The following is a 121,896-nucleotide window of genomic DNA, read 5'->3' as shown; positions in this document are numbered from 1 at the left end:
ATTTGTTAATTTTTTCTTGTTTGCTAGTTAGTTTCCTAGTATTATTACTTCGAAATTTAATATAATTTAATTTCTGAATGCTGTTTAAAATCTCCATAAAATAAAATATATTAGGATAGACACTTGTAAATTCTTTATTCAGCTTTGAATGGAACGATTTGCAACAATTTGTAGTCCTATCGATATTTTTTTCAAATCTAGCCCAAATTTTCGGTGGAAAGATACTGTCTGACATTATGTAAGTATTATGAACGTAGTCAAAGAACTGATTGATCCAATTTTGGTCAGCAAGATTTTATGGCCATCAAATCATTATAAAAACAGTCTTCAACGTCTTCAGGTGATAATAAGGGCAGTCCAAAAAATAGTTTCAGAAGTTGCCGATTTCTGAAGTATTATCTATAAATTTATTGGAGACTAAATTGTTGAATTTTTCTGCACCTAGACTGACATAAATGGAATCTGTAATCTTTAACTGTGACTTGCTGTAGCTGTGAAGTTATGGCATTATGGATAGCTGTTTCAAAATCAACGAAAACCATGTCAACTGTTAGATATTTTGAGACCTTATTTAATTCAGGTATGTAACTTTCCGTAGTATTGCTCGGGAGTAGGCTGAATATGACAAGAACCATAGCTATTTGTACCTTGATAAAAATAGAAAATTGGTAAAATTGCTTAGGACAACTTTTGAATGTTCCATCGATAAATAACGTAGTGGCTTTCTTGGGTTGTTTTAAGTTCTGCGTGCATGTAAATTTAATTATATTGTCGACAGAATCGTTGTCATTATTAATAAAGTTTTCTCCGAGATTAGTTATTAACAAATATTCACTGACACTTTTATGCAGTTCTTCAGAATTAGAAGGTAACTTGGGAATTGTTCTTAATTTAGCAGCATTCAAATTTTTACGGACTCTGTTAATATCATTTTGAAGTAGTAACTCACTATGAATCTTGTAGTCTTGTTTGTTTGAAGCTATTCGTTGCGTATAATTTTAGATAGTTGCTCTGTAATAAGTTCGTCACATTTTTTTTTTAGTGAATTTATTAATTGTTGTCGCATAAGTGTACCATTGCCTTCTCTTTTGTGGTTATGTGTTAATATTTCTTTACATAAACAATCTTCGTTCAATTTAACGTATGCTTTGCATTTTCGTTTTGTATACATATCCACCTCTGTATGTTATCTGCTAGGTTCTTTTGAAATCCAAACTTGTAAGTGTCAATAATCAACAACTTAGTTCTCTTTTCACTAAACATAAACTCTATAATTACCGAAAATTAAATTTAAAAATTAAAATACGAAATATAAATAACAAATTTATATGATGTGTTATTCGAGACTTACACTATTCAAGACTGTACAGTATTCACTGCTCACTAGCATTATTGTCATTCGTACATAGAATATAGAAGATAAAGGTACCCTATTGATAGCGATAAAAGTAAATTATATACATTATGTACATATATTACATTATATCTCAATCTTTATTAATTGATCTGGGTATCACCGATAATTTGCTAAATTTCCAATACATAAATATTAAATATATTGCCATCTTATTGTATATACTTATTATACTATAGAGTACAGCCGTGAAGGTACATTTATATATTTTTATACTATTTAATTTATATTTTGTACCAATTATTAAAAATTAAAAAATACCTGTACACAAACGGGAACCAATTCGGTTACTCCCAACCAGTCATTGGATCTTCTTTCTTCAATAGTAGGTATTCATCATTAAACAGCTATACATACTCATGCATAGATGTACTAACTAATAAGTTGGTTACCCAAAGGTTCACTTTGACTTCCTTAATGTTATATAAAATTAAATGCAACTCATTTTATGAAATTATCAAGTTGTTCACCATTTTTAAAGTTATTTAATAGAAAAGTTAGAGAAATCATTCATACAACAATCAGCTGTTAAAATATCAAGATTTTGAAGACGTTTACTCATTGTCACAATCACTTTTTTTAGAAAAAATAAAGAGCAAGAACTAGGTTTTCATAAAAAAAATAAATAAATAAACTTGTGAGTTATCTAAATTCTGTGTTATTATGTTTGTAAGTTAAAATAAATATGCATTTTAATTGATATAATGATATGTATGAGTAATGAGTATAATAAAAGTATTTTAATGTCCAAATAAAAATAAATTAAATTAGGTTTTAGAACTTATAAGATGGAAATTGTACTAAATGTTCTATTAAATGAAGTTTGAAAAACTGTTTCAGAAATAGGAAATCATTTTTATCAATTTAATATGCAAGTCACATTCTTGGTAAGCTATAATAATACATCAATTTTGTGTTATTTATTTATGTTCTTTGTACAAATATTATTATAATTATCTAACTGCATGTATAAGCTATTATTACTGCATCATTTATGATAATGATAATGTGAAGTTTCTTTATGAGTAAGACGAGTAGGTACTAAAAATTATAGATTTTGGTAATAAAATTTAAATATATTTTTAACTAAAACATTAGAGATTCATAAATAGTAAAGGGTTAGGGTTAATAAGCAAACACAACAAATTTTGTAATAAAATTGAAAAAATATACACCAGTATATTTATAATATATTATTACACAAAAATACTAATTGTACAACATATAGGTATCTAATCAATAAAAATAAATTACTGAATTTATCATAGAAAAGTCAATATTTCAAAACATCATGTATTCATTAATATTTGTCATTTTATCATGTAAAAATTCCCCAAAAACACATTTATCAGGTTTTTTCTGATAATGCTTACTTAGAAGTTAGAACAGTCATTGATTTTATATTTCTACAAAACATATATTCTTTAGACACAACTTAAAAAAATAAAACACAAAATATTAAATTTAAAATTATTAACTATCTATTATTTTACATTAAGTCTACAACAAACACACAATCAATAAAATGGTAGTACAAAAATGAGTAAGTTTTTTATTTATTAAGTGTATATTGAGTAAATAATAAATATAAAATGATGAAAATTGTATTAGTTTTTTGGATGTTGATGAGTTTATTTTATTCAATTATCACTTATGGTATTTTAATGGTTCAACAATTTTTTAAAAATAATATTGTATAAACTTACAATTATAAAACATAATACACATTACACATGTATTATTTACAAAACATTTTAATTTTTAATAATATAAAACACAAGATAATTAAGTAATTAAATAGTTACCTTTTTAATATACCTTATTAAAAATAAAAATAGTTAACAGCTAGTAGACACTTTTCAACTTTCAAGTGTAGAATAATGTTTGTAGACGTCAATACTAGATAAACGTTTACCGTATTTAGGATCAAAAATGTTGAACGTAGAGTAGTACAAATCTTTAGACGACAATAATGGAGGAATTTTTTTTAATATTTTACGATGTTTATCAAATAATATTGGTGATTTAAATCTAAAATGTATGCGGTTTATCAGTACATTTTGTAATTTTTCGAAAGTGCTTTTTGTTGAATTAATGTGATTCGCCACATCTTTGATACACATTAAACAACACTTAATGGCTACATTTTCTGAAACCGACATATTATATGACGCTATTTTACTGTTTGGACACAGGGTACAACCTTTCGAAGACCGACTACCAGTTTTTATTCTATTTTTAGAAAGCAAGCCAAATGTTTTGAATCCTTCCGAAGTAGTCACGTACGTTTCGTTATTTTTCAACTCGTACACGTCCAATACACCATCCGCGATCATGCAACGTTCCATTTTTAATGTCTGTACACCTTTTAATTCTATCAACGGCGGGTTTTTGACTTGGAGGAGATTTAACTTTTTATTCTTCTTGACGGTTACTTTTGATTTAATTTGAGTTGGTTTACGAAGATAACTTACTTTTTCAATACTACTGTGAATTTTTTTTGGAAATATTTTATAATGGCTTAGCTGTTGTTTTTCGGCTAACAGACATTTCATTTTTTTTTCCATTATCATATTATCATTAGTTAAGGAAACTTCAACTTCACTATCGTCTGAATTGAAATCGGTCTCTTCGTCTGTCGATGTTTCGGACATGGAACTGTATTCATATCCACTCGCTTCGTCGTCGGTTGCATCACCAGACGAAAGCTTATCACTACACAATTGTTTTAATGGATCATCATCAAAATCTTCGGTTTCCGGATCATAATCTAAATCATCTGGCGAACCGCCCAACATCCATGGTTTGTCGTCCCATCGCAACCCGTTAAGATAAAACATTTCCATTTTATCTATATCTGATATAAAAATACTTGCCCACTGCACGTCAGTGAGAGCAGGACCTTCCCGCAGCATCGCGGGTGTCAGCGTATAATTTAAATGTAGATGGACCAATTCGAAAAACATATATATAACTTCTGCATCCATCGTCATTTTCCACGGGATATCGCCATCGAGACGGGCATTCAGCTGATTGTTGAGCAGAGTTTTCATTGCAATAACCATGCGTTTAGTTTCAAAAGTAGGAATGAAATTTTCCCAATAAAAATTGTGATACCTTCGGTCGTTTAATATGAAAAATTGTTTGCAATTATCAACTGTCAATTTTTTTTGATATTTGTATAGGTTGTTATTTATAATAAATGTTGTAAAAAGATGTATGTACAGAAAGTAATAATTATCAAGTTTTACACACAGGGCTCGAGGCACATGTTTTGGTTTTGAGAAATAGTAGCCTAAACAATTCACAACATCGGTTTTGGTAATAACGGTATCTTCAACTTTAACAAGAGGGTTCACCTTCTGCTCTAAACCATAATACCATAAGCTCTTTGCAGATTCAGAGATATTAAATTGATTGATTTCCGACACCCGCGTAAAAAGATATTGAAATGTATTGTCTCGATCTTCTAACAAAGCTTTTATAGTGAACTCAAATGCCGTGCTGTGCATTTTTAATTTCATAAAAAAAACTGACCACAATTCGTATTGTTCACCTAAAAATGGAACTAATTTACTTGCCGAATTTTTTACATAAGCCAAACTCGCCGCAGTCAATATTTTTTGGTTTTCAAAAGCAGCATATGATTTATACAATTTCAATATATTTATAAACTCGAGCTTTCGATTTTCATTTTTACCAAAATCGTTGAGTAAAATATTGGTTTCTAATTGTTTATACATATAATAAAATACCATTTTTGTCTTTTTACGATTTACATCTTCTTTATACTCGAACATATCACGCGTAGATTTTTGCCAATAATTGAAAACCAGTAATTCTAATTCACCTTCTAGTAAATCGTAATCCCTGTTTACTAATTGTTTTACATTGTCGGTTGATGTTTTGTTCTCGTCATGTAAATTACTCAATAAAAGACGGCAAACGATAATTTCCAATTCCAAAATATATTTATCCGGAATAGCACCATAACATAATCTATATTTCAACAAATCTTCTTCGGTATTTGATTCTAAATGAACCACATCCCAACATACATCACGATTAGCGGTGTAACGTTTAAGTGCATCGCCCAAATTGGATTTTACAAATTTGATGGTGTATTGGTGTTTTTTCTCGAATGATTTTAAAGCGTCATATAAATTCACCATACCCTTATCAGCAGTAATGTTGATATACCCTTCTTTAAGATTAAAAACTTCAAAATGTTTTGGTGTTTTAACTAATTTTTTATAAAACCGCGTCCGTTTTGGCTTATATAATGATTTAAATTTGCTTTTCAAATGTTTAATATAGTTCAATAAATCTAAATCTTCCGGCATATGTTTAGTGTCTATAATAGCCGTTGATTGGCATTTTTCAAAATTCTTAATAAAATATTTGCAATTTTTTGAAATATCGTCATTAAGATTAACGCTTTTCTCGCGAGTTGGAAGTCTGCCTAATTCCATTAGTTCTTTTTCAAGTTCTTCAAATATCTCATCGCTACAGTTATCGTTATTAAAACTAAGGCTATTTCTATCATCTATATTATCAATCACATTATTAGAAAGATCAAATTTGAGTTTTTTTTCACGACAACTAATGGAACTATTATTATTATTTGATATGCACTTGTTGTTTATTGATTTATTATGCGATGTTAAAACCGAAGGCGATGTCAACCGAATCAGTTTCTTCTCTTTTGGTATAAGTTCAATATCGTTGTCAGTTGACAAATATTTTTCTTTTTCTGTGATTCTCAATGACAATTTTCGTTTTGAAACTGGTGGTTTATCGGTACAATGCAGCATCTATTAACATAATAAAAAAACAATTTTGTTATATTAGATATAGAAAATAGAAAAAAATGTATGGTATCTACCAAATTATCCTGGCTGCTAACTGATTCTGTTACGCCAATAACTTCGTCATCTTTTTTCTTTTTGTCACATTTGTCGCTCGATTTTTCATTTTTTTTAGAGAGTCCCTAAAAAATGTCAAGTATATTAGTTAAAGATTAATGTTATTCAGAGAACGCTTCAATGAAAAAACTGCTTGGGACTAGTTTATATTCTCACATACAAATTCAATTATTTCTAAATTTGCTCTAATTTTATCTCAATTAAGCTATATATTATGAAGCATTCATATGGTACCTACATCTTCAACTATGTCTAATTCAAAGTATCAAGTAGGCAAAATATATTGGATAGCTTACTACAAACGAGGATCGCTCATAAAAATTTAACGAAAAAAAAATTTACACAAAATTTTTCTATTTTATTCCTTATATTTACGAAAACAGCAGGTATAAAAAGAGAACAAAAAGTATGAAAAAATATAACTACCTGCAAAAAAATGTACACAAACATTTAAAAACCCCATTTTATTTATTTAAAAGATAAGTGTTATTTAAATTACAAAAAAAAAAATAATAATTTTTTTTTGACCTATATTTGACATCTTTTCTCCCACCAACTTTTCAATTTCGAGAGAAATATTATTGGAACAAAGTCACTTTTAATACTGAATTTAGATGAGAATCAGTTAATCTAGATCTAGCGGGTGATTAATTACTGATCATTAATGAAAATAGGTGTTTACAATCTCACATTGATAAATAGGTATTCGTACTACTAAACATAAAAATAATTTTACATGCGAATTTACGAGTTTCTGTTTATCGTACTGGCACAAATTTGTAAAAATCACTTTATTGAATTTGTTTTTTAAATTTAAATTATTTTAAACCTCGATATTTTATAAATGTTAGGTTATTATAGCTTATATTTTATTTTATTTTAATTTTTTTTTGCCTATTAATATTGGCAGCCGTGGACCGTAAAAAAATGAGCTAAGGGCCGCATGTTTGACATGCCTGTAGTACATTATAAGTACATTTTTGTGTTATAAGCATGTTCAATCAGAGACAACATATGCCAAGGGAGTATAGCGTTCTCTCAAACTATGATTATTTTGGCAGTATCATTCAATATGTCGAACACCGTACATCAGAAAATGAACTTTTTTAATTTAAATATTTGTCCTAGGTACTACAAAAAAAAAATCCATCAAAAATGATCATTTTTTTACATGGCTCTGTTCATACGTATTAAACTTAGTATTACTTACAAAGTTTTCTTTATCCTGGAGCACGTAATTTAAATCATCAATGAATTTACTGAAATTGGGCTTCATCTGCATAACAAAAATTAAAATGTATAAATTAATAAACAATATATTATAATATTATATTAATATACAATTTTAGAAACTGGTGTTAGTGTGTTACATAAAAAAAAATTCAATACAAGTTAAACTTTTATTATATATTTATATTGTATTTTTTTTTTTTAATAATACATTAATACAAGGTAAATATATATATTATAATATACTATGATAAAAAATTGTAATTAGTATCATATTATTTAAATCATTCCTGACATAATATTGTAACGAAACAGCGTCACAGATGACACTAACACATAATCTAGCGGTGCCAGAGCAAGCCATTTGTGGGTTGTCGGCTCGGAAGCACCAACTGGTTGACACAAGAGGGAGTGCTGACGCGTTCCCGTATAAAATACCGTTAATTACTAACAATTTACCTCATTATCTATTTATTACCAATTAACAACATAACAAGATGTTCATAACGACATATCAAAACACCAGGCAACATACAAGAAACAACTCAAGCCATACATTTATAAGCCCCAATCGTACTGATAATGTGCAACATATTATATACGTAGTTACTAGCTAATAATCAATCTCAATCAGTATTTGGTGTAATGAAAAGATATTACTCGAAACCGACGTTAAGTCCATCATCAGTTCAGTACACACCAGCCAACAATCCAGAACGATACAATAGTGCTCGAACCTACTGTTATTTACACTATTTATAAGAAAGTCAAAAACTCGAAACCAACCAGTAATAGTCTATATTGTCTTAAGTTACCAACGCTCCCTGGACCCTGAGCTACGTAAAAGGGTAGCAATAGTGTACGTTCGATATACGACCTCCTCTACCCTAAACTCGTAATTATTATAATATAACTTACGTAAGAATGTGTCAACCAGCTGTAGAGATATAAGACATTTACCTTACCCAAATACTCAACAAGACAGACGGTAATTTGATTAATGATGACATTAATATGTGTACGTGTTTCAAAATCCTATAATATCTATTTCATATTTGTATCCATTCCATTTTAATTTTATTTTAATATTTTGAAATATATGTATACCGTGAAATAGTATTTAACAGTGGCGTATTTAGGATAATTTTTTAGGGGGGGGGGGGCAAAATAAAAAAATCTCTCAATATTACAATACAAGAAAATTTGAACGCAATGCTGTATTAGTTGATAGACACTGCCACACTGGTTCAAACTTGTATACAGTTATAAACTTATAAACCTAAAAATAATATTATAATATAGAATAATATAGCATAATATATAGCCCCTCGTTTGCTGCCACAATAAAAATGAAATATTGACCTTATAATATAGTTATTTTTGTACTAAGACTATTGACTATTTATCATTTTATATTATAATATTATTTTGAGGTTTATAAATGTAGAACTATACAAATTTGAACCAGTGTCTATCAACTAATACACCATTGCATTCAAATTTTCTTGTACTGTAACAGTGAGAGATTTTTGTATTGTTGATTACTTTTTTTGTGATTTTTGTATATTTTCTTATAATATATTTTTCGGCTAAAATACTGTTCGGACAAAATATTTTCGGACATTTTACGTGCTTTACATATCAATAACCTCATCTACTTGAATGTCCCTGTGCCTATGTATAGGTATTTAGCAAAACCAATCGGCAATCCAATCAAGCAATCTTGCCCCATATTCGACCGTAACCAAGTTTTTAATCTAAGTTGAAAAAGTAAAGCAAACGCAAAGAATAACAAAATAATAAAATTATAAGTGATATGTGGTCATATTATAACGCATAACATAACTTTGTTATATAATAAATAATCTTAGTAAACTGTCCAATGTAATCTAGTCCTAGTCATAATACGCAATACGCATAATAATAGACTTTTAAAGGGCTTACGTAAAATAGTAAAAGAAAAGTCTCAGGGGGGCAAATGCCCCTATTATCCCCCCCCCCATCAAATACACCACTGGCGTATTATAAATGTAAGTATTTTTTTTATAAAGCGTATTCATGATTCCTAGTGTAAAATAAAAGTTGACAAATTATTAACCGAGAAAACAAATCGTGTTAGATTTTGTTACAATATCAAATTACTTTATTCCAAAACCTAACCTAACCAGTCCGGCCCGGTCGATATATTCATCAACGAGAGGACAAATACGTTGTGATTTTTAGTGTACCTATTATAAACGTTTATTGTAAATTGTAATAGTGAACTATACACAAAATACATTATTTAAAAGGACGTCGCACTCGCATGTGTTGTTTCCATCTTACACAAGTATGACTTAGTACATTTTCGTTCCCCAGTTTCAATTGTGTGCTTTTAGTTTTGATACTAGAAATGACTGACCTATTATTAAACTGTTTGATAAGAATATTATCCGTGTTCTACTGTTCTCTCGTTGGTTTTTTAAAATGTTTTAATTTTGAAGTGAGTTATGAGAATTTTCAAATATTTAATATTTTTCATACTTATAACTCACTTAAAAATTAAAATATTGTAAAAAACCAACGAAAGAATACAGATAATAATATAATATTCTTACCCAAAAGTATAATAATAGATCAGTTCACTCTAATATTAAAACTAAAAGAACATTTTTGAAACTGATAAACGAAAATTTATTATGTCATATCGTGTATGAGATGGAGATAATACAATATGCTGTGCGATGTCCTCAACTTACAATTAATTACGAGGTTTGAGCGGTGTTACGACCTGACTTTAAATGTCCCTAATCGTCTGACGAGCTTTAGTCTCGGTCTCCCTTAGGTTAAGTTAGGATTTAGTTTTAGAATTTCTAATATACAATTAAACAATATACATTTTTTTATTACTACTAGCATTATTAAACATGCTCGGTTCTTAAATCATGACTATGGGACATGTGTTATATTATGCTCTATTTTGCAAATCAAACTACGTGTTTCCATTAGGTTTATAAACATTCTCTCATTTTTCTCATGATAACCTAACCTAAATGAATATACCAATTAATTTGTAAAATGTTGCAGTTATGTCTAAAAGTTTCAAATTGAAATACGATATAGCTTTGTTTATGTCAACGCCGCCACCCGCCTGTAGCATGTCATTGTAATCCTAATAATTTTTATTTAATTATTACCAGGCGCGTATACAGGGGGGGTCTAAGGGTTTAAACCACCTCCGAAATTTCAGGAAATAAGCTTTATTATTTATTAGTTTAGTTGAGATTACATAAGTACGAAAATGTACAACCAAACCCCCCCAAATATTTTTTTGTGTACGCTTATCACCGTCAGAGCTGATCAGCGCTTGATTATTATTTATTACGTACATATAAAATTAGTTAAACCTACTTATTTCATTATTTTATTTTCTATAGTGTAGTATCTCTTATTAATTTATCGCACGTGCTTTGTGTGATGCATGTCCGTAAACCGAGTTAATATTATTATTATTGCGGCTTTCATGATTTTATTTTTTATAATATACGACGGTCGACGATCGTATGTCCCATCCGGTTACAAGGTTAGGTGTCTCGTAAATTATTGATAATTTTAATATTATTCGGCGGTCGGGTAAAATGATTTTGGTTAGATAGTCTAGTGTTCATTCTGCATTGGGATGCAAAATGACCTTCGCGTTTGCACGTAAAACAACGCCTAACAATAAAACTTATGGTTTCTAAAATTTTAATTCATATTATAGTATTTCTTTCGGTATTACGATTTACGATAATAGTTCAGCGTGTTTTGATTATTATTTTGATCACGGTTAATATTAATTAATTGTTGTTGTTTCTATTATCAGACATATTATATTATATTATGTATAGTTACTTGATCTAAAAAATGTTTGTCCATTATTAGATTATATAATCATATGATATTCCACAATCCACAATCTTTATTCTGTCCTCGCAGGTTTGTATTAATAAATTTATATAAAACGTGTTGTCACACACACACACACTACATGATGTGTTGATTTGTAATATTAGTACGGGGTCCATAACAATTCATAAATACAAAATAATAATGATAAGTGCCGGCTTAAGAAAGTTAAGATAAAAAAAATACAAATATATGTTCCTACAACCTACAACCTACAAGTCTAAAATGTTATAATTTGTCATGTGTTTTAGTCATTTAAATTTGTTTCATTATATAATCTTCGTGGATTCAAGTCATTTTAATTATAGCTACTATATTTACAGCAACCGTAGTGTATATTCAGCAATGATAGTATGGTATAACGTATTTTATTGTAATAATAGATTTGATAATACTGATATAGGTGTAATATTGTAAAAATAATTTCATCAAGTTGTTATGATTTTACACAACAATTAGAATAACGTACGCAAAATAATTTTAATAAAAATTATATTTTATTATTGCTACGGCTAATGACAATGTATCGGTTCAAACGTAATATGACTGCCTGATCTCCCGTAGTGGGTTAGACGGCGACGCTTCGTGTCACAATAAAATCACTGTGTCAGCGGATTCTACGGTCGCGTCGTCGTAATGTACTAATGTCGTATAACACACTATTCCTGATTTTTTTAATAATTATCATGTAGAATTTAATATTGTATTATAATACATGACAAAGTATCTACACCGTATAATAAAACTGTAAATGAAATATGTAATAAACAATACAAATGCACTTTACTCGTCTATGTAGGTAGATTAAATTTCATATATAGACTCGTTATTTGTTAAATACGTAAGATAGGACCAAGGATTTTTGAAAAATTTAGGGGCAAAACTATTACACAAACCCATAATTATAGTAAAATAACGAATACGAAACTATAAACTTTGTCAAATAATATACAAAATATAGGTGTGTATAATGTATATAGTATATTTTATATATAATATATTTATATTATATACTATATACATATTATATATATTATTAATTATTATATAAAAATCCTAAGACACTGATATCGAAGCTTTTAAAATTGTTATTTTTATAATTAATAATTATGTGCAATTTAATCAGTTTATATATTTAGATATGGTAATATTATAATATGGTCAATATGGATTTGGGTATTTTACTCTAACATATTATTTATCATGTTGTAAATAATAGAGGTATAGTTAGAATATCACGATAATATTTTACAATTACTTAATTTTTTAATATTGTTAGGCAATATTAATGAAGTTTCGTCGGCGCAAAAAACAACCGAAAAAAAAAGTATGAGTTTTAGTAAATATTATATATATTGATCAACGAGTGAATGGAAGTCGAAAAAATAATGTACTCAGTAGTAAATAGGTACTAAATAGAATAATGTAATGTGCGTATAAAGTTTATATAAAATAGTGTGTATAACGAACAATGACATATATTACTATACTGCAGTTAATAGGTCATCAATGAGTTAGAATAGTTAGATTATCGTACTTAAAATTGTAATTTACAATCTACACAATCACCAACTTATACATTATTATTTATTTATTAATTTTCTCTATTTTTGTAAATTTAATAAAGTTTATAAATTATAAAATATTGATAAAAATTATGTATATAACAATCATGGTAATGCTTGTACTTTTGTAAAAATTGTCATCATTAAATGAAAAAAAATATATAATTGAATTATATTGTGATAAAATCTATTTTGTAAAAAAGAAAAAAAATTGTAATTAATGTAATTGAAAACTGTTAAAATTTAAAATTTTCTGCTTTCTGTATTATATTGAATAGAAACGATTTTACATTAAAAAATTATCACTGTAAATACTTGAAGTTTTCACCAAAAGTATTTCAAAATATTTTAGCTTTTATTGAGCTACGAAGATTCATATTTATAGACACCTGAAATTTTTAATTTTTCAGAGTTTTTTTTTTTTTTTTGAAGTTTTGGGTGCCCAGCAAAACTTGAAAATGTAATAAAAGATTTCTTATAAGTCGTTCTTATTGTAGTTAAAAAACAAATCAAAAATCGTTAGTCATAATTTTTTTTTTATAAGCGTTCAATTTAAAATTTTTACGATATATGTCAAAATTGCGAAAATTTACAAGTAATTTTGTAGTTGAAAATTCATAAAATTGTTTGTATTTATATCTAAGGTTAAAAAATGCAACACTAAGTTTTCCATGAATTTTTCTTCAAATAGCTTTAGAGAAAACTAAAAGTCATTAAATAGGAAAAATGTTATGAGCGTTTGAATTTTAAATTTTTACGAAATCGCGTAACGATAACGATTTATCCTTACAATGATTTTCAATATTTGTTATTTTTCAAAGTATAAGTCGTAGATACTTGAACAATTCATCAGTTATTGAGATTAGCATTTTATTTACATGATTTAATTTTTTAAATATTTCGCTTATTTTACTGCTTTTTATAGGTATTTTTAATATTCGTTTTTGTTAAGTTTTTTTTTTTATAAATATCGATAAATTTTTTTTGGCTGAGTCAAAATACTTGAAAATTTAAAATAATATTCCTCATAAGTTTTTCTTATAGTGATTCAAAAATTATAAGAATACATAGATAATTTATTTTATTAGCGTTTGAAGTTAATATATTGACAAAATTTAGTCAAAATCATGAATATTTGCAAATTATTTTGTGGGTATAATTCATAAAATTTTTTTTTATAAGTAGCTAAGAGTTGAAAATTTAATATAAGATTTTCCATAAGTTTGGCTTACAATAATTAAAAAACAACTTAAATTTTGGTGTATTCAGGCTATTAAAACATACAACACTGGAAATTATATCCTATAGGCTAACAAATCATCGCCGTTCAAAATCGTTTTTTGTATACAATGATACCTATCATTGGATTTAAGTTTAATACATCCATTTTATTGACCTTTATAGCAGAGGGTTACTCACTTGACCACATTTTTTTAAAATTTTTTTAACAAAATTAATCTTAAATTAATTTTTAGTAAAAATTGTTTATAGAAAAACAGTGACTCTGTTTTACATTTTACATTATACATATTAAGTAATTCAGTTATAATTTATAAAGTAATAAATATAATCATCTCTTAGTCATTATGATCTGCTATATTGTACTATAATGTCTAATACACACTGCATAGTAGTATGTAGAGTGAATAGTGATACCTACTACTGTATTTAGTATTTATATGATTATTATAATATAAAAGTATAAAACGATGGTCGATGATTAAATTGTATCATTATTTTTGTTGTCAATATATGGTTAAATATAGTAAATATACTGATCTATAGTTTGGTTATAATTACAACTTAAGATATTAATAAGTATTATGTCCCATGTGTTTAAGTTGATTTGTGGTCGAATTAAGGAGGAGTACTAAAAGGAGGCATTTTGATAAACAGTGGTATTTCAGAATTCAGAGTACCACCTAACTACAAAAAAGTTATTAGAGATTGGTTATCTTACTCACCGAAATTAAATAAAGCCTTTTGTTTGCCTTATATTCTTTTTGGTTCTGATAAAAATATTTTTTCAAGAATGTCTTGGCCAATTAATTATTCTTATGGCATCACAATCTCCTATTTTATCATCTCATCTATCTGTAGTCAAGTTTAAAGGGAAAAAAGCAATTTCATTACTTGGGAACTACAAAATCAGTTGATTGATTGTGTTAGTCAATCTATTACCTGCACTATTAATAAAGAAATATTTGAAGCATCATTTTTCAGTATTTCTATTGATTTGATTTTTGAAGTTTTTAGAACCTAACAAATTCCTTTTATAGTAAGATATGTTAATAGTACTGGGGATATTTTTGAAAGACTGCTTGCCCTCAAATCATTTGCGATTACAATAGAAAAGGTTCTGTTTAATATCTTTAAAAGTGTCATGAAAGAAAATTAACTCCAATGTAAAACTGCATTAGTGAGCTAGTCATATGACAAAGTTGGAAATATATCGGGTGAATATAAAAGGTTTGCAATCTCATATTAAATTGGAAAATAGTCACGTATTATTCATATGATACCATGTACAACAATTAAACTTAGTTGTAACATCTATAATTTCAAAAGGCAAAGATGTTATAGATATGTTAAGTAATCTTGAAAGTTTATATTCTTTTTATGGTCAAGTAAAAAACAAGTTTATATTTTTCGACAAAACACTATAAATTACATTCAAATAAACAGCTTCAATCTCTGAAACTTGTCACAACAACAAAGTGGATGTCCCATTCGGTAGCTTTGAAAACAATAATATTTAAGTTTGAGGCATTAATTCAAATTTTAGAAGAAATAATTGAAAAAGAAGGTTTAGCAGATGTGAAAGCTACAACGACAGCTAATGGTTTGATTAAAATATTTTTGTCTTTTCGATTTGTTTTAAAATTGTATTTGATATTGTCAATTCACTTAATAAAGTATTTCAAGAATCAGATATTGATCTCTTGACAGCAACAGACTTTATTTTCTCTGCATGCTATAATCTTAAAAAAATTAAGAGTGATAGTATATTTCAAACACTGTAAATAATGCCAAAGTTTTTATTAATACATCTGATAAAGAATTTGAAGAACTTAAATAAATGAGACCCATTAGAATACCTAAAAACACAATCAAAATGGATAGTATTCAAATTATCTTATTGTAAATCTGTTTTTTAAAATGAAAGTTGAAATATTTAATGTTATATTAGATACAACTCTAGAAAGTCAATTTAATGATGAATATATTGGTATTTTGAGGGATATTTCATTATTTTCAAAGAAAAGAATTGATTAAATAAATGTAATGTAAAATGTTAATAAGTTTCCAATAGATGGTTTTAATGTATTTTGTTCAATTTAAACAATTATTTCACAAGAAGATCTGAAAACAGAATATTTACAGTTTGTTAATATTTTCAAACAATTGAATAGGTAATAATATTGAATTGCCTCATGAATTTCTCAAACGTACAATTTGATGAAGATGGGAAATTGACATCGTCAAATGATGAAGAACTATTATCTATAAAAAGAAAATAGGAAATGCAAAATCCTAGTACCTAGTGTAAATCAGGTTTTTAAAGTTTTTGGTGCAGCAAACATAAATACAGTTTTTCCAAATCTTTAAATAGCGTTGAAAATAACTGTAACATGGCCAGTAAGTAGCATAAGTACAGAAAGGTCATTTTCACTTTTGAAATTACTTAAAACCAGACTGAGAATTAATACATTTCAAAACCAATTAGAAAATGTTTTAATAATGTCCTATGAAAATGATATTGAAGTTGACAAAAATGAAGTGTTACAAAAAATTTGCAACTAAAAGTAAAGTTCTTACTAAACTACTTAAACTGTAATTTTGTTCTTCAATAAAATGGTTTTATATAATTTTTAATTTTTAATTGCTGAAAAAGTTATTAGTTTTTATTTATTATTGTTACTTAAGTAGGTAAATTCATCATACTATATTGTTTGCACTAATTAAACTTACATTTAGTTTTATATTATTTTAAATATTTATTCTTTTTGTTTAATTTAATATTAAAATATCTTTTGCATATTTCAATATTTCGTTTAATACAATTAAATCTATTCCATGTATTCTTTAGCTTTTTTACCAAATTCATCCAAAGTACCCTGTTATAAGTACCACAAGTAAAATAAATAAAAAAACTCATTTAAATTGTATCTTAATATAATTAAGATATTAAGATTAAGATAAAAATAAATATTAGATTAATATTAGATATTAATATAAAATAAAATAAATAAATATTATATTAATATAAAATATTAATATTATAAATATTATATTAATACCTATTATATTAATATTAGATTAATATTAAGATATTAAGATTTTTATAATTATTTTAATTATTAAAAAAGTTAATAAGTAATAATCTATTTACATTTACTTGACATGTAAGACTTATTAAGAATATTTTGTACAATATGTAAGTATATTATTAAATATTTAAAATATTAAGAAATTAAAAATGTTCAGTGAGGTCACTCAAATGTTTTTGTTGTGCTCAGTTAAGGAAACGCCGCTAAATATTATTTTGAAGATAATTATTTTTGTTAGTGAGTGGATCTGGTTGGTGCAGAGCCGGATTAACATAGGTGCAAAAGGAGCTTTTGCTCCAGAGCGGCAAATTTGTTGGGGCGGCATATAACTTTTGTAATATTAATATTAAATACTGTGCACTTTTTTTTTCAATGTTAAATCGAGTAATATTATATTTTAAAATATAAAATTATAAGCTATGGCACTAAATAGTAAAATAATGTGTCAATAATATTATTATTAAGATGGACTAGCGCATAGTGTAGATAATCATTATTATAAATACATATATTATTTTAAGGACTTTTTGATAAGAAATACCTATTAAATATATATTGCTCCAGGGCGGCTCTGATCCTTAATCCGGCTCTGGGTTGGTGGGTGGGTGTATAAACTCAAAATAAAATTGTCATATGTGTTTAAAATCACATTGATGCCCTTGTATTATGCATAGACATATTTTATATATTTAAACTAATAAGTAAAGAGTATAGGTATCAATCATAGCCCATACCTAGGTTCTAAACATAAAAAAGAACTTGTTGAACTTGTTTATTATGTTACACATTATTTTTTTTTGGTGGAATGTTGATATTGTAGTTTACCTCATCAGAATTTAATTTATTTAACTTTAATTTATTTATTTTATTTTACAAATTAAGCAGGAATATCCGAATGAATGAATGAATGATGAGATGTGCAGAAAATTATTAGAATCCTACATTAACACTTTTATTGTGATTTTTGGGTTGTTTGTATATATATATTTTTTGATACAATATTATTTCGGTATATTTCTAATTACTGTTATAATTAAAAAATTTTGTCTTCAGAATGAAGATTAAAAAATAAAATAAAAATAATAAATTATTGGAGTATTTTCTTACCTTTGCTTTACAACTGTAATTACACTCAAGCGGATCTGATATTTTAATTATTCTACACTATAATACGATTTTATATTGATAAAACATTTTAAAAATATAGGTAACCATTTCTTCAATATCACACGATTAAAATAAAATAATTAGGTAAACCCGATACCTTGAGTCTATGAACGTCAAATGTTTAATTATTTTTTATACTTTAAAAAATACATAAAGAAGAATGTATTTCAAAAACACAAAGGTATAATATAACCAGTACAACTAATACAGGGACGAATTATGGATTGTGAACTTCAAAATTCGTGAATTATAATAGTGAAAATATGACACGTCATAAAGTCACGAAAAAAAGATATCAACTGTAAACGCCGTTAGCACAGCATCTTTCCAGCGTAGTAGCGTACACTGATAATAGTACTATACTACTATACTGAGTGCGCTGAGAAAGCGAAAGTCGGCGGCGACCTAAATCGGTTTTACTGCGCAACCCCACACGTCACTCTGCCGTAGGGAAACCGGTTTCGATAGCAGAGAGACGCGGGAGGATGCGCGAGCCGATTTGCACTCTTTCGGCGCACTCAGTACTGTTGTCTGTTATTATAAGCGTAAACCGAAATTTTTGCGTATCCCCTTCCGTTCCACAGCTAATACCACCACAACATTCGGCCAACTGTCACGCCGGATCGCAGAATTGTACCTCAGCCCAAAACACGATAAAAAATATATATCTAAAAAAATTATCCATAATGCTTATAACAAACATTAATTTATCACTACAAAATACAAATTGTTCCGCAAAATATTTATTCGGGTATAATTGCTACTCAAACTATATAGATACCTATATTTTATACCGATGCCGATTACTATTTGAATCTTAATGAAGTTTGAACAAATACCCAAATATTTAAGTACTTACTTAACTTATATTTTTTTTTTGCGTACAACGGAAAACCTCCCATTTTTTAGGTGAAAATCAGAATTGTGGATGCCATTAATCGTATTACCCATTGCCGTTATATTATTACCTATTTAATATTATTATAATAGTATTATACTCGTTTATAGAAAAATATGGTTGTTTTTGCGGTCATCAGCCGTCACCCATTTACAACAGTTACCTACACCTAATCGTCAGAAATGGAACTTGAAAAAGCCTATAATATTTTTGGGCGAAAAGCGAACGTCATTTAATACACATTGAATGTAGTCTATTAGACTAGGCTTTAGAAGTTAAGACTATCTTAAGTCGTGGTAGGAATCTACTTTGATTTTTCATATTGAAGCTCTCGAAATGAAACACATGTATATCATGCGGTTGTGTAATAGGTAAACCCAATTTACCTATATTGTGTTACATTATAATTTAGTGTAAAAACACGAACATACAAACTACTTTTTACTCCCGCGTTTTAAATAAAAGACCAAATTTCACTATGCCAGAAAAACATAAAAAATAAAAAAATTTATTACATAAATAGGTACATAATATTATGTATTATTTACTACTAACGGTAGGAAAATAATTTGTTATTAATTTTTATTTTTTCGGTTGTTTAATGACAAAATCTTTTGATTTGTTTACGGCTTCGAAACGTATCCACGCCTTTGACAGATTCAACAAATTGCCTATAATAGTTTTTAATGATGACGTAGCTTGATTCACCGTCATCATATTTAAAGTTCTATGAGGTTCATTTGGATTTTGTTCTATACATATTGATAAAAAAATATTTGCCCGATCAAAATCTTGAAAAAAACCTATAAGGATTCTATATAATTTATTTTTTTTTTGCTATTTAAAAATACCTAAGCACAAATGTTTTTTAAGCATTTAAAGTTAAAATTTTGATACAATTCAATATTTATTAACTTTGCTAAAACTTTCAAAATACCTATTTAATGATATTAAAATGTATTACATTTTCAAATTTCAATTTTTATTGCTAAGGCTTGACAAATTAATATAAGGTTCCAAATAATAGTTAAAACTGTTAAAAGTAATTCATTAATTCATATATTTAGTACCTACATCAGTTATTACATACACCTATATAAATATTTACATAGGTAATACTCATGGGCGCCCATAGGTAACATTTTAAGGAGGGTCAAAATAAAAAAATTCTCAAATGTAAGATAATAAAAATAGGTAATAATAATATTATGGTAATATTTATTGAGCTACAAGTTCATAATATTGATAAACATAGGCGTGCGCAGGATTTAGTGGTAGGTGTTGGCGGTGTTGCTAAAAATTATATTACATATTAATTACATATTATTTATTTGATTAATACAAAAATGTCATTTATTTTATACAATACATCATTACATATTATTATTATTATTACAATGCTAGACGTTTTTTGTAATGTTTCTTATTTTGTAAATTTTAACTACTACGTTACTAACTATTTTTAGTTAGAAAAAATAAAAATTGTGAGTGTTTGCAGCCCACAGGTGTTGCTATAGCATACCCTGCAACATCCGTGCGCACGCCTATGTTGATAAATATAATTGAAGTTACCTTTACCCAGTATAAGAAATAATAATTTTCAGAGTATCTCTATACCTAATACCGTATTAGTAATACGTCATTTATTGTCACACAATTTACTTGAAAAAGACTTCTCTATATTATTATTTATTCAATTTACGGCTTTTGCACATTCACATAATATTATTTTAAAATTATTCAAAATGTATAAATCTATTATATTTTGAAGATACTAACTTAGTTTCACATGCAACAAATGTTTGTAATGTTCGTAAATTTAATATTATTTATAGTTCGCTCTTCGTTATGAATAGAAAATTAGGGAATTATACATGATTGATTTCTTTCAACATGTGCGTGAAATGTAAAAACACTGACCGAGAAGTTCAATTTCAAAGTCGTTTACAACTGAACTTCACGATCATGACGAACTAAAATGTGTTATCAGAATTTTATTCCATCGATTAATACTAAATCTAACTAAATAATAGAATAGTTGTTAATCGTCAATATTGGTACAGATCATATTAAATTTTATATAATCTGTGCTAATCCCACGATCTTAATTCGTGACTAATACTAATCACTTATCATAGTGATTTTTTTAGTTCATGATAGGCGGTAAGATATTTTCTTAAATAGTTTCCTGAAGTAAACTGAACTATTCTCAAAGATCAAACCCTGTTGGTTTTAGAATATGCCTACTTCTAACATATTTTATTCTTAATTCTTTAACAGTCATACTTAATTTTATATTATTTGCATTTAAGATTTGTTAAATTTTATAAAAGTAAACACGTATTAGTTGTTCATAAAAAAATTGTATTAATAATAAAATTACTAATTAATTTTTTATAACTAGTTCAATTTCACCAATCATATCAGTTACAGCCGTGGTGAATTACACATTACTAAAATTATAGTTCTTAAATAAATATCTAATATTTTAAGTTGTTATCTAATATATAAACAATTTTTCCTGTATCGTTTTTAGTTATTTCCCGTTGCAGAATAAATCTAGTCAACTAGGTGCAAAAAAAATTCTTTATTTTAAACACAAAATTTAAATTTAAATTGTATAATTATTTAGTTCTGTTCTTATAATATAAAATAAATGGTTTACAAGGGTATAAGAAAAACTCAAAAGCTGAATTTAATTAAAATATAATAAATGTATTGAAATTATGATCTTTTCATTAACTTTTAATAAGTCTATGATTGAGATTTACACTCATTGTCATTATACATAAATCTTTGAATAAGACTGTTTTCATGTATGATATTATAATATGTATGGGGTTTAAAAGATAATTTTTATTAGTGAAAAAAATTTGTGTTTTAATTCAGTTTTATAATTAACAATAATACTACAAAAAATTGAATTGAATTTTTAACAATCTCATTTAGAACGTTGATTTAACTTCTATCATCACATAAAGAAAGTTAACAATAAATCAATTTTGATAGCATGATTGTTAAAATCAGTAGACAAACTTATTAAATTAGAATAGATAAGTTGATAACAGAATTTATTGTATTGTGCTGGTAGTCAAAAGATAACAAAAAAGTACCCAAGCCTAAAAAAAAAAACAATTTTCATAAAAATATTGTCTAATTCAAAATAATATATTACTGTCTTTACAAATAATTACGATTAACAAAAAAATAGCCAATTAAAATAAATATTTTGGAAGTACGCATTTTTCTTCAACAAAATGTTGTTCTATACATAACAAAGCACGGGGTAGTACAATACAATATAAATACAATTATAAATTTAATACTATTTAAAAATAGTTAAATATTTGATTATAAATCACTATAAAAATATACTTCACTTTGATTTAAGTACGTACATACAACATAAAAAAAAAAAATATATATAACAGTTTTATATAATTATCAACCAGACTAGATAAGTTACGTCAAAAGCATTTGCCCTAAATATTATTATACTATATTGTAATACAATTGATAAGGGGGTCATTAAAAACATATTATGAGCATTTATTCTTTAACTTGATACAAAAGTTAACTAACCAAAGTAATAGCATATATTTTCGTACATAAATAATAATGAAAAAAAATTATCTGAATGCAATAATCCACATATAAAATGTCTTTTCAACTAAAACGGAACTTAATTACTTAATTAAACAATATTCTGACATTTTGTTTTGTCGCTAAATAATTAACATAAACAAAAAAAACTAAGATTAAAATTCTACACAAAAAAATTAGATGTTAGATTGTATTTATAAATAAGCATTCAATTATGTAAAATAAATAATAATATAATTCAATTTAAGTTATATGAGACATGCTCAAGCCATTTTAAGTATTAATAATAAATAATCACGATAAAAATATTATATATATATGCAAAAAAAAAAAAAAAATAATAATTTAAAACTAATTTCATTTGATTTGTAGTTACTTATGTTTACTGATCCCTCATAATTTAGCTATGCATGTCTTAACCCTCTAACAGGCTTAACCCGGCTATGCAATAATAGTATTCCCAAGGTGGGAAACTATTGCCTGTTAAAGGATTAAAATAATACTTATTAACATTAATAAACAATAATTAAATTCGAGATCAATATTTTATTTATCACACTTCAGATGGTCCCATAATAGACGAATGACCAATGGATACAGCCATTTTGGATAATGATAATTTAGGATGTTTAGGACTAGTCTTAGAGAATAGAGAGTTGTTAGTTTCAGCAAACATCTTACGAAAACTGTAACCAGAAAAAAATAATAAATTATAATATATAATGCATCAACTAATGATAAAAAATACTTCACAATATATGCTTACAGTTTACGAATGCCAGATTCTGGATTTCGTTTCCATGGTGCATCATCAGGTTCTAAAGGTAATGGTCCTTGAACAGGGCCTTCTTCCTGTTCATCGTCAGACCTGAATAAGATAATAAAAATGTAATTATAGCATTTATATTCAAACTATGAATAAACTATCAACATGACTGTTAAAAAGTCTAAAGATTTAATTTAACCATACTCAGTACAGCGAGAGAATACTCTGCGGACCAATGAAAATATATTTACAGACTTAGCATGTTCTCTTGCTGAACAAAGTATAGAATATTTATTATTTTACATTAACAAATGATATTTATGTAAACACTAGCGTACTTTCAAATATTGAAATATTTTTTTCAGTGTTTATTTATTCAATTTAGTCTTGCATATTGAAGTTGTTGTTTTTCTTTGAGAAAAATGAATTAATCAATATTCTACCACCATGCATAGTTATGAAATAAAAAAAATTTACCACAGCAATAATTGAAAAAGAGCAACTAAAATGAGACAATGTAAGCATTTTGCTATTAAGAAGTCATTACCTATGTGTCAAACACGAGTAGTGAAACTAACCTGGTTGGAGATATTACATCTGGTGAACTTTCTGGGGTGGTGATGATTGACATTTGCGTGCCTTCCTTATCGACCGGAGCGGTGTCAGGATTTTTTCGGTGACTGTCTGTTCTGGGGGTACAGTTTCGTAACAAAATTCTTCGTACCCGCGTTTCTTGGATTTCATCTCTTTCCTGGCTAATGTACAAGTTTACATGCACAAAGTGGTAGATTTGTAGTAAACCAAGCAAATTGTAGTAAGCATATGCGAACCAAGCGTGCAAATGGAAAAATAAAAACGTGCTTATTTAGTGAGATATAAAATTTTTTTAGGAATAAATTGATAGGCGTAGGTATTTATACATTAGTAAAGAAAAAATTAAATTACATTGGTTACAGCAACATTTTTAGTTACTTTTCTTGATATATAATTTAAAATTACGATTGTTAAGCGGAATATTGTGTAAAAGCTGTTTATTGATAAGAAATTTAATTTTACCATTGATTATAAATAGTCAATAATAATAGTATTTATAATCAATGTTGTTACTTACGATATAGTCAATTGTTCAACCGGCTTAAATTGTGAAAGTTCATCTTCAAGATCATTAACACGAGTTTTTAATTCATTACGTTCAGTCAAAATATCTTTCAGTTCATTGGTTGTAAATTTTGGTCTATCTGGATCGTCTAAATCATAAATGGCTTTATTTTTCAAATCAGGCAAATCGTCCTAAATAAAATGAAATAAATATTAACACACGTGGATATCAAAAAGCAAATGATTAAACAAATAGTAAAATAGTTAACTAACTCTATATTTTGAAAGGTCTTCATTTTCTTTTTGAGCCATACCAAACCTTTGTCTAAGTGATATAAATTCTTTTTGTTGTTTTTGAAGTTGGGAAAGAATATCAGCTCTTTCTTCAACTAAACTACGACATTGTAGTTGTGCAAAACGATGTTTACGCCGCAAGTCTTTCAAAGTAGTTTGCAGCCTTTCCATTTGAACAGTTAACTGTATTAAATATAATTGATAAAAAAGGAATTAATTGAAATATAAAATAAAAAGTTCCATTCTAATGTACAATAAAAATTAATACAATGTTAACTTACAGAATCAACTTCATTACTCTTGGAATTTAATTGATGTTCATAGCTTCTAATACTATCACGCATTTGATCAACATTATGGCGTAGACGTTGAAGAGCAACAGTATCAACATCTGGACTTAAAACTTGTGCTAAAAGTTAATAACCAGTTTATAAAAAAACATGGAATTATACATTTTCTTAGAGTAATACATTTAGAATCAACAATCTTATCCTTTTCTGCAGCTTGTAAAGACTCTGTCAATTTACGGTTATCATCTTGAAGTCTAGAAACAGTAGTCAACAATTCATTATAGTCTTCACGCCACTTATCTTCAATTTGTTCCATCTCCTACCAATATAACATAACACAATACGTTAACATATGTTTTATGTAATTATGTAACAGAATTTACCTTCTCATATTTCATCCTGTCTTCAGTCCGTTCCTGTTTATCCATTTCTAATTGTTGTATCGTTGATCGTAGATCGTCCACAGTAGTGTTCTCTCGTTCGTTCTTCATAGCCAATAATTCCATCTGCTCTAGGGCGGACACCACCTTGGGCATCAGTCCAGTTATGGCATCAGTGCCATACGCGTCTATAATAGACTCGAACTCTCGACCAATATCCTGTGCCATATCATAGACGTCGACAACGGACAGTGAACACTTATAGTTATCCATTTTTGCAGAATCGACGACGTGTAATAGCATTAGCGGTTGGCACTGTTGGCAAAAATATGACTGAGACACTGAGTTGATCACGGGGCACGGTGATCTGTGATTGTGGTTTCGGTCTCTATTTCGGTTCGGACAAACCCGTTGACCGTAAGCAATAAAATGATTCGGAAATAGATACAACGTTAGGACGCGGTAGAAAGTGAATCAGCTATTGGTATCGACTTTTTATTACTCGGTGTTTACAATCAATAGACCTGTTGACCTTTAAAAGTTTCAAAAATCTGATAACGATGATTCCCGAAAACAGTCCAGCTGCAGTTTGCTCGAGTCAGCAGCTAATCCAAATATTTTCTCCAAGTTCCAATTATAGCCCACCTCTAGTACAATCGGAATTCAGACGATTATCAATTATCATTTATCTCGTCCGTTTATTATTGTTGTTATTATTGTTATTGCGGTGGTGACGGTGTAGAGCGCAATCATAAAATACCGTTTTCCAACATAATCTAGATTAGCCAAGTACAAACACAACCTTAAAAACTCATTCGACGTCGTTTTTTGTTCTCCTTGAACGTTTGTCGGTTAACGTAGTTGGCAGCACTGCGCGGCGGCTACCGCCACGAGACGCTTTCGCGTACCCTCTGCCCGTCCCACCATTTATTAGAATTGTCGATCGGGTGGTGGGCACTGCGTCACTGCCATCAGTCCAATCTTTCATTTCGTTTGGAATCATCGGTCTCGTTGTTACTCCTGTGGTTGTCGCGTCCTTCGCACATCCACTGTTGTAAAGAAGTTTTTTTATTATTTCATCCATTTCAATCTACCGAATCATCGACTATGGTAAGTATTATTTTAGTGTTACTTTTTGCAATACTCTTCAGCCATCGTTTTTAGCCAATATTTTCTCGTTATTGTTGCGTTTTTGTTTCCACCATTATGTTTTCTGTTCGCACCATGCACTCGGTATCCGAAACACAGTCCTTCGACGGATTCATCGATTTCTTGATATTCCTTTACGCTATTACTTTATATTCTTATTTGTTTTTATCCTTTTTAAAGTCATTTTACATTTTTACCCATTTCCGTTTTTATTACAGTCCCATTCGCAATTTTTAAGGTTAGGAAGCATTCAAGCATGTCTATCGTATTATAAGTTTTACCACGGACTAAATAATTATTATTTTATTCCGTGTTTATACATAAATGTTGAACAGAATAAATATATATTTACGTGTGGAGCATACGGTCCATCTGTTCGAGTGTTTTTTTCGAAATTTTCTCGTTAATTATATCACATGTACACGTACACAAAATATGACTTGTGTATTTGTATATTTGTATCGTCGTATTTCATAATCGACGTTCAGCCGACCTATTAAATCAATGAACTGTATCTTTCCGCAGTGGTCGAAGGCTCCGAACACTATATTTAATCCCCCACGTGTTAGAAAATGTTCTTAAACACACCCCGTTCAACACGGACTGGTTAATGAGGAAAGATACTTGTTTTGGGTTCTATGATTCTAATAAGTTTTTTCATAAGACAACTCAGAATTTTATCTTTACCCCGTGTTTATTTTTATTTATTCTTAATTTTTGTTTTCTACAGTCTCATCGTAAATTTAGTGCTCCTCGCCATGGTTCTATGGGTTTCTACCCAAAGAAGCGCGCACGTCGTCATCGTGGTAGAGTAAAGTCTTTCCCTAAAGATGACCCTAGCAAGCCTATCCACTTAACTGCTTTCATTGCATACAAAGCTGGTATGACCCACGTTGTTCGTGAGGCTGACCGTCCAGGATCAAGTGAGTTTTTATTTATAATTTAAGTTAATAATTTCTAACTGATTTTTTAAAATTGATTTATGTTTGTTTAAGAACTCAACAAGAAGGAAATTGTAGAACCTGTTACCATTTTGGAAGCTCCACCCATGATCATTGTTGGTGTTGTAGGTTATGTTGAAACTCCATATGGTCTTAAACCCTTGAAGACTGTGTTCGCTGAACATTTGTCTGAAGATTGCCGTAGACGTTTCTACAAAAATTGGTATGTTTTATTTGGTAAAAATGGCTATTTGTTAAATTTTAGCCAGTGATGATTCTAGTTTAAAAAATGTTTACAGTTAGATTTACTGAATACTCTGATGTTACTTTACTAGGGCGGTCTGAGGCTAATTCTATTTTAATTTTTATATACTCAGATCAACGATTTATTGTTTCTGTGTAAATAATTAATCATTTATCTCTCCTCTCCGCTAGCGGATGAGAGTTGTATCTATTGCCAATGGTTTCAATTAATTTGAATGATGGCAAGAAGTTAGTTGTGTCTCCAATCTAGACATTGTCTATGATGAGACCGCTCTTCATTTATGTGTCCTACCTTTAGGTACAAATCAAAGAAGAAGGCTTTCGTCAAGTACTCGAGGAAGTGGCAAGATGAAAATGGCAAGAGACAAATTGCCAAAGACCTTTCCAAAATTGCCAAATACTCTAAAGTTATCAGAGTTGTTGCTCATACTCAGGTAATTATTTAATTTATTATTTTTGGTTTTTATTTTTATGTTTCACCGATGATGAATAATATTAATACAGTTAGACACTGACTTTAATTGATGTCAACCCCTAGGGCGGTCTGAGGTTATAACTTACTCTTTATCGTTTATGTATGAACTTGTTATTTCTATTTGGTTTTTTTTATTAATGTTATATTATTTACATGTATAGATGAAATTGTTGAAGAAACGCCAAAAGAAGGCTCACATCATGGAAATCCAAGTTAATGGAGGCACAGTTGCTGAGAAAGTGCAATGGGCCAAAGAACATTTTGAAAAGCCAGTACCTGTTTCTCATGTTTTCGCTCCAGATGAGATGATTGATTGTATTGGTGTTACTAAGGGTCGTGGATACAAAGGTATAAGATTTTATTGTATATTTTGTTAGATATAAATTTAATATAAATTTTATTTACATATTAAGGTGTTACATCTCGTTGGCATACAAAGAAATTGCCCCGTAAAACTCATAAGGGTCTTCGTAAGGTTGCTTGTATTGGAGCATGGCATCCCAGTCGTGTCCAGTTCACTGTTGCTCGTGCTGGTCAAAAAGGTTACCATCATCGTACTGAAATCAATAAGAAGATATATCGTATTGGTCTTGGAATTCATACCAAGGATGGAAAGGTAATAACATGTTTGTTTAATCAGCTGTTTTATTGATGGATTATCTTTGATAATCAAACGGTGAAAGTGTTGTTAATTTAATTGCAACGTATGTACCGTATACATCATAAAGTAATTTAGCTCGCCAAACTTTTGAGTTTGGATTTGTAGCTAGAGTTGGGCATTATTCCGTAACGTGCAAGAGCCCATCGGGCAGTGACTTGCTAGTAGACCATGCCTGGCACATTTTATATGAATTTTTTAATTGTTATGTCTTGGGTTGAATGATGATAATACATGATGTTTGCATTCTTGAGATTTCTGAAGATACCACCATGCTGCCTTCCTACTGACAAACCAAGACTTAAGAATTGAAGTTATTATTTTTTTTTTTTTATGTAATTGATGAAATAGTTAACCTATTTGGATAGATTAAGGATCTTGAATATGATCGAGGTGTATAGGCTATCACATCAAAAATAAAATTAATCCGCTAAACCTTGTGTTTAGATTGGTGTTAATGGTTGGCATTATTCCGTAACGTGTAAGAGTCCATCGGGCAATGACTTACTAGTAGACCATGCCTAGCACATTTTGTTTTTTAAATTGTCTTGTATTGAATGATGATTACACATGATGTTTGCATTCTTGAGATTTATGAAGATACCACCATGCTGCCTTCCTACTGACTTACCAAGACATTATATTTCTAAATAACTTGAAATGAAATGATGGAGTAGTTTTAACTATTCAGATAGAACAAGGGTCTTAACATAAATTTAGACGTATAGGCTATCACATCAAAAATTAAATTAATCCGCTAAACTTCGTGTTTTGATTGGTGTTAATGGTTAGCATTATTCCGTAACGTGTAAGAGTCCATCGGACTATGACTTACTAGTAGACCATGCTAAGCACATTTGTAATAATTGTTGCTATTATGAGGTTCTTTAATTTTTTGTTGTTGTTAAATAATCAAATACCTTATCTTTTTATAGGTTATTAAAAATAATGCATCAACTGAGTATGATTTGACCGAGAAGACAATTACTCCCATGGGAGGTTTCCCACATTATGGTGAAGTTAACAATGATTTCCTCATGATTAAGGGATGTTGTGTTGGTCCTAAGAAGCGAGTCATTACTCTTCGTAAAGTAAGTTTGATTTATTTATTAAATAATTTTGTATTTGAAAAAACCTGTGATGAAAAACCAGAGCCAATCCTATGAATGTCGGTGAACTAAATGCTTTATCCCAATTATCTGAGGTTTTTTCATTAAATTAAATATTAAATCATATATTTTTAGGATACCTAAGTATTAAATGTTGATTTCATTGTATCGGCGATTATTGTATGTACTAAACACTATTACTTGGTTTGACTAAAAATAGTTAACTATTTACTAATTGTACAAAATACAGATCCATATATTTTTAGAATATTAAAAAATTAAAATTTAGGACACTATTCTCTCTAGTTCAATATTTTTAATTTTTGCACTTATTTTTATTTATTTGATCAAAATTATTATTCATGGTCGTATTACTACTTTCCATTGGTAAAAATATTAAGTATGACTAGTTTTTATGTTCTTTTGGAAACCAATATATTAGATTAATCAGTTATTTTAGTTACTATATTGATTTCCCAAAGTTTTCATTTTTTATTGACTGAAACATTTCACTTAACATCCAACTAAGGTTTAACATAAATTCTATTCGATTACATTTAATCATAATTTTAATTGCATTTATTTTCTACTACTATCAACTATTGACCAATGACGAGTTACTTAACTAGAGCCAAATTTAATGAACTTCCATGTATTTTTCTTATCGCATTGATAGGACCGAGGTCGTTTAGAAAATAATTTTAAAAATATGACCAATGATGTATAACAACCCAGAGCCATTTTTTATGAAATATTCAATGATTGTTTATGTTTAACGCATTGATAGGACTGAGGTCATGATTTGTAAAACTATTTATTAAAATTTTATCTGATTCTTGAATTATATGTGTTGTTATTTACCTAACCTTGTTTTATTTATAGTCTTTGTTGGTACACACTAAACGTGCTGCTTTGGAGAGTATCAACTTAAAATTCATCGATACTTCATCCAAATTTGGTCATGGACGTTTCCAGACTGTTGCTGATAAGGCAGCTTTCATGGGTCCATTGAAGAAGGACAGGATTCGGGAAGAAGAAAAGGCCACTGCGGCTGCAAAATAATTGTTCAATTTTATTATTTGACAATTTATAATAAAAACAAAAAAATCAAAACTTGTTTATTATTTAATTTTGTTTTCCAATCCTACTTTATAATACAACCTTTTAATGGTTTTAAATAAGAAACAGCATTTCATTGGTTTCTACTGTAGTTTTGTTTTATTGGCATTGGTATCTTTTGAACATTTTTATTTCAAATTTTCTGATTTTGTGGTTTATGTGACTGCATTGTGAATTCATTTAATAATTTATTTAATTTGTTCATCAAGAATAAGAAGTTATTTGGTTGGTGGTTGGAGGTAATAGTTAAAACAGTCCTGCGCTGACTCAACATGTTCTCATTAATGTGATTTAAATTAGTAGGTTAATCAGTGATAACTATTTTACTGCTTTATTATGCATTAAGTTAATTGGATGAAGAATGCCCAATTGGTAATCTAATGAATCACCCAACGAAAAATGGTCACCATCGGGCGTTCTTCGTGAAGAATAAATTTAAGGTATAAGTCATTTCCAGATGTTCATATATTGATATTTATGTATATGGTTTCACTTTCCATGTACCAATTTTTATTTCTGTTAACACAAACCTAGCGAATACCGTTTACCGATTAGTTATGTGTTATGATACCGCCAAACAGACCAATTCACATTCTATTAAAAATAAATTGGACCTATAAATAGCGGAAAATAATATATCTACGATTGGTTTAGTATAATAGTGGTAGCTACCCATAGAGCATTATTCTATGTAACCACCCGTAGCCGAACACTAAAAGATCATATTTTAGAGAGCCTAGATAATTATTTAGGATCTTAATCGTTGGCTCTGTGATCATATTGTGTACATGTATATTATGAATTATGATCTAAGGCGCTCGCTACTTTGTATCCGTGAATCATGCACATCATAGTATTATCAACCTCCACCGGTGGTTACACTTGTACTAACCACTGGTATAATGCGTTATCAATCGTTAATTTTTTACGTATTTTATGCAAATCCATTGATACAATATCATCGTATATATTTGTCGTTTGGCTTTAGCTGTAATAGGCAATAGCTCAATGCTGAGTACCTGCTGATTGTTGAATGCCGATTGCCGATCGGCGTTTACACTTAACTGTGTATCGTCTAATAGATCGGCGTTAAGGGCTCAGAAGTTCGCCTTGGATTTTTCCATTGCGTTAACGAAGTTTTTTTGAAACCGATGTGATCGTCCGCAGTCCATCATCGATAATGCCAGCCGCCGAACTGTCCAGAGAAGGTTAGTTTCCGGTGGTATTCGTTTCGCCAAGTTGGTTATTACATTTTTCAATTTTGCTCTACGAATGATCTCCAGTCGATTTACCGGCCATCTAATTTTCTTCTTTAATTTTACCACCTTATTTTAATAATCTATAGGGATACCGAATTTAACAAAAATACGTGTCTGAATTTTACTCTATAATGCATGTTTGACGTACATGCATATACTATGATGAGTGGGAGTTTCTGCTTAAATTATACAATCTTCACACAGTTGATTTTAATGTACAATTAGGTATAACATTTATGTTTTTATGATAGTGTTTTTAAATATCACTTTTTAAATTATAATGATAAAACTTTTCAATTTTAATTTAATTTTTTTTATAATTAATAATTATATTGGGTTCTTATTGTAATACAAATACGTAAAAATATGTTTGAATAGGTAGGTACCTGTTGATACTTCGTATTTATATTTATTTTTTAATCTAAAATGAATTAGCGCTATCTTCGCATTCTAGGAGCTGTCCTTCCTCATCAAGTTCATCTATGTTGGGGCTGTTGGGGGTCACTTAACTTTTATTATGGCATTAAAAAAAAAACATAAAATTAGTAGGTATATGTATATATTATTAATCAAACAAATCCTAGAAAAGTTTATTTTTTAAACTGATTTATAATATAATTTTTAAGTAGTAAAACAATGATATTATTACTATAATAGTTTTTTTATTGTTTGTTTCTACATTCTGGCATCAATTTTTAATATATTCTATTCTGTATTAAAGGGGGGAGGGACTAAATAATTTAAAGGTGGTTAATTGTTTTAAAAACATCAAAACTTAAGAAACACATAATTGTATTTATTGTCCGTTACTTAACTAAATAAGTGATTCAACGAATCACAAATTGAAAGTAATTTTTAAAATGGTCCCTAGATGTGTAATATGTAAGTTAAAAATTATAAAAAATATTTGTTTAAAGTTAAATACTAAATTATGCAAGTAGCCAGTAGGTATAAAAATATTCATATTAGTTGAATTTTAATTCATACTCATTTTATTTGTGTAATCGGTACATATTTTTAGGAACCTTCATTTTAAAAGAAATAGTTAGTGAATAATTATAATATTTAGATATAATTAATAGACAAAATATATTCCTAGATATGTTTCTTGGCAGGGATTAATTTTTTAATATTATTAGTTAAAATTAAATTCCCTTAACAGTCTTTGTTTTAGCTATTCTGCGGTTTAAGCCTTATTGAGGGTTATCTCATTATCTGGATATATGTCTCACCCAACACTAAATTATTTATAATTAGTTCTTAAGTATTTTAAAATTGATGTAAATTATATAATTTAATTTTAAGGTGCCTCTTTGATTGTTTAATGTATTGAACTGCAAGGATTCATAGTATAATGATATTTTATGTGTTATTGATAATTAAGGAATGTCTGGAGATCCCGAAAAACATAAACAGCAACAACATCTTTCATTGTTGAAAGATGAATACGTCAAACTTCAAGCTTATTGCAATGAGTTGGAAAAAAAACATGCCACATTAGCTGCAACATACGGTGATTGTAATGACAAAAGTTTCGTGTCCAGGCTCTTGAAAACAGTAACAACATTGTATAATAACACACTTTACAGGTAAACTTTTAAGTGCTTATTTTTACTTTTTAAATTTGCTTTTTTACTTATTTACTAATTATTTATATTTTCAGTGATTTAAATATAACACTGGCAAATGGCGATGTTCCAGCTCATAAATTTGTATTATCATCAAGAAGTGATAAATGGGGAGTTCCTGATTTAACTGAAGTTATTTACTTAGGTATATATTATTTAGAATGCATAGCATATAATAACAGTCTTATTAATTTTTTTCATTTTTTAGATTGGACTGCATTGCCTTTGGATGTAGGAAAAGCATTACTAAAATGGATTTACACAGACCAAGTTGATTTCTCTAAAGGTGATGGTTTTGTTTTAAGCCTGATGAAAACAGCAGATACATTTGTTCTTGATGATTTAGTTAATAAGTAAGTAATGTATATATAGTACAATTTTAAATGTTTAGTAATAGTTCTAATTTTCTTTAAAAAGTCTTTTAAGTATATAATTTTAGAAGATAAATTACCATTTACTGATAATCATTAATCTTAATTTTGGTTATCTTTAGAAACCTAGTAAATCCAATGGTTTATCACTACAGAGTACAGACGTGCCAATAACATTTTAACTGATATCCATTATTTTAATATATTCTACATCCATCAGAAAAACTCACAAATTTTTGTTAAAACCATGAATTACACACTGATATTTGATAAAACTAATATTACATATATTTGTAATATAATATGTTGGTGAATTTTTTTTGTTTATAATTTTATGATGCACATTGTTATTTATTTGATTATATTTACTAAAAGTTTCAAGTGTGCAACAACGTAATTAGTTGACTTTGTTTTGCATATGAAGAGTAAAAAATGAAATCCACTATAATTAAAAATCTTTGAAGAATTATAGTTTAACCCTAGTCTTGATATTTTTACAATACTTTCAATTTCGCTACAAAATTACTATCTCCTTGTGCATGATAAGATTTCTTCAACTTTTGTCTGCAGTTTTTAAGCAAAACAATAAAATTGTTCTACACTCACTTTTATATTCTTTCTATTCTTTAAAATTATTTAAGAATTTCATTCAGTTAATTTTTTTTTCTTCTTAATGTATAATTCATAATCTATTTTATGATATAAATCTATATTTGCCAGTATGCTATTATTTTTATCTATGAATAAGTTGGTATTTATCTTGAATTATAACTATTTATAATACTTTTAAATTAATATAAACTCAATATCTTAATCTAGGTATTTGTTTTATTAACACTTAGCAATATGTAGAATTGTTCTTATTTTATTGACAGCATCCAATTATCCTCATTATTTATTTATTTATTTATATATTTCTTGTCAAATAGTAATTGACACATTTATATAATGTATTAATAACCAGTATGATAATTAAATTATGTATAGTATGTACTTAAACAAACGTATATATGAGAATAGATTGTCATAAAGAGTTGAGCTATGAACTAAAACATAATTTGATTAGCACTCTGCAGCATTTTTTTTTTTTGTAGGTTGGTTATAAGTTATAACCAATGTCTATAGTAGAGATTTTCAACCTTTTTGAGTCCATAGCTCCTTTTGATTTTGAATTAAAATATATGGCTGTTAAGGTTCTTGCTTTAAAGGACTCCCAAAGGGACTAAAATTATACAGGATATGATACTAGTTATGTGCTTTGACAAATTACTTCCTGCCACTAATGTATGATTTAATTTATCAAAGTAATGGGTAGCCGAGCCAGGGTATTTTAGTGAATGGTTAATAATGTTAAATGTATTTTTAAAATCTATGATGATAAAGAATGATATATAATTTTAATAATATCAATAAAATTAGAAACCCATTTTTTTATCATATTATTAATTTAATAATATTACTTATATTAACTTATTATTTATAATTTTTGATTATTAACATATTAATTAGTGCATAAGTATTTATAAATTACTTGTGATTAAGTCGCTACAATCACAATAATTATAAGTAAAAGAAATAAGAATTCAATATAATATGACTAATAACTCTGTCTATTTGTCTATAATAATAGTAGAATAAAATGTATTATGTTAATAAAAAGTTAATATTATAATTTATATAAATATACAATATTAACAATAATGTATAACTATTAAATAGTTAATTATTAATTAAAAACAGCTATATGTTTTGTATCTAATCAATAACTTTTATTAATTATTTTATGTTTGATGTAGAGTTAATAAAATAAAATAATTTAGATATTATTTTAAATGTTATTGCTTAATTGCTATCAAAATAAATTACTGAAAGTTACAATTAATAGTTTTATAAATGTTAAATATCAATGATTATAATGTAAATTTGAAAATACTAAATCTAATCTATGTGATATTATTTACCATTACATAGTGAATTTTGCAATTTATTGTTAGGCAACCTTTCAATAATCATTTTACATAATTATCATTAGTTAGAATGGCTCAATGTATCATGTGCGTAAAATGTCTAATATTAATAAGCCGTATATTTTAAAGCACCTAAAATATCAAAACTTAAAAGAATTAAAAATTATTAACTATCTTATTTTATAATAATTTACCTTAATGCTGTTTTTTAAATGATTATAATTTAAAACTTGTTTTTTTTTTTTTTTTTTTATTAAAATTAATTATTATTTCTTCTTTGTTATAGATGTGAAAAAGCACTTATGGCCTCTGTAAATGTAAAGAACTGTGTAAAATTTTATACAACTGCTGATGAAATTGGAGCTCAAACATTAAAAGAACATTGTTCAAGTTTAATATCTACTCATTGGGTAAGCATTGTGTACAAATGAATAAATAATTATTCATTTTGATATCATTATTTTAAACTATAATAAGTTAATTAATTAATTTAGTATTTTAATATGCTCTATATTATAAAAATAATCTCATGTTCAATAAGATTTATTTACTTATAAATACATTGTACCTTTATATATTTTATTTTTTTTTTAATAAATGATAATATTGATTATTATAAATTATAATTGGTAATTTTACTATCAGATATTTTGTTAATCAATTTAAAATAACTACATTCTATACTAAAACAAACTAAATATAAAAAATAATCTAGAATAATTAAAATGTATGTCGTATAAAATAAAATACAACTATATCCTGTGTGATAACTAACATGACTCTTAATTATTGAGTTGTAAATAGGGATTTTATTATTTTTTAGAAGAATATTTTTCCTAAATTTAACTAAAATATTTAATAAATAGTATTTTATAAATAGATAATTTTCTAGAGTAATGTTCACGGTAAGCAAGTTTGATGGTTTTGTAAATAGTAAATTGTTATTTAATAAAATATGTTAATTATTTTTTTTTTGAATATTATTCTAATAATTTTATTTAATAAATATTTATAGGATGATTTTACTAGCGAAGATTTTGCACATATGTCAGCACAATTCTTATACCACATGTTTAAGAGCAAGACTAAATACCCTCTGCACTCAGCTGTTAGGCTTAGAAGAGAAGATGTTGTATTCTTGTACGTGGTTGAGCATAGTTCCCAGGTATGTATATATTATTTTTTCCTTACATCATAAGCTAAGGTAATTTATTATAGCATGCGAAATAAAAAACTATTGGAATTGGTGTACATTTTTAATTGTGTTGGTTCCATGCTTGTTAATTTTGAAACATAAATTAATTTATTAGGTAGTAAATATGCAAATGACAAACGTGTAAAAGTTTAAAAATGGTTTGTTTTTCTCTTACTGACTTACTCCTAATTTGCAAGTCTCAAATTAGACAGTATTTTAATGATTTTTTTTAAAGATTATAGTTCTAATTTTATCTCTTTTAATAATGAAATGTGCAATACAACTTACTTTCTTAAAAATAATAATGACATTATTGCTTTAGATTTTTTTCTAATTGAAAAGTGAGAATAGTTGTTATTTTTAAGGAGGAAAATGAGTTCTAGTGCTTTTCTTAATAATTTGAAAAACAATTAGGCCAAACTAAAATAAAATTTTTAATTATAATTAGTTTACAAAAATTGATTTTATTAGTATTTTGTTGTTTTTCAAAAACATTCTCTATACATCGTATACATGTTATAGACTTATGGTGTAATTATTAAAACATTTCAACTTTTGAACTATTTATAGATATTTGAAGTTTGAATTTTTTTTTAAACGTTTTTCAATAAAATTCTACAAATAATATGCTCTTGGTGATAAAAGTTGAAAATGTAATTTAAGAATATACAAAAGTTAGCTATTAAAAAATATTAAAAAATATTGTCTCAATTTTTTTTTTTATTAGCAATTAAATTTAAAATTTGACCAAATTATATTATATTTATACAAAGAATCATTTTTTTGATCATTTTGTTGTAACTAAAAAATATTTGTGGGGAATTTCATATAATTTGTTACATTACACAAGTATATATATATTTATAGGTGTACAATAAAATAAACTTTGGCAAACATATTATTTCCCCTCGTTTTTCGTATGCAATGTTTCTTAACAAATCCATTAGGTATTATAGTAACTTACTCAATAACCAGGTACAGTTGGCTCTCACAACTAAGCAGTTACCAATTTGCCCATTTTTTTTTTATTAAAAGTCTTTGAAGCACTAATTTATGTTGTTAAAACTGAGGAAAAGAAAAAGCACCAATGGATATGATATTTTAATAATTAGGAACTCTTTCTTGTTCCCAATAATATATCTCAGTATTTCAAAAAGTAGATTTCTGAACATAATTTTTGTTGCCCTGTTTTAAAGTTAAATTTTAAAGTTATTCAACAGCAAAATAAGTACCTGTAATTGTTCTATTCTGTGATAGTACCTATAATGATATATTGTTTGTTAAAAAAGACATATCACGTGGGTAATTTACTAAACTCCAATTACATCTATATAACTATTATCATACCTGGTTTATATTGGTTATAGATCTTGACAAGTTACCTAATTAATCCGCATTGAAAATGTTATATATACACACAATGTGTTATACAAAGTAGAAATACTCGTTTTCTATCAATTACATTATATTTTATTAAATAAAGTGTACATTTCAATACACTTTGTAGTACAATAGAGGTATTATATCAGTAGGATAAAAAAAAATTACATATTTAACGTGTATTCTTAACATACAAATAAACACAGCCAAGTCTTGTTTAAAACTAATTAAATTATTCTTATAATTTTGTTTTATCATAGATTTCCGTTATAATATTCTGTTACAATAATTTTATTTTTTCTAGTCGATGTTCAAATATGAAACATTTTATATCATGTTATACCAACGTAATAAGTGTTATTTGCGAGTGTAGTGTATAGGTACGTAGAGTACATTCAATGATAACTCTACTGTAGTAGGCACATTAGATATATATAATTATAGATTTGAACGAAAAAAGATATAAATTATTGTAATATTATAACGATAAAATAACAAGTGTACATTTTGGACGTCGCATCGGTCCAATAAGTATATTAAAAAAATCAAAAAATGCCAATATTCACACTGATGTCCTATGTTGTTTTTAGCATTTTTCGTTTTTTCATTTATTATTTATTTAGTCTTTGTACAGTTGGCCAAGATTTCTAAACGCTGCACGATGTACATGAGAGCTACTTTACGCCGGTTGCGTGTGAGTTTTTAAAAATCTCATTATGTTGTAAATGATGATTACGGCAATTGTATCAGTGTGACTGGAAAAGTTTGTCGTCTGTTTGGCGTTGTTGCAAAGATTATCGTCGCAATAGCAAAATTGCGTTTCCGCTGTCCTCAGTTGATCATCGTTGCCAGAATAGCATCCCTTTTTGAACGAATCGTACTCGACAGCTGACTCGAATTTCCACGACCCGTTCTTGTAAACCTGATAATCGTATTTCTGTGGCGTACACCCCCTCACATTTCCTTTTACGATTTCTGTACATATAATAAATGATACGCATTAATCAATGAACGGTTGCAATAATGTTATATAATCAGAGCTGTAAATTGAATGTATTTGCAAGTTTTTTTTCGTATTCTTTATTTATAGAAGGAATATAATTAAGTTCAATCAACATTTTTATAATTATTATACTGCTTGCGCCACATTTTATTTTTATTTTTTCAATATTTTAACGATATATATATATATAGGGGTAGTATAAGTGCATGTTTTCTTAAAATAATATTATAATTTAAGTATATTTTTTTAACAATGTTTAATGTTTATGGGTTATGCACTATTAAAATTCGTAAAAGTATGTTATTATTTTCTTTTAAAAATGATATTTCAAAGTATATATTAATATATATATATTTTTAAATTATTCATTACAAGAAGAAATTGTAGTTTTTGTTTTAAATTACATGGTTTTCATATTTGAATGCTTAAATTTTCTTTTCTGTGTATAAGTGCATTGAATTCACAATCATAACGACTATCGATAATAAGTATAATATTATGATAAACGAATTACATTATACGACATTGGTAAAGCGTGTTACCATAACCGGGTCCGCCGTGATCTACTATAAATAGCTAACGTATAATAAAAAATGTCAATGCCCTATCTTTTAATCATATTATGGTATACACAAGTCCCTTTTTCTTTGTATCGTTAAGTTTATAGAATATAGATCATTAAATAATTGTCATAGCATTTACGACTAATAACATGGTAAACATTTATTTAACAGAAGTCTCGTTTATACTAATCAAAAACGGCTAAGTTACTAGATGTACAATTTTTAGAACCAACTAAAAAATCTAGTTGGTCAAGAGAGCTTGGAAGGTAAAAAAAAAAATCGGTACCTAATTAATACTTACAGCTGGTTTAAAGTTCTTTTAATGTGAGATTTGATGATGTGCAATTACAAATGGTAATTCAAGAGTAGGTATCAAATTATATTTTTGTACTTAAGTTTAGGTAGTTAAAACAATTCATAATACTTATACCTATCTATCAAAACAAAAATAAAAATGTAATTCAATTAAAAAGATATAACTATATTTAATATAGGTATATTAATAGCAGTTCATGGCGGACCCGGTAGATCACACGCTTTACCAATGCCCATTATACTAATATAATTCAATCAGGTATTATTATTATTTTCTATTATATATTTAATATATACGTACTTCCGGCTTGTAGTTCAAGTTGAAACGATTTTTTCATGCAATATGTAGAATTTGGACAGTGGACTTTGTAGTGATCAGAACCATCAAACTTCGAACACAGTCTGGTCGTTCGGTTCATAAATGATTCTGGTGGATGTACCGTACACTCATAGCAATCTATTTGACCATTCGTATCTTTAAAAAAATAAATAATAAAATATTTAAAACAACTAGGTATATAGATAATTTTCTCCCTTGTTCCGGTTGTCGTAGAGATAATAATTATATAGGTATATTATTTTATTTTCGACTATTTTTACTATTATTATGACGCGTATTTAAAGGAATTAAATATTTAAACTCCTCGTAGTTTAACCGTGCTCCTTTCAGGAATGTAATTACAATTTGCATTGGAGTACATATTTTATTATCTATCTTAATAATATCGATGGTCGTTTTGTTTCTCGCTAGATACTATCTTCGTTCTCTACGAATTTCTCAAATATAGCGCGAATTATATCATAAAGAAATTTGTGATTGCTTAAGGTTTAAACTCGCTGTCTTATTCGGGCGTATATCTATAGAATCTAAACAGTTTAATAGTTAAGTATGTGTGTCGATTATTTTAATGTTATTGTAATCATAAAAACTTACTAAATATGTTTTAATACCTACGTATTATTTTGTGTGCGTGCGTGTGTGATATATATATATATATATATATATAGTATTATTATGAATCATTTGTTTGAAGTTTATCATATATAGTCCTATCAGTGGTTTAACTGGTTTAAGTGATGAGGAGCTTGGTGATTTCTTCCAATAAAAAATATAATTTTTAATTAAGATTAATATTTTAAATTTTAAAATCTAATAAGAATAAAATTTAAGTACCTATACGCTTGGACAATATCGTTAAAATAATAATAATATTTTTTTTGTACCATGGTACTAAACGTGACCCTTTTCCCTTTCTTTCGAAGTTTATCAAAATCGTTTGTAAGTAGTTCTTTTGTATTTATCGTTATATTTCCTTGTTGTTAAGTTTTCTTATAGTTTTATTAGTACAATAAAAATTTAATTTGTCAAATCCTTATCCTTCGTGTGGTTAGACCTTGATGAAAATTGTGTTGGACATTTGTTATTTTTGTTTAAATTCGCAATTACAGTAATTGTGACTGGTCATAGGTGCCATTATTGCAATCAATTATCACATCAAATCCCTAACCAAATCTCAATGTCTTGACTGTATTGTCATTAAAAAAAAACTATTTTATCTAAACGTTGATCATTGTTGGAATTAGTATTAAAACAATATAATTATGTATGTGTATTGTTATCTGCAGGTTACATGTCATGAGACATAATAGTTTGTGGTTTATGTTTTATATACTTGAATTAATTATTAACTCTTTGTTCGCCCTTGACTTTGAAATTCTTTTAAGCATACCTTATATTTTGTACTTTAGTTAAGAATTATTTATTTATTTATTATAAGAATAACAACTTAAAAATTACACAGATATGAAAAAAAAATATTTGGCAATAAACCGCAGATGGGTCATAAATGGATTATAATTATAATTTTTTTTTTCATTTATTTGCTGCCTTTAGTAGGTATATTATGTATTTTAATAACTAAAGTTTATCATTAAGTTGAAATTATAATGTGCTTACTACGTTATTGTTTCAAAATATTTATAACATGCAATTTATCTCAACTTTCTATAATATGCGATTTGTATAATAACGTTACCAACAATGATAATGATTATAGTTAAAGGAGAAATTCGAATAATTAGCTAAACTATATAAGTTTAGGTAGCTACCTAAACTCACTTTTCGCGTAGACATAATATATAGTGAGTCTAATGTGTACTCGTATATCTAAAATGACGTTGATTGGTGTTATTAATAGTTAGAAATACATTTTGATAAATTATATTTTTTTTAGTTTGTTTGGTTGCATGTTTTACAGTGTTTCTTTTAAATCAATCGTATTCTTTTCCAGCTCCGTAATACCAGATCCTATACGTACTCTAAGAAAGTTATATTGTAGTATCTATGATATCATAAACTTTAAAATTAATCACTTTATACGCTATATAATACTGTGAAAAATATACAAGTTATCTTATGGAATTATCGACGATACGATTTTGAACACTACAAATAATGTATAATATTCATGATAAAACCACTGCGGTTCGCCATATATCATTGCCAGCGATAGTATAGGTCTTTGGATATTTCCTTTCCAATAATGTTTAAAATTATAACATTTTTTTTACTAATAAATCATGACAATTTATTTTTATGTGAAGTAAATATGACAATTTTGGTAATTTTAAGTGTTTCAAACAGGAAATTATTGTCTTTGGTTAAATTTTAATCATTGTTGGTAACACAATAATGTATATATGTTATAAATAAAAACCACTAGTGATATTATTTTATTATATTTTGTTATTTGCGAATCATAATAATATATTGTATTCACAATTTATTTATGTAGGCGTTTACTATTATGAATACAGGACAATATCTTTAATTATTATTATAGTATGGTCCATACTGCTACTATAATCATTATATTATTATCATAAACAGAGGACGCAATAACGAAATATTTTGCACGCGTTACTGAATATATTATTATATATAGTTGCAGTAATCTACGTTTTTGCTGGTTAGATTTTTTTCCTTGTCTGTTTATTAATTAATAATACTAAAATATCCAAGAATTTTTTATCATTAATATTGTAATGTAGATATAGTAAATTATTAGTTATTATAAAAAAAAAAAATGATCTGAAAATATATTATGATTCATGTATTATTATATACACACATAATATATATACTTAAAAAAACTATTTTAACTTTCCATTATCTACCTTTAATAATTATGATATATGTGCGCGGGTGTACCTTTCATTTATAAATAATCAATTATTTAAAAATTTTTAAATGTCTTTGTAGGTATGATGCCTTTATATTTGCGCGCATGTATTATTTTGACCGCGTGACCCTGATCTAGAAATAATATATTAGTTATAACGTACAATTTTTTTTTTTTACTCGCGGCGATTGTATAGGCAACATACTATAATGTATCACAAAAAATATTAATACATCATACTTATAAATCCTTTATGTAAAAATAAAAAACCAATTACAGCAATATCTATACGCTGTTCTACTTACTGGACACCAGAAAAGTCAATACATAAATGACAGCGGTAGCGAAAATCAAACTAGTCCGAAATGATAGATGAGGGATCATCATTTGTCGACTAAAATTGAATTTATTTTCATTAACTGCAATCTTATTATTATTTGTATCCAGCGGGTATTGTGGCAAATTGGTGAAAACTAATAAAATAACATTTTTACATTATTCGATGACACTGACACGGAACTTATACGCAGATGCATACAACTTTTACGCGTGAGTATTATTAATAAATGTACGACACTACGACGGACACTCGAACTAGTATAATATAATTTTTATTTTATTGTACACGCGATGTCTACTATATTATACGATATTAATATAACAACGCCGCTCGGTAAGTTTAATGAACCAACTGAACCGCCGGCCGCCGACTGGCTAGCTTAACTTCATTCTTCATTGATACATTCATATTATATTATAACGCGTGGTTCCCGCCGCTAACGCTACATGAAAACCGTTGGATCGACGACAACGCCGCTGTAGGTTTGTCTCGTGGCTGGTGGGAGTTGTTCGACCACTGAGTGACGTAGTATAATTATATATATATATATAATATATGATATTGTTCAGCATTCTGGTTTATTTATTATTAATTTTTTTATTTCGTATCTGTGAAGATTTAAAATTTTTAAAAACGTGGTTAACATTTTTCTTAGCTTAGAATAATATGAATATTGTACATGTCATACGTGTTTTGATTTAATACTGATGTCTGAAAGATGAAAGATGAAAAACTGTTCCTATTAAATACCGCGATATAATATGTTAAAGTTGACTTTGAAAACTTCTCGAAATAGAAAAGAATAAAGTAAGTTACAGGAGTTGAGATGGGTTATTGCGTATGCGACACGGATTTCATAGGAGTTAAATGATGTTAAATCTAATATAATTATATTTATGAGGATTATTTTAAATTATTTAGATTTTTTTTTTATATCATCTAAGGAATGTCTTTTTTGTGTCTACAAGAACATTTTTTTAAAAATGAGAACTGATATTCTTTTTAACTATAAATTAACAATGAATTATTTTTGAAATTGTTTACGGATCTAAATCAAAATCTTAATGAGTAGTTTCTTTATCAAAATATATATATATTTACTTGCCACATACATTCTTTACCCAAATAGTATACAAATCTAAATTTATATGGTCTTATAGGTACTTCTGAAAATAAACATTATAAACGTCATGTAATAACTGAATTGCAATTTTTGTTGGTAATTTTTTTTTTAATTAAACGTTGAATATTTTAAACAGGTTTTGTCGTTTGGGTTTTGCGATGGTTAGGTACAAGTTATAGATAACTGAAGTATTTTATATTTTATAAAGAAGGGGAAAGGGCGGCTTGGTAAATTCTTAGAGCACATTTTGAAAAAAAAACCTGTTCACTCATTAAAAAAAACAAAACAAATTAAAATTTGAATAAAAAAACGGTCAAATGACGTATACTTATAACATGTTATATTTATACTTATAATGATGTAATTCGTGTGCCTAGTAGAGATATTATTTTAATTTTTCCACGTTATCAATATTGTATATTAAGTGCTTAATAGTTAATACTTCTTATATAATGTTATAATATAGTAGTCTTCGGTTATATTAAAATCGTATTATATTTCTATACCCACATAATGGCGCAACTGTAAATTTTATAACAATTTGTGTAGTCCAAAACTTGTGTCGTACATCATTTTATTGAATATTCTAATTTAATTTATACAACAAATTATTTTTACGTAGGTACAATTCCGATTTGAAATTTAACGTACAAATGTTTTCTGATCTTGCATGGGGTAAATTGATTGACAAGTGGTCTCCCTGCAGTTAATATGGTCGTACGGTTCAATTATGTACCTTACCTATTTCCATACTATCTGCACAGATTCACAGTATATGTGTTCATTTATAGGAATCTTTTAAACAGTTATAATTAATTTTCATACATGTTTGAAATAAATATTATTACGAAAAATATAATTTAGTTTCATTATCATTTATAAATATCATAGTTAAATACATTATTCTTAAAGCTACCTTTATATAGGTATGTAATGGATGTGTTCATACATTTTTCATTAAAACTATATAATATAGAATGGATTAAGTATATTTGGATGTATTAAGTAGAACATATTTCGTTTTTTTATATTATCATTTATACAAACTACAAAAAGTAAAGTTCTCATTGAATTATTATTATTACAAAAAAGTAGTACTTATATATTAAAAAAATATCTAACAATACGCACGCGTACCAAACATTGTTGTAATATTAAAATTTTGCACATGATAAAAATTGCATACCACTAGGTGCAAATTTAAATTTATAAAATTAAAATATCAGTTAAATATTATTATATTATACAGTTTATTCACGATGTTCATTGGAATATTAATGGTTTTAAATTTACATCTATATTTGTCAATTGTTGTAATATATAATTATATTTATTTGTATTCATGTGTATAATATAATAATATACAGACTCGAAGGTAGTATATATACCTATATATAGATGGCTGGATTAAATTATGACGTCATTGTGCATATAGTACACTGAATTTGAAAACAAATTGTAATTTTTTCTCTTGAAAATTAGAAAACTTTAAAAATAAATGCACCGCTACTCGAACCGGATTGCTGCTATTCTAGCCATGTCTACTTTCTCCCAAAGAAATGAAAGAACTCTCTGTAGGTTTAATGATCTCGGAGTACCAAAACGAGGTCAAGATTATTCTCAGATATTATGTCCTTGCACTCGAGCTGTTCGATGATATTGAATTGAATAGAAAGAATATTATGTATATATAGTATATACAGCCATAGTTTACGTGTGTACCTACACGTAAAAATATTTTTAAATTATATCTATATATCCAAAACGGTATTTTTTAGCAATGCCAGCAAATAAACATATTCCAACGGTAATACCATTGAACCCGTACCTCTTCGTATACTCTTATCCCATTGTTTACTATTATATCTACTGTCTAGTATCTATTATGTACAGAATATGAACCTACGTCTAATCATCTGTTTTTGTAAAGGATACCTTTATTATTTTTTTTATAGTTGTGAGTATTGGTCTATGATCTATATAATAATATTGAATTTTGTGCAAACTCAATCGTACGCCCTTTAGACAATCGACTATCGTATGTGCCGTATTATCTTTTATTTTCATACATGGGAGATTCACTGACTATGCTTATTTCTTGTTTTATTTATTCAAATTTTGATTTGAGAAATTAAGTATTTTTAAAAATAATGTTTTCAAATTCTTATGTTTTTTCATAGTTTTAAGGAGTATTATTTTTTTGGTTCTACAAACTAATGAATACCATAAATTTTTTTATTGTTTCTATTTTATTAAGAATTATATTTTTATAAAAAATTTTGTTGCGTCTATAAATTATCATATCATTCTTAAGCTTAGTAGGTACCTTTAAGTAATTATCCTTAATAATGGTTTCACATAAACAATTAAATAGATTTAATGTTTAGTCTAGTTCTTAATTTATACTTAATGTTTACAAATAATAAAGTATTATTAAATTATTACTAACTACTACTACTTTAATATTAAATATTAATTAACATTATTAATATTATTTAATATATATTTTTTTATAATATTTGAAAAATTTTCAAATCATCATAAGTATCTTATCTTATCATAAATCTATTATCTTGGACATTATACTCTTACTAGCTTATTACATAATGGTCATAATGCTTAATAACTCAAAAATTACTTATTCGAATTTCGATTTATTTACATTAACATTTTCTAAAAAAATGTGCTTATCAATTTACCGTAAAAAAGAAATTCTAGTTTTTATTAAAAAAAAATAGGTTTGTATCACACCAAAGTACTTTTAAATTCGTAAATCTAAGTAGGTACCTAAAAATAATGTTAAAAGTATAAAAAATATCTATATTACTATAGTATTAAAAATTCCAAAATTTAGAATTCTAGTTAATGAAAAATTGTATGTAATATTTCTTTTTTTTCTTTTTATTAATTTTCTTTTTCGTTAATATTTCTTAACATTTATATAAGTATACGATATTCCTACCGTCTTTATAAATATGATTCTGAAAATAAATATAGGTAATATTTTCTAATTTATTATTTAATAATCAATAATCATTAACAATTATTTATGCATGCATATTTATTAAATATTTAGCTTAAATGAATTGTGTGAATTAAAAAGGAACTAAATAGGTAACAGAAAATCAATTTTATAATTTTGAAATTTATGTAAATTATATAAGATAAAGTATTCACACTTTCTTGGATCTAATTAATGCTATTAAAATATATAAAAAAAAACAAACAAAAATTGCACTTAAACAAAAGAATAATATTTTGTTATAATCATTATAAAACTTCATTATGATGTAAGTAGGTTATGTATACTTTTATAGTTATGTATATAACTATCAATATTTGTTTTTCAATTTTATATTACAGAGACTTGTCCCCTTATTGCTTGATGTAATTTAATTTAATATGACGTTTTGTTGTTTAATTGAAATTGTTGGGACATTGAAGGTCCAATATTTCAAAGAAAACAATAGTTAGTAATCGTCCATATGTATGTGTATTCATATTTATAAATTTAAATTGTATATGCCTTTACGAACTGTGTCATTATTATTTATTGTATATGTATCAATATATTTATATAGGTATCTAACTTAACATATAGTTGCTCATTTACATAGATTTATGTAAAAATATCTGAACTTAGAACTTATTAAAGAATAATGATTTGTTTAGAGTTTATATTAGTATTAGTACGTACATGGATGGGATACTTTTGTTATTGATTACTTTTAAAAACTTATTTTATGCTCAGCACAATTTGGTTTATCAACGTATATACGAATGGTTTAATAATTATAGTTATAAATTACCTATGAATTAAGACGAGACCAAATTCCGACTTGTAAAATAGATATATATTATATACAATGCTGTTATAACGTGCTATACACAAGCAAGTCAAGTTATAATGATCTCCTTAGAAAATAATTTTTATATATATTGTAGCTAGTTATGATAATGCTGTATTTTATACCTATATAGTGTTGTATGATTTCTTGTAGCTTTTATATTGGTAAATCACAAATATATTATATGCGTGTATCATATTATTTCCGTACTTGATTTATAATATTTGTATATATTGACTTTATTTATACACACCTGACCAATATTCTATAGGATTTGTATAATTGCATTATAGTGTTATTGGACTTTATTTATATAAATTAAACTATATAATATTATATAGGTACTATAATATTATGTACTATAAAATGTGCTGATTCGTTAAGATGTTGTCATAGTGAAGTTTAGATGAGTTTGTTTTGATGAAACTTTGATGGAGGGAATTAAGTACCATGGTACAATCAGTATACAAAAGTAATGGTTTTTATTTTCCTATACCAAAGATCGTCCAAGCGATTTTATTCTATACATATTTTAAGAATGATTTTTATAATTCATAATATTTACTGTTAATAATTGCAATGAATGATATTATTATAAAAAAAAAAAAAAAAAAAAACTAAAAAATTAAAAAATCAACATTAAAGTGTCATCATTGGGTGGCTTCTTTATTCACTTTTTGTTTGTATACTCATGTTTTTTGTACCTTTATCATATATACTTATTGTGTCATTTGATATAGATCGTATATTTCAACTTAAAATAAAAAAAAAAAAAAAAAAAAAAAAAAATATTTACATTTTACATATTTAAAGAAATGAACGAACCAATAGTTCTCAAATAGAGATGGAGGGCAATAACTGCCACTCCAAAGCTCTTTATCATCGCATGTATAGAAAAGCTATTATATCATTAAATATTTTTTTCTCGTGTAAAAAAAAAACAATTAATTCGGCGCGTACCAAATGAAAAACCTTGAAACGTGTAGAACATAATATAGGAAGTCCATTATAATATGATGTGCGTGATGTATCGTGTTGAATGTTGATGGCTTGGTGTTTCATGTAGCCATGTATGTATTAATATAATGTATAAAGTATAAACATTAAACACAGAACCAGAGAACACTGTAGATAACTCGGACCTCGCTGTACCTTGAAAATATTTTTTAATTAGGTTTACTTAAACTAGACTACAGTTAGGTATCAATATCTTTTATTTCTAGTTTTTTTTTCAAACTTATTTATTGTGTACATTTGTTACAATTTTTTTAACGAGAACCCTTATTTTTAATTTGTGCACGAGGGTTGGTTTATCTTATTCATTTTGATGTATTAACTTGCACCTAGGTTTTTTAATAGCAAACTGATTAAATGGAACCATTTTCAGATTAAAACACATTTTTTTTTTTGTTATATTTAAACGAAATATTTTCTACAGTAGGTACTTATTTTTTTTTGTACCTACTAATTTGATTCAAGTTATTAATAAAAAAAAATATTTATATATTAGTTGTTATTATTTTTATTATTATTAGCGATTACATATTTTTCGAAAATTTGGCATGTGGCGTACAAACCAAAACTCCAATTTTAAATAACTCTTTTATTTAGTCTATGTTTGGTTTAGAATGACTGTATTAATACATTTCATCTCTTGAAATATTGTAAGCCAAAAAATAATTAATGAGATATTATAGCCTGGTATCACGTTCTGCAGACCTAATATAAAAATATGCATAAAGTACTATAGATTTATAGTGTTTTCTGTTTCCGGTATAAGAGGAAATAAAGAGATGTTGTATTCATACTGCACATTAGGCAGGTCTGTATATGAAGAAATAACGTTGCAAGTTCCTACGCAATAATGTGTCTTATCTCGATAATAATTTATTATAAGACCTCAGCAGCCATTTCAGTCGATACATATGAGATCACATACAATTATATCACATCGTATTTATTCTAATTCTATCGATCTATCAAACTATGTACTTAGATTTATATACATTAACTATCATTTATTTTTGATAAATATAACTAGGTACTTGTTAATGTAATAATGATTAGTTTATCTACTGATTAATGTAAGTTTACTGCTGCAGAAATCAGGTGAAGAATCAAATAGGTACCATTATTTGTATAAACAACATGGACGGTTAACCCCCGCAAGCCATGATAGTGAAGTTTGAAAACTACAATTATTTTTAGTATGACCAAGACACATGTACAAGAATGTATTAATTGACAAGTGACAATGTTACATGATTCATATTTTATTGTATGTATAGGTACAATTTTTTGTGCATTTATAAATATTGTGATATGCAATGCCCCATAAAAATACTTAAATTAAATTAATCTCTCCCGTGGTCCTTGGAGAAGAGGAGTAAGCTATACATTTTATTATTAATTTAAAAATTCACGTCAAAGCGTATTTTAAGACTGGGATGAATTTTTGTTATTGTTCTAACCGCTTATTTTTTTATTAGACGATTGGGATGAATTTGGATTGAACAACAATATAGCGTATAACGACTTATGATTATACGATAAATTCGATTTTGGATATTTATTCTAAAATATGCATAGGTATATTGGAATGAAGGATTTAATTTGTAACACAATAAGGCACATTAGTAATACAATAGAGAGTTTTGGATTGAAAGGTTTGACTTTGATATAGTGAGTTTTAATTTTAAGTCAATAGTTACATGTATATAGTTAAGATAAAATATTTATGTAGATTATCGCTTATTTGTCTAATTACTTCGAACTGCGGTTGCTATTCTCAGTGATATGTTTTTTTCAATGTGGTCATGTGGATCGTTAGTTTTGGACACCATTATATGATGTGAGAATTCATCTGCAAAATTATTGTCTAATTGTAAATTTAAATACTTATTTGAACGGCAGTTGTTAAATACTCAGTTGAAAATTAAAATTATTCTCAGTGGAGGGTATACTACTATTACGTAAAATACAATAGCCATGTATTATGGTCAAGTGCATTGATCTCTAGTGGTAAAAAACAGGTTCCAACATATTGATGTAGCTGGGTTGTTAGATAAAATAATATCAAATCCCAGCGCACAACCGACTGTGATAAATGGTTGGCCTTATTTAAGCGCGCCAATTTTTTTTTTTTGTTTACTTAACGTTCTTTTATATGCACAACGCTTACAGGTCACGGGTGTATGCCATACTGTTAAGTTAGTAAAATAAAATTTAGATATCTTTATGTATTAATATAATATACTCTCGCTTACTACTCCTTAAACATAACGGGGATGTGGGATTTATTGTCAATCCAAAAAGTCCTGATGCTGTAATCTAAAAAAAACATCCTAAAGCTATTTTTCGGCCAGTCTCTTATATATTGAGTTAAGAAAACGAAACCATTAACACCATCATTGTCACTTCACTCAATATCTAACGGAACTTAGACTAGCCTGAGCCCTGAGGCCATACAGTTACTGTTTCAAATTAGTTGTTTGATCCCTGTAGACATATAGAATATGATTATATTATTATGTTACTGTTCAATAATAATAATTATAGCTGACTACTTATAATATTATAAATAGTTGTGACGTAGTACTATCGAAAACGATCAGTCGATTATGATATGATATTATTTTTTTTTCAAATACAACTTATTTCATGTGTGTATGTTATAAATATGTATAATGCGTAAACGGCGGGCATACCAAGGCCAATGACAGCAAACGCCTATTAGAACACGTGAATAGTTTGTTGTTTAAGTGTTTTAAAATGTTTTATAATGAACAATTATTAATAATTATTCGCGATTTACCCATATGCATTAATTATTATATATATATATATGCATACTTTGGAATTTTTAATCAGTAATTATATATTACATAAAAATAAGTATTCTAATAATAATAAGATTTTTATTTTACATACTTATTAGTTATTACATTATATTATATTAGTTATTATAAACATAGCCAACCTGTTGTTGATATTTACAGCAGCTGCTGCATGTATTGTAACGTAATAAGTACGTTTTCCTCACAGTTGTCATATAATAGCGTGTATATTGTATAATATCTAATGTTTTTTATTAAATCATTTTTTTACCTATTTTCTTTGTTATTCGATTTGAATTTTCTCTATGGTTAGCATGATTTGCGTTCGGTAGTTATATTATTATAAACACCTCATCACTACGCATAATCACGATTATAACATGGAATGTATATGCGTTTTTATCGGACACCGTTTTTGATAAATCTTCATATTTATTTTTATTAACATTGTATACATTACTATATCTCTACAGTACTAAAACGTAAACCAGAGGTGTGAAATGGCAAGAATCCGGACTACATGAAATTTTCTGTCAGAAAGGCGCGACACGATTCTTACATAGCAACCGGGGTTGCTATAACAACCAGTTGCTGTAAACAATCACCGTCTCGACTGGTAACATTCTCGGTGTCGCACATATTAACAGAATGACTCTCAGCCATAAGACATATACATGTCAAAAATAGATAAAAATTTATTCTCCGTCTGTCCCCAGACAGACTTGCTTTTTATTTTCGCACTGGTCGAGACTCGCGATTACGTAAACTTTTCGATCTCGCAATTTTTCCAATTCGCCATTCCGTATTATAATGTGCACTCGTTCATATAGTTATACATGTTATTGCTATGCTGCAATATTAGGAATGTATCTTTTCAAAAAATTATTTCGATTTGGTTATTGATTATTCGCTACGTATCCTAAATAAATTGTTTGCGTTTATTCTGAATAAAAATAAAATAAACCATGATTTACAGATGATAACGATATGTGTAAAAAACATCATTTGCTTATTAGGAACAACAATAATTAAAATCGTATACTATAACACTAAAACACGTATTTGCATCGCTGACGATTTTTTTTTTTTTTGTAAACATGCGCATAGTATCATCGTCTGGCTGCAAATTGATATATTTAGTGTTCGAACAAAGACTTTGTCTATAACGGATCGAGCTACTCGCTCGTCCACGTGTCTCATTTAAGAGGAGAGAGTTGATAAAATGTATCACCCTAAGAAATAAAAGTAGGAAATAATCCTTTTAAAATTCATTATCCATTATTTTTATATGATATCGTACTATTCTTGCTGTCTACCCAGCTGTTATATTAAATGATATTAGTAAATTTATATTTTGTCATAAATTTAATGTATAACGTTTATCGTATTTTATATAAAATTCTACAAGTTAACGAAAACTTGGTAAATTAGTACTTTTTATAATGTAGACTTGGCGTTGGCACTTGACCATCTAGTATTGTTATGGTATGTCGCGTTTATGGTTGAGTCACAAGTGGAAAATTTGGTCCTTTTTCTTTCCTTACCGAAAGCTGACTCATCATTTTAATTGTATTTGTATGTATTACAAATATTGTGGTTGTATACTATTGCATTAAGTATAATATATTATGCTAACGAAGTTCCATATGTTAAAAAGAAACCATTAGATCTAAAACGGCGTGACGGCTACAACGCGCACCGATCCGGACCACGCGTAGAAAACATCCGTTTTGTCGGTCATTTCCCACTATGCAGTGCCGGCCCACTACGCTTTTTATATATTTTTCTTTTGTAATCGTCGTTTTATAGAAATTGTATAAATTATATATGACGTGAAATAGTAATAATGCATTACCACGTATATAATTATATTGTACGTTATTATATAGGCCAAACAACGATTTTTCCTATCGCGTATTCCGATAGATATTTTTGCGCAGTGTCCCGTATATATTATGCTTTCGTTGCCGTCATTATTTTCCGGTCAGACAATAATATAATATAATAATATTGCAATCATTACTTTCATTCCAATCGCCAGAACTCCAGCGGAAATGCACCTGAAATGCATTCTAGCGCTGACGTACTTGTAAACTTTTTTTTTAGGTGTATATTTGTCGTATTATCATATTAATACATCATATAATCTCTTTATTATTGTTTTCGGTATTTTAGTTAAGTTTTGATGTACTTACACACATCCCCCAATGTCAGTTGTCACTTGTCATCGTTGAAAATGACGTTTGTGAATTATTTATTCGATTTATTCACTTGTTCTCTATCTCATTATTTATTGTAATAAAAAATATTTGAATATCACCAATAATGGATGAAAGGAGGAAGAATATTAAATTATTTCGAAGTTTCCGATCAGGAATTATTATATTAATATATTATATTACACAATTGATAATTTTACACTTATCAGTCGAGTATTTGGCTTATCGTTCAACCGAGATGATGTTACGTAAAAAAAAAAATTGTTGATAGGAGCGCATGTTTACTGTCGTTGAACCCGGCCGCGAAATAATAATCGTTAAATTCGATTGTCTTTTTGAAGCGAAGAGGTCATCAATGCAGATCATATTATATATTATAATAAATATCGTAGTTTTACTAATGATTTACAGCGCGTTCACCTATAATAACATAACTATATTGGAATATCGTCCGTGCGTCGGTTTTCCAAGTTTTTTTTATATGCCTAGTCATTGTTGTTTATATATGTATATATATTATACTTGAGGTCGTACTCGGTTACCACCTGTTGCGAGCATATTGTTTTATTTTAGAGTTAAGACCTCTCGTCGAGAGTCATATTCAAGATAATATTATAATATTATTATATACGAAAATTATCGTTATATTTATGTTAGAAAATTTGCGAGACGGCAACTGGAAATTCAATCTTCTACAGTTTTTGTATTCTTCGTTTCTAGTCTTGAAAAATCACGTACCGCTCGATATAATATTATTATAACACCACAGGCATGTATAAGATTTGTTTTCGTTTTGAATTTTTGTCGTCGTCTAATCGCACATTTGGCACGCGCGTCAAAATGCGTCGGCTCACTATAGTTAATTACACTGTTGTGTTTCTCCAGCGTAATAAATACCTATAAATTATAATACAAACCGCGGTATAACATTACCTTTATTCAGCAATTTGTTTATTATTGTAGGCCAGCTTATATGATTTTGTATGGAGATATTAAGATATTCACTGGTTTTTTTTTAACAGCTGGTAGGTTCTTTAAGACATTTAAAATTGTTTGCTTGATTTGATATTTAGCTGCCTATGTATACTATACATATGTAAAGGGAAATCGTGCTTATTCGTGGTCTGTGATTGTTAAAAAGTATTTAGCTGGACAAAAAACGACGTAAATCATTGTCTCGACCATATTGTAGCGCATTAAAGGTCTGTAATCTCTTATGATTTCTTCTTCGTTTTCACCTGAACCGTTGATGTATATGAGAGTAGACAAGAGTGTTATATATACATATATATATATATATATATATATATAATAGCGTATGCTATTTTCCATGATTATCGTGCAATGGCGGACCATGGTTATACAATTTATAACTTCCTAATACTGGACCGTTTGCGAAACTTATCATTTTTTTTATAAACTATTATAACGTTGCGTGCCGATGATAAAGTTATTTTCCGAATTCGCGTAGTCGACCTACTATTAATAATTATTTGAATCTTATCTTACAGGCCAATGATACGCGACAGTGATTTTTTAGGTTTTGTTACATTTTTAATTGGTGAGATGCCCTATTTTATGATTTTAACTTAAAATATTTTTCCACGAATCAAGATGATTGTCCGAAAAGTGGAAATCGATTTCTGTGGTTCAAAAAATAGCGATTTCTCCAAGTACTGCTGAATGAAATGTACATATATTGGTGTACTGAGAATTGTGAATTATTACTGCAGTAAATATAATAAATTCAGAATGGTTATTTTAAAGGTAAACTCTAATTTTTTCTAGTTTTAACGGTTTTAGAAATATTTTTTAAAACGATCATTTAAAGTTATTATAAAACAAACGTTTTTTACTATTTTAAGTTTTTTTATTTTTTGAATGACGGCATACATTTTTATTTTCATATTATGCATCATAGAATAATTTTCCAAGAATTAATATATATATTGAAATTCTTAGTAAAATATTCTGCATTTGAATATGAAATTAAATATGTATGCTGTGATTCAAAATAATTAAAAATGACAAAGAAAAAAAATAAGTGTTTGCCTTTAAAAAAAGATCACTTCGATTGTATATTTTATTATTAATATATGTTATATACATTATACACTTGTTTCTATGTGTCTATTGTTTTTATAGTTTATAGTTTTTAATCGAAAAATCAATTATAGAATATGATAAACGAAGATCTTATATGTTAGGTATGAACATTTTATAATGAAATATTATTTATGTAAATATAGGTTATTGTCGTTTCAGTGTTTTCCTATTATAATATACTATATAAATTAACAAAATCAACTCTAAGGCCATATTATAAATGACAATTTAAACGGTTCTAAAACAGGATGCTGTTCAATGAGGGTTTAATTTATGACATAATGTTTCTCACTGCTTTTTTCGGATCACATGGAATATTATGTTTTAGGGAGGTGTTATGTATATATGTGCAAATAGCAGATAGATGATATACTATAATAATATGTATAATTTTTTTTTAACGACTTAACTTATTGTCGCTTATTTTTTGTTCTTATTTTTATATTTTTGGAAAGAGGAAACTTTATTTAAATTTAAATAATTATATGTGTATGAGAAGACGAGTTCTATGCACGATTGGATCGAAAAATCATTAGTTTCCTCTTCTGAACTGTAAATCTGTATACAATCAATTGTTATAAAAAAATATACGATTTCGTTTAATTAAAAATAAATTTGTTTTTAAAAAATCAGTAGGTATATAATATGCGCATAGGTAATCTAAGTACTAAGTATATTGTTATATATTATAGCAAATTACTATTGACATCATCTTTATTCATCTAAATTTTAAGATTGCATTGTTGCATATTGTACATAATATTATATACCAGGTATAACATTATGCCATTATAATTATTGTTGTGTTGATAAAATTTAAGAAACATTATACTTACGTAAATTTGTGTTCTCTGCAATCTAGAAATGCGTTTTTGGTATACCTGATATTACCTCTAAGTATAGTAAAATAAATTTTCTTGCTTGTATAGGTACATTTTAATCTCAGTAGTTGTTATAATAATGTACATATATGTTGGGTCAAATATAGTTCCTTTAAAATATTTTAAATTTCCTTAAAACTTTTTACTGGCGTATTTATCTTACGTAAATATCTTTAAAAAATAGTGTAAGTATTAAACTTATGTTAAATCCTCTAAAAAAAGTAATCGAGATAATTTAAACTGCATTTATATTTATTTCATCATCAATAAAATAATTTTTTTAATTAAATTAGCATGATGATGAATATTAACTGAATTAACTGAAAAATGTTAAGTTGTAACGATGGATAATTTTACTAATTAAGTTATTATAAGTTTAGAAAATTCAACTTGCATGTTGTATTATATGCTAAATGAAAGACTGTCACACATATTCACATATTAAGGCGTTTCATACAGGCAATTTGAACGGAAATTCGATAAACATTTAGTTTTATAAATAATTCAATGTAACTTACAAGTGCAGTTTGTTCCATGTTAAAATCATTGTAATTAAATCATTTAAATTAAATAACGACACAGCATATATCGTCTCTATATTATTATGTGTAAATTTGGTTTACCTATGATTTTTAACTGATTTTTTTTGAAAAATGAATTATGGGTGTGTCTTCATAATATACGTATGATATATTATAATATATTATAATACATATGTATCTTCTACGTTCATATAAATAAAATACAAAAATCTTGATATAATCTTTATATTAAAATATTACAAATGTACAAAAAATACATTTGTCTCTAACAACAAAAATGTAGGTAAGCGGATAGATTTTTTCTATTTTAAATTTAATTATTGATATAATTGTTCGTTTTAAACACAGTTTTATCAAATGTTATATAACAATAGGAAATACGTTGTAGAAAAGTTTAATCTATAAGCGTACTAAGATAATATATATATATTATTATTATTAAAGGTCTATCACTTACCGATTTGTTTAAAATGTACAATTTTAGCTTTAAAAATATTAATTAAATACATAATCGTATACACCAATGTTCTTGATCGTAGTTTACTTATGTGTATAATGTTATCTACAAGTTTCAATGGTAGTCTATCTGGTTTAAATGCGCGATTTTAATTATACCACATTCGATTCCAAAATCTAAATTAAAAAAAAATTATATTGATTTAACATGACATTATATTTTTATAATATAATATATGTATATACATACGATATAGTAGTTCCACACGCTAAAGATAAGGTGTATAGCCAATTAGCCAAGTATAATTATCTAGACAAATATTCAAAACGAGATGTTATAATATATATTATATATATATATTGAGTTTTATTGTATTATGTAACTACTGCATCCTACATATATTTTCGTGAAAATGCATTTACTTATAATTTTAAACTTTCTACGATGCTTTTCTAGTTTTCTATAGATTGTTGATCGTTTTTGTGCAGCTGCTTATAATAATAGCGAAAGAGTATGGTTTCCTGCAAAATTATTCAGCATTCCACTTCACTCGTCTATAAGCTACATTATCTAAATGCTTACCTATTTGTTCACTTTTTTAGATTCTTTACAATTTAAAAATAAAGCCACTGTTGAAAAATCATTATAGTTTATATAGTGCAGCAGAAGGTTATAGTTAAATCGTTAAAACAGCCGCGTGTATCCTAAATTTTTCGTAAAAAATTAGTCTAGTCAAATCACTTTTTAAATATAATAAATAAAGCATGAAAAAATGAATCACGTTGTATAAAAATTAATTAATGAAATAAAGTATACCTAATATGATTCATCTGATGAGTTCGCTACGAAAAAACCATATTAATAATACGTGGTTTGCGTTCGATTGCACATTTGATTGGTTCATATATATTAAGTGATTCACCGATCATGGTGATCCTCTAATTTATTCAATAATATAGTAAAAAGTTATTCAAAATGTAATTTTCAGAATTTTCAAATATATCTTAAGTTCAAATTCAAATTCAAAAAGAATTTTCAAATTCTTGACATTCATTTGTTCTACTTTTTGATTGTTCTGTGAAGACAAAGTTTTGTGTTGAACGTATTGATAAAATTCTAATAAAAAACTCTTTTATCAATCTGACATTTTTTTTATACTAATATTAGAGCTAAATCAATTCTTTAAAGAAATCCTTATTAAGTAAAATAATTTTTAATTTTCCTATACCATTTAATAGTATTAATAAAGTTATTGATTTATTTTATTATAACTAATTTAGTATACTTAATCCTCAAGACCACTTAATTAAATTAAGTTTATATTTTATCTCTTATTTTTTTAATTTAACTTCTTATATAGGTAGTACTTGTTTTATTTGTTGATGTGTATAACAATTTTCAAATAATTTTAGAATCAAAAATTGAGATATTTTTGATAATAATATACATTTGGAAACAAAAAGACAATTTTCCTTCAGTTAGCATTTATTGAGTTAAAGTTGTCAATTTCATTGTAATTACGACCCTCGTCATAAATATTTCTCAACGCCGGCTCTGGAACGACTAAAGCAACGTACTATGCGAGTATAGTTGTTTTTGGCACTATAATACGATTTCGAAGGTCGATTAAAAAACACAAACCGGTGTAAAAAATAAAACCAATGAGTCTATTAGTGTATACTTGAATATTTTTTTAGTATATATTGTCGTGTGTATCATGTATAATATTATTTTACAACAAACAATATCTGTTTTACAACAAAACAATATTTCATCGTGACATCGTTTCGTTATTGACTCTGCGCAGTCGTGTTTAAGTAGGTGCGCGTATTTGAAAATGTATATTATTATTTCATCGTAATTATTGCGATGACGTATAATATAATGCTATTGGCACTGTTAAAATATTATTTACCCGATTTTTACAATATACCTATATACCTATTACATACATAAATAATTTATGTATTTATTATACAGTATTAAGTTGCGATCCGATTCCGTGTATAGTGAGATGTGTTTACGCAGTCGCGTGTTTTGTTTTTGAAAAACTATTGGACGATATTATGTTTGGACGATCTGTTGGTATATATTTCAGTATTGTCTTTCTTAATTGTGGCGCGAACAAAAACAATACATTTTTGGTGTGGAGGGTATACGAATTTAGTCTTAAGCCTCCTTAGCAGTGCTTTCATCTGATTTCAAGTTAGCAGAAAAATCATTTTATGCACATCACATGTTATATTATTATATTATTTTTATTATGGTACAAAATTTCATAGTCGCTCACTGTTGCGAATTTTTAAACGTTTTACAAATCGATTTGATAATATTGTTTTAATTTTGTTCAACATTATATCATATAGTAAAATGTATTCCTAATAAACACTCCTTATCACGCACGTTATTGCACTGTAGCTCGGAATGCAGATTTGGCGTACAACCTTCCATATTGTTTTATGAGTTAAATATGTTTTTCCTAGCCACTAAGCCATTTTCTTTCAACTTTGTTTCCTTTATATTCGCGCCACCGTTTTTATATCGCTTATAATTATGTACAATTATATACTCTGCAGTGATCTATTTAACTTAAGGCACTTATAATTATAAATATTTAAAGTATAGTTAAGTATTTCTAAATCCTATCATAACTAATGAACTATTTGTCTCAAATTTGATTTGTATAAATGGAAATATTCCGTATAATATTCTGCGCTGGAATATTAAATTAAAAACGTAATGAGTTGTCATTCAAGAGAATGAAAAACTTTTATTTTTAAATGATAAAGAATATAAAAATGGTTTTTTTTTTATAACGTTTGTGTTTTTTTGAAATAAACTAGTGTTTTACGTTGAATGGATCAGGTTAGGTTAGGTATGATTTCGACCCATATAGGTATAATATAAAAGTTATTGAAATCAGTGATAAAATTCGAGCCCTATTAATAACTATATATGTATTGTGCTTGTTTTAGTTGAGCGTCAAGATAAATGAGCTGGACAACAAGGGCGAGTTGGCACTAGACCTGGCTCTGCGCGACCACCAGACCAGTATCGCGGAGATGCTGTGCGAGAACGAGGCGGATCCAGATGCTCGTGACCGGACTGGATACACTTTGCTCCATTTGGCCGTGCAGAGGGGTGACTCGTACGCCGCAAACTTCCTGTTGGAGCACGGCGCGTCCGTAAGTTCCGTGACACCTGACCAAGGTGACACGGCGCTGCACTTGATCGCCAGCTCAACGCCACAACACTATGGGACACCGGACGAACCGACGACCGCCGTCGCCGCCGCCACTGCCATGACAGCCGTAGCCCGATCGCTGCTCGATTCTGGTCTGGATCCAAACCTGCCCAACAGTCAGGGATTGTAAGTGTGCCCAACTTTGTACCTATAGTAATATTATTATATGCATTTCATTTGCGTGTCCAAATACATATTATAGATTACGATGAGTTCTGAAATTATCACGAATAAAAAAAATCTTTTTTTAATAAAATGTAATGTCTACACTTAGATGGATGTATATTTCATGCATACATATATATATATGTCTATATTATTCTTTTAGTTTAAATTTCCATTTCATCGATTTTCATAATTTTTTTATAATATTAAACCGGATTTTGTGCATATTCAAGAAACTACTCTCGCACTTTATACTCGTGCATATTTAAATTAGTTAAAAAGTGTATTTTTTTCTAAACATCACTTTTTATTTAATTATCTGGTGTTTTCTCTTTTCTATTATATAATGGATACTATTTTTTGCTACAGCTGGTCTACGACTGAATATTAATTTAATTAATTAATTAAAAAAAAAATCATGTATGTTAATTAAAATGAAAATCATATCATTGTAATTATTACATTACATATTTATTAACAAAATAATGTGTTATGCATTGAGATCTTGACGATTCGATATAACATGCATTTGTTATGCTCAGTCAGGAGAGTTGAATTATAAACAAAAATTTGGGGTGAGAAGCTAAGCTTTCCCAGGCACCTTTCGATCATCATTTATGGACTATGATGAATCGTGTGGAATATTCGATGTCTGCAGTACATATCCTACGATCGCAGCTTTTTTGATTTTTGTATTTCATTTCAGCACGCCTTTGCATTTGGCCGTCTTGGTTCACAACGACGACATATTCACTCTCTTGTTGGACGAACATACCCGGTCGAGCAAGATTGATTTGAATGCTCAGACGGTTGATGACCACACTCCGCTGTACTATGCACTGATCAACACTCTTAAGCTTGACACCGACGACAGCTTTGCCAACCGTTTAGTGACCGCCGGAGCGAATCCCAATCCTGTAAGTAGTTGTCATCGCTATATTTTCGATACAATAAATTAAATATATATATTTATTTCCCTCGTTTATTATTTAGATTTACAAGAAAACGTCCAATTCCATGTTGCACATTGTCTCCGACGAGAGCCTCGAAGAAGCAGCTCTCTTCATTACAGCTCGTTGCAATAACATCAACTACACTAACAAACTAGTAATGAAATACTTACATTTTTTTTATTGAAGTTTCATATTTTATGTTGAAACATTCGATTGTTATGCTTTTAGGGAGAAAGCGCTTTACATGTCGCATGCAAAAAAGGACTGTCACGTCTCGTTCGACGTTTACTCGAGTTCCGTGCAAACCCGAACCTACAAACATTGCCACCCGATGGTGTTATATTAAGTACAGATGATGGTCTTCAAACTTCGTATAGACTTTCGCCATTACACATGGCTATAATTAACAAACAGGAAGGTGCCGTGAACGCCATGTTACATCACCATAGTGAGTTAATCGTTTTTTATCATTTCGTCCCTTTAATACAAAACATTATCAACTATGATTTTAATTTTAGATACTATCACTGCTGAACCCAAAGATGGATTGTCTACGGTCAATTTAAATCTACGCGATTCACTTGGAGATACACCTTTATCGTTGGCATTAAAATCTGACATGCAACACATTGTACCCGACCTCATTGCTGGTAAACTCAATGCACATTACAATTAAAAAAATTCAGTCATTATTATAACTATCACTGTATGATAGGTGGTGCTGATATTGATATGAGAAATGGTGAGGGTATGACACTACTGCATCAAGCAATATTGAAGGGTGATGAAAAAACTGCTTTATATTTAGTGAAGCAAGGATCAAACTTTGATGCTAAGTAAGTCAAATATTATGCTTATGCTTTATGATATAAATACTATAAGATTATTAATTATACTATCATTATTGTAGAACTCAAGATGATCAAACACCATTGGAACTAGCCACGATTAATGGCCAGAATATAGTAGTTGAAGAATTATGTAAACGTGGTGTTGATATGACAGTTCCATCGTCTAATGGTGACCCTATACTATGGCTGGCTTTGACGTCCAATCAAGAAGATATTGCTTCTACACTTGTCAAGTAAGACATTTAGTATTCAATAACTGAAACAGTATAACATGTAATTAAACATTAACTAATTTTTAAGGTATGGTGTTGACACGGATTCATGGAGTGAAGGACCAGAGGGATGTCTACAAACCCTCCTGCATAGAGCAATCGATGAAAATTCTGAAAGCGCTGCTCGTTTTCTTATTCGAAGGTAAAATTGTATTATAATTTTATATTTATTTATAACTTATAATATTGATATATTTTTTAAATATGTATAGCGGCTGTGATATTAACAGTCCTCGTAAGCCTGGACCTGGGGGTCGTGGTGGAGATGAATCAAAGGATCAATCATCTCCATTACACTTATGTTGTCAATGGAGCCTGCAAAGTGTAGTTCAAACATTGTTAGAACACGGAGCTAATGTCAATGCTTGGGTAAATAATAAATATATTACTAAGTTTGTAATTTATAAATTAAACAATTGTATTCATATAAGAATAACTACTATTGTTACAATTAAGAAATTTATACATTATAATTTTTTTTCTCGTATCAGTAGTATACTATGAAAAGCGTATAAAGGTAACAAGTGTGTGTATTTAATTCAAACCTTTCTACAAGTCGAAAATTCACAAAACTTTATTTATAATAATTTTATTTTATTAAAATATTTTATACATTCAATGTTATTTTTATAATGAAAATTAAATTTTGGGTATACATTTAAATTGAAATTTCTATTGTATACTTAATATTACAGTATATTATAAAACAAAAACTAAAAGTGAACTAAATAATTTTTAATATTATGTCTCATTTAATTAAAAAAATTCTGTTCATTGTAGTCTATTAAGTAGTATCTAGGCTTAATCCGAGTAATTTTAGCATTGTTAGATTTTTTAAATTTTTTCTTTAAATAAATTCATTTTAACTACAAAAATACAAAATGTAAATAATACATTGTATTTTTCAACGTTTAAAATGTGTTCATATTGGTACATATACATCATTCTTAATCAAATAATAAAGACCATTTACTTAATTTTTTTTAACTTTTTATAATTTTCGTTATAATACGTTTATTTATTGTCAGTAGATTTTACCTAAATTAATTTATAATTAATCAATTCTAAATACCCAAAAGTATTTAATTATATTATTTAAGCATTATTAATTGTGCTAATGATTAATAGTGTAACTGTATGTCTGTGTTATATTATGTAATATAATATTTTTGCTTTTTAATTGATTGAGAAATATATTTTTGATTTTAACTTCTACTTTTAATTTTATTTTTTTAAAGTTATTTATATAAAGCAACAAATTAATTGTATCGTTGCTAATTTAAACTTAACATTAGAATATTAAGATAATTATGATTTTCAGTTTTTATATTTCTTTAGATTTAATTAAGAATTTCACTTTAAATTTAAAAATAATAGGAGGAAAATATAAATAAATGTGTGTTAATATACAATACATTGATTTATAGGATGCTGAACACAAAACTCCGCTTCATGTGGCAATTAAAAACCAGCATGCAGGTATTATAACATTACTACTCTGTCATCCGTCCATCGATCTAACTAAGAGAGATCGCACTGGTCTGACTCCATTTGCAGCTGCTTTGACATGTCGTAATGACAAAGCGGCTCGATCAATATTGGATAAGTTACCAGCAGCTGCAGAACAAGTAAATTATATAAACATTAAAATTTGTAACAGATGTTTTAATTTTAATTTGTTTTAAGTTTGATAATAAGGGATGCAACTTTTTACACATGGCAATCCAAAAAGGTGACATCGAAAGTGTCTTGTTCTTATTGTCTGTCAGTGTAGATGTAAACTCGAGAGTTCAAAACGAATTACAGACTACCCCTCTTCACTTAGCAGTCGCAACAGGCAATGAAATGTTAGTCCGCAGTATCATTTTAGCCGGTGCCAGGGTACATATTCATACAATTTATCACTTATATCCAAAACTATTGATAATATCTATTTATTAAAACTATTTGTTTACATTAGGTAAATGATCAGGACACAATGAAGAGGACTGCATTGCATGTAGTTAGTGAAGCTGGACATGCTTCAATTGTGGTCGCGCTGTTAAATAATAATGCAAATTTTGATGCAGTTGATTGTGAAGGTCAGTTTACACATATTACTTACAATTAATTCAAATGTTTCATTAAAATGTATATTACACAATACACATATTATGTTTAAATTTCAAAGTCGATAATATATATTAATTATTAAGATTGCATATTGCCATAGGTCAAAATGCATTGCATATTGCTTGCCGCGAGGGTCATTTACAAGTGGTACAAACTTTACTGGGCGAATCTGAGATCAATGCTGAAGCTTTGACATTGAAGGGGCGGAACCCACTTCATGAACTCGCCAAGTATAGTAAGGAGAGTTCAGCAGCCATATGTGAAGTATTTCTAGAATACATGCCTAAGTATCCTCTTGAGGTACAAGATGCTGAAGGAAATACAGGTATTAAAATAATTTTTAATGAATAGAATTAGAACAATGTTTAAGTATTAATGTTTTAAAATGTTTACAGCATTACTATTGGCATATATAAAAGGTAATGGAAATTTATGTAGGACTTTAGTAAAAGCTGGTGCTTGTGTTGGAGCGATGAATAACGATGGTATTACAATATTTAACTGTCAAATGGCCACTTCTCAATTGTTGTTTAGGTAAACAATTTTATTATATTTTTATTTTGTTTATTTTTTATTCAAGATAATTATTACTACTCACCTTTTGATTTTGCTAGATTGCTTGATAGTTTGACAAAAGAGCCACCATGGGTGGACGGGTGTGAAGTGTGTCAAGAATGTGGACTGAAATTCGGTTTTACAATGCATAAGCATCATTGGTGAGTAACTACAGACAATGAAGTATATTTAATCTAATTTGTTTCATTAACCGACTTTTTTATTATTATTATCTAGTCGTCATTGTGGTAGATTGTTATGTAGCAAATGCTCCAGTCAAGAAGTTCCTATCATAAAGTATGGGCTAGTGAAAGCAGTTAGAGTGTGTGTGTCTTGTTTCCAAGTTTTACAAGGCGGCTAAAGAATAGTGAGTGAAATCCATATGCATTGTGACCGCACTAATTAATCATTATGATAATATTGTATTTATTACAATACTCCAAGTGTGATCTAATGTTCAATTCAATGTTTTACTTTTCAGTTTTATACTCTAAATAATATTATCCAATAAGGCTTTAAAATATTTATATAATTGCAGGTTTATTATTGTATTCATTATTTAATTTCATTTAATTCCATTTAATAATTTTAGATACCTTTATTACAATATTGTTTATTATTATCTTTTTTTTTAACCTTTCTATTATATTTTATGATAAATTATTGTTATTATTAATCATTTTATTTTTACACATAGATTTAATTTGATTATTTTTGTACAATCATATATTATCTCTACTATAGTATTGTTTACCTATATGAAATTATAAAATAATATGAACTGATTACCATAAATTTAATGGTTTAAGAATTTTACAAACTAAAACATTCACCTATTTCCATCCACATTATCAAATTACTTGTTAAAAATGTTTTATCATTCCATTTGAAAGCAATGTTTACCTAGCCAATGCTTTTTAAAAATATTTATTTAATTTTTGTCTTCCATCCATTATAGAGTAATCAATGCATTAGTCAACTATATCATTATATTTACCTAAAGCTCCAATAAACAATAGAATTACAACTATTTAATAAGCTATAGAATAAGAGTAAAAAACGCTGCCAGATCTACAAAAGATTCATAATTCAGATTGACTAAGGTAAATATTCACGTGTCTATTAACTAAACTAATTTTCGTTAATAGGCTTTAGTAAATAATAGATTTGTTGAAACTTATTAGATTATAGTTCTTTGACGAAGACAAACACAAATTTTAACTGACAGGTGAACACTATAGACTCGCGTATCATGTAGTATGTATAATGTTCAAAAAAAACTTAATAAGCTATTACAATCAGTAAACAAATTATATTTATCTATAATCGAAATGAAAAAATAATATAATACCGATCTGATTTGCTAAAAAATACCTAAAGAAAATTAGATTTGTTTAATATTAATACTTTTTGCTGTACCTATAAGGAATACAGAAATTATATGAAAAAAAAAATGACCATAAACTGTCCACGAATATTTGCATTGTAAAAAAAAACAAAAATCCTGGGTTACACACATGTCATAAAGCTCCATAATATTAATTGTCAATAACACACTCAAAACCCGTCGTTTGCCGCGTTTATAGATTTCATACATTCGGATAACAAAGTCTCCAGTTCCGGGCAACGGGCTATATTTACGACTACGATCCGCGCTTCAGCAGTTAATCGCATAATAATAATATTATATACACGAGTCTTTATTACATATACAACGCAACCGTGCCGTATATATACTTAAGATTCTTTGTACGCAATCAAGTCTGCCGGAGCCTAAGCTTTGCCAACTATATATATACAGACACTACTGTTGTTGAGACGTGTATATACTCGTATATAAATGTGTTTTTGTGTGCGTGTAAAACAATATAACCCCCCTTCGGAGAACTTCCGCACCCCGGGCCGAACGCTCGCGTCTTAATTATATTATTATATTATCTTTTCGGTCCCGAACAATTTTCGACTGGGCCCACGCATTCCACTGCTCAGACGAGAATAACATAAAAAATCGGGCATATATTATGCATATATATATATACACTATATACAATATACATATACGGTCGTGTGCACTCGGCAGCGAATAATAAATGCGTATTACGCATATGTATATACGTGCAGTAAATACGACCGCAGTGGATTATTTTCTTCTCCGGAAAACTCGTCCACCCACCGAAGAATTCGCGACCTCCTCCCCATCCAATGATTCTAACCCCGACAGAGGTCTAACGCTAGACGTATTATTATAATATTGTACGTATATACGCAAGAACCCGGACCGTTGCATTAAAATATTATATATGACGTATAATAATATATTGGACGGCCGAGTTTCTGCAATAGGGCCGGTTTAGTTCCATGTGTAATAGTAGGTTTTTATGTATCTTTTTTTTGTTTTCCCATAAAATGATTGTTTAAAATATTTAAAAAAAACTTTTATCATATTATTATATTATATATAATGTAAAGTTATACGGTTTCGTATCTAATTCCTCTACAAGATCTCTATAAGTATGTTCATTCGCATTTAGAAAACTATTTCTTTATAAGTAGGTATCATAATACCCATATTAATTATTAAAATATTTTATATACTAACCGTTGGTTTATCTGAACTCTAAATTTGTAGTTTCCGAGTTACTAATTTTAAATTTATAAAGCTTTCCTAGTACCTGTTGCAGTTAATTTATGTAAATATTTCTTATACATTTCTATTAAATATTTAAATACACGTATAGTTAGTATACTATATGTATTAAATAATATGTCATTTTTATAGTCAAGATTAGTTAATACTTAATATAGTTATTATAGTTCTACGTCTAGGGCTGGATTAATATCAAGAACAAAAGCGGATTTTGCTGCATCGTTCACATATTAATTGATAAGGGGTAGTGGGGTACCAAATGACAAATAAATCTATAATATGGCTGTTTGCTCTGATACTTAATTCGGTTGTACACACTACACATCCAAGTCAACAAAGACAACGAGACATCGTTCTATAGGTATTTGCCAATAAATTTAGCAAATTAATGTATAAAAAACAATTATTAAATTTAATTTATGCCATGATGATTATGTTTATAAATATTTTTATATTTCCAGATTTTTAAGGTAGGTACCTACATACAATAATGATTGTTCTTCTAGTAGTTAAAGTGCTTCAAAAAAAATTGTACGTGACTTATTCAATTGCTCATTTTATACTTTTAACTCGCCAACGTCAAGATATTATATACCTCTACAATACATTTTAAAAATGTAATATATTATTTATCTAAGTACATACTCAAATGTTTGATTGATAACTGTTAACTGCAGATAAGTAAAAATGTAATGTTTACGCAACACTAATAGAATCCATAGTTCATACGGTATATTTTATACTACTGAATGGAATAGATTTAATTTAACTTAATTTATAATTTATACTTTTGAATTATTATTTCGCGAAATCGGCGAATTGAGACGTTCAAAACGAAAAACTTGACATTTCTGTAAAATAATTACCTTTGAATAATATTTCTATAAGTACGTCATCATATATACACCGTATAGCTACCTATATACCTGCCACGATAATAACGACAGCTATTTGGTCTCGCAGCAGCCAGTTCGCTCTATCGCAAATATAATAATAAATAATAATGCAAATTCAAAGAATTAAAAATAATAATATACGACTTACGAAACATGTAGTCCCTTGGATATTAATTTGAATTCCAAGTAAATCCACTCACCGTACCATTTACAGTTTTATATCAATGTACGCGCATGTATACTCGTGTATTGGTAGACACTATATTTATACGTGTTGCACTATATTATAATGCAAAAAATTAAAAAAAATATATTGCAAAATTTTTGCCGCTCTGTGGCTATTCGTAGAAATATATCGAACGCCCGCGTATATTATATAATTTAATATAGGTACCTGTGTAGTATATATAATACATTATACTCGCATTTATAAATAACAACCCACTCTCTATAAGTGCGCAGCGGTGATTGGTTTCCTTGAATTTTTCATCAGGATTTTTTTTTTTTTACTTTAAGGAATCTCTTTTAACAACGTATATTGTTAAATGGGTCGTGGGCGTTAATATGTGTATGACGTGTGTGTGCACGTACGCGTGCGCATGCGACGAATAATATAATAATTAATATAATACACAAGCACAGATATTGTTATCATATTAGGATGGGTAATATATACGTATTGTGGAGTAGCTTATGAGTTATACGTGAGAAGTTGAGTATTTTTAGTTATATAAAAATCTACAAGTATAAGGTTAAAAGTTTGTAACTAAAAATTTATAAATGTAATTTATTTATTACCTAGTGTCTGTGAAATTGGAGCTTATAGTATATTGTAATATCTGAAAACCTAAGCAAACCAAAGTTTCTTTTCTATAAATATAGAAGAAATAGAGCTGAGGTGTTCTGAACTCTTTAAAGGTCTAATAATACTATCAAGAATACTGAAGTTTATAATGTGTTGGTATTTTGGTAAAATAAAACATTTGTGTTTAGTACGCTCAGGAAAATAACTTCATCATTACAACTTACCAGTACTACGTTTAACGGGAAATAAACAACCGATTATTCTGGTATGATTAAACCAACACAGTGGATTCATCTATGTCGTTCTCTCGGATTCAAACTCAAACAATGAATAGTCCTTCATAGGACGTCTTTGGGCTCGGCAAGTTTTCCAATAGCGCGTTAAATTATTACTTAATAATAAATTGTATACAATGTCCGCGATGGTGTGTACTGTCGAGACTATTAATATATACGACGACGCTACAAGAAAAACCTATCTCCGTGACAATTTTAGTATTGTTAAAACCATCAGTTTTTGTAGACACGGAACTCAACGCCCAACTATATAATTGTTTTCACGGCTTCTGAAACAAGTATAAAAGTTCTTTCAGCAATATCGACTGAAATTAAATTACATACCTATAAGTAGTAAGTTTCTATACCTACAAGTACAATATTGGTTTTTGAATAAACGTCCAATAAATAAAAATAAATTAATAACTAATAAGTTTAACTACACCTTTAAACGAATAACTTATAAGCATTCATATTCTAATAAAATCCATATAAATGCACAAGTAAATAATGTTAAAAAAATAATAAACAATAAAGTACGTCTTAAAACTGCATACAACACTTATCAGTTAAAAATTTCCCTGATTAATTGACAAAAAAAAAATGTGATAATTTTGAAAATAATGAATAAGATTCTAATAAAATGTTTATGTAAATTTCATTCCTCTAGACTCTAATACCAATGATATAAAAAAAAAATCATGTAAAAATATCAATCGGTAAAATAATTAATGACTGATGACTGTTGAGAAAATATATCGATAAAATTATAAAATGTTGATATCATGTGTTAATACAAACATAAATATTTTCAACTTATGTTTCATAATTTATAAAGTTATAACTATAATATTGATGTTAATATCTAAAATAATATGTAATTTATAATATAAAATTACCTGTATATTTATAAATTACACTATAATTTCAATTGTATAGGTACCTATATGAATTTCATAATAAAACAAATTTAATTATGTATAAATGTGTTTAGGAACTCCATGTATCAAATATGATGAACATAGTTCACTTGGGCTTGGTAAGTACCGCTCTTTGCTCTTATTATTATGACTAAATAATTTATTATTTTTAAGTTAATATATTATTGAATTATGATAAAAATCGAAATAAATAAACTCTATCGTTCGTTAATATTATTATTGTTTTTATAAACATATTTTAATATAATTAATGCGATATAAGTTGTTGAAATTGAATCGAAATTGAGATTGTGTCGCTTATAAGTCACCACCGAAATGTAGATGTAAATTGCCGTTTGGTAAGTACTATTTCTAAAAACAGTAGATTTCGTTTAACCGCGTATAATAACAGGCAACAGCCATTCATACCTGATACCACTATAATACCAGTGATATACGATTGTGTGCAAAAATGAATGTATCACTGTTAATATAATATTAACTTATAAGATATTTGTTATGAATTATCTGTTAAAACATTTAATAATAAGCATGCGTGCTTATGTTTATTTTATTATTTATATTTTCATATGTATGTGTGATTGTATGATGATAAATAATATTTATACCTAATATAATTTTAAATTCTTTATTATATAATTGAAATATTTAATGCATATAATTAAAACGAATTGAAATAAAATCAATGGTAATAACTTATAATAATAACAAATTAAAAAAAAATAAAAGACGGTACTCAATACATTATACAAATACTCGAAAGAGTACAAGTTTTTATAAATTGAACCTTATAGTATCGCTATAACTAGTCCCTTATGAAAAAATCTTAATAAATTATTGCTTATTTCAATAATTGATAATATATATAATATATTATACATATTACATATAACATATTATATAGTTGTTTTAGATAGATAGTCAATTTTTGGATGTTTTTAGTTAAAATAGCATTGGTTAAAGTTTTATCCATGGTGGATATTTTGATACTAATTTCAACTTGAATTTTTTCTAAAACAAAATAGGTATATTGGTGGATCTATATTGTAAAATTCATCGTTAATAGTCTGTGGAAACTTCGATCTTTTGACTATGTTAAAATAACTAAAAATTTAACAACAAAACAATACTAAAACTATCAGTTTATTTATTATTTTTATTTTTTACTATTTTCTATCTTTGAAATTATTAAAAAATAGTGTGTATAATATGATTGATCAAATTTAAATTGAATCGTTAGCTGTTTTTTACAAATTCTCTTTTTGAACTTTATGTTCAAATGTCACAGTGAATTGAATTTTTTTTGATACTAGTTAAAATGCTGACGTTACAGCTTTCGTTAGAATTTTAAGTAATCCAACTTTGGGATATCCTATAAAACGATGTTCATTAGAAAAAAAACCATAACTAATTCTTTCTCACGTTTAAATGTAACAATTCTATTAGGTATCAGTTATAACTAACTAATACTTAACAATTATTAAAAATATTTTAAATCATTTGATTCGCAAACACTATAACAATAAGTTATCTAACAATAGACGATCATGTACTAATATATAATAATACTAAAGTGCGACACCCCGGGAAATCTTACATGGAAATCGGAAGGTTTCTGTTATATCCAAAAGTATTGGTCTGGAAATAATAGTCTCAAAAACGTTAATCAAACTTTATCAAAGTATATAAATAATGTTCGTTACAAAATAAGTTATTTTACCCAAAAAAATTGTCATGGTTGTAAGAAACTACAACGTGATACCTATACCGTGTTGGGTAGGTGAACGGTTACGCAATCGTAATAGTGAAAAAGGCCCGTATGGCGTTACCTACGTAATCGTAATCCATCCATTTATTTTCAACCTTCTTAGTTTTTTTTCGTTTGGGCCACATCATAGAGTTGAGTTGGTATCTACACGTTACATGGTCCACAAAATATAGTAATTAATGAACGTACCTCGTGAAGTGGAAGTGGGAGATTCAGAAAGTAAGAAATGGTAGAAATACAATTATAATTATATAAGTTATACTTAAAACATTTGACAATGTATTGAAAATAACTAAATATAATTTACAAACCGTGTAATTTTTGATTTTGATTATTTTTTTGGACTACATCAAACCGCAGACTTCAATATGGCTGATGACGAGTTGTATATTTTACACAAGCATTACCTACCTTATTGAAAACATATCATACGTTGTTCACAAATAGGTAATAATTAATATTATATTTAATATATACTTATTTACATTATACACGTGCACTAAAAATGTATCAAACTTATAATAACATGCAATATGTTGAAATATTTTTTACTATAATAAATAATAATGAAAAATTCGTTCTTAATTTATAGGCCTGTGTATTTTACAATATATTATTATAATCTCTGATATTAGACCGTTGATTTTAAAATACATATTTCTTATGATATATTTGTATTTTTTATCATAAAATCAACGATCAACATAATTATTTTGATACACCAAACGATGTTTTTAAAAATAACTTTTTGCCATATTAATTTAATTTTAATTATATGTTTTTAGTACCTACTTTTTACTTTTAAAAATCGTAATAAATTTGTGATATTCCTAGTTCCTACTGCATTAATTTTTCGTGATTAATATTCATTATTTCATTATTTTGTGTTATTAACTTACGGCACTTTGCTCTAGGGAATGATGTGCGAATAATATTATCATAAAAATGCCAAATTTAAAACCTCATAGTGGGAAACATGATAATGTTCGCATGCGACAGAAATATAATGAAACTTTTATCGACTTAAAGAATGAGTTATATTACATTATTAGTTGATTATAATTTTAATACGTTTTTATATCACATTTTTCAAATCCGTTTGTAGTTAAGATTATTACTGTTTTTAATTTAAGTGCAATTCAATATTTAGTTTATTGACATAATTTTATAGGGATATTTTTAAAGTTATGTATTCTGTTAAAGATGATGAAATTAATAATTTTTTGAAATAGTTTTTCGGCCTCCTTTTCTTAATTTCCAGTTAAGTCAAAAAAAATGTTTGGATTTTGATTTAGTGTCAATTCGAATGGATCTATTTAATAATTTACTGATAATGTCCTGGAATATGACATCGATAAAAATTCAAATTTTCACTGCCTATATACTGTTAGAATATTCAAGTTTAATTAAAAGAGTACTAGAAGTAAGAATTTCAAATGGCTGTGTGTTTAATAAATAGTACAACTAGTTTAACAACTAGAGTCTAGGACTAAAACTAAATAATATGTATGTCTTATAGACACAGATTAAAAGTTTCAAATATTAATATAATAACTTAATAAGTTCCTTACTACCTTATCGTATACTGGAATTCAACGATTTGAACACACTCAAGTGTGGTCGACATACTATTTACTATAAACTTTAACTGTAGTTGTAGCAATCACCGGTGTATGACACTATATAGAATCACATACAGAGTATTTCGGACACATTCACAACCTACGGTTTTTAGTAAATTTCATCAAACATTGCAGCGGATGATGACTGTCACAACATTCGAAATGGCGATCTTATATACTTTTATGATATATTTTCAATTTATACTATGTTATACTACCTTATCATCTAAATTCAAAAAAATATCCCCCTTCGTAGTTTTTATTTTTATAAATATTGTTATTTACAGTTAAAGTATAAATAGAATTGTATGCATAATATATAATAAAACAATGTATCGGTAGTCGGTACGCACATTCGCGATGTAGGTACGTATCATGTGTACATGATAAAATAGTACATTCATGGGCTCGTCATTATATGCCTTATACGCGTACACGCGACATCGACAAGCTCGTGGGCTTTGTGGGCGCGCATTAGGTTTCCCTCCGGGTTTTTCATTTATAGATACGAGCAGATTTACAAGACTATTTTCGCAGCGGTAGCGTATAAAAAAAGGGTCGTCCGGAATTTTAAAATGCTTCCTACGTAGATACCTATCACCCCGGTGTTCGATATACGTGGGTTGCAGATTTTTTTTTTAATTTCGAATCAATCGTTGACAGATTTTCTCGTCGATAATATTATACCTACGCAAACATCACTTTAAAATGTAAATAATGTTTTAAATAACGCTTTTTACGTTTTAAACGCCATCGAGGTAAGGTCAACTTTTCTAATCAAAACTTAAAAACTATAATAAATAATAAAAAAATTACTTATATAAAATATAATAGGTAATTATATACTACTGTCAGTCATCCGGACAGCTGCGATTCATTTTTACTTTTTGTTCACAAATTTTAAACTTTTTGACGAGCTGTGCGCTCCTATTATGCAGTATATGCAACACTATTCAGTGTCTGCGCCTATTTAACTATACTTCAAGTCTTAACAGTATCTAAAATAGCGATAATATATTAAATAAAACATATTTTGTGGTTTGTTTTTCAGACTTAAGTAATAAATAATAACTAATGATTTTTATTTATACAATTAGAGCAGTAATTCGTAGTTATGCTGTCCGCAGAAGCTGTTAAGTTTTAATTACATGCACCTTTAATAGATTATACTGCTACTGCATAAATGTTTATTAAATAATTTGCAAATTTAATAATACGCAAATTTGCATTCCACGCGGACATTTCACTTTGCGCATAATTTTCTTATAAATGTGTGTACTGAGTATGATATGAATTAATATTCATAATCATGATTAATTATTGTGTTTATGTGTATTTTATACATTTTAAATGTACGTCACAAAAATCCACGAAAACGAAACGTACGTGTCATTTATCGTTATAAAATGTTTAGTGACTGAGACACTTTATTTTACTTGTATGGACATTATCAATTATTGCACAAAATGTTTTGTTCAAATTTACTATACCTATAATATAAATTATTATCATCAGGTTACATATTGGGCCATTGGATTTCCCCTTTTATAGTATGTTTAGGCGTTATAGCTAAATGGAACAAGAAAACATGAAGGCCCACTAATCACTATGTGTAATGCATATTATAAGCATAGTATATAATGTATATCGATATTTTACATTCCATAAGTACCAAACGGCATACATGATACACTTTCGTAGTAAATGTACCTACTTAGGTAGTGTATTAGTATAGTCATAGAGTATTGTGGACTGCGGAGAAACTTAGTATTGTAATAGGAAGTAATGTTATGCTAAATACATTTGTATAAAAATGTATTGAATAATAATAATATTGATAAATTTAAATATTTTTAGACTCACCAGACGACGACATCTTTTACCCTTTATTTATTATTACTTATTTTATAATTATTATATTATCTTATCATCAGAAATGAACGTATACCTATTGTAATTGGTAATTAAACACTATGTTTTATAAAGATTATAGATAAATAATAATGGTCCCGTCTCTAAGATAAATAAATCATAGTGTTATAACTTGTTTCAGATTTCAAACAAAATTTCGACATTCGACGATGCGTTCAATGCGTATTGCGTATTCGTTCATTTTATTGTCCAATTTACTATATTATGATTTATGCTTATAAAGTCTGAACGAAAATATAGTTTTATTAAGGTAACAATTCACATAACTAATAATTGTTCCTAAATTTATAATATTAAATTATGAAATGCACCCTACGACTTAAACATATACATAATACAAGCTACAAGTCTAAAGTTCCGCGTTCTTATAGAGTAATTTTAATTTTAAATAATGACCTTCACTATATACTTGAACAATAAATATATTATCATATATGTATTATTATATTTACTAATTTACTCTTATCTTAAATCAATTTTATTATTTAATTTTTGTTAGTTTAAAAATTATTGAAGTATAGATTCTTTAAATGTAGTACAATTATTTATAGTAACAGACTTTCGTTTATTAACCATGGCATACAATATTTAGATCAAGACAGTATATTGAGATGGAGTCGTCCATATTATAATAATAATGTTATTATAATATTGAGAAAGGACTTTTGTCGTAAAGATTTCTCCCTGAGTGGTAAATTCTCATTCCAGGCTTTTGGAGATTAGTGATCAAATATATGGATCACGGATGGACCGGTTATAAACAGGCATAACTCATATTTACATATATGCATTCAGAATTATATATTATTCATATTTTTTCATTACACAAGTTATACATTAAACCGCAGCCTCTGAAGCGTAACTGAAATTTTCCTTAAAATAAAAATATTTTATTATAATAAATATATTGTATGTACAGTATATTACATAAAAAGAAGATTAATGTAATATCTATATATTCACGTGTTCACGTGTAACTTACGTCGAATACTTCCGCAGGTCGCGTCTATTTGATTAACGTAATGTCCAGTCGTATAAATATTTAACAAAGTAGTTTCATGCTCACTTAGTATGTTTATAAAATTATAATAGTTAAGTACAGTATACACGATATTTGATCTGTGATTAGACATTTATATGTTTTCACAATTAATTATTGTTATTTTTATAATATAATGTCAAATAGGAGAAAAAATCCCGAACAAATGATAAGTATAATATTGTTAATTTACACAAAAATATGTATAACATAATATTACAATATGTAATTTACACTAACATTTTTAAAATACGTGTGTAATTAACACAAAAATAAAGTTATGTAATTTCCATCATCTCAGGTAGTGAAAAATATTAATAATAATAATATACTTTATAACCGAATACATAAAAATACATTTTGGTGCAAATTAAAAACTCCCCATGTTAAGTATGCGCAGGTATATATAGAATATAAGCTGTAACTTGTAACGACTTGGATATTGTGCAGGGTAACTTCGAATATAGAAGGGTATGTGAACCGAAGTTCGACGACAAAATATATATACTTGATGCGCCGTGCGGTATATGGTATATAGTATATACTATATTGTATACATGGCGTGTGTGACAGAGTGACAAATGGACGTTGCCAAGCTCTCCGTCCAGGAAGCAATAAAGCACACTAGTAATTGGATTTCCCAATTTGTCTTTCTACTTTCTAGAAAACGACAACGATGCAATATATATACATATATACCTATACAGTATACGGTTATATATATTTATATAGACGCACTTTAGTTATAGCTTATATACACTATACCTATAATATACCATAAACAGTATAATATAGAGAAGTGAGCGTGCTACGAAAGTATTCTATACTTACAGCGCGCCTTCGCTGTCCACACGCGTCGGGCGAGTAAAAACGATAAATGGTCACACAAATTTATATAATATGTTGTTTTAGAGAAAACGTTTTAGAAGAGAAGCCACGACCCCAGTACAAACCCCTACATTTAGATCCGAGGTAGGTACCTATATCTGGAGGGCTTGACAGTTTAATTATGTTGGGAAATTCCTAAATTCTTCACGTGACATTCTATGCCTCGGATCAGGGTAAGTAAACACTCATAATTCAAAAAATTTAAACGTAATTGAAAATATTGTTTTTGTGCAATATTTTAAGTAATTACAAAATAATATTTTTGCTATTTTTTGTCAATATAATTTTTAAGTGTTTTTAATCTCTTACACAATTTATAAATTACTGTAGTGTTAACATTTTAACAACTACTGAGTGCATTCTGTGATACCAATAGCTTAAATTATATACTAGTATTACAGATTATTATTATTTTTTTTATTTTTTTAAGCACCTACAGCTTTTATAGTTTTATCTATGACGAAAGTTATTATCCACTATAATATCGATTGTTCTGTGGTTTTGTCAATTATAAATTCCTAATGTGAATGGTACAGTTAAACTATTATAAATCATTTTTCAAAGTCCGATTTGAAATTTTGATTTGATTATAATTTGACTTATTGATTTCGGTATGGTATCTATTAATAATAATAATGAAATTATATTCACTTTATTCCTATTGTTTGTCTAATATTACTTATTACTTGACATAAAAATATAAAATATTAATAAAACTCCGTAAATGTGGTTGAAACATATTATTATGTTTCTTAATTTCTTTCGATCATTTCGTTTAGTTTCTTCTTTAATTTCAAAACTATGAACTTTAATTACATACCAGATCACTAGGTTTTAATTTGAACTAGGATTTTGATAAAAAGAATATTAAAAATATTGCATATTTACGATTCATATAGAGTGGTGTATACCTAATTATCATTTATTACCCTTTGTATGGTAATAATAGGTTGTATAATTGAACGGTAACAGAAGTTTATACCTCCTTTACGAGTTTTTATCCAAAACTTTTATCTTAAAACTTTATAATATTTTACGGCTCGTCACATTTCTTTTTGTTTTTATTTAGGTGAGGGTGAATACCGTACAAAATAATTAGAAATTAAATTAACATAAAAATAAATGAAATATAATACTCGTTGACCCAGGAAAAAAGGCGTTACGAAATAATAATCATTAGACGAACAATAGAGGTTTAAATTAAATTTAAATTAAAGGACTACCCTGAACTATATGTTAATCTCATCAAATATTCCTATACCTAGTAAAATATAAAACATAACACACAAAATGTATTAAATATATGTTGTGTGTATACTGTATACAGTATACGTATTGGTAACATGTAATAATAATTTTATCGGAAATCGTAATTTGATCTGTTGACATATTATAATATAATGATATAGGTACATTATACATACATGAAGGAGAAGAGTGTAGTCGGATTTTTTTTTAATTATTCAACAGCTAGTCTTAAATTCAATTATATTTTATAGTTTGTGCAGAGATTTAATCATTAATCATAATATATTGATACATTGCACAGTGCACATCACATCTGTGTATTGAAAGTCTATATCGGCACACCTTATTATTTATTCCAAACAAGCAATATTAATATTAATATCAAATGTTAAATGCAAATTATTTTATGGTGAAAAATATAATACAAAAATATATGATTATTCCTTAGAAATATTAGCTTACTAATAATTTTAAGTACTATACAGTTACACGGAAGTCAGGAAAATACAAAATTATGCTGCTCATCATTTATTTACTTAGTTATATAATAAATTCTCAAAACATTGTTATGAATTTGGTAAATTTCTAAATTATAATTGCAAGTAATTTTCTACAAAATGAATTAAAAATTAAATATTTACTTGGCATTACCTACTGACTAGAATGTTTTAGTATAAGTACTTACCTATACTTCAATAGAGTTTTAATTAAAATAGTAAAATATTAACTTAAAAAATAATAATACACATAGGTATTACATAATCATATTTTTCGTTCGTCTACAATTATAAGTGTCGATCACTTTTTTCATTTTTGATGGCTTAGTGTTCAATGTCTTACAAACTTGGAAACTAATTCATGATTGTCATACATTTAATGCCTATAAAATAGTATTATATCTATTAGAATTTTTTTTAAGATTTATTTTACTGTGAAAGCCGAGAAATTAGTAAAATTAAACCTTAAAGCTGTATTTTGTTTGAATTTTCATTAGTATTTACTATTCAGATTAGCTATACAATGTTTAATTCCTCATTAAGTCCTGCAATTTATGGAAATGTGTTGAAGCCTTGCGAATTAAATAAAAATCTAATAATTTTGTTTTAGTAGTATAGACATTCGAAATCATACCTTATTTGAAATTATAAGCTTAATTAAATAGGTTCTTAGCTTTATAGTACAGTTAATCAAAAGCTTTAAATAATAACACTTACAATTGGGTTATGCGTCTTATTATTTACAATGCTTTGAAATGTATAATAATATATAATAATATATTAATTAATAAAATACTAACAATATTCTGCATTCGTTTTTTTAAACTTTTTCACTAAATATTATATGTACTTTTACTCATCGTAAATAGTTTATCATTGCAACACTGCATTGTGTAAATTATTGATATTAATTTCTAATCACAGTGGTGTATATATAACGACTATAATTAAAATCAAAATTCTCAAAACTCATCATACGATTATAAATTATAATATTATTTTAATCGTTATGCGGTTTTTATCTCATTGAGTAATATTATATATATACGCAATGTGCATGGAGAATTTCTAAATGACCATAACAATAATACCAAGTACTGAAATACGTTAGGTGTATATATCGTGTCGTTGAGGTTAAGGAAAGAAAATGAATTGATGACTGAGCTGAAATAGACGAAATTTAAACGAGTGTGGGTCTACACTCTATACCGTAGTAAATATATTAAAGACGGATTATGCAAAACTGCATTCTTGCATGCGAGAATACAGACAACCTCTTCATTGCCTCAACTTATTGAACTCGATGGGAAACTCATTGACGGTGGAAATTAAAATTAGATTCCGCGTTATTCTTAAAAAGTCAATTGCTAAAAACTCCATCGTAATTTAATATTTAACTTTCGTTATGCTCCCAGATAATTATTTCATTCGTTTCTATGTACGGATTTAAATTTTTATTTTTATTCAAAAACTTGACGATTAAAATATATACACATTTTTAACATTTTTCTTTATAAATAAAAAGGAATATTTGTGTGTGTGTGTATGCGATCCATAACCGCACTCGTAGTTCAAAAATTTGGTAAATGGGTATTTGACAATGTATGCATCAAAGCCGAATTTTTAAATTTTGTATTTTTAAAAAAGGCAAGCACATGAATTTGTTGGTTCATGGAAAAAGAATGTTTTTTGTTTGTAATTTGTATGAAAGGTTTCTTATTGTTTACAAAATATATAATTTTATATCTGGTCAAACCACCAAAATTAATGTGTAAAAAATACGTGTAATTTACATTTAACGGAGTTTACGTTACATTTTCGAGTAAATTCAGTAGCATTATTTAATTTGTCTCGGCCAACGTTGTGCAGTATCAGCCAAAATTATAAATTGTATTAGGTACTATATAAAATCAAAGACCTAAAATGGATGATCCTTATGCAAATCTACAGTTTTCAACCACTTTTCATAAAATATTTATCAATACTTGTATAATAATTTCTTATAGCGTCACATAGCCTCATAAGCTAATATTTACTATTCAACACATTCATGTTGAATATTATTTGACTCATGAAAAACTATCATTTTTTTTATCATAAAAATATATATTATTTTCGTTATCATTGCAAAATATAAGATAGTTATTTTATGAGTAATTGGATATAATTTTAGGTCTGAATTTTATATTTGTTCAAAAATTCCATATATTAGAACTGTGTTAAAAATCTGTACAATTTACATTTAACGGAGCTTAAACAGGAATATATAATAACTATAATTTCTCAGTATTACATATTGTTATACAATGAAAAACACAGTGAATGGATTCACTGATTACTGATTAGTATAATTAATAATTATTATACTAATTATTCTATTAATTAAATTATTTATCAATAATTTATTTAAATATGTGCATTATTTTTTATTGTTCGTTTAACTCAATAGATAGGAGACAATAAATCGAGTTCTTAACGTTTCTACTTGTATTTAAATGAAAGGACAAATTTTAATCGTGTAAATTCGCTTGAAAAAATAATTTTTATAAATGTATAATGAATATTGTATACAGAGTAGATTCCTCAGATTGTTTTGAACAAACTGTGATGGTATGAACACGTGTTTTGCATTAATTATGTATGACTTTTTTAATTCATAATTGTTGCAAGTATTAGTTTATAAAAATCGCAAAATCAGTTTGATTAATTTAATAGTAATTTCACTGATTGTTATTAGTTTTTCTAATTATTTTCAAGACAATTAACGGGACTGTGTATACAAAACATTATAAAATATCTAAACTGTATAAAATATTTTACCAGAAATCACCTTTAGTTTTTAAGATTCATTCAAATTTTTAGCTCCAAAAAGTGACTGGATTTATAAAAAAAATTAATAACACCTCATTGTAAAATAAACATTGGTAATATATGTTTATCACTCTGTTTATAGATCTTAAAATGTCAGTAACCTCTTTGAAAGGCGATCAAATATATGACTATTCACGAATAATAATCGTATGAATATTTTTTTTTAAGGAAAACAAATAAAATTTGTTTAATCTATTTACAATTAATATAATTTAAGTATATAAAGTATGTAAAAGCAACAAAACACGAATATATGATGTAACGGCTAGATTTGGGCTAAATAGCTGATTTAGTTAGAGGTCAATGAGTTGAATTCTCAGGAATAGTAATAAAGAAAATGGTTGAATATTTAAGAGACTTAAGATGATTTTAACTTATTAGTTTTTAGAATTATAATTAAATTGTTTGTAAAGCGGATAAATTAATGAAATTTTTAGGTCTGTGGATAAAGTGAGCTTATACTAAAACGCCAAGAAGCATTGGTAACAAAACAACTGACCAAAGCATATTAATTGAAAAAACTGAAATTTACTGATGTTTGATATTTTATCTGTACCTCATAGCTGAATACTTGGATAATGTAGGGCATAAGGTCAACATTGTATGGATGGTTATTCTATTTATATAGTAGAAGTTTGGTATTAAGTCGAATATTCGATTTGAAAAGGCATCGGAGTTTGTGAAGTCATAGTCGTATATAAATAATTTAACATTAGGCTTGCCATCATGCTATTAATTATTGGCAGTATTCTATATCTGTGCATATTAAATGTTCCTATTATAACTTGGTACAATTATCCACAGAGTTCGTAATTAGACAATATTATGTTTAATTGCGTAATTTGTATATGGTATTATGGTTCAAAGAAAAGTTTACCATTCATTTATAGATTTTTTTTCTTATGTTATATTTTATCTAGTATAGTCAACCATAAATATCTAATTTATAATATAAAGTTATACAACTTGTACAATTTTATTTCTATTTGCCTACTTAAAACCATGTTGATGGATAAACTTAATAATAGATAAATATTACAGTATGTATACATCAGATGTGCTGTATGATACTGTATAATATAAAGGTCAATTTTAAATAATTAATATTATGTTTACATGTTATCGTCTATAATTATGTGATGAAATAATATGATTTTTTTATTTCTAATATTTAATTAAAATTTAATATTTATTTTTTATGTAGTTATTGGAATAGATAACTCTCAATGTTAACAAATTACTTAATAGTATTTGTATTAAGATTTGATTATTTTAAACAAAAGTCTGCAGTTTATTTATAAAAACATCAAATATAAAATTAATTTTCCATAAAACAATTATCGGTGTAAGCTTGTTTAACTTAAACAATACACATCATACACTTGAAAAGGTTGAAGAAATAATTCTTAAAAATGCTGGTTTTACACAAATTCAAAATAAATGCAATATTTAATTCTCCTCGTTTTAACATTTTTTAAAAATTAAAAATTGTTTTTTTTTTTTTTGGAAACTTTGTGGTTTTACAATTTATTTCAACATGACAACATTTACATATAAATTTACAATTACATAATTTAAATTTTTTAATAGGATAGTATTAATTAGTAATTAATATAATTTTAAAATACATAAAATTTAACCAAGATGGTTACTTGGATGAGTTGGATGACAGCGGCGGTGGCGTACCGCGTACGATGACCAAGACTGGGGTAACTGCAAGTGCACTTGCAAATTGCATTAGAGTGCAATTATGGTTCGAATGGTCTGCCGCCGATGCCGCTCACCGATGAGTCCGGAAACATTGCAGTTGGTTGTATGCACTTTTTGCAACCTGCTACAGCGTCACCTGCACTACACTGTATCGCGGACATCCGTTCCCCCGCCACTTACCCGAATCTGCATCACTGCTGCCGTCCGCGGGTACCGGTGATCCGCGTCGATGCCCAACATCCGGTCATTCGTGCCGTTGTCCGACCGTCGCGTCCGTCGCGCCGGCGACCGAATCTAACCAGCCGGTCAGGCCCTTCTCGATATAAATGTCGTTCTGCACCACAATCGGTATACGACACAATACGTCCGCCTAAAAAACACGACCGTGAAAAACCTGATATAAATAACATACTAACATATACCGCTGTACACGATTATGCACTCTCGGTCTCTTTCCTCCCTTTTGTTGTCCATCTATCCGAACGTTCGTCAAGCTTGACTTCTCTCTAGCAGTTCAGCTTCTCCTGTCACCCCGATCTCGGTATTACGGCGTCGCATAACCACAACATATGGTCCCGAATACCCTTCAGAGACCACTCCAGATAACTTACTAAGTATATAGGAAACGGCTTCTCTTCTGTTGCGATTGTACGTGTACGGAGACAAATCACAAATGGTACTGTAGTGTCAGTGCCCACGAAAATCTCTTTATCGTCCTAAATTTTGGGCTCAGTTACCATCGTTTCTGCAGTTGTATCATCGGACCGGTCGGCCTCGATGTCCAATGTTATAAGTTTGGCCGACGCACAAGAATCGGTTTCCACATAGCCGACCCGCCACGTCATCAGTTTTCACGGAAAGCGCAATCTGATAGATGTAACTTAATTGACGTTTCGATGGACGCTTCTTCTGTTAAGCCACATGATCTGTCAGGCGAAGAAAGGACATTACACTCTGACAGACTATCTTCGCTCAGAATCGTTTTTCGTATACAATAATATTATTCATTAAATTCAAATTTAATACATCCATAACAGTGGCTCTCTCGATACCAAATGTACAACAGAGGCACAGAGCGTTATTCATTTGTCTACCTTTTAAGTTTTAATTATATAGACTTTTTTATTTTTATAGTTGAATTAATTTTCCAACTAACTGATTACCGAATACTGTAAAATGTACCTACGTTATAAGCGATACCGGTTTTTTTTTTGTTTTGGAGGCGATTTTAATCCCATGATAAATGTATTATTAAAGGGATATAATGGGAGTAAGCATCATGCTTTGTAAATCATCCTGGATATATTATGTGTCTGTAATTATTATTTATAACATGCTATTATAATAATAAATGCAGGTACTTTTCGGACATTAGCACGAGTAATTACACAAATTGGAATAATTGGATATGTAAAAAAAATAATCAATTATGATATTCTATCGATATACTATACGTTTATACCTATATATATTAACTGGATTACAGTGTATTTATGTAGAACGAAATGAATAGTTATCAATGGTAACCCTTGTCCCACCGGGATGGATATAAACAATAACGTTAAATTATAGGAAAAATAATTAGTCATAAAAGTATAGGTAAATATACTCCTTTGTCCTTAATCATTATTTTGTGTTTTATTTCATTATTAAGTTTTATTTTCTATTATAAATAGGTATATTATCAGTTTTTCGTACATACACATTTACATAAAAATGTTCTCTCAAGAGTCAACAGAGATATTTACATGGTACATTATATTTTAAACAATTGCTGAATATTAGGTAATATGAAATAAACATAAAGAATCTACGACTGTTTTAGAAAACTAACTAATAAAATTGTTGTTTTTCGTTTACATATTCAATTTCATTTTTTTTTTTTACATAACATTTTACATAATATGGTTTTAATTTTTTTTTAAATGGTAGTTCCTAATAAATAAAAATTTAGTTTGAAGACTTTTACTGCTTTGAAAGATGTAGAGACAAACTAACACAAAAGATTAAAATAATATATCCATATATTTTTATCACAATTCACAGCGCTTAAAAATTAAAATATAGAAAAAAAATATTATAATGAAGAATCAAAAATTATTCATCAATTATTAAATTTTTTTTTAAGTATTATAATTCGCCATTTATTAATAAGTGCATCAAAATCAATCTATCATAAATAGCCCTACTTATTATTTGGGATTAAGAACTATAAATATGTGTATAATATCTATAGCGTGAAGTAAGAATAACACTCATTTAGTAAAGCCGTAGCACCTGTAGAGACAATAGTGTATAATACTCAGTACGTATTATTTTAATCAGCAATAATGCCTCAATTGCCTGCTGGTGGTACCATGCAGTTGTAGAAAAATGCAAAAGCTTCGCATGAAAAGTCATTATGACAAGGCTCACTTTAACCGTTAGTGTACACGGCGTAATTAAAATGCAAAACTTGTACTTACAATGTTTTATACGATCTAATACATGTATAGGTATACAGAGATGCCGTTTAAAGTTTACAAAGAAAACGACCGTCATTGTCGATCTGTGTACATATATATATATATATATTATATATATACGAGTATATATATTATATAATATAAAGTCGCGTGTCGGAATTAAATCCTAAATCGTCTAGGTACCTCTACGCAGCGCACGACATCGTCGTATAGTAATAAAATAAATAATAATAGACGCGGTCGAACCGAAAAATTGTTTCTTTCCGCGTTGTTGAAGTTTTCGATTAAATGCCGTTTTTTCTTTCAATTTTCTTTATCGCTTACGCCGGTCGATCGGTGAAAACGTGCTCGTGCAGATGATACGTCATTGTGAACATGTACCTATATATTATAGTATATACACGTACTTTTGGTATATTGTACCTACTGTAACGACGCTTCACTAAAAATAAAACGGTATAAAATTAAAACATTGTAACGGGCTGATGCGCTTAAACTAACCATTTTTACGACAGATTCGTAATTAGGTATCTATTATTTTGAATACGCGCGGTACTTGTCGCAACTGATCAATTGCAAGCTATTATGGAAAAACTGACGAAACTAAACCTTAGGTCATGTCGTGATTTCAATTTTTCTGAGGGTGGGACAAAATTTATATAGGCCAATGTTTATTTTATTAAAATATTAAAAGCACCTATATATTATACATATACCTATCCTATATACAAAGCCAATTTGTTACGATGACAAAATTATTTGATTTTTATAATTTAAAGTATAATAATACATTTTTTAGATTCTAAATGAAGTGATGAATGTATTTAATCTATATATTTAATCATCGAATAAGTTTAAAATTTGAATCAAAATCTTTTTGGCGAGCTTAAATATAAAATGAAGAGAAAAATAACAAAATAAAAATCAATAAATAATATCATAGGTAATAAACAATTATAATACTATAATACAAAATAATAAATAAATATTATAATTTATGAATTATAATATATTTTCTTCATAACTTTATATCTTTTGAATTTTCATACATGATACATCATAATTCAAAAGTAGTTAAACGAAATACGATATTATACTCGAATAACCTAAGGTCCCAATCAAAAATTCTGACTCCACCTTTTAAATTTAATTTTAATTTTCCATCAACTATTTTTAAATTAAGATAGGTCTGTTTAACATTTGTTAATTTTACTTATATATTATTATTATTAGTACTAACATTGTGTTATAATTCATTTTTCTTCCTAGTGCTCAGCTCATAAATCATAAATAAATATAATTAAATATAACTGCAAAAAAATAAATAGTAAACAATTAAGCTCTAATAAGATATCTAAGTGAATCTTAGTAATCTTACATTAATCAACTAACAGCTGCTAAAATGTTAATTTTATATTATTCTTTATCCCTAATAAATGAAAATCCAGATCCATGATTATAGGCTCTGTGCCACCATTTCAGTCATTCTAAAACCTAATTTTATTTGATCAACTAATAAAAATCTAATTTGGCGCAAATTCTCACGTCTATTTCTTCTTATGACTAATTAAACGAAAATATGTATAGTATTATAGTTGTAATATTTTTTTTATAAGCGTTTAAATTTTGAATTTTTATGAAATTCATCAAAATTTGAAAATTATATTTTAGTATAAAATGCATTACTTACATTCTTAATATTAATGCTTAAAGTTAAAAATTGAATAGGGAGTTTCATATAGGGTTTCCTTATAAAAATAATTAAATTAAATTACATAAATGATAAATATCGTTTATAAATTATAATCGTTTGAAGTTTAAATTTTTTGAAATTGAATATTTACGCGTAGTAATTTAATTTTTATTGCCTATAGGCTATAATAGTAAATCAAAAAGCATTGAAACATGAAACATTCTAAAGTTACTAAATTATCATTTTCTATATAATCAATAACATTATCAACGTTTTATATTTAATTTATTTAGACTTATTTTAAAACATTAAGATATTCGATTTTTTTATTTTTTATAATGTTGATTAAAATATTTACGCTCGATCAAAAGTCTTGAAAATTGTTTACTAAGTTCTCCATAAGTAGATAGATCTTACTGAAATTAAATTTACAGTTTATTTTTATAGACATTTAAATACCAAATATAAACTAAATTGAATATTTTAACAAAAATTAATGAAAGATTAAAGTTATTTTGTTGTTGTTCAAAAATATTTGTAGATACTAAATAAATAACTATAATATTATTATTAATACATGATAAAATAAACATATAATTTTGTGTAGGTCTGAGAAGTTATCTCCGTTTAAAATCCTTTTTCGCATTCAATGATTTCTTATTTGATTTCAAATTTAACACCTACTCAAAATATTTTGTTTCTTTTATTAATTTTATTAATAATTGACTCATTTCGTGTAGACAATTTTAGCCCTTCTAGAATTCAAAAAATTTCGCCAATAGCAAGGTTAGGTCATGTAGAATATTTGTGACTTGTAAGAGTATTCACTGTACTCAGTAACATGTTTTACATTTGGTATTTTTTTTCACACGCTATTTTGTATAATTATTATGTACAATTAGACAATAACAAAAATACCTACAGTCAAAAGTTTATTTTTGTTATTGTCTAATTGTACATAATAATTATACAATATTGTTATAGATTTCGATACTCCGAAGAAATGAGATGACGTTTTCTGGTTGGAAATTGGGTCCAATAATTTCGTAGAGGTCTTCTGCTGTATTAATATATTACTATACCATATTGGTTTTTTAATATCTCTTACCAATAAATATGTGTAAATATGTGTTCATATTCTTTGTGGAACATTCTGATGCGTTTACAATAAACATTCGTTGTAAAATAATATAATATACATAAATATATTACCATCGTGTAGAGGTTCAGACGTATACTCTCGTGAATTCGGAAATACTTTGCGTGTGCGCGTAGTGCAAAACAATTATACGGTCAGCTTAACCGTTTTCGGGCTAAGCCATAGGGAAATATTTGCTAAATAACTTATAATAATATATTATATTTGAGGCGGTGGTGGAGGACCATACACGATACCCGTTTAGTATTTACTCACATAATATGTTGGATACGGATACACGCATGATGTAAAATATATAAAATCGGACGAGTGCAAGTATATGATGTACATTATAAAAATATTAATAATGGAAAACGGTTTTTTGTGCGTGCGTGTGTTCTGTGTATAACGCGTGTACATAAACATTTATGTACACATATTTTTATATTTATAAATATGTGTATTTAATAATACGAATAGTAATAATAATAATAATGATTATTATTATTATTATATTATGCTCGGCAAAGAAACCGAAGAAGGAGTATGCGAATTATTTCGGAAAATCATCAGGAATGCGTCGCGGGTTTCCTGGCCGCCGGCTAAAATCTGGCCTTTTTCCTTTCGTCGGTTATAATAATAATAATATGTATATTATATCGTCTTTCGTTCGCCACTGCTGCCGAAGCTCATAATAATAATAATATGAGAACAACAACAACAACAACAACAATAACAACAACACAAAGGGTACAACTATGTACTATATTACGATATAATAATAATAATAATATACACTATATATACTATAGATAGATAAGACGAGCATATAAAAACAACAAAATAAATTACTCCTAATCAAATATTTCTCCACTTGCTCTCCCGACTGTGGTGGGTGTCGTTTACGATGTTGAATTCCGTCCCGATAATATTTTAGCTGTAGGTTAGGTGAGGTCCGACAATATTTTAGATGTGGGTGAGTTACGGCCTGAGTAATTATAATTATCTATATGTACCCATGTATACCCTATGTACCTGACAGATGCGGTGGTGGCTGCATATCGATAAATGATAAACGAAATGTTTGACAAGTAGGAGTAGGGACAATTATATCTTTATATAATAGAATCGCTGAGTTTTTGCTAAAACAATAGCTAAAGAAAAAATTAATAAAAAAATTAATAAATTTTATTTGAATATTTGGAAAATACGTAATATTAATAATTAATTTAGTTAATTATACATAATATCATTGATTATAATATAATACTTAAAATCAATGATAACCTAACCCGTACCTCTCATAAGTTCGGGGGTTGTAATTCGTACTTTATTTAGGCAATAGGCTGCAATATTCACCAACACCGGCTCTTCCACTCCTCCTCTTTCATCCATGTCATTCGCGTTTTTCTATATATCATTCGCTCTCGCCTTTTAAATTGAAAGGTATTTATGCATAGGTACGAGGTACGTTCATAGGCCATGGCTATCGATATTTTTTAGTAAAAAAGAATTTCCATTTAATGTATCAATAATAATTGATATAGGCATCTTATTATATTAGGTTAGGTGCAACTTAAATTTAGAAACACAACTATGTTGTAAATTGTAATTGGAGGGTAGGGGATGTTCACTGTTTTAAACCTTCAAATAATTGGTTAGCCCCCCTCCCTCAAAACAAAACCTTAATTAATTTTAATATTCACTTATGTCTTTTAATAATGTTCTGATTTGTAAAATACGACGAATACAAAATTGGCCACCGACAGCATGATACTAAAACAATTGTCAAATTTATCATTGTTAAAAAATATAGAAAAAGATTTAATAAATCAATTAAAAGCTAAAGATATCAACGATAAATTTACCATTAAAGAAAGCTAGAAAATATATTATTTGTTAATATTTATTTAAGTAGATAATTGATTATTATTATTATTAAAGTATTGTTAAAAACGTAAGGTTTATACACATATAGTTGTACCTATAGCATATCAATATTACAAGGCTGAGCATTAATGAGTTAGTTAATACATTCAAAATTGTAAGTTAATTTCAACTTATTAATTAACTGAAAATATGTAGATAGTAAAAGTAGTTTTTTACGGTGTTGATACAGATATTTTGATTCCTTGCCACCGATGAGTGTTGCGTGTATACCTACATAATATAATATAATATACGTGTGTTATGTATACACGGTGCATCAAGAAGATCAGGAACGTACTCGGAAAAAAATTTAAGAGTGTTTTTGAAAATCAGTTATTGAAAAGTAGAACTTTTTTTTTCAAATTCTTTTGTACCCGTCACGTCAATATACAATAGGTATAATTTTTTTTATAAATCCCGTTTAAGTATTTTTATTTTTATTTAAATTATATTAATTATTTAAATATTTTAGTATAAAATGTTTATTACAAAAACCAAATATTTTGGGGGGGAGTTTGAACACCTAAAACACCCCCTGTGTACGTCCTTGATAAAGATATAACACTTTTACAATGAAATTACAATTGAACGTGTCAGATAATTGTGATACACTCTGTATATCGTGGTGCAGTGTAAAACCACGGTGACAAATTTCCTAATAAATTTCCTGGTCCCCATTAATACGATATTATATAAGTTATAATTTGCCACGCACACCTTTACACGTAGGTATACCTACTACCTTTATACGCGTATACCATATTCCTCCACCACAACCCGCTCGGCTTTTACGGTGCAGTCGTTGGCCGGGTATCCTGCAGGCGAAGGCAACGTGCGTGAACGACGCGGCGGCGGCGGAGGGTCCGTTTTAATAATAATAATAATAATAATAATAATAATAATAAAGGGCGATACCCTGAATTCTTGGCGTGCTTTTACATTTACCTGCCTTATATATACACACACACACACTTCGTTATCGAGAATTGCGGCTTTTAATAAACACGACTAAAATATTCGCATTCTTTGTTGTACGCGCCTATATATTAAGTATATATATAATATATATAATATTATCATACTGTAAATATATTTTATGTACATTTATATATTATAATATTATGTAGTTATTAGTAAACATACAAATCTGTGAAGGTAGGTAGGTCGTAAGAGTAGAATATAATAACGTGACAATATTGTTTAATTTTTAATGTTTCAATAATATTAAAATTATAATTTATCTGAGACGGTTAGTGCTTATGTACAACCGTCGAGCGGAGATCGACATATCGTTTTATAAAATAACTGTAGGTTAATATAATATCCGACTATTTTAACTATAAAATATCTAAAATACGAGTATTTTAAAACTTCCCATGATAACCGAGGGTGCGCTTATCCCCTGCTCATTGACACATATTATGTTATAGATCTATTAGATATATTATTTAAAAAAATATAGGTTTTATTAATAACTCAAAAATAAAATTGTATTATATATTGCAGATTATACACGTATTCTGAGTAAAGATGTGGTATAGTTACTAAATAGAGCAAATAATAAAATCATCTAAATATATGTCAATTCAGTGGCGTGCGGTGATATTTTATATAGGGTAAGCACTAAAATAAAATTTTAAGTTAAACTTCTTAAAAAAGGTAATTTATTGCTGAAAATAATTACAGTTTAAAATTTGTAATAAAATTAAAGTGTATTAATTTTAAAATATAAAAATTGATTTTTTCGGTGGAAATATTTGGGCACAAATTTTGAAATTATTGGTACAATTTAGTACAGACTATAGTAAAATTAATGGTAAAAAAAAAATTGAAAATTCGAACATTGCAGTGCCAGGATAACCCATCTAACATAATCCGATATATAACGGTAATATTTTGGGATTACGTTTTTAAAAATATCGAAAAACACTTTCAATTACCACATAAAAAGTAAAAAAATGGATATCCTCTTCTACCGCAACCGATCATTCCTATAATGACGATGATACGAGCCGGGCAATTTAAAATATGAGCACTTTGTAATGATTATACCTATTACCCGTACATACGAAAAAAAAATTATTTAATTAATTTCAAAGAAACCTAATAAATCGAATACTCAATTAAAATCAATAAACAGTTTTAATTTTAATATATAATAATTAACAAGATGCATTGTCAATTAATGCTGCTTACCTAGCTTTCTCTGACCGCACACCCACTGTGTCTCTTATACATGGTCCGTTACAAATCTGAACAATTAAATTTCAAGCCATTTACATCAGGATCTAAAACATATTTTAATTATTAATTATACATTTTGTAAATATTTTGATGTGAGTTTTCAATTAACCATTCCGTATATTTCATCAGTCATCAGTCATCATTATACTTAAACAATAATTTTTTCGAAAATCGCAATTATATATGTATTATGGAATACATCATACATTTTTTCCCGTTTTCGAATATTTGATTACTTTTTGTAATACATAAAACTTTGATCATTTATTGTGTAAAAAATATATTATAAAATCAATATACTTTTATAAAGGTGTTACTTTTTATATAGTTTTTATGCTCACAAATTAATGATATTTTATGAACATATTTGTTCTTTAACGTATCCCTGAAATATTATTTGGTAGACATTAAGATGTATAGTAGATGAATATAGGTAGTTGAATGCGTATAAGTTTTAAAACCTTGTATACAATACAAATAGTTTTATGAGAAACATCGCACATCTCTTTATTATTATACTTATCTCAGAACAAGTTTTAAATTTTGTTTTGTATATGTCTAAAATTAAATGGATGTATAAAGTTTCCTTTAGACTCGTTTGCATTTTAATGACACAATATTGTCCTGCGAAGCAATCGTCTCTGGTAAAATAAAATCGTCTTAAAGCTTTTTTAAACTTTCATTGAATGTGGCTGCGGTTAACAGAATGAGATTGACATTTTAAATAAAATTTCTATTTACGCTTTTTGACATTTTAATTATTTCAGTAAATTTACAGTACTACCAGTGGCGGTTATATATGACATTCAAGGGGAGGGGGTGAAAATAAATTCAACCTTCCCATCTTGAAACATCTATGGTCTATACATATAATTAGATACATAAAATAACTAAATTAGGTTACCTACGCAATGTTTATAATAATATGTATATAGTATATTACCTAATACATAATATATTATTTATATTTAAAATATGTATATAAAATTAATTGTCATGTACCTAGGTTAGGTTTTACGTTATAGGTGACGAATTTAATATTTTATTGGTCATCACTCATCTGTATTACAACCATAATATAGAATAAGACTTAATTATTGCGATATTCATTACTTTCATTTGCGAGAATATTATTAATATGCAGACAGAGAACTCGTGAAAAAAGTTAATTTCATTTATTTCTTTTTGGCCATCAAAGTCGATCGAGTAAGACTTTTACAAAACATTCTTGTATTATATTATCACGCTCATATTATGCACATTTTAACTGGAAACATTATTAGAATATATTGATATTTCAATTCATTTTAACTGCATATAATGTTAAACTAATTGCATGCGCTTATATATACTATATAGTAAACAGTAGTCATCATAACTACGTTTGACTTGTTTATTATAACACTATATATATACGCAATATGCATGTCATCGTAAGGACACAGTACCTTATTCTATGTACCTACATTGAATACTCATATTGTATTATGTCGATATTATTATACGTTCGTATTGTGTTCGAATACAATTGAATATATTCCATAGGAAAATATAGATGGTGGCTTATTGCTTATAATTATTGGTTAATTGTTTATAGGATTGGGATATAAATTAAATTGAGTGGACTATTATTATAATTTATAATGGTCTCATATGCCTATATACAGTTATATAATATATTATACATCATATTATATAGTGTAAAACGAACGCATTATAGCCTATATAGGTTCACGATGCTGTATAATAAATGTAGTGCATAATATATACATGATATATTATAATATATGTGTATTTTTATGTTGCAAATATTATCTGTAAATATCTCAAATATTACCATCATAGTACATAGAATAGGTATATTTGTGTTAATGCTAGTGAGAAATCAAAAACTGTTATCTATTACATTAGAATGTATTCAAGTTAAGGAGAAAAACGTTTTGATGTAATAATTATAATAATATTATAAGACGGTAATTATTAGTAGCGGTAAAATTTGATTTAGTTTCCATTTTTCAAAAGCGCCAAGAATTCATATCAACTAACTTTGTAGTGAAATGTTAACTATCGTAAATGTTCACGACTTTTAAAGCTCAGTTTTTTTTTTAAATGCAATTTTAACACGTTTATTGTTATTTGTTTGTATAAGAATCTCTAACACAGATCTTAATTGTTATAAAAGTAACAAAAAGAACATATTTCTCCTAAATACTTCTAACGCTGCTTATGTGTACCAAAACGTTGCTTATTATATGTAATATGCACTACTTAAACAAATAACGCATCACATGTTCATGTATAGCTTATCTGAGATTATATTCAGCCGTATTAAAATGGACCATACATTTGTGTATGTTTAATTGATTTAAAACGTTTTAAATGTTGTAAATAATATACATATTGAGAAATTTGATTCGACCTACTTCTTAAACACACGTCAATTAAAACAAACAAATAAACCGAATAAATGTAATCGATAATGTTTGATAAGCATAAATTACAGCTGTGAAATCGTAAAGTTTTGCCATCCCCGAACCCTTCGTGAATATGTAATCTAATCGTTTTTAACGGCTGTTAAACACTAAAGTACTATCATTTTGATGTTTGATGTATACGTTTATAGGTACGACTGTTTTAAGTATATTCAGGATTCAGTTTAAATTATTTAAGAGATATTTTTCTGTTTATGGTAGATAGTAAAAATCATTATTAAACGAATTACTATGAAGTAAAAATTAGTAAATATTAAATACCTTCCATTTAACGCTATAATCTGCAAACAAAATATGCATGATATCCAAATATAATTCCATTGAATTAGATTTTAGTTTTATTTCATACCAACAATATATATATATAGGTATCGCATTCGTATTCACATTAGTTGTTATTCAATGAAATCATAAAAATATTAAAAAAAAAAAAAACTAATTAGATAAATACAATAAAAAATACTTGATTTTTATGAAAATTAGTCATACCCATAATATCATGTATTTTCAGTATTTGTACTTGCCACTACTTGCTGTAGATAAATGCTGGATCATATGAAAAAATTAATTAGTTTAATGGTAAATAAAACTTAATGGACCAATCATAGGCTATTAAATTATGTTTAAGGGACTATTAGCTACTGTTAATTCATTAAATGTTAAGTGATTGTTCATGTAACCTGGCAGAAGTATTTTGATATATTTTTCGTTAGGATATGTTTTTTTGAACAAAATATTTTTTATAATTAAAAAAACAATTAGTACATGCTTATAATCATTGGAATTTAATTATCATAGGTACCTAATTTATAATTCTAAAGTACCTAATACAACAATAGTTACATTTAGTTTATTTAAAACTCATGAATTTGAGTTCAACCGTTACTAAAAGTTTTAGTTTTTATAGTTATATAAACTCGTTTAAAATTACTATACCTATAGTAGGTAATAGGTACCTATAACTTACAGTAATTGTAAACCTATTACCAATTTCTTAAAAAATAATTATTTAAAATACTATTTTTAAAATGTATTTGAATAAATAAATAAAAATAATAAAAATAAAAGATTATTCTAAATAATATTTATAGCATATGTTATTGAAATGCACTTTGATAACAGTATTTCAAATTCTTTCAAATACTTAAAAAGTTATAGATTAATATGAAAATTTTATTTTATTTCAAAAAGTTGATTTGTTTGTTTTTTTTAATTTTTACATTTTAAAAACATATTTTAATATAGACGTTTAATAAATAATATAAACAAAAGGTAGATATTTCAATTACTTGGAGAGTCAATAGCCCTAAATAGAAATCTAGCATGAATATTTTAGTTCTTTTATAGTTTGTAATTTATTATCTACTAATGCAACCCTTTTCTGATAACTTATATTAACTTTTTATAAAATAACTTTTTTTTAAATTCGTAAATAGCCATTTTATAGAATTGTATATTGATAATATTGAAAAAAAAAATAGAAATCAGTTATTGAAATTTTAATGAATGAGAACAAGTAATTTATAGTTACAAAAAAAAAAAAAAAGAAAATTAAAATATTAAAATATGACGAATGTGGTTTATATTTTTTTGAATAAATAATATATAGGTAACTAATACAAATTCATTAACAAACATACTACTTGTTGATATTTTTTTGTAATATTTTTTTTTTTATTTTTAAATACAATTTTTAAGCATATACGATATACCTACTCATTTAAAAATATTGTGTATAATTTTACTTTGTCGTGTTAAAATTGAGTCATCGGGTTTTCTTTTACAATTTTATCTTAGAACTCAAAGCTAATTTTTTTTTTTAATTGTATTTGCTTTATGGTTGCATACTCACCAATTCTAGTAAAACAATTTTTGTAAAAATACAACTGTTTTAACATTTGTCATATGTTTTCATATAAAACGATATTTATTTAAACAAATGATAAAAATCTTTCCTGCGGGTTAATTAACATTATATTTTTTATTGCATTGTCAATAATTAATACATTATTCAATTTAAATAATTATCACTTAATACTGTTATCGAACTATTTCTCGAAATATTTAAATTATTTACATTAATCAAACTCTTTATCAAAGTATATAATGTTTATTATTTAAAATCAGTTATCTTACAAAAATATTTCCATTCTAGTAAACAACGGCAACGTTACACTAAGTTTGGGAATAAACAACGGCTCTCGAACGATCGCAGTGAACTCTAAAATTAGTAATGTTCACAATAAATTTTATCGCTCATCAAAAAATAAATACTATTGAAAATGAATTAAAGAATAACGTAGCCATTACATTTAATTAGCGATTCAACGATTCAACACGTTGAATTTTATTAACCTGAAAATTTAAGTTTAAAGAAAAATAATGTTAATAACAGGTATAAATTGTTAAAATTATGTGTGTACTTCTATGAATAAAATGTGCGATTAAAATGTTTAATGTCATAATCATAATCACTTTTAAATATTTATAGTAAATATAAACTTATGAAAAATATGTGGTTGTACAAATAATGGGTTGATAAAATAAATAATAAGTTGTAAATTTATAATAATTTACCTATTCATTGAAAGAAAATTTCCAAAATATTCAAAACTATAATTTTTAATTAATTAATACTACATATTTTTGATGTGTAGTTTATAGGTACAATGAAACGACGAAAAAAAATATTTTTAACCTGCCTCCAGCTGTTTACTAATCGGTATAATTGCTATTGAAAGTCCTAATTGAATTAAATGATGATGTAAATACATGTAACATAATTAATATAGTTATTTAAGCTTCTTCGGAGACAATTGGTGTAGTTGATGTAGGTATATTGTGGGGATACAATTCGTATGAAAAAAGGGATCTTGCGACGTAAATTGATGATATAATAATAGAAGTTTATACCTTCTAGGGGACATTTATAGCAATTAAAAAAATAAATACAAAAAATAGCATAAAATATCAAAGATGCGGTTTGTTTGTTATTTTATTTCTACTCCCAAGTTAACTATTTAAAGTTCAGTGAAAACCGTAACATTTTACAAATTATACTGTACCTCTTTTTGAATATCATAGTATTAACTATTTTTTTTTAATATTATCTATAAGTAACAAAAAAATTGAAAATGTTAATAAAAACAGTTATTTTTTGAAAAATAAAAAATGTTTTTGTAAATCATGGTAAAATGAAGATCATTGTTCATACATTATATTAAAAACCCCAAAAATATTTGCATTACCTTTGGGGTTATAGCTTAACTGAATTCTAAATTTAGCATAGTTAATAGCAAACTCAGGTATACTTTAGATGTATTTATTTATTTTAGTTATATTTTAGGAAATTTTTTTTTTTCAAAAATGTAAGGCATCAATAAATTGAGTACTTTTTTATCATATGAGTGCTTTTTTCCTTTAACCCGCGACATCAAACCTATTGTTCATTCGTAATTTTTTATACGCAATGATAATGTTAATATCAACTTGTACATAATTCAGGCATGTTTTAAAAATAAATAAGACCTTATATATTAAGTATTATAAATAAAAAAAATTGATAAAAATTGAAGTATTTAAAATACTTTAATAAATAGGCACTTAAACACAAAAATATTCATTTTCATTATCAACAAAAGTATTCAAATACTTTACAAGAATGCCTGTTTTTTTTCATCAGTCAGCTTTTTAGCATATTATAATATTATTGTTTTAAATATATATGTACAAGTTTCATATTTTGAATTAAACTATAGATATGTATTTTAAAAGGAGCTCGTATCCTATATGAATTTGCACATGAAATTAAAATCAAATGAAATTCAATATATATATGTTATTGTTTATAATAATTAAATAATATATAATCGTGTATACTGTGTAGACGTTTAATATACTTTATACTTTATATGATATAAAATATTATAGTTTCTGTACACCTACTATACAGTATACTATTACATAATACACGAAATTGAGTTTGTGACGGTGTATGTACGCATATAATTTTTATAAATTAATCAAAAACAAAGTAAAATACTAAAAGGAATTGATAAAGATAAATAAAAAATGTATATACATCTAAATCGGCATTCCTAATTATATATATATATATAGTAGAAGTTAGACTTTTCAAATATTCAATATGACTTATATATTTATGTATTATTATATGTATGTATATTATATTGCGCGTATAGAATGTTTTCTTTAAATAAATTTATGGAGATTTCATTACATGGAAAACAATGCACCTTGAGAATAATATGTTTTTCTCGGTGAAAAATAATTCTCGGAAATAATATCTTATAATTTAATAAAGCATTCAATTCCAACTACTTTCGGTGTTCAAATTAAATATTCCAAACATCCGAGAGAAATATTTACTTTTATACAATTTAATAAAGTAGGTTTACGGTTTAAATATCTACTTTTAAAATTAAATTACCGTGATATTTCTTGTTTATTGTGTATAACTACAACGTTCTATTAATAGTTTAGCACAAAATAAATTTAAATAACTATATCTTGATATAGTATAATATGTTAAATAATATACCTAACTATAATACATACTCGCAGGTACTACTACGATAGCTAGCAGCTACTGGGTAGTTGAAGACACGTCTTGAAGTTGTTTAACTCAATTTCTTGCTAACAATATTATTATTGTGGATATAATTTTGATGCTATAGTAGGTAATAAATTATTTGATTACATTTTATTAGTTAAGTAAGATAGTACGATTTATGGACATATAATGTGGAAATAGATTTTAATATAGAATGTTAATATATTCTAATATATAATATATGATACAGCTAAAACTATATTGATTAATCTAAATATTAGTGCGATTTTTCCCGCACTTATCGTTTTAAGAAAGTTAGTAAAATATCATTCTCGAATTTGTAGAAACTTCATTTGGTAAATAATGAATGTTAGAAATTAGAACTTTGTAAACGACTTACACAAGTAATTTACATAATATAATAATACTATATGTATTATACAATGTATATATGCATGTAGAAAATCCCATTGGGAATTTAGCTGTTTAGAGCGTTACTGCTTTACAGTTGATGATTTTTATGCATGTACATTTTAAATTTTAGCCCATAATTTTAATAACAAAAATTTATTATGTAAATAAAGACACGCTAAATCTAACGATGGTAAAAAAAAATATTTATAATATTCATCATAATATAATAATATACTGACATACAGTTATTTTACATAATTACATTAACGACATTCTTTTATAAGCCATATGCATGAATTAAATAATAAAGAACCTTACCATACAATATTTTATTTCATAATATTATGATCACTATTAATAGAGAAATACATATTGTACAACCAGATGGCGCCATACTGTTTATATAAATACAAATTATTATTTTCAAATTTCAAATAAAATACCTATAATGTACAAATAAATAATAATATTTTATAATTTATTACCATAAAGCGTGTATTAGAGTAATATAAATTAAAAATACCTTTTATATTTGGAAAAAATAGCAGCAATACTTATTGTTCGAGCAATTTCACTGACAGAACCCGTTTCATTCAAATTATTGTATTATTATACGATATGATTCTTATTTTGTCTAGAGTCTAAGCTCTATTGTCTAGACGATTATTTAGATCAATTTCAAAAACTAAGTTGAAAATGGTAGTTTTAATAGATTTATTATTATTTTTACGTTTTAGGTACAGTAAATATATCTATACAGAAGTGATAAATTATAAATTAAGTATGTGTATATATATATATATATATATATTATATATGTAATGTAATGTATTTGAATTTGAGTATCGCCTTTAGGGTTTCAGCGTTACTCAGAAAACACCACAAAGAAGCGATACTCTCAGTTCTCCAAAATTTTTTTTAGCTTAAATTCAGTTCACGTTAATGTATTAAACTTTTCAAGTATTTAAAAATGACGTATTTAAAATTTAAAAATATTCTCCGCGAGGTTTTCTCAATAATTTTATATATAGTTATACCCCGTAGTCCGTATCCACGTAATAATGACAGTTATTAACATTTGACCCAGTAGAGTGTTAACGGATTAAAATTTGATCGCCATGTCCTCGGCGCTTGCTTAAAGAAAAAAAAATAAACAAAACAAGTATAATAGGCACCAATACTACTGTTACATTATTATTATAATAACGTCGTGTAAACGAACGATCGTCTGCGGGCGTTATATGACGACAAATATCGGAAATAGTTTTTTTTCCAACGTACAGAAACTGCAGTTACCTACCCATATTATGTTGTACAAGCTGCAAACTGAGGAATCTGCCTCGAAAATCGCAATATGCATATACATTATACATTTTAATCATAGGGGTGTAAACTATGACGCGCGTATTATATACGCATGGTATGCTTATATATATATGTGTGCAACTATTAACTAGGGAGCAGATGTTTGGGAGTTTTTTTTTTTTGTATAATATTATATACACAATGGATAAATATATATATATGTATAAAAATAAATAATATCATAAAGCCTACTCTAGCAATATAATATGTGAGCATCCAATCGGAGTACAACATTTCAACGGGTAAAAAAAACTACGCGTACCTATTATATATTCAATACTTATCTAAATAAATAATGTGTGCAATATGCGTAAAGTGCGGTCATCGCACGACGCACGCGTATATTATAATTATTTAATATTTTATTGTATTATGTTTAATGCACGTACATCATATTATTTATGATATCTGCATGACTATGTATAGTTGTAACTTTAAATAGTATACTATAGTATAAAATAGTATAATACGACATAATAATACAGCAATATCATATATATATATGTATTAATAACATATTATATACACAATACACATATAAAGTCTATAGGTACCTACTACCTAATATTAAATAAAAATTCTGATAGGATTCAAACTCGTTTCGTATATGGATTCTCCCGACTCCAAATCGTGACATTATTCAATATAACTATTGAATATTTATAATTTAATATCATGAAGTGTAATAGTTATTTTTTTATTATTCGATGTGCCGGTTAATTGTGGAACCTAACCTAACCTTGTGGATAAATTTAGAAAAAAATTAGTTTGACATAATTAATGTTGATACATATTAGTAGATGGTGGTAATTGATAATCAGCTATTGATACTTCCTAAAAAACAGATAAATAATAATAATAATAGATCCAATTTTATTCATGTATACTAATACCTATAAATAAAAATGTAATATAAGTTAATTCTAATGTAGGTATTTCAGTACATCGGTATTCAATAATATTGGTGAAATATATTTATTTCATTAGGTATCTAATAATTAATAATTTACCAGTGATTTAATAAAATGGTTATTTAAAATTGAAAGAAAGTAACGAATTTAAGTTAGTAGATATAGTCAAAAACAGTAACTAATGTCAAAAACTTAAAAAAATAATTAATAATATTAAAATGTTTAAATAAATAATTATTAAAACACAATCTCATTATATAAGATTATTTTTATTTTATTATGTAAACAGTTACTTCAAGAACACATCCAAGTGAATTAGTTCTATAAAAAATACAATTTCATAAATTTTCTAAATTTTGACAAATCACTGTAGAATTTTTGTAGTTTATAGAAATCAGTAAGAAATTAAAAAAAAATACTAACAGAGTACAAATTTCAATCGAAAAATAAAACACCTAACGTGAAACTCTTGGAGCACTGTTTTAACTTCAAAAAAAAAGTAATAATAACTAAAACAAGCTATAAAAAAAACTCATTATTATAAAACGAATATACATTTATCGCTTATAGCAGTAGTTAGTTTATAGGCTAACCAAGAAACGTTGAGATTAACTTAAAAATACAAATTATCACGCGTTACGGGTCAAATATAATGTATGTCAATCGTCGCCATTGACGAAATTAATTGGATAGTTTATTTGATTAAACACTAGGATTTTCACTCGAGCGTGTTAAGTTTGTCACCGCAAATGTAAATCATGCGTGAGATTTGCGTATCTACGTTTCTGTTGAGCATACGGACTGGATGAGGATAAGTGGGCCTAAGCCCTAAGAATAATGAAGAGTATAACCGATTTGAATAAATAAAAACTTTTCATTTGAATACTTATCAACTTAAAAAATAATTTAATAAACATTTTTACTTTTTTACTAGAGCTTTTATTGTGCGAGGGGAATTTATTATAATTATAACAAATTAATAAAGTATTATATATAATACAAAAGCATAAAATCCCATGGGCTTCGTTTTCCTCACTAATTAATTGCAGCCAAAGTTAAGATGCTTTCATTATTTTACTTTTTTGTGGTATATTAATAAGACAACTATGCAGACGTTCCCGACTTTTAAAACTATGTTGCAACGGTTAGCGTTTTTAACACATCAAAATTAATGAATTACTAAATTAGTGATTTTATGTACATTAATCTTTTAATCGTAGGTACAAATTAAAATATTACAACAAAATAAAATGTTACCATATTTTTTTATTTAATAAGTATCTAAGTGTTAACAAATGTAAAAATAAAAAACCTATAAGGGGACACGCGGTATGGAAAATACTAGTAGGTATATATTTTAATCTATGACCTATATAACTTTACACATTAACGCCTTTAATCCACTATTTTGATATTCTTGATTCGATCGGCAATAATAATAATAATTAATAGTTTACCAAGCAAAACAAAATATTATGTTTATCTGTATATTATTTATATTTTGTTAGGTTAAAAATTAAAATAAAATGTTATTAGAATTTACTATTGTATGACTTAAAGTCTAAAAATTAATATTGTCTTAAGGACGGATATCGAATAGGTAAATAAAAATAATAATCTTAATTCATGGAAATAAATTTCAGTAAATGATTTAACTATAGGCACAGAACATTTGGTTAGTACAGTTCTGTATGTAGTAATTAAACAAGGCACATATTATAAGTGTATAAAAAATAATTATATTATATAACATTAAATAGATAATTTATAATAGTATATACATTTATATATACAAGTGTACAAATATAAAATAATGTTTAGTACATACTATTAAAATTAAGTAAATCGAAAAACGAGATACAATAAATAAGTTGAAATAAAAAATACAGTAATAATATTAACTAGATTATATTAAAAAAATCTATAATATTATTTGAGTTTCATGTAGGCATAGAAACATTTGCTGGAGTGTACAACATAAATTTTGTTTTAACAGACAGGAAAGAATTAATTGGGCTATATTTAGATTTATCGTGAAATTAAGACACTCGAGAAATTCTGAACAATCAGTAATATTATGTAATAAGTAAAAATAACATAATATAACATTTTTTTTCATGACATTATTTTTAAGAAACATCAAGAATTATTCATATGCAGTATTTTAAAACGCATTGTTTTTGACTTTTTTTTAGACTTTGATTTTGTGAGACATTATATAATCATTATCTGTGTGAAAAAAGTACAATCAAAATTAGATCGAACTATAATGCGAGAAGTATAAGGTGTAACATTTTAAGAGATAATTCATCATTAAAATGTTTATTGTTTATATTATAATATTGTTTTACGTTTTAATAATCTTAATCTTAGTATACATTTTTTATCGGAAAAAATCTCCAGGTCTTTAACAACTTTATTGCTATGAGATATTTTTTTATATCTTACCTCGACTTCCGGACTTAAACTACCTGCCGACAGTTTTTTCAAAATCTTCTATATAATGAAAAAGTACTTTTTTTTTGTCTTTATTGACTTCAAAATTTTACTCGTACAATATTAGCACTTATACGTAGATTTTTCATTAGTTTTTGGATTTTTAAAACGTGAGATCTCGTACATTATACTGTATCGGGCCACATAACACTAAAATTACTTTTTTTCATCGTTATAAAAATATCTCTTAAGTAGAAATTCCATGATATGAAATCTCAAAAATATTCTGTATATAAAATATAACCATGGTAGTCGTAGTACCACCACATTGGTTGTGGTATACAATTTAAAAATAGTAGGTATATTATATAGTTTCAAAATGATAACAATGACTTTTATGACTAATATTATCAACATCAACCTACATGTTTTGCTTTCAGAAATATTCTTATCAATATTAGAACTTAAAAAAACAATTTGTATTGTATAATAATATTAAAATAAGTACTTATTAAATATGAAATATTTGTTTAGAAAAAGTTCACTTATATAAAATATACATGTAACTACTTCAAAAAAAAATATTTTGTGTGTTCTATCGAAATTGACGTGTAGTATATACGATATACGTCATATTGTGTATAATTGAATCACACATTTAAAACCATAAAAAATAAAATTCCCTTTGAGAAATCATTTAATAAAAAAAGTTTGCCTGAGATTCCGTACGGAATTTCAAGTCAAGTAAATGAAGTTTTGATGAGATTTTATATGGAAAAAACTTAACAACCAAGTTGTTATAATATCCTTAACTTAAATTATTTAATGTATAATTAGAGAATGACGTAGTTTTTTTTAAATAGAAAAAAAATGGCATATTTATTTTATCGATAATCAACGATATTTCATTCTCATCACACTATTCAACCATTGGTAAAGGCTAGGCAATTAAAGTAAGTACTCTGTAACTATAATTATAATCACATTATCATAATATTCGATTATTTTTTAAAAATTTTAATTTTATCCTTCAGTAAAAAGAGTAGTCCAATAGCAAGGCACGGGAAACTGCGTATTATTATGGTTAAAATAAATATAAATAATATGCTATAAATACATTGTTTGTTGCGGCAATTTAATCCTTTTTTCCGTGTACCTATTATGTAATATTAGTGTTGATATTGTATACCTATACTAACGGCGGGTGAACACTTCATAACATTGCTCAGCTATTGCTATCGTCGCTCTGTATAAAATACAAATAACCATCATAATACATGTGTACCTTATTTTTGGACAACGGCCAACCCTAATCAGGGACGCTTTTGTGAGTAATAAAGAAACCATATGAACATATGGACCATATGTATATTATATACGTGTTCGACAGCTATGTATATGTATATTAATTATGTATTAATATTACAATAGATGTCATCGCGGAGAAGGCTACTTATTATAATTTATATATATATAAATGCGTTTAAAGTTAGATATATACGTTATTATAGACATAGGCGTCGGGTTGAGGTAGAGGTAAGGTGTACCTATGATAAAAACCGTCCAGGAGGCGAAAAAAATGATTTTATTTCGACTTTGGCCCTATGCCATCGTCAACACGACCGAATCTCCCCGGCCGCGATATTGCTGGCGGCCATCGATCGACTTCCACTCGTCGTGGTAAAATTACAAATTAGACGAACCAAGTATTCACGTAAAAAAGTTAAATTATTTTTTTTCAGAGGAGATGCTGGAGAAATTTTTCTACCGCCCCCACACTATTCTACGAATTATTCCATACTAAATTATTTTTTTAAAATCCACGTTGGAGGGAGGGGAGCTTGGAAAACATAAAAAACTAATACAATTGTCTGCAAGTCTATCCCATCAATGGCAAGCCAAAAAAGATTTTAGAAGCAATTATACCTTTTATTTACAATGGGTATATAATATAATGGGTATTTGATAAATGTTAAAAACACAAAAATATTTATTAAAATACAATAATGTTGGTTTTAGCTCTAAAAAAACTATTTATAGAACATTGAAATCTTTATTATGTGGTAGATATGGTAGGTATATCAACAGGATTGTTATCTTCTGTCTGCCAAAATTTTATTGAATTCTAGAATGATGGTTATTATGGATAAAATGTTCATATTGCGATAATACACTCATAGGTACGCCCAGAGTCGATCGATGCGTCACGCTTACCGTATTACTGCGAGAAATTACCCATATTATACATAATTATTATAATTCAGCCATGTTTTTATCTTTCGCGCTGTGTATTTTATACAGAATTATACATATTACACGATTGTGAGGAGAGAGAACGACGTTTCCGCTAACCATGGCGAATTTCACGCGTTATTCGTACAAATATTTGTACGCCGCGACGAAACGCAATACACTCTGTTTATATATTTGTATTTCGAGCACAACAATAACGTTTGCGACAATCTTAAATATTTTACTGCATATTCCTTTTCAGATTATATCGCGAAAATAACTGTCAAACACGAATTTATTGTTCACCGTATACACCGTCACTGTTGCAGTTGCAGTCTTTTGTTATTATTATTTTAATATAATTGTATTGGACATATTTTTTTTCACCAATATGGCAATATACTTTTAAGTATTATTATGTAGTGCAAGATATGACGTGCATCGTTCGCGGCGCTGAACTTGTTAGTTGTTGTTTAGGCAGAATAGAGCTAATGCCGTTTTATTTATTTATTTTTTACAATTTGGCATTTAGTGCACGTAATTTAGATTAGAAAATTGTTTACGAAAATTCGCGCTTTAAGATATACAATTAATTGTATAGATGACTATTGTTCTCGGAATTCTATAACTCGGACTCAACGATACGTATATATATAGAAAATATACTCGTTTGCTCTAGACTGATGTGAGGTATTTAAAAATTAAATCGCGACGTAGATACCAGAAGAGCTGTTGCAGCGATAAAATGATACAACAATAGTGTAATATTATTTTATAATAATATTGTGATATTATTATTTTACTATACTTAACCATCGTGTGAACCTTTGTTGTAATCTTTTTATAAATATGTAGATATACATTAAAATTAGTAGAAATATAGCAACTTTAAAAATGTGATCGAGTAAGCAACTTCAGTGCTATGGTTATAAAGTAGGCATCATATATATCTAATCATCGATTGGTCAATGTAATTATTATCTCATAGATGTGTTAAATTTTTAACTCAACGATACATCTACAATCCATAATTATCATCGTAGGTATACCAGAAACGATTTTGAGTGTAGATGATTTCACTTTTTTGGTAATCACGATAAAGTTAGATTAACCTAACCTAACCTAACCTAGAATTTTTAAATTATCCAATTATTTTTAAAAGTTTTGAAAATGTCTTCTGACTTTCCAAAGTATAGACTAGATTCAAATTGTTATCAAAAAACTCCCTCTGAGTATTTTTTCCACTAGAAAAAATACACAACATTGTGAGATCAATAAGTTCATTGCGGTTCCGCTCATAATCTAAAATTAGTTGTATACTTGTATTGCAAATAGACCTATAGACTCCACTGCACATTGATGAATAAATGATTGTAACAAGTAATCAACCATCGCAGATTAGTATAGTTTGTGAATTATACATTTCGTATTGAATGTAATGGAGCGTCTATTAATTTTCTGAAAAATAGTGCAAATAATAACGCGACAAGAACAATAAAATCTCTAAGCCCCGATAAAATCGACGGTAATATTTTTATAGCTAAATGGAGATATTGGTTGAAAATCAGCAAATCTAACCGTTAATAGTTAAGATTCAAATGCTTCACATAATTTGTTTATGATGTTATAGGAATGTATAATCTTAGTGTACACGATTTGTTCAATTCAATTATAATATTATGTACCTACATTTGAAGTTAAATTTGCATTATTTTAGCATAGCCCACATTACGTACATCGAGTAATTTATGTACGTAATTAAAGTGTAAACAGTATTATGTAAATAATCATCTCGTTAATGCGAATTACGAACACAATTTTGTGGGTATATAAAAACTATACTTTTGTAGTGCTAATCCGTTCTTGCAGTTACCGCGTGTATACGAAATTGCCTAGACGTTTGCTCCTTGTAATTATTTTATAACCCGAAATCTGGTGTTTTACAAAAACAACGAATATTTGTTAGTTATTAATGTTTTTTTTTTTTTTACGGATATATTTTGATGAAAAAAAACTTTTTTGAACTTTCGCGGACATACGGAGCAAAATATGCTGCCGAATCACCGTCGTCGTAAACCGACTATTATTAGAGGTCTGCACGCGGTATGGTCGAAAAAAATCTCCGTTGTGGAGATAACTAAGAAAAATGCGAGAAATTTGTCGTCGTCCAGCAGACCATTTGAAAATGTGCATTCGGACGACGAGATGTGCACCAATAATATCATAGGCATTTTGGCGCTCGGCGGTACAGCGTTCGCGGCTTCACCGCGTTTGTGGCGGGATAAGACAACGGCAGGAACGCCGCAGTGTTGCCAGTAGTCGGCCGCCGAAATACCGGCGGGCCGGCCGTCCGCACTGGCCGATTCCAGGGGCAGGCACACGGCACCGTCGGCGTGCGGTGGGGGTATATAACACTATAAGCTGCGGTGACCGTTGGACCCGCACTCCCGCCTCCACCACCCCCACTACGGGCTTGATGCGTCACGCGATGCGCGCGCCGCTCCGGTACGTTGTCCGGATTCTTTTCGCCATTCTTGGCATTCCACAAACAGAGCGCGGCTTCGTGTTTACTAGTTGAATACTGTGCGTAAAAATTGGACGTCCGCACACACCAGGTCGGGGCCAACGACACACGCACGCACGCACCAACTAACGCACGCACGCACGCCATACGATCGCACTCACGTACGGATTTATTTTTTTTTTTTTTTTTAATTCGACGCGATTTAACGACGTATTTATTATTATAATCGTATAATAATTATTTATTTACAATTATAATATAATATTATAATTTGACGTACGAGACGAGAATCACCACCACCACCATCACACCGCCGGTACGGGGTAAGTGTTTTGTGTTTTTTAAAAAATTACATTTTTTTTTTTTTTGTTTTTTAAATTTGCCGCCTTCTGTGACTCGCCTCGTCGTTTTTGTCGAAACGCCGCGGCTCGGTTTGAGCCTCGGGTTCACGACGCCACGCTAACGGTGGTTCGAATTAACCAGCGATGGGCTTTACCCCGAGCTAAAGCCATATAGGGTTTGCGTCGAAACGGATCTTCGGATCGTCGTGACCGAAATTATGAGTTTTGATCTAGTACTTCTGTTTTAAACGACCGGAGAAGTGCGTGCGCTACTGGTCGGAGTCTCGCGATTTTCGTATTTTTCATAACGGTCGTTCGGAGGACGTGTGCTATATTACACTATTACAGTATTCATCGCGGCGCGTGTCGTAATAACAATAATAATAATTCTGCCGCCGCCGCCGGCACCCGTCGCCGCCTCCGTAACCGCCGCCGCCGTCTCGGGAACAGCCGCGCGGCAGTCTCCGTCCGTTCGCCGCCGTCTTATCATCATCGCCGTGCCCGCCTTTTCCGTAGTCGCCGCCGCCGCCTCTTCCGTCTCGTCGACGACAAGTGTGTGTGTGTAATACGCGTTTTTTTGCGTGTTTGTCGCGTGCGATTTTTTTTTTGGCGGTCCCGACAAACAATATTTTTCGCTGTCCGTCGTGTGCGATAATCCGTCGCCGAACGTATCCGACTGTCGCCGGCCCGTCGGAAGAACCGGTGGTCAAAGAAGAAAGAATTCTAGTTTTCCCGCGGCGAAAACTCACTTATACTCGCTAAGGACACGCATTGCCGTCGTCCAGGTAAGAGCAGGAGCGCCCCATGATTTCATAAAATAACGGTCACTGCGCGCCAAAACAACGCCGCTACCACCCACCCACCCGTCAGCGCGCCAACACGCTTTTTTGGTGTGTCGGTGTGCATTCGCCTCGTCGTCAACGGTTTATTATTATTACTGATATTATGATTTATTGTAGATATTATTATTGCTGATTTTGCAAGCCGGTAAGGTACGGCGTTTGTATTTATTACGTTTTGCAAAGGGTCTGCGTAGACCTCCTTTTGATAGGTCCGTCTATTGCGGACGAGTAGTTTTTATTTTTCCGAAGGGAGAATAAAGGGACGAAAACCGATTTGCTTTGTTATAACCGTCTTTTAGTATGTTCGGTCATCGAATCGCGATTGATTATCCGGAAAAGCATGATCCTGGAGGTTAGTGATGGCGTTTACGCGTCTGAAAAATATTTTACGGGCTTGTAAAATAATTTTAATTATATGGTTGTGTTTATACTGTTATAGATAGTTGCGAGGGATGTTTCAGAGAAGCATCGCGACCCGTGTCGTTGAATTTTAATAATTTCCTTCCCATTGACTATTGACTACACGTCAAACGCACAGTGATACTATATACCCATTCATTATATTATGGAACGGAAAATTTGATTTGCTTTAACCTCTTAAATTTCGCGCGTTATACGCTGTAGGACAGTAGGTTGTTGGTACTTATTAGTATTAAACGTACACCATAAAATAAAGATTATATAATATTATAATATGCTAAGTAATTATTGTGCGTTAGTAGTAGTCGCTTTTTGTCATAACAGTTAAACTTGGATAAGACAAATATTATAGACTTTATTACATTGTTTTTTGTCTAAAAATCATGTAATTTAGTTATATACGATCCAGTATTGATTTTTTAAATTGATACTACGGTGTTCTTATGTACAGAGTTAGCAAAAAAAATATATTATTGTTTAAATTTTAAATACATTGCCATATTAGTTAGATCATTTTGATCCTTTGTTAAAAAATCCATGATTCGTTAGGAATAGCGTTTTAAATTCGGTATTGAATTACTATAGAATAATTTATTGCCTTATTCTATTTACTTTTGATTATAGTTGTTACTATTGTTTCTATCGTTGCAACCTTAATTTTCAAATGCTCTCAAATTAGATATAAAATATAATATACCTACTATTTGAAAATTTCATCGATTTAATATAAAATGTATGATATATTTATACTACCTCCAATTAATTTTTTTACAATGAATGTTTTAACAAGGGTCTTAACTTCAATATACATTTTAATAAATTTTTATAACCTAAACCATAATAATATGTTGACTTGCAGTAGTTTACCGGTATTTTTATTTTTTTTTATCATAAACTTTCCCCAGAAGTTTTTTTTACTTTTATATAGTATACTCAAAGATAATAATCAATACTTTTGTAAAAAATAAATAAACTGCTTTAATTATAATAATTTGTTGTATTTATCGAAAACAATTTATGAAAAGTAAACAATAACCATTTAACAATGAATTGAACATATATTATTTTGATTGATTATTTTACTACCTATAAGTATTTCATTTTATCATCTCAAGAATGTCTATTTTTTTGAATAATAATAATTATTATTTTTAGAAAATGTACTCATTATGATTATGACACTAGTATTCACTCCGGAGAGGTTTTATTGTGAACAGAAATTTAGTTAATGACTAATAAATCCAACGGTATACTAAATGACTGTTTTGACAGGCATAGTCATTAGTCGTGTTTGCTACACGCATGTAAAAAGATTAAATAAAGTAAAGTTGATTAATTTTGCCAGTTTGTTAATTTCGGATTTGTTGGAAAACATTTGACAGTCACACCGAGCAAAGGGATGACTAACTATACTAGTTAAGCAACTACAATCTAATGTACGTTATAACTATCTAATCAATTTAGCAAATTCAATGTAGGATATTTAATATTTTTTATTTTTTTATTTTTCACCGCCAAACGTCAATAAATAAAAGATAATATCAATATTAATTCGATTATTTAATTTTAACTACTGATGTTATATTTTTGCTCTTATAACATATCGTTGTACGGAATAATCTCTAATAATTACACTATTTCGCATAATGAAGTTAACGATTTCCAAAATAAAGTTTATTGAGAAATAATTACTGCAAATTGGTTGTTGTAAATATTTAACTATTAATCGAATGATTATAATACACTGATGATGTTTTAGTTATGAAAACTTTAATAATGAATTTTTGTTAATAATTGAGTTAATATTTTAATTCGCTTATAGTTTTTAAATATGATGAATGAATGAAAATAAAAAATTGTTTAACCGATTATTGAATTTATGTGTAATTATTTTCCTCTAATTTTTAAAGAATTTTTAAAAGAGTTTTAAAATCCGCAGTTTTAGTTACAAAATAAACAAAAAATTCGTATTATCTCCGGTCCTTTGACTGATCAATAAATTAATTGTCTCCGAAGTTAAGCTTTAATATGATCATAATTAAAGTGTACCATAGGTACCGTATTATTTTACCTTAACAATTTATAATTTTATTTTTATAATAATGAAAGTATATCAAAATTTGTTCAAAATACCTACCTACAAAGTACAAATTAAATATAATATATTCTGTAAAAGATATTGTATAATGGGTTTAACGTTTAACAGGAAGTAGCTCTAAGTATATTGTATTCACGCAGTCTTGATCTCTTGACTCTTATTTAATTTTATCTTTAGATAATTAATTGTATTATTTTAATATGTTTCAACTACCAAACCTTACTTTCGAATGACTATCATATGTACTAGACTTTTGGGATGGTGTATTAAGGGTGTGTTTTTATTATTTTCATTAGTATTCAGAAAACCTTGAGTTAGTGAACTTTGAGTCAAACCGTCGTAGTTTAAAGTGAATTTTGTCATGTTTTTCTGTAGCTAAAAAAACTGCATAGGTATACCTAACAGCTAATATTTATCACAATGGGTAACAGTTAGATAAACACGTACCTATTATGAAATATATTTTCGACTGCATAATTATAAAATGTTGGGGGTTTCAATTGCAATTTTTTTTGTTGCTATTTCCTTTTTATTCTAATTTTAATTATTTTTCTCGTGACGTATTGTTGTAATATTTTTTTAGATTATGTATTTTATCGCCACCAACGCGTTATGACTTATGATAATAAAATTGCAAAAAAGCTTTGTACAAATTAATTACATAATACTTGTTAGTAGTTGTTGTTCCTTTGAAAAAGTATATAAGAAATCAGTTTTTAACTTTGATTTTAAATGAATAATATTTATATTATATAATATGTAAATGTCAAATATCAGTACAATATAAGTTTAATACTATTTAGGGTATTAAAAAAGACATTATTTCTGTAACATAGATAGTATTTGAAACTTTTTACAATGTAATATATTTTATATTTTAACTCAAGATTTCTAAAAAATGTTTCAACTCGGGTTATTTTTATTGAACAATAGACAATCAACGAATTTAAATATATTTTTTATGGAGTTGTAGTAACTTATTGAGTTTATTTAATAAAAATTGTAGTCAACAATCAAACATTATCCCTTTAATTTTTTATTGTGGTGAACAAAGATTTAAAAATATAAAATTAAGATTCAATTTGAATTATATTATTATCTTATACTGATTTTGTATGAAGCTCTCCATTTTATCTTCGGTTTCTCTCCCCCACCCTTCGTTGATTATATATTCTAAGTTTTGGACGAATCGTTTTACCGAGAATAATTTTAACAACTTTAATCTACTCATTCTACCTACACACCAAAATTGCTAATCAATTATCACGCGTGCCCTGTAGCCGATAACGTGTTTTTGACCGAATCGTGCTGCTGTTCGACGGTTGCTGGTTATGTCTTTTTTAAACTTTCGATTAGGTTTATTATTTCATGTTCTCTATAATAAACTATGTTCATAACCGTGCAAATAAAACACAACTCCTAACTGGTAGTATATTATAATGTTATGTGTATAAAATAATATATTCCGCGCACACACTTAGGTGTAAATATAATATGGTTACGTCACAATAATTAACGAAAATTTGTTAGATGCGTTTAAACGTGTCTATGTACATAATAATATAATATTGTTTAATAATGAAGCTAAAACCCTTATGTTCTCATGCGTAAATGGTTTGTGACTGTAGGTCCGATTTGAACGCGCTTTACTGTCACGGACTGACAAAGGTGCATGTTGACGTCATCGGATTTTTTTACTTTTATTATTATATTATTTTAATTAAAAACCTATATTTGCAATCCAAACGTACGACGATGGCATGCAATTTGGACTATTGTCGCTTTCGTCCTCCGTAGATTTGAGAGTATTATTCCATATACCTAGTTATTTTTTCAGTCAAGAGGATGTATAGATACACTCTCATGTATTGTCTCTTGTCTTAGTATCTTATAAAATAGCAAATTTGCTTTCAGCAGAATTCATTTTATGTTGTTAGTTTTTATATTAGAGAAAATTTACATATATCAAACTTAAAGGTAGGAATACAATCTAGGCCATCTCAAAGTTCTATTAATATGATTTTAATTTGAGTTATGAGCGTTTTTAAGTTGTACTGTTTTACTTAATTATAGTTCAATTTAAAAAGATAATATTAATAAAAACCCTTAAAAATCTATAAGATGTCCTAGATTGTGTATTCTTACCTTTAAATTTAATAAAGCAAATTTTTTATACCTATTTAACGTTTCTAAGATCATACTAACACATGCTGGTGTAATAGGTACTGTAGCATCCTCTTAGAAAAAAATAATTTATTTGTAATTAAATCTTTACATACCTACAACATACACATCCAAAAAAGTATTTTGATATAATCAATAAATTTAAAAAGATGCAAAGTACAAGTTACAATTGTATCTATATTTTATAAGATATGCATTTTAGATTTAGCTCATCCTTATATATTTTACCTATATATCCTATACTGCCATATTGGCAGGCGGACAATATCCTTTTCTTTTTTTCTTTTTAAAGTGTGCGCCAATCTCTCTCAAATCTTTCTGTTTTTATTTTATTTAACCTAATTTATTGCTGACATTCAGTCCAATTAACACAACATCTAGGACACCCAGTATGAAGTTGGCATTCTTTTGATATATATTTATTTAGTTAGGTGTATGTAGTTTTCATGATTTAGTGTTTCCAATCGAATTACACACATTTAGTAATTATTTATAATTATTGTACATATAGGTATTTTATACAACTATTTTAAGACGATGCCAAATTAATTTGGTAAAAAAAAATCTATGTATTGACTATTGATTATAATTGTAAAGTACTGTTGCCTATTATTGATAATGACTAATGAGTAATGATTAATAAACAAATATGAAATGAAAATTCAATATCGTGAATTTCTTAGAATACTATATAAACACCAACCAAGTGTTCTACACCAACGATGCGTGTTAATAAAATTAATTTTCTAAAGTACGGTCAATATAATATATATTAATATACCTATACGTAATACGAGTGTTGTGCAAAAATAGGCTAATAGCTGTTGTTATTACTCTATTTAGAATACCTCATTCATCTATCATTTTCACTGCAGTTTTATTCGTTTATATATTGTTAAGTTCAAGATTCCAAATTGTGGAATATTATAATATATATGCATTATCAGCACTATAAGCTCGTACCCAAGATTTAGATAATAATAATTAAACGTGTGTTTGTTCAATATGTGTTATTACTTAATCATAATTATAACGATATCTTTCAGTCAAAGCCTAATAACATAGCAATATACAGTCACAATTTGGTTATCGTGTTAAAAAAAAAATTATATATATATATGTATAATATTCTTCGATAACTACCTATTATTGGTTATTATACCTTTTTATTAATTTAATTTGGACATCGTATCAAAAATATATGTGGATATATTATCTGTATCTAATTATTAAAAAAAATATTAATTTAACGATTAACTAAAATTTAATGGACCAATCACAGATCAATTAATCATGAGTCATGATTCATGACCATATTAAGCTATTTTTAAGCCTTTCACTATTGAATTATTAAATGTTTAGTGATCGTTTATGCTTACCATACATATAATTATTTTTATTCTGTTCAAAATTGTATATTCTTCAAGTCCATTTATACAAATACCCTATTGAATAACTAAATAAATATACATAGGAATCTATTAGCTTGCTGTCGGTTTTTTCCACTTGTAGATAATTTGAATCGCGTCAATTGAAACACTTATTTTACGATCTAGTGTGCGTAATTTAAATTTAGCAGTGGTTTATTTAGTATAATATTATTATGTGTATATTGTTCGGAGTGGAAAAAAAAATGTTTTATTATATTGTCGGATAGTGCAACAGTAAGAGTGCCTAGCAGGAAGACGAAGAAAACTTAAGTCTGTCGTTGTTGCTGTTAAAAGGTCACAAAATACTCACCGATAAACCACCTCGCCAATGTGTATAACAATATTGTGTGAATTGTGTATCGAAGTGTGTGCGCGCACGCTATATATGGGTATACTATATTCCCCTGATTTCAAATAACTCCCAATGACCCCGATAACCCAATTATTGCTCAATATGCGGTATTTTACTCGGATTCTACGTGCATTTGAATGTACCGACTACCGAGTGGTACTTCTGAATAGAACAATAAAACCTCGCCATTTTTCGTTCGGTAGGCATTTCTTTTTTACGGACCAATTAATCCATACTATTTTACCTACGGGGTACGAGATTCAGAATTTTTTGCTATAAGCACGTATTATATTATATAATAATATAGAGCCAACATTTTTTGGTACCGGAACACGATATCATTATTCTCGACAGCCGGAAGTATGCACTTTAAAGCTGTTGCATATGTTTATTATTTATACGAGTTTTTATCTTTAAAATACCTATAACCTATCTACCTATATAATACTGAATCGTTCTTATTATTGCACTATCTTACTCGTTTTATTGACAGAAAAATAAACAATACTACTTCACACACGTAAAACAGTATTCTATAATTATAATATTCTATCTATACCCAACGTATTAGGTGGGTATCTCGATGGTTGGCGGTATTGACTTGTATACAGTGTTTATTTATTATTATTTTTTATCTATAATCAGTCAAACAAGAAATTCTGTGCATCCCCATATGACACCCTGCCATCGAGACTGGTTTTACT

General features: G+C 27.6%; 5 protein-coding genes, 1 long non-coding RNA gene and 1 other non-coding gene across 10 annotated transcripts in view; 4 read left to right on the top strand and 3 right to left on the bottom strand.

Moving 5' to 3' along the window:
* Positions 1–2,560: 2,560 nt before the first annotated feature.
* On the bottom strand, positions 2,561–18,926 carry LOC114126686 (uncharacterized). The gene is made up of 4 exons (XM_027990689.2): positions 18,500–18,926; positions 7,550–7,615; positions 6,300–6,404; positions 2,561–6,228 (listed from the first exon to the last, which is right to left on the bottom strand). Exons 2-4 carry the CDS (start codon positions 7,613–7,615, stop codon positions 3,274–3,276), a joined length of 3,126 nt encoding a protein of 1,041 aa, XP_027846490.2. The 5' UTR covers positions 18,500–18,926; the 3' UTR covers positions 2,561–3,273.
* A 3,678-nt stretch (positions 18,927–22,604) lies between these two features.
* On the bottom strand, positions 22,605–26,692 carry LOC114126705 (RILP-like protein homolog). Of its 4 annotated transcripts, XR_007604414.1 has the most exons (9): positions 25,892–26,692; positions 25,689–25,827; positions 25,500–25,627; positions 25,198–25,401; positions 24,938–25,116; positions 24,405–24,581; positions 24,165–24,328; positions 23,827–23,928; positions 23,729–23,746 (listed from the first exon to the last, which is right to left on the bottom strand). XR_007604414.1 is itself a non-coding variant. In XM_027990705.2 (8 exons), the coding sequence occupies exons 1-8, from the start codon at positions 26,189–26,191 to the stop codon at positions 23,614–23,616; spliced, it is 1,362 nt and encodes a 453-aa protein (XP_027846506.2). In that variant the 5' UTR covers positions 26,192–26,661; the 3' UTR covers positions 22,605–23,613. The 4 variants fall into 4 exon arrangements, 3 of the variants coding, with proteins under 3 accessions (XP_027846506.2, XP_050057654.1, XP_050057655.1); XM_027990705.2 differs by lacking the exon at positions 24,165–24,328 and having other exon boundaries at positions 22,605–23,746; positions 25,892–26,661; XM_050201697.1 differs by lacking the exons at positions 24,165–24,328; positions 24,405–24,581 and having other exon boundaries at positions 22,605–23,746; positions 25,892–26,662.
* Positions 26,693–26,838: 146 nt separating this feature from the next.
* On the top strand, positions 26,839–31,597 carry LOC114126708 (60S ribosomal protein L3). Its single transcript, XM_027990707.2, has 8 exons — positions 26,839–26,998; positions 27,768–27,960; positions 28,033–28,201; positions 28,541–28,676; positions 28,879–29,065; positions 29,131–29,333; positions 30,311–30,466; positions 31,367–31,597. Exons 1-8 carry the CDS (start codon positions 26,996–26,998, stop codon positions 31,544–31,546), a joined length of 1,227 nt encoding a protein of 408 aa, XP_027846508.1. The 5' UTR covers positions 26,839–26,995; the 3' UTR covers positions 31,547–31,597.
* LOC114126710 (small nucleolar RNA U43) lies at positions 28,247–28,327 on the top strand. The gene has a single exon (XR_003592624.1). It is a non-coding gene; the product is annotated as a small nucleolar RNA U43 (small nucleolar RNA).
* A 970-nt stretch (positions 31,598–32,567) lies between the features above and the next one.
* On the top strand, positions 32,568–68,695 carry LOC114126707 (rabankyrin-5). Its single transcript, XM_027990706.2, has 22 exons — positions 32,568–32,811; positions 34,247–34,451; positions 34,526–34,635; positions 34,699–34,843; positions 37,115–37,238; positions 37,844–37,993; positions 62,794–63,188; positions 63,934–64,144; positions 64,221–64,334; positions 64,409–64,628; positions 64,699–64,830; positions 64,896–65,016; positions 65,091–65,264; positions 65,332–65,445; positions 65,516–65,672; positions 66,731–66,931; positions 66,990–67,184; positions 67,264–67,384; positions 67,516–67,740; positions 67,811–67,949; positions 68,030–68,131; positions 68,208–68,695. Exons 1-22 carry the CDS (start codon positions 32,784–32,786, stop codon positions 68,329–68,331), a joined length of 3,507 nt encoding a protein of 1,168 aa, XP_027846507.2. The 5' UTR covers positions 32,568–32,783; the 3' UTR covers positions 68,332–68,695.
* LOC114126709 (uncharacterized) lies at positions 39,471–45,198 on the bottom strand. The gene is made up of 3 exons (XM_027990708.2): positions 44,772–45,198; positions 41,586–41,759; positions 39,471–40,378 (listed from the first exon to the last, which is right to left on the bottom strand). Exons 1-3 carry the CDS (start codon positions 44,851–44,853, stop codon positions 40,083–40,085), a joined length of 552 nt encoding a protein of 183 aa, XP_027846509.1. The 5' UTR covers positions 44,854–45,198; the 3' UTR covers positions 39,471–40,082.
* Positions 68,696–113,874: 45,179 nt separating the features above from the next.
* Positions 113,875–121,896, top strand: part of LOC126549961 (uncharacterized) — a 38,626-nt gene continuing 30,604 nt past the window's right edge. Inside the window, exon 1 of the long non-coding RNA XR_007603939.1 lies at positions 113,875–114,651. This is a non-coding gene — a long non-coding RNA (uncharacterized LOC126549961). The remainder of the gene's footprint in view (positions 114,652–121,896) is intronic.

This window comes from Aphis gossypii, chromosome 2, assembly GCF_020184175.1.
Source record: "Aphis gossypii isolate Hap1 chromosome 2, ASM2018417v2, whole genome shotgun sequence".
In the NCBI taxonomy this organism is placed as follows: domain Eukaryota; kingdom Metazoa; phylum Arthropoda; class Insecta; order Hemiptera; family Aphididae; genus Aphis; species Aphis gossypii.
This window is presented reverse-complemented; position numbering and strand designations above follow the sequence as displayed.

Bases quoted from the DNA above. Each gene is read 5' to 3' on its own strand.
- LOC114126705 (XM_027990705.2), bottom strand. From the start codon at position 26,191: ATGCTATTACACGTCGTCGATTCTGCAAAAATGGATAACTATAAGTGT. The intron at 25,628-25,688 runs GTATTACTCTAA...ATTAACTTTTAG, and splicing joins TAAGATTGTTGATTCTAAAT to CACAAGTTTTAAGTCCAGAT. The intron at 24,582-24,937 runs GTAAGTAACAAC...CTTGTACATTAG, and splicing joins GTTGAACAATTGACTATATC to CCAGGAAAGAGATGAAATCC.
- LOC114126709 (XM_027990708.2), bottom strand. From the start codon at position 44,853: ATGATGATCCCTCATCTATCATTTCGGACTAGTTTGATTTTCGCTACC. The intron at 41,760-44,771 runs GTAAGTAGAACA...ATTTTTTTAAAG, and splicing joins ATTGACTTTTCTGGTGTCCA to ATACGAATGGTCAAATAGAT. The intron at 40,379-41,585 runs GTACGTATATAT...TTATATGTACAG, and splicing joins ACTTGAACTACAAGCCGGAA to AAATCGTAAAAGGAAATGTG.
- LOC114126686 (XM_027990689.2), bottom strand. From the start codon at position 7,615: ATGAAGCCCAATTTCAGTAAATTCATTGATGATTTAAATTACGTGCTC. The intron at 6,405-7,549 runs GTAAGTAATACT...GACATTTTTTAG, and splicing joins TCCAGGATAAAGAAAACTTT to GGACTCTCTAAAAAAAATGA. The intron at 6,229-6,299 runs GTAGATACCATA...TTATGTTAATAG, and splicing joins TTAGCAGCCAGGATAATTTG to ATGCTGCATTGTACCGATAA.
- LOC114126707 (XM_027990706.2), top strand. From the start codon at position 32,784: ATGCCAGCCGCCGAACTGTCCAGAGAAG. The intron at 63,189-63,933 runs GTAAGTGTGCCC...ATTTCATTTCAG, and splicing joins CTGCCCAACAGTCAGGGATT to CACGCCTTTGCATTTGGCCG. The intron at 65,265-65,331 runs GTAAGACATTTA...CTAATTTTTAAG, and splicing joins ATTGCTTCTACACTTGTCAA to GTATGGTGTTGACACGGATT.
- LOC114126708 (XM_027990707.2), top strand. The intron at 29,066-29,130 runs GTATAAGATTTT...TTACATATTAAG, and splicing joins TAAGGGTCGTGGATACAAAG to GTGTTACATCTCGTTGGCAT. The intron at 29,334-30,310 runs GTAATAACATGT...ATCTTTTTATAG, and splicing joins TTCATACCAAGGATGGAAAG to GTTATTAAAAATAATGCATC.